Source organism: Acomys russatus, chromosome X, assembly GCF_903995435.1.
Source record: "Acomys russatus chromosome X, mAcoRus1.1, whole genome shotgun sequence".
Lineage (NCBI taxonomy): Eukaryota > Metazoa > Chordata > Mammalia > Rodentia > Muridae > Acomys > Acomys russatus.
The window spans coordinates 65,478,958-65,623,136 of NC_067169.1; the positions used below are offsets into that span (position 1 = coordinate 65,478,958).

The 144,179-nt window shown below is 35.8% G+C and overlaps 1 pseudogene; it reads right to left on the minus strand.

The window, feature by feature from the left end:
* Positions 1-41,590: 41,590 nt before the first annotated feature.
* LOC127185322 (eukaryotic translation initiation factor 4E-like) lies at positions 41,591-115,187 on the minus strand (annotated as a pseudogene).
* Positions 115,188-144,179: the final 28,992 nt, after the last annotated feature.

Consider the following 144,179-nt stretch of genomic DNA (forward strand, 5'->3'; position numbering starts at 1 on the left):
ACACCTTCAGCAAATTGCAGGATACAAAATAAACTCAAAAAAAGTCAGTAGCTTTCCTGTATACAAATGACAAACAGGCAGAGGAAGAAATTAGGAAAACTACTCCCTTCATGATAGCCACAAACAATAGAAAATATCTAGGAGTAACTCTAACGAAGCAAGTGAAGGACTTATTAAAAAAAAAAAAAAACTTCAAACCTCTGAAGAAAGAGATTGAAGATGACATCAGAAGATGGAGGGATTTACCTTGTTCGTGGATCAGGACTTCAACATAGTAAAAATGGCCATCTTACCAAAAGCAATTTACAGATTCAACGCAATCCCTATCAAAACACCTACAAATAATTTTTAAGATATTGAAAGATCAATTCTCAAATTCATATGGAGAAATAAAAAACCCAGAATAGCAAAAACAATCCTATACAATAAAGGATCCTCCAGAGGAATCTCCATACCTGATCTCAAGCTGTACTACAAAGCAACAGTAATTAAAACAGCATGGTACTGGCAAAGCAATAGGCTGGTGGATCAAAATAATCGAATTGAAGACTCAGAGATGAATCCACACATATTTGCTCACTTGATTTTTGACAAAGAAGACAAATTTATTCAATGGAAAAATGATAGCCTCGTCAACAAATGGTGCTGGTGTAGGTGGATGTCTACATTTAGAAAAATACAATTAGACCCTTATTTGTCACCATGCACAAAACTCAAGTCCAAGTGGATTAAAGACCTCAACTTAAAACTGGAGACAGCAATTCAGTTAGAGAAAAATATGGGGAAGAGCCTGGGACACATAGGCACAGGAAACAACTTCCTGAACAGTACACCAACAGCCCAGGCCTTAATGTCAACAATTAATAAATGGGACCTCATGAGGCTGAGAAGCTTCTTTAAGGCAGGAGACACTGTCAGTAGAACAAAACGACAGCCTACAGACTGGGAAAATATCTTCACCAACCCTTCATCTGATAAAGGTTTAATATCCAAAATATATAAAGAACTCAAGAAATTAAACACCACAAAACCAAACAACCCAATTGTGAATTGTGGCTTGGAACTTAACAGAAATTCTCAACAGAGGAATCTCAAATGGCCGGGAAACACTTAAAGAATTGCTCGTCCTCGTTAGCCATCAAGAAAATGCAAATCAAAAGGACACTGAGATTCCATCTTACACCCATCAGAATGGCTAAGATCAAAAACTGAAATGACACCATATGTTGGCAAGGATGTGGAGAGAGAGGAACACTCCTTCATTGCTGGTGGGAATGTAAACTAGCACAACCACTTTGGAAAGCTATCTGGCTCTTTCTCAGAAAAATGGGAATAGGGCTTCCTCAAGACCCAGCTATCCAACTCCTTGAATATACCCAGAAAATGTCCTACCACACATATGCCCAACCATGTTCATAGCTGCTTTATACATAATAGCCAGAACATGGAAACAGCCCTAAATGTCCCTCAGTAGAAGAATGGACTAAGAAACTGTGGTACATTTACACTATGGAATACTACTCAGCTATTAAAAACAAGGAATTCGCAAAATTTGTGGACAAATGGATTGATCTAGAAATTATCATAATGAGTGAGTTCACCCAGAAGCAAAAGGAGACAAATGGTATATACTCACTAATATCAAAACACTAGTCCAAGGGATACGTGCCATGAAAAACTTTACTTACCAAGAAAGTGGGTCAGAGGAGAGGACATCTTATTGAGCCTTTAGGCGAGAGTAGCGTGGTAGAATGGGGAAATAGTAGGATCCACAGGGTCCTGGAAACCTACAAGAAGAACTTTATGACAGGCAGATCTGGGTCCTGGAGTCCTCCTCAAACTAAGGCACCAGCCAAAGAGAACATAGGCAGTAAACTTTGAACCCCTACCAAGACCTAGCCAATGAACTTGATATTCTCCACCATTGAATGGAGAGTGAGATCTGACTCTCACACGAACTCTGGTGTCCCTTTTCTGACCATGTCCCCTGGATGGGGAGGCCTGGTGGCACTCAGAGGAAGGATAGTAAGTTACCAAAAAGAGACTGAATATTCTAAGAGCCATATATAGAGGGAGGAGGTCTCCCTCAATCACAGACATAGGGGAGAGGATAAGGGGGGAAGTGGGAGGGAAGGAGAAATGGGAGGAAACAGGGGAAGGGCTAACAATCGAGATGTAATATGAATAAATTAATAAAAAATGTCAAAAAAGCTGAGTGGTGTTCTGTTGTGAATATGTACCATAGCTTTTTTTTTTTTTTTTTTTTTTTTTTTTTAATCAATTCTTCAGTTGAGGGACCTCTAGATTGTTTCCAGCATCTGTCCCTCAACAGAAGAAGTGAGGGAAAAACTGTGGTGCATTTAAACAATGGAATACCACTCAGCCCTTAAAAACAAAGAGAATGTGAAAATTATAGGCACACTGATGGAACTAGAAATAATCATCCTGAGTGAGGTAATCGAGACCTATAAAGATGCCATGGTATATACTCAATTAAAAGCGCACTTTAGCCTCATGATATAGGATAACCACACTACAATATGTAGACATAAAGAAACTAAAGAACAACAAAGACCCTGGAGAAAATGCTCAATTCTTATTCAGAATGGCAAGTAGACTATACACCAGAAGGCATGGAAGAAGACAGGAGCCTACCATAGAGGTCCTTTGAAAGACTCCACCCAGCAGGACATCCAAGCTGATGTAAGACTCACAGCCAGGCTGGAGCACAGAATGTGTGTTATATGGAAGAGTAGGGACATAAAAAGACCTGGAGGGGGCAGGAGCTCCACATGGAGACTAATGGTGCCAACAAATCCAGGTGGAGGAGGTGGTGCTTCAGAGACTGAGGCACGAACCAAGGACCATGAATAGTTGAAGAGCTAGAGCCTCTACACAGTTCCCTTGTGGGTCCCATAATATGGGGAGCAGGGGCTACTTCTGACATGGACTCTGGTGCTGCCTTTTTGATCAGTTCCACCTGGTGGGGGGGTCTTGCCAGGGCACAGAGGAAGAGGATACAGGTTGTCCAGATGAGACTTGATAGGCTGAGGTCAGATGAAAGGGGAGAAGGTCTTTCTCTTTCTGAGGATATGGGAAGACTGGGAATTGACAAGGCAATACGGAGGTGAAGTTTGGACAGGGAAGTGAAAAGAGATGAGGCTACAAGTATTAAGTGAACAAAGTAAAAATAAAAATAATGATTTAAAATGTAATAATCATATAAAACAATATAGCACATACCCCCTAAACTACTATTGCATAGATAAATAACATAGAAACCTTAAAAAAAATTAAATACATCTTTTGAATATAAGTATGGATGCTCCGTGTCTGGTGCTTGGAATAGTCAGAAGACAGTCTCAGAACTTCTGAACACAAACTAATTGATAGTTTTGTGCCCCCGTACAAGTACTGTCAACTGAACTCATTTTCTCTAGAATATTAGAAAATATTCTTAATTCTCAACCCATGTCTTTTGTCCTGTCCTTTCCTGTTATTATTTTAATGATATACATCCATCCATATATATATATTATGTATGTATACATAGACACATGTATTGCTTAAATTTTCATCTGTTCAGCACAAGCTGTTTGCATATGCATTCCCTTTTGTAAGATCTTATTAGTCTCACATGTTAAACTGTGACAACTGACATTTCTGGGAGACATATGAAGAACTGGCGGAAACACATAAGTTTTTTCCTAAAGAATTGCAATGAAACCTTCAGAGTTTTTGTCTTGTCTTTTTTGTTTATTTTGTTGGTTGGTTGTTTGGGTGTTTTTAGGGGTGGGGAGTGGGGACAAGGCTTTAAGATATACCTAAAGTTGTCCTTGAATGCATTCCACAGATCTGGCTGGCCTCCAATTTAGTGGAATTCATCTGCCTCTGATTCAGAGTGCTAAGGTTAAATGCATGCACCAATATACCCTGCTGGCTTATGGTTTTTTGTTTCTTTTGTGTTGATTTTTTCAGTTAGTAAACTGTTCATCCAATTTCTCTGATGAGTACTTATTATGGTAGGCTTAGTTTTGTTTGTTTGTGTTTCTTTTTCTCTATCTATATGCTTATTTTATTTTATTTTATTTTATTAATTTATTCTTATTACATCTTAATGGTTATCCCATCCCTTGTATCCTCCCATTCCTCCCTCCCTCTCATTTTCAAAAAATATATATATTGATAAAAGTACATCTACAAACTTAATAATAAATATTTTTTATTCTGGCTTTAACGTAAAACCAAATGAAAGTAAACATTAATTAAAAGTGTTTGTATGATATGTTAATAATAATTTGAAAAGGAGATATATGTTTAACATTTTACTGTTAAGCCAACAAATTATCATGAATTTAAATATATACTGCATAGCTACTATGAATACCCTAAGGAAAGAAGATTAATGCATTTAGAAACATCTTTATTTCAACCTTCATTCCAGCATTCTTCACAATAGACAATCTATACAAGATTTAAAAATGAATAAAGAAAATGTGTTCTATGTGCACACCACAGTGTTCTACCCTTTAGGAAGAAGGAAATCCTGACATCTTAAACATGGTTGAATTTATGGACACAATGCTATGTTAAAAGGACAAGGACATAAGGATAATTACCACATGACCATATTTATATATACTTACAAGCAGAGTAGCATTTTGGTTATTAGAGGTCTTGGGATTGGGAAGGTTGTTGACAAGGCTATGAAGAGCGGTGGTCAAAGGGCACAATAGTTTATTTATGTGAAACTAGACTAAGAGCTATAATGCGCAACATAGTCACTAAGTTTAGCAACAGAAAGTAGATGTTACCTCTTCTCACCATAAATAAATGATAATTATGTGGATTAATGACTATATTAATTACCTTGATTAGACATTGCACAATATATACTCATCAAACAATGTTGTATACGTTTAAAATGTATATTTAATTTATCAATTGGAGCAATAGTAACAAAATATATTACTAAATTGAAAATTTAAAATAATTAGAAGTTCAAAAGAATTAATATCTATTGATGTTGTTCTTGTTTGGGTCTTATTTAGATAGCCATATTTTCAAGTATTATGGGAGAGTAAGGTGCATACTGGGAAGAGATTGGAATGAGGACATGGGAGGAATTGGACACAGAAAAGGCCTGTGGGAACTGGGATCCAGGTTGGGGGTGAGGGAGATGGAGTCCTTATTCAGAGAAACAAACTCCAGAGACCAGTATCAAGTACAAATCTACTTTTACTGTGAAGCAGCAAGCATTTTTGTACAGTCTTTGTAACAATAGGGAGTTGCCAATTCTGGGGTAGCCAAACTTGCCAGCACCTGAGGAAACTTCTGTGCAGACTGGGAAAGCAGCCAACACCCTGTTTACGGCCTAATCTGTGCCTCTACCAGTTTGGTGGAATCCTCTTTTATGTCACTGTGTCATACTGTATACCAGTACACATGGGTACTCATACTATTGAGTAGTATAGAAGCCTCTGACATAAATTCTGGTGCCCCTTGGTGGGGCGTCATTGCTGGCACACAGAGGAAGGGGATGCAGACTATCCTGATGAGACCAGATAGGCTATGGTCAGACAGGAAGGAGTTAACCCCTCCACCCAGTCAGAGGTCTAAGGGAGAGTGGAGGGGAATTGGGCAAAAGAGGAAGCGAGGGAAGGCTGTAAGGGGAATATGAGAGTGAGGAGATAACAATCAAGATATAATGTGAATAAATTATAATAAATAACATTTTTTAAAGATTAAAAAAAGAAGCCTCCTTCACAATCCACCAGGCCCCCAGAAAGGGGGAAAGTGACATAATTATAATTTTAATTTTAAGAAAATTAATTAAAAACACAACATCATAAAAAGAAAATTAGATATAACAAATATTCTCTTCAAATTTTAATTCCTTGAACATCGCTCAGTTTGAATCATCTACATGTGACCACTTTTGCGTAGCTAATTAATTTTCAAGAAATAAATATCACTATAGAATTGCAGTGAGAGATGCAAAACTACTTTTATTGATTCTAATCATCAGTATTATGTAAAAGAAAAGCAAATCTTTATGATGAAATGCTGGCATGTAACACAATAACAAACATAAGTTTCATTAGCTTCCATAAGTCTGTTAAATATTCTCATTACTAAGTTATTACCTCAGTCTGGAAAGAAGTAGAGTAACACTACATTACATTTGTTTTCTACATTGTCAAAATCAATCAATTTTGAGGTAGTAATTAACACATTTTGAAAGTACAATAAAGTAAATTGACTGTAGTGGTATAGTGGCCCTATTTGCAAGGCAGAACCAAAGGATCATATATTTTAAGCCATAATATTATATAGTTTATATATTTTAAGCTATATAATGTTGGGTACACTAAAGTCCTTGCAATCACAAAAGAGCCTTAGGGAAACCAGAAATGTTAAACATGTAGAATTCTCTCTTCAAGAGAGAGATGTTTAACCGGTTTTTCCACTCAGAAGGTTAGGAAATGAAGTGACTAATTGCCTGGTGATTTGTACTACGTGTAGGGTGAGGCCATACCAAGCTGTACTGAAGGTGACTAATAGTCTCAGTGACCTTTGCATTATCTGGGTGGCAAGGAACACTCCCAAGCACCCACAACCAGAATCAAAATGAATAGCCCAAATGCTATAAACTATGCTATCTGCATAATGTAGACCACACTAGATTCTCCACTAGACCCTTAAGATAATAAATGTGACCTTTCTCTATAATCCATCTTCATGGGTTTTAGTAACTAGCATGTACAATGAGAAGTGTTTAGATGTAATTATGGCCCTTTGTGCACAGGGGATTGCACTGGGAAACTTTGCTTTCAGATTGTACTTACTATATTTAAATATGTCTACAATATGTCAGAATATAGAGGTTTGAACTAACACTGGCTAAATAAGGCATATTGAACTGGATTTCTTTCTTGCCTCATTTGGATCACTACTCTTCTGACTCTGGTTTTTCCAGAGACCTCCACAGTACAGTGTGACCCTGTCTTTAAAAGTCATAAGTAAGAAAATAAACTACAGGCAGGTAAACAAAAACTGAGTGGCACTTTTCCCAAATGTGCCTTAAATCTTTTCATGTCCTTTTCAGTTAAAGAACTATCTATTATCTGCTTTTCTTTTTTTCTTTGTTTGCTGTTTCGAGACAGGGTTTCTCTGTTATCTTCGTATGTTACTCGGCCTTTTTCTCTTGCCACTTTCAATATTTTTTCCTTGTTCTTTATATTTTGTGTTGTTATTATTATGTGGCAGGAAGATTTTCTTTTCAGGTCTATTCTATTTGGTGTTCTGTAGGCCTCTTGTATGCTCGTATGCATCTCTTTCTTCAAATTGGGAAAATTTTTCTCCATTATTTGATTAAAAATGTGTTCTGGGCTGTGGATTCGGCTGTCCAGTCTCTCCTGTATCCCTATTATTCGCAAGTTTCATCTTTTCATGTGGTCTTTTAGTTCTTGAATGGTCTGTGTTAGGAACTTTTCAGATTTAGCATTTCCCTGAATGGTTGTTTCTAGTTCTGCGATTATATCTTCAAGTCCTGATATTCGTTCTTCCATTTCTTGCAATCAGTTAGATAAGGCCACCTCTGAGATGCTTGCTTTCCTCTTTGCAGACTCTCGATCATGTTTTTCTTCTGTGTGTTCCTGCATCATAGCTTCCATTTTTATCTTCATGTCTTGGACTGTTTTAATGATTTCCATCATCTGGTTATTTATATTTTTCTGGAATTCTTCAAGTGCCTCTTTATATGACTCTTTTAACTCTTCAGCCTTCTTGTTTGCCTCCTCCTGCATTTGTTTACAGATTTTATTTGTTTCTTACATTATCATCTTCTTTACAAAGGACTTGAGGTCATTTTCTTGCCTATCCATTGCTGTTAGGTTCTCTAGGTTGTTTTCATTGGGAATGTTGGAATCCGGAGATGCCAAACTGTTTTGGTTTTTGATAGGATTCTTACGCTGTCCTCTTGTCATTTTGATGGCTCTGGTGTTGGAAGGTATTTTGTAGTGACCTTCGCTGGTTGAGAGTGGTTAATTGATGACTGATTATAGGTCAGGTGCTCTTGCCTGTGGGGATCAGGGGGTATTTTTGTGGAACAGGTAGATGATCCGGTTTCACTCCTGGTGATTTTCTTCTGCCCCCTGGGCTCCATGCTGAGCCAGCAAAAGTAGATATCTGTTTGGACTTTACTGCTGTAATTCAGATCAGCAGTCTTGGGACCTAGAATAAGGTGCGCTGAGTAGGTTGATCCCAGCTGCCTGTCCTTCCTGTGGATTTGTATTCAAGACCCCAGGTAGATCAGATCTTCTGGGGGTGTAGCTGTCTTTTAGCTCTGCCTCTATACCCTTTAGCAGTGCCCAACCTCTCCCAGTACTATATGCCTGGAGGGGCCAAGGTCACTCTTGGTCAGCAATTAGGCACTGCAAGCAAGACCCTCTTTTCGTCTCCCAATAAAGTGAGAGTGCCTGCCTTGCTCGGGGGAGGATCTCCACTGGACTCTCTCATTCAGGGAGCAGGGAGCACAGTGCCAGGGCCTTGCGGCTGGGCGGTTAGTAAGACAGGCTCTGCAGAGCTCTGGCGGCCGCTCGCAGAACCAAATCTTTCTGCCGGGGTATGCTGGTCCCCTCACACTCTGGGTCAGCTATTAGATACTGCAAACACGACCCATCCACGTCTCGTCTCCCGAAAATGTGAGAGTGCCTGCCTTGCTCGGGCCAGGATCTCCAGCTGGTCTCTCTTGTTCAGGGAGCGGGGAGCGGGGAGCAGGGAGTGAGGAGCGGAGCGTAGGACCAGTGCCTTGCGGCTGGGTAGGAACAAAAGGGTTGCAGAGCTCTGGCTGAAGCCCGCGGAACCAGGTCTTCCTGGAGGGCTAATAAGTTCAGCTATAGCTCTAGGCAAGACCCAAGTCTCCCTATGGGTCTGTGGAAGCAGTTCAAGCTGATTTCTCACTGCTGCTGTTTGCACGCTCAGTCCACTGTGATTGGTGTTAAGTTTGGCCCTGGATGGCCAGCGAGCTGTAGTCCCACTATAACTGTCTCTGTTGGGTCCCACCGCCTGTGTTTTCAGTCAGCCTAGGCGGTGACCTCTGCAGTTTGGGGTGGTGTGGAAGGAGGAATCCTAGGGCAGATTCACCCTCTTCGCTGAGACTCCTCTGGCTGGGGACTGTGGAAAAACCGCTCCCCAAACAGCGAGTCTATGCTTTATATACAGGCTGCAGTTTGCATGTGGATTCCATTTCAGAGTTTGGGGAGTGCATTTAGCACCTCTGGGATGTTGCTTCACCCAGAGAGGTAGGCCCCCTGTTTGGTCTGTGGCCTTTGGGGCCCCACTCACCTACAGTTCTCAAAGTCCAGCAATCTGTTGCTCCTCTTATGTCTCTGGTCTCCACGGAGTAGATCAGATACGTGGCTTAATGGTCGGCGCCATCTTGGTAGGTCTCCCAAAGATCATTTCTCTGTTACCTTGACCCTCCTCGAGTCTCTTTGTATACCAGGATGGCCTCAAACTCACAGCAATCCTCCTGCCTCTGCCTCCCAGGTGTTGGGATTAAAGGCCTGTGCAACCACACCTGGTTCTATCTGCTGTTCTTAAAGTATTTGAAAGAACCTTGTCCACTTGCTCAAATCAAAAAAAGTATATAAAATATTATTTGAAAAAGATTGAACTTGAAAAATTATATTAATAATTCATTCTTTCAACTTCAGTGAGATAGTAAGGACAAAAGTGAAGACTGAAATTATTTTGACCACATTATTAACTAAACAAAATGCTTTCTCCCTGTATTCTATTGTTTTTTTTTCTATTGATTGTGCATTTTAATTTTTATTTTAGTACCTATTCCATACTGTTTTATTGAGTGTATCATAGTAACATTCTATGGCATGTAACTGACTGATAATATTTTGTTGTTGTTTTTCAATACAGGGTTTGTCAGTGTAGCCTTGGCAATCTCGGACTTGCTTGACAGACCAGAATGGTCTTAAACTCACAGTAATCCACATACCTCTGCCTTCCTGAATGCAGGGATTAAAGGAACATGCCACCAAACCGGCTGCTGCGTAACAATTTTGAATGAGTCATCATTGGATTTCTTCATGCATAGGCTACCTAACCTCACAAACTTGTATACATATATAAACATTGATGTAAGAGGTCAACCATTTTATAAAATGCAAGTAGACAACAATTAAGATACATAGTATAGTTTTGGAAATTATTATTGAAAAAAATAATTTTTATTTAAATATCATTGAAAGCATAAGAACAGAAAAACTAGGAAAAGTAAAATTGTTTGTTTAGTTATTAGCATATCATTTAGTAGCCCAGAAAAGCAACACATACAAAAATATGTGTAACAGTTAAATATCTTTACATTTTAAACTCTTATAGGAAGCCAATGAGAAAAAATAATTAAATTGACAGATGACAATTAAAAAAAATAGTTTCCATTCTTTGCTATTAATTTTATACATAAAAATTGGGTAATATCTAAGCTTTTCTTGACTTCAAGTTTTTCTCTAAATAGGGAATTTTGTTTCAGAAATTTCTGATTCCTTAGAGCCCTAAAATAAAAAATATTTTGTACAAAAGTTACAAAATTGTGAAAATTTATTATGATTATAAGCAGAGTTAAATAGCAATTTCAGGCCAGGGGTTGTGACACACAATTTTAATGCCAGAATTAGGGAAACAGAGGGAGGTACATCTTTGTGAATTCTAACACTTTTTGGTCTAAATAATGACTATCGCAAAAACATACAAAAACAAAAAACAAAAACAAATCTACCTCAAAAGCAGATATTCTGTGTGACATACATTACCTTACAAAAATAATAAAGTTATTCTACTATAGCTATCATAAATTAAGGGAAAACATTAGTTTTTGGAACTCAATGAATAATATGACATAATTTAATTTTTAAAATATGAAGGTCAGATTATACTAAACAATTTTTATTAAAAATATTGTATCATTAGAATCAGATATTGCAAAATTATTCAGGACTACTAACTTGTATGTAAAAAAATCATGACATACTTATAATATATTAAAATATAACAATTTGCATAACATAAATGCTTAAAGAAATGTTTCTGAAGCTTTAAATAATTACAATGTTGATAGAGTCATCTGCTATGTTTTTTAATCCATCAAAATCAATGACTATAAAATTATAAGTGTTTTTTCCATACAAACTTAAGTTCATTTTATGCAAAAGCAGTATATAAAGACTTAAAAAAATGTGCAACAACTAAAATATGGCCACCAATAACTTTAAAAATAGCTAAAGTAGATTCAATTAAAACAATTCCAACACTCAATTTATTTCAGTTTTATAATGTTGCATTATTTCACAACACATTTGTATGGTTATGGAAAGTCTGGCTACTAATAGATTTTTCTAACCTTTTCAATAAAATTGCTTTACATCACTTGTCAATTTTCATTTTGTACCATTTTTTAACCCTTTCCACATAGAGTGGAAAAATACTCTGATGTCATGAAATGACATTCTTGGCACTTACAAATTTCAGACAAAGGCACTTTGTTAGACTAATGCAAAAATATAATCCTAAGTACATTAGACCCCAAGAAAACTGTGTCTGGAGACTAAATTGTCAGCCACACTGCTACATCCAAAATAGTTCATAGTTGATTAAGAAGTGTTTATGTCCACTATCTTTGAGTATGGAAGAAGTCCAGCTGGAATTTAGAGAAAATGAGCATAGAGGGTTCAGTTTTCTCTTGGTAGGAGGAAAAATATGAGAAAGTGGAAAAAGTGTTTTAAACATCTATTGTATGATATGGAATTTTTTTTGTGTCCTGTACCTAGAGAAATAATATCATTGGTTATATGCATAAAAATGCTTAGGTAGAAAAAAATTAAAAGATCTCTAGAAGTTTTACTTGATCTCAGATAAAAAGTCACTATTTCCATGTGTTAAAATTATAGAATACACTAATGTTAAAAAAATTAGAGAATTTGCTGTAGATGGTCAGATTTACAAATACAGACTTCTTCAACATTTTCCTGTGCTCTTAGTTAGTACACTTTATCTCACAGTTGGTGAACTTTTTAATTTTATAAATGCATCCCAGAATACAAGTTCTTAAGAAAAATTGTGCACATATCTGCTTTAATATTTATTAAAATATAAAATACCAAGATCCTTTTTTCTTTAAGCAAATAAGTGTTATTTTTACATTTTATAATTTGTATTTATATTTTAATGTCTCTTATGCTCCTTCATGAGTTTCTTAAAGGAAAGTTTGAGTATTACTTACCTTGGTTGTCCTAGTGTCAGATACAATTTTAAAATAAAATATATATTTTATAAATAAAAAATGATACATTAATATATTCACATTCATAAGAAGTAAGGAGAGTTTTAAATAAGGCAGAGATATATCAATCAATACCAAGATTAGCTTCTCTTAAGGATGCTGCTTTTTCTATATTAATTTAATATTGATATATTTTAAGTGAATAATTGATGCTTCTAATTAATTAATTTTCTTTGAGGTATGGTTTGGAAATTAAAGTCTAGAAGTCATTTTTAAATTAATCTTCATGGTCAGTTCTGTTAGGCATTTTAGGGCACAAGAATGACTGAAGGTTATAGGTGTCCTAAAACTTATCTTCACAAATACATTGAGTCTATGACCAAAAAACTCTGTTTGCAGATTTCTGATCAAGACAAGTTGTAGGTTTTCATGTCAATTTTGTTTTGTTTTGTTTCTATAGGCTAATATTAGGCAACTCATAATCTGAACAGGACATTCTATCATTTTCATTATCAATACAATTCAAATTACCTCTCTTTTTCTGAGGAGAACATAAAGGTCCGTACAGAATAAGATATAAATTACTTTATCACTGAACATATCATGAATGACTCAAATGCTAATTAAGACTATTTTTTCTATTCCTAAACACAAGTTTTAAACTTTTTGTATAGAAAAGGAAGAACCCATTATTATTAAAATTGAAACCTGGAAACAACCTATATGTCCCTTAACAGAATAATGGATAAAGAAACTGTGTCAGATTTACACAGTGGGATACTATTTAGCTACTAAAAACAAGGAAATATTGAAGTTTGCAGAAAAATGGATGGAACTCCAATGGATCATCCTGAGTGTGGTAACCCAGACCTAGAAAGACATGCATAATATATACTCACTTATGAGTGGATATTAGTCACATAATACAGGATAACAAAACTATAATACACTGACCTAAAGAAGCTAAATAACAAGGAGGACCTTAAGGAGGATGCTTAATTTTCTATCAGAAGGGCAAATGTAATAAACACCAGAAGTGATAGAAGAGAAGTAACAGGAGGGAAGCCTACCATAGAGGGCCTCTGAAAGACTCCATCCAGCAAGGCATAGAAGCAGATGTTGAGACTCACAGTCAAACTTTAGGGTGAGGAGTAGAAGGTCTTATGGAAGATTTGGAACATAAATGGACCTGGAGGGGACAGGAGATCCACAAGGACATCAATGTAGCCAGCAAATCCAGGCCTGGGTGGAGTTGGAGGTTGTGGTGGTACTGTAGAGACTGATGCACCAACCAAAGATCATGTATCGCGAGGATCTAGACTCTATGCTAACATGTTGTAGACAGATCCCATAATATGAGGAGTAGGGGCTACTTCTGACATGGGCTCTGGTGTCCACTTGTTGATCACTTCCTCTTGGTGGAGTGACCTTGTCAGGCCACAGAAGTACAGGATACAGGCAATCCAAATGAGGTTTGATAGAGGAGTTCAGATGATATGGGAGCAGGGTTTCCCCTTTCTGAAGACTAAGAGGTGGGGCAGGGGGCTGAGGGATTGAGGGTGGGATCAGGAGGCAGGTAATATTGAAAGGGGCTACAATTGGGATGTAAAGTGAACAAATTAAAAAAAAAGACTCATATGCTAATTAGAACCATTTCCTTCTATTCCTAAACACAAGTTTTAAACTTTTTGTCTAGAAAAATAAGAGCCCATTATTATTATTTCAATTTAGCAATACTTGCTACATATAAATATAATATATTTATGCATGAATATAATAATTTTTAAATAAAAATACACTTTAAAATTACTAGGCAACTTTACCTTGATATTACTTTCATGAAAAACACAGATTTTTCTCAAGATAAAATGTGAGAAGTACTGAGATGCTTACCATGAAATGTTTCAACTGAGTTTTCAAGAAATTTAAATAATTTTTGTTCCCAAACAAAAGTTATCTGTATTGTCTAAGTAGGAAAAATACATAGAACAAATTTATAATAGCAAGCAGAAATTATTAATGTCAGTTCATTCCTAATTTAATGCTTCTGACTACTTCTACTTGAGTTGAATTTGAAGCACAAAATTTTAAATGTTTAAAATATTCATTACTCATTAATCTATGAATATTATTAAGACTGACCTATTTAGTTCAGTGTTTGTTCATATACAATTAGAATGAGATCTTACAGCACATTTGATAGATCAAAATTCATAAAGTTCTTACTTTCATAGAAAATTCAATATATTTCAAAATGCATTTTTACTTTTTGAAATATATTTTTAATGAATATTTGATGTATTATTTGTGATAGCAAATGCAATTCAGATGACATTTCTTTGTCAGTGACAAAAAATGTCTGTATAAGTTCCAATTTGAATTGCGCTAATTTGACTTCTATCTATACAGTTATCCAATTATCTACATGTAAATTCTGTCACTTAGTCTGTTTGTATTCTGTTTCCAGACATCTACATTGTGTTATTAGACACTGTGCTGGGCTCTAGAGTTTCAAAGGTGAAAGTTAATTATATTCTTTTACAATCTTAGTGCTTGTCCTTGTGGATAGGGGAACTAACAAAACAGAAAGTGTATGTGCCATAGAAATGAAAGAATAGAAGTGTAATCCAAGAGTCCTCTGAAAGTAGTTCTTGAGATGTCAGAAAAAATCTTGCAACTGTAGATTATAATCAAATGAATTGTGCCTAGATCATAAATATTTGGAGAAGAAATTAAAAGGACAATGAAAATTATTTTCTAGTCATACCAGAGACTAATTTTATTGGGAACTTAAATTGAAGCTTCAGCGAGAGAGAGAGAGAGAGAGAGACAGGCAGAGAATATAGAGAGATGGAGGGAGGGAGGGAGAGAGAGAGAGAGAAAGTAGAGAGGTAAGGGACAGACCATGTGGAGAGTCTGTCTGTCTATATGGCCCTGAGCAGGATCACACCCCCATGGCAGGTAAGCGAAGACATTATGAATAGGCAGACTGAAGGAGAATGCTAACATACCTACCTTTTCCTATAATTAAAAAATGAAGAATGTTGGATTGTTTTTACATAAGGCAAGTTAAAGTATATAAATGTAGGTTCATTGGAAGTAGCTTTTGGCTGCCCTGTAAAGCAAGAAAAGAGATAGAAAAAAAAGCAATAGCAACAAATGTCCAAGTTACATGAGAAAGAGGAATGAAAAGTTCTGCCATGAAAGTTTAAGGTGGAGGGCAGGCTATATCAGCCAAGTCCTGTAGCAGATAGAGACCGAGGAGTGCTGGAGGAACCTGGAGCTGTTTGTCCCAGGCCTGGAACACACCAATTCTGCTTTTTGCAAAGGATAAGGAATGAAGTAATTGTCTTAACTACTTCCTGACGACAGTAGGGAAGGGATAGGGCATTTAAAAGAGGCTGAAATGTTGGCCAGGTTCTGGAAGAACAGGCTTTTGCATTTGTTGTCTAGGGTCTGAGAACATCTGCAGCTGGGAAGGGCAAAGCAGGTACAACTAGGAGGAACAACGCAGGTCCAGCTGGCACGATATCTGAGGTTGGGGGGAATACTTGTGGGTAGCTGGTTTGACAATGTCCCAGATGTAGGTCGTCTGGCAAAATACTGGAACATATATGTGGGCAGAAGACAAAGTTAATAGGTTAAGGAGAAAATTCCCTTTAGGTATACATTTGAGGCTCTTGGGAAAGCAAAGAGAAAAGGCAAGACAAAATGATGATAATTCATTAAAATTTTTGGAGAGGAAAGAAAAAGTCTGGATATAGAAACACCCTTCCATTTTACCAAATTGCTGGCAATCATTAAAATAGTATAGTTTTTTATCTGTCCAAGTGTCGTTGCAGAAGCATGTAAGCTTAGAAGCCCTTATTGTGGATGTAGGGATTTGAGATTCTCAGAAGACATTGCAGAGCAGCCTGGAGAAATGACAAATGGACTATTTTTCATGGGCAGCAGGGGTGGCATCAGACACAGAAGCAGAAGAAGAAACAGCAATAGTGGGAGCAGTGGTTTTACCCAGTGAAAAAGTCCTATAGTTCTAGATTAGCAAGAAGAAACAGCCAGTCATGCAGACTGGAATTGTTAGCTGGTGTTGGGTGTAGAAAGGTGGCAGTTGAGTAGTTTTGAAGAGGGGAGTCCCAAAACCATTGGTGACGAATCCTACCCTCTGAGATAGGACATAGATGAGACACTTAGCTGTTGACTGACAGTACTTATCTAGATTACATTTGACCTAAGAGATGGATTTCCTGTAGCTTACAAGAATCCTTTTAAGCTCATAAAGGGAGATAAATTTAGTATCATTGTTGTTTGAAATCTGCAGTAAAATGCACATCATTAGACATGTACATATTGTATGAAAATGCAGTAGACATATAGCATAATACAGGCTTGGGAAAATAACTTTGTGTTAAGAGCACAAAAACTCTGAATTAAGTTTGGAAACAAAGAAGCCTTTTTAGTCTCCATAGTACAGTAGCACCTTCTTGGAAGCTTTAAGAAATAGGTGAAATTGCTATGAGTTGTCACTGTTCTTTAGCTAAAAGAATGGTAACAATGTAGACTGTATGTAGACCTGAGAATTAAAGTTTTGTCTCCTGCATATGAAGAGTCCTGAGAAGATACATGATGTCTCCTATGATAGAAGCTGGCCAGGTGACTATGTAACCAGAGTATGAGTTTAATACAGACCTGTACTATTGCCCTGTTTTGCAAGGCTGCTGAATTTAAGAGGCATCTTTACTCTACCAGGTCAAGGAGCTTGAAGGCTGGAAATGTCTACAGCTCTTGTGTTGGTTGAACCTCCAGTGACTAGACACAGAGAAAAAACCTGCATGTGAGCAGTGACATCCATAGGCCAAATTTGCTAACACACTAGGCTGTGGGATCAGTATCCCATTCTGGTTGCAAAAGCTGTGAGACTATGTCTCCTTTTGGCTGCATCTGAATCAGGTCCCTGACAGAGCTGACTCAGGGTGGACCCTGGCAGGAAGGAGCATGCACACCTCTATTTTTTTGTTTTTGTTTTTCCCCCTTAGGGGCAATGGCTAAGGCCTGGAGAATAGTTTGTTGTAACTGGGCCTGTCAGGAAGGCTCCTCTCATGTTTTTAAAATTTTACCAATTCATGTACAGGACCTCAGGATACATCCTCAGCTTTTTAATTAAGATGGCAGAGACCAAAGTCTTGTCTCTCTTAAAAATATTTAAATAGACAATGTTGTTCATAGTTTATCTTAATACTTAAAGGTCAAGACTTTAAGTTTTATATCTGCTAAGTTGGAATGTTAAAAACACAAATATAGTTCAAAAACACAGTCCATAAAAGAGAACAGAACAATTTTTGTATGACCAATGATATCAACTTTAGAATTTTAGGCTAGACATGGTTTAAAGTAATGATATAAAATTTAATATTATGACCACATGATTGTTAATATTGTAGAACATTATAGAATAACTTTTAAAAATATCAAACCCATTTGCCAGGAATGGTTGAATCCACGTTAGATGATGATAGGAGAAATAGCATTTATTTAATTGTCTAGGAATTAACAAAAGCATAACTTAGAGTCAAAAACATTTTAGATCAGGACAAAAACATAGCCAATAAACAATTATATACCCAATAAACAATCTTAAGACTTTTTTAGAGTAGGAAAGAAATCAAATTATATGGCCCTAGGCAGGGTCAAAACCCTATGGCAGGTAAGTGATGACATCACAAGTAGGTGGACTGAAGCTTAATACTAACACAGGCAACTTTAAATTTGATGTTCTAGTTTTTAATTTAAAAGACTAAATCTCTTTGAGATTATGATGTTTGCTTGTTTAAGACAAGGTTTCCCACTTTAGCACCCTGGCTAGCCTGATAATTTATAGCTTAGGCTGGCCTCAAACCTATGACAATCATACCACTACTTGTGGCTTATAAGTTTTTCTGGAAATAATTGAATGTTGTTTCAATCAATATGTTACTTACAAGAAACAGGACATTCTCAAAGGATTAATGAAAGGTAGTTAATTAATATTTTAGTCCAGAACAAAGAAGCCTGTTGCAAAGATCCTGCTGCAGAAGTATCGAAAGTACCGTAAACAGGGACTTACTTCATGATCTCTTTTATGTTCTCCAACCCAATACTATTTATTTTTGTATTTTTTCTAGAAAATAATTATAATGGTAAGATGCCAAGGAAAACATTGCTACACTGTACAAGATGCCAGTGAATGATTATAATAAACATTTTTTATAATGAGGTTTAAGTACCTGATACTTTGATAACAAAAACTGAAAAAGAATGAAAAAAAATGTTATTTAGTAGAATTCTCTGTTATTACTTGGCTAAAGTAGGTTTGATAGTTTATTCATCCAGAAGTGTTTATAACATTCTAAATTAAACATTTATTTTATTAGCTGGACATACTTGCTCACATTTTTTGCCTGAGCACTAAGAAGGTCAAGGCATTAGAACCACCATGAGTTAAAGATCAGCTTAGGCCTTCTAAAGTGATCTAGGCCAATTGCCATTCAACAGGAGGCCCTATCTCAATGAGAACCAGAAAAATAAAAATTCTTTTTATAGAAAAACATAAAGTCAACATGCAATCTTTTTCTTTATCCTATTTTAGGTACTAGGTCTCACTGTATAACTCAGAGTGATCTGGATCCTAAGAACCTCCTAATTCATCCTTGCCTTTGCTGTGGTCATAGGTATGGACCATTGATACCAGACTTGACATTATGTAGTTCAAAGAAATAATACACTGTTGTTTTTCTACAGTGTCAATAATTCTTGTTAATTTTTCTTTGAGACAAGGGTTCACTATGTAGACCAGGTAACACTTGAACATACAGAAATCCTTGCTTCCAGAGTGCTAATAATAAAGGTGTGTCCCAGAATACCCAGTTTAATAAATGACTTGTAGTAAACTCATTATCCCTAAAGATAAGTGACTCCAGTGTCCAGCTTGATTCCTAAAGCAGAAACCTTCCAAAGAAAAACTATCACCACATTATCAAGATACAAGTTACTTTCATTCACACAAAAATCTCTTATCGTTTATAACTATATCCAATTCTTTTTATTTCTCCCTAACTCTTACAAAATATTCATTTCTTCTCTATTTCTAAAAATTTCTCCTGTAAATAACGTAAGAATGGTACCATTCATTATTATAACATTGTTGGATACTTTTCACTGCATTTCATATTCTAGAAAACAATAGAAAGTTTTCATTGCAATAAGGGGAGCTCTGTTTTGAAAGTAGTATGCTATGAGTAGGATGTACTGGATTATTTAACTTTTTAAAACTAGTTTCTAACAAGAAATTTTAGCTTTTGTAAATAAGTTGCTATAGTCTTCATGTGCAGGGATTCCCCCCCCCCCCATTTTCATTTCTCTGGGGGGAATGCCCAGGAGTATAATTGCTATGTTGTATGGCCATTACATTTGTAGTTTTAGAATAAAGTGTCACGCTATTTTTTAAAGTGGCTGTAATTTTTACATTCCCATCAACAAATGTGTAAATGATTCTGATTCTCCACAGCCTAACTTTCTGTAGCATTGTTACAGTATTTCATTTAAACTATTTCATTGTGATCTTCATTGTCATCTCCCTGATAGATCATAAATTTAACAACTTTTCATATACATATGTGTCCTCTCTTCACACTCTTATGAAGTAAGAGTATTTCAAATCATATTGCATAGAGGATTGAATAATAAATGACCCATGTAGGTTCATGTATTTGAATACCTTCTCCTTATTTGTTGGTGCTGTTTGGGGAGGCCTTTAGTCAAATGGAGCCTTCCTGGAGAAAAAAATTTAAGGTTAGCAAACAAGCATGATGATGAAGACATAGTTGATAGCTTCATATCTTGATCTATAGGCAGGGCAGAGAGAGAGAGAAAGAGAGAGAGAGAGAGAGAGAGAGAGAGAGAGAGAGAGAGAGAGAGAGAGAGAGAGGGAGGGAGGGAAGGAGACAGAGACAGACTGAAAGTTGGAGACATAGATAGATGGAGACAGAGATAGAAAGAGACAGAAAGAGACTGTCTGACATGGACTTTTGAAACCCCAAAGCTCACTCATAGTAGCATACCTCCTCCAACAAGGCTAGACATACTGCTACAAATCCTCACCCAGTCCAGTACGACTAGATCACTTAATTCTTCATAAATAATTCCATAACCTGGATAATAAGCATTCAGATATCATTCTCATTCAAACCACTTTACATATCATTTCTCCTTATTATCTCATTGCTTGAGAAAGTGGCATGTCAAACACAATGGTGGTTGCTTTATTGGTATGAAGAGACTATGTACAGGACATCATTAAAAGGGGGGAAACATTTAATTGGAGCCTTGTTTACAATTTCAGGTTTGTCCATAAACATTACATTGGGGAGAATGGCAGAAGGCAGATAGGCATGGCCCTGAAGCAGCAGCTGAGTTTACATCTGATCTGCAGGCAGAAGGCAAAGAGAGAAAGAAAGAGATAACTGGGAATGCCTTGGGCTATTCAAAAAGCAAAGCCTACCCCCCAATGACACATTTTCTCCTACATAGTAACACTGCTTAATCCTTCCCCAATACAGTCTACCAGCTAGGACCAAACATTCAAATATTTGATCCTGTCAGTAATATTTTCATTTAAAACAACAGAATAGTGATGATGCTTTTGGTGAGACTCCTGTTTAGAATGATTTTCTCTTGTGTTGTTTGTTGTCTGGAAGTGTTGGTGTATGTGGCATTCTTTGCCAGTAGCATAGAGTAGGTGGCACGTGTTAGGTCCAAAGCAGGTCCCAGAAATAGCAATGTTAGTGCCAATGTCCTAAATGGCAGTATGAGCTCAATTTAGGCTGGACTCTGACAAGGTAAATAGAAGAATACCTAGCAGGGAAGCAAAAACCTAAGCTCAGCATTACTCAGAAACCTGGTGAAGTGGGCATCCTTTAGGAAAAGCCATTGCTTGGCTTTTGTAAACTACCTCAGGCAAGGTCCTTTAGTTCTTAATTGTCCCAAACAGCCTGGATCAGGTCAAAGACTCCTTACCCTGCTGACAATCATGTAACATCTGCTTGCTTTCCTGCCAAGCTGCTGTCCTTTATTTTCTGAGATGGACTGGCAGTCCTATAAACTTTTTTTTTCAATCCATGGTGTGGTCTAGTTCAATGGTTTCATCGCACCCTTGCTTACACATAAGAAGGCTTGTTCTGAGATCTCTTTCATGGTGTGAGTGAGTAGAAGCTACTCTTTCTACTGACACTTCTGTAAGGCTGATTAAAATGCATAGAGAGGTTAGAATGTTGCAGGACTGGAGTCTAGTCAAAATTAACCTTGAACCCTGTTTAGCCCCCTTATTATCCATTCCTTTCCCAACATAGTGTCTAGTCAAATATCCTAGTAACTATTAGATGAATGCTTTTGGAATGTATTAAAGTAGCAGAGCCTAGTGTTTACCAACAAAAGAGATAAGAATGCCATCAAACAGCATCTGACACCTAAAGATGTGTTTTCTCCTACTTTTTTTGTAACAGATCTATATAATATTTCCAAAAATATATTTGAAAAGTGCTTGACTTAAGACTTTATTTTGTTGCTATTAAAAACTTCCTCAAACTGTTATGTTCAAGCATGGCATTTTGGAAAACTTAACTTTATGTTCCTAGGCCATGGCCACTCATACTTGACTCTAGAATAAATTATCTCTTACCCCCTTTGATGAGAGATATATGTTTTCCACCAATAAGGATCTTTCTTCTTTGTGGGGCCTGAGTACTCTATACCAGTGTTCTTTATGGGACAAAGAGATTTGTGAAGATCTTTTTATGCATGTCCAGGCTTGGGAAAAATGAGTTAAAGACTACGTGGCTCACTTGGACGGTGTGTCCCATCTCAGAAATGTTTGTAAGACATGATGGGTTGAAGCATCCCCGTGTTTGAAGAAGTGTTTTGTTCTTCTGTTGAGTTCCTTGAAAAGCAGAAACTCTATCTTTCCTTTGAAGTATACCAGCTTCCATCTCAACAATGTCCAGTGTTCCTATTAATATGCATATAGGCAATGTGGGGTATCTTCCACCAGGTGAGAAGGATTATGTTGGCAAATGAATTAGGAAGATAGACAGAAAGAAGAGGGAGAAATCAGTTTGGCAGGGCTTGCTTTATTTTGCATATCAGTGCTCAGCTAAGAAATGGCTGCTGCTTCTTGATAAGCCATAGCCCCTTCTTTATAAATTTGTTCTTTAATTTTGTTCCTCTAATATCTTTTTCTATTCTGTTACAGTTCTGATATTATTTGGGACTTGCAGTAGTTTTCAGCAGTGTAAAGGATAAAAAGATGTTTATCTTGTCCTAGCTGGAAGATCTTTTAATTCACAGGATTTTGAAAAACAAAAATATTAGTTTGGTCAGCAGAAAATACATGTCAATTGATACAGTCAAATATTCTATTTGCATACTGTGTTTAAAACATATAGTTTTTCATTTTAACTAAATAGGGAGTCAGAAGAACAAACAGTATACTGGGTCTGGGAGGAATAAATACCTTTCAAAGAAACATATATGTTATTAAGTCTAAGAAACTGGAATTCCCCCCCCCCCAAGAATCTTATATTGGGAGAAAAGAAAGCCTGATCAATTTGGAGCAGGAATTTTCCTCCCAGATAGAGATTTACAACTTGCTAGAACATCTTACAGAAAAGACAAGGATGTATCAATGATGGGCATCACCACATAAATTGAAAACAACTGCTTAAATGTACATATCCTTCTACTTATCCTTAAACCACTCCTCAGAAACCTGAAGACGGACTTAAGAGTTCATTATATTTTTTTTGTTTTTTGTTTTCTTATTCTTTCCAATTTGGCCACATTTAAGAAATCTCCATTTTCTGTTTCTCTTTATTAATATTGCTCAGAGAATAGGTAGCCAGACATGGCTTGTTGGATAAGATGCTATAGCCTTAACTCCTGTTACGAAACCACATTAAAAAGTTTACTAGAATCTGAAGCCACTATTCACTGCTTCACAAAATGTCATCATTAATCACAGAATAAGCATAAGAATTGTGGGGGGAAAAGAGGAAAGAAAAATCCCCAGTTTCTCTTCTTTCTTGTAGCATTGCTGCAATTTATAAGACAGAGGAAATCAAATAAAGGAAATAAATATATATAGATTTAGGTGTGAGATAATTTGCTAGAATGTGACATTAACCTTTACCTGGGAGACAATTCTTTTGAGGCCATAGTTTTAGATGCTTCTCCCCAAATTTGGGATCTCCTGAAGAAATTTTGATTCTTTAGAGGCCCCTTGACATAAGGCAGATAGTAGGTAAGATAAATAGACATTCTAAAAATGCCTACAAGTTTTGTTTTTTGAATATAAATATGTAAATTCTATCCTCAAAAATATTGTTTCCCTTTTAATGTGCAACTTACTTGATGGAACTTTTTTTATATCATGCTAAATGTAAATTCAAATATGAAATGGAAATATCAAACTAAATTGTTTTTTAGAATAATGTTGCCATTTTGAAAGTTCAGTTAACGAGGATCCAAGATGGCGGCCTTTCTTTCTTTCTTTCTTTGTCTTTTTTTTTTTTTTTTTAAATTTAGAATTAAAGGATAAACAGGACTTTGGGCAGAAGAGCTATTCAGTAGTGTATTCCCAGTGGGGGAACATGATTAAGTTGGTTAAATCTGTAAATTTCAAAAAAACATTGCAGCCAGGACTAAAATGTATTCTAGTTTCTAATCCCTGTTGTTCAAGAGGGTGAGGCAAGAAGACTGCAATTTTAAGAACTGCTTAGCTTTAAGATTACTTCAAGGACATGCTAAGAACTTCATAGAAATCATGTCTGCAGTAAACTTCAAGGCTTTGGGGTTAACTTGACTTGAGTAATAGGGAATGAAGAAATGGCAATCAGAGAAAAGCTGGGATCTGGTGGGATGTGAGAATTATCAATAGCCTAGAAGCTATCAAATTTTTTATAAATAACTGAATGAGAAGTCAGGTTTGCTGTGTACAGATGAACTAGGAAGCAGGTTCCTCAAATTTGGTAGTGGGTCGCTGTACAGGAGAAGTCTTAGACTGCAGTCTTCTGGGAGGAGGAAGGTGTGTTTGATATTTTCTCCACATACCATCAACAGAGAAAAGCCTTGCCAATCCATTTTGTCTAAAACATTAGGGTCCTTAACAGAGCCCTGCTTACTCATACAAAATACGCTCCCTCCCCACATCTCAAGATAAAATATAAAAGCAACAACAACAACAACAAATAGGTGACTATAATATAACTCCACTCTACCAATATAGAGATATATAAAGCCTGGGGTTCTAGCTTTGGTAGTAAATAAATAAGAAAGGAAATGAGGAAAGCTCTAGCCTGTTTCTGATTATGATACCATGATTTCTTAACAACCATGATCACTGTAAATCTTACTAATGATAAGTACTCAATCTCAGTTTCTGTTGTGGAAATTTGAAAAGAATATGTTAGGTGACTTTTGGAGTGAAGGTATATGGAAACTAGTTTTCAGTATGAAAGTGTGGTCTACACAAATACAGAAGCTATCTAATTCTGCAAGTAACTACTTAAATAGACTTGAAGATCAGCTGTGAATTTGTTGGAAGAGTCCATAAATATTTCTGGGAAGGAGTCTTATTAAAAACAAACACACTGAAAAAAATAAACTCATGAACAAATAAAACCTAAAGATGGTAAAGCTTTGGCATAAAATGAAAAATTGTTCGCATAGGTATTGAGTATTTCTGTTCCGCAAGTCTAAGGAAATTCATAGAATTAATAATCAATAGCTATTAATTAATAACATGGTTGATCTTGTGACCAATTCAGATAATATATTCATATCTAAAAGAATATTGCATGTGATAAATTGCTGTATAAATGCAGGTAGTTAATTTATGTATTATAACTAAAGATTATCAGGTGCAATTGGATTGTGAGTTTTAACATGTCTCTTAGTAAGACAAGCCAAAATACCAGACAGGTAGGTGGACCAATACTTTCCTAATACAGATAGAAGAGACTAAAGCAATATGATTACTTCTTAGGATTTTTATTTTACTTAACCTTTCTTTCATATCTCTTTATATACTTTTCTGTTTATGTGATCTTAAAGATACTACTTTTCTGTAGTTACATAGATTCTTCAATGATGATAGTCTGTGAGTGATAAGGGAGCAGGGACACACACAACTCAAAGTGCCAATCTCGGTAGCCTGATGATATTCACTAGAGTCTGTCATCTATACTTTCAGAGACCTCACCTTTGGCTGCACTGCGATTCCTGGCTTCAGTGCTAAAAAGAATTTAAGGAGTATTGGAACAGAATTGAAAACTTGCTTAAAGATATTTTAATACATGCTTAAGTGCAAGGGTTAAGGGAAAGAGAAGCACTCAGTGAAAAGTAAGCCATATCCATTGAAAGTGAGATATGTGAAGGTACTGCTGAGATGCTGTGGGTTGAATTGTAATTTGATAAAGTAAAGCAAAATATCACTGGGGCTACACAAAGTGTTTAGTGTATGATCTTCTCCATCTAGGCGGTTGTCTCATGAGATACTCCCAACATTTTTAGACTTAACTGGGAATGGAGAAAAGTTTCAAGCAGTTGTTAACTGTTCTAGAATTCTTGTTCCATTCCTGGCAAAGGCTTCAATATGTGTAGTGAGCTTCTGTACCCTTTCTCAGGTTCCCACTGTTTTCCCTGACTGCTATCTTGCCTCATACCAAGTAAGCCTTATCATGTGTAGGCTTGTTCTTCCTCATATTACCCTCCAAAAACCACTGACATATATTTAGATTCATTGATTTGTATGTTGCTTGATAATTATTTTTGTACATAACACTGTAAAAGCTATTTATGATATGCAACTTAAGTATAAATATTTCTAATATACATCTATATTTAGTTCCAGGTGAAGGGGTTATTAAATGCTAAAATTTAATATTATGTACTAAGATGCAGGAGAGCTAATACGTATCAAAACATTATTTTGTATCAAATCAAGTTCTTCAAAATGGTTCATAGTTTTAGGTAACTTATAATTCATCATAAGTAAGATATTTGCATTTTCAAAGAATACTATGTCAATCTAAATGATTGGTAAACTCTGAATAGTAATTCAAACTTTTGGTTGTCACAAAACTATGGTATGAATTGGGATCATTCAGAGATTCATCAATCTGGTCCTGAATAAATTTTAACAAATAAGAGGTTTTACTAAATACTGGACAGGGCCATAGATACTGACCTGGTCCACACCTGAAGCTCATGATCACAGTACGGCACCAAATTGCATTAGTCAGGGGCTTATAAAGGAAAAATTTGCAAGGCTATGTATTTCCTGCCTTTGTACAATCAGAGGCAAGAACACATCCTGATATATCTTCCTTCTTACCTATTATCAAGCACACACCCTCTATGATAGAGGGCAACCAAACTGGTTTACAGAAGAGATAGCATGAACAATAGCCCCAGAATTCTAGGAAGTTTATGTCCTCAGACAAGTGGCGCATATAGGTTAGAGGCGTTTTTGTTTTATAGATCTCTTAAGCACAGTAATATAAAATTAAATCATAATGCTAGTCATCATAATCACATTAATATCCTCTTCAAATTATGTCACACACACACGAAGCTCAGCTCTATGTATGTCTTGGATTTTAATTCTAAAATTAATAATTGTCCATTTTTTACTTCTTTCATTTCTGTTCTTAATGTTTTGGCATGAATCTCAAACATTTATTTCAACCCCACCCTGTCATCTATCTCTATAAACTATAAATATATTCATAAAAATATATGATGAAGTGAAAGTCATTGTTTACTAGTTCTTAGAAGGATGAATTAATGGCTTATTCTTCATTTTCCCAGTATTTTTCTTGAGAAAATACAAGCTCGAGGTCACCATTTTAAATTCATGTGTTCTTCCTCTTGTCATTAAATAGGTGCTTGCATGTATTACAGAATATATACATTCCAAATCCTTTTAAACCACACTGGCTGCATAAATCCAGGCAGCCAGTTACTGCTAAAGAGATTTGCATGCAAGTATCTTGCTGAAATCAACCCATTGTAGGCTAAGCTTTTGCCCTTTCAATTTGTGAAACTTGTTTTTTTTTTTTTTCCTAAAATCTTTTTCAGCTGTCTTCCAGTCAGTATACTTTCCAACTTGTACCATTGCAAATCCTCTGAAACTGGGTGCATGCTAACTTAAGCCAAACATAGATAAATGTTTTTTTCCCACACCAGCTGAAAACCTTGTTTCAAGTCTTATGTGATAAATGAAGTTGAATTTAAAAAGGTTAAGAAACATGAGCAAGTTTATCAAAATGAGATGAACTACATTTTAATTAAGCCTTGGTTTTGAAAGTCCATTAGTTTTATTGTAAAACAATAGTTTTAAGGTTGAGCTTTTTGGAATCCCTTACAAAAGCTCCTGGGTTCATTTACAATTTTGCACATTTATATTAGGGATGAGTGAATGACATTTTCACTTCCTCAGGTAAATAAGAGTCTTACAAATCCAGGGTATGAGGCATTTTTACATGTTGTAATTTATAAAGTTTGAAAAGAAAATAGTTATTTCTTATAAAATGCTTGAGGAAATGCTGAGTCAATATTTATTTGATTAGGACTTTTGTAGAATCCAAGTTACTATATATCTTTATTATTATTATTTAATATTTTTATTAATTCATATTACATAAAGATTGTTATATCCTCACTTCTATCTCTTTTAGACCAGGAAAAACACACATAACCTGAGGTTCATGGTGGAAGAATGACATCCTTTTAGCATTCTCATTTCCATGACTGGAAAATCCACTACATTGACATAGAACAAATTAACAGGAGAAATAAAAAGTTTGTGTGTGTGTATGTATGTGTGTGTATGTGTGTATACAAATAAGTGTTGGAAAATAAAATGTATCTTGAAGAACCATAAGACAGAAATTTCAGTATTATCTTGAACCACAGGAAGGAACGTGAGTGTGAGGTATCTAGGTGTTGGTGGAAACACGCTTTCTTACATAAATTACTGGAGAATTATGGAGAGGATAGGAATACTTGGTGAATAATCATTGCCTTACTCTGTGGATGAAAGTCTCTCTTTTTTTAAATTTTTTTATTAATTTATTCTTGTTACATCTCAATGGTTATCCCATACCTTGTATCCACCCATTCTTCCCTCCCTCCCATTTTCCCCTTATTCCCCTCTCCTTTGACTGTTTCTGAGGGGGATTTCTTCCCCCTGTATATGTTCATAGGGTATCAAGTCTCTTCTTGGTAACCTGCTATCCTTCCTCTGAGTGCCACCAGGTCTCCCCCTCTAGGGGACATGGTCAAATATGAGGCAACAGAGTACATCTGAACGTCATATCCCACTCTCCACTCAACTATGGAGAATGTTCTGCCCATTGGCCATGGGACTCTAGATGAGAGAAACATGGGAGAATAGCAAAGTAGAAGGATCCAGAGGGTCCTAGAAACCTACAAGTAGAACATTATGATAGGCAGATTTGGGCCCTGGGGTCCCGCTCAAACTATGGCACCAGCCAAGGACAATACAGATGGTAAACTTTAAACCCCTACCCAGATCTAGCCAATGGGGATGAAAGTCTCTTACGTGATAATGTCTACCACCATTCTATTCCTGATAAAAACACCCTTATGAAAGAAACAGTATAAACTTCTGTGCTCGGCACAGCTTTAGGGATTCACCAGTTGGGGTGGGAAGGGACCAAAGAAAGGATAGAGAAAGGACACAGAAAAGCTTGGATTAGAAGGTCTGGGCTCTTTTATGGAAAAGCCTGGTATGCTTTATGTATAATGACTGAATATGGAAGTGAAATTGCTACATACAACTGAATAAGAAAATAGAGGTTATTAAATACAGATAAACAAGGTGGCATGGTTATAATATATAGATTAACCAGGAGTGGGTTTAGCCAATCTTAGCAAGATCTGTCTCTGTAGGGGAGCAGTCTTCAGGCCAGAAACATCCAATAGAAGAAAGTTAAGGTGGATATTTTCTGAAAATATTGTCAACATTTTCATTTGTAACAGAAGAAGTCTATAACACCACACCGAGAAGGCCTTGCTATTTCCCTGTCTTCAGCATGGGTCTTTCACATAGCAATCTCCATGTTAAAAACATACATTCCCTCTAGACTCCACATTCATTACAATGAATATTGATTTATCTTACAAAAGGATAATTTTCAAAGCTACTTCTCAGTCTACAGTTTCTGAACTTTTAAGTAAGCAATATACTAAAGAGATATACTTGGAATTGTGTAAGGTAGTTTTCTGTTGTCATATTTTGGGTAGTATATCCTGACCCCCAGTAGCCCATATGCCTTATAGGGCTTCACCCTAGATTTTATGTGGCTGTGTCACTTTGAGAGAGAGTGGGAAGATCACAAAGTGAATAGGAAATGTCCAGTGTTATCTTTTGTCTCAACCTTCTTTCTCAACTATTCTTTATCCATTGAAAGAGAATTTTAAAAATTCCAGCTTCAAATATAACACTATGGATTGCAAATTAACTCATACTGAGGACACATGAGAAACTCACTTATAGGAAAAGATTCCTTCTTAATCTCCACTACATCTAGAAAAACTATTACAAATTATAATCTATTACTGTTAGCATTCTGCTTCAAACTGCCTATCTATGATGTCATCCCTTTCCTGCCACAGGGCATAACCCTGCCCAGGGCCATATAAAAGGACAGTCCCTCCATGTGGTCTCTCTCTTTACACTCTCTACCTGTCTGTCTACTTCTCTCTGTTCTCTCTCTCTCTCTCTCTCTCTCTCTCTCTCTCTCTCTCTCTCTCTCTCTCTCTCTCTTTCTCTCCCTCCCTCCCTTTCTCCCTCCCTTCCCCCCTCTCTCTCTGCTACCCCTTCCAACCCCAGGCTCATTTAATAAACTCTGCATAGCATAATATCTCCTGTCTGATACTTTCTATCATTGCTTTAATTATTAAATATAAAAATTACTCTAAAACTCTACTCAGTCTTCCATGTAGTGGAGGTAAACATGTTTTTATTTTATTCCAAGTGTGGGATGGGGAACATACTTGTGAGAAAACAGATGATATTTATCCACTGGAAGATGAACCACCTTGTGCATGGGCATGGTTTTTGCCAGCTGAAACACATGGTAGTACAGACTCTGATATATATATATATATATATATATATATATATATACCCAAAACAGGAGGACAGGAGGCGGGGCTTTTTTGGTCTTGGTATTGTTTGTCTGTTCATTGCTCCACTTTGGGACACTCCTAGAGAGAACAGCTCCAGAGAATTCCTCCAGGCTCTGGTTTCCAGATTCTGCTCCTGGTTCCAACAACAAGTTTAGTTGCATTGCTGATCTGCTGAAATCCTGCTTAGTATGCCAGGGGAATTCTTTCCAGTAACTAAGTCCAAAAAGGTCTACTTTTCCTGTCCTCATTAATGTCTTTTCTCTCCTACCTAGGCTAGGTGGGTTGGAAGGGAGGCATAAGCATTAAATAATCTCAAATAAAGTAGGTTTGAAAAGGCTTGAAGCCTACACTTTCCAAAAGTCATTTATTCTTATATAAATTACCTACATCTCTTTTCTTCTCTTCTTTATAATCACAACTAATAAGCTTCTATAAAATGCAGATGTTTTTTATTTTCTGTGAGTCCCAATTGCTTGCAATAAATTTCTATTTTCCTTATATTAGTCTTCATGTTATCAAATTATTTTATAAACTTAATAGATGCTGCAGAACAAAATTCTTTCCTTATAAATTACATCATGTGTATTTTTTGTTGAAATGTTTTTAAAATTTTTTAATTGTAATTTATTCACAGTCCAGTTTCCACCCTTCCTCCCTCTAGATCTCAGATGGTGGGGGGACCTTTCTCCCCCACCATATGACCACAGCTTATCAGTCGCATCAGGATAGCCTGCATCCCTTTCTACTGTGTCCTTGCAAGGCTGCCTCACAAAGTGATCAATTCACAGGCACTAGAGTTCATGCTAGGTAGGGGCAGTTCCTGTTCTTACCACCCCTACCTCTACATGGAGAATGAGCTGCCCTGATAGAAATTCTTATATATAATGTTTATTATATACATAGCTAGTGCAAGGTAAAGTTATGGATAGACTTTAAACATTTAAACTAGTCTGCCCATAGACATTGTATGCAAGAATTCTTGAGATAAAGTTGGGGGAAAATTTATCGAGGTCATGTAATCATTACCTATAGGTAGAGACCACAAAGGATTCTGGAATATTGGTGCCAAAATTTTTCTTTCTATATTTTTTGTCTTCTTAGGTCTTTAGGAAAATATATTATCATGAGGAATATATTTTATTGTACAGTTAACTTGCTTTTTATATGTTTAAATATTTAGACATATGGTACATGGATCTTGACAAAATAATTGAAATCTTACACCTTAGCTTTCCATTCCAACAATATTAAAAACAGATGCATAAATGATATAAGCATGAAAAAGACAAGAGAGCTAATGTAAGAAATTATTGATACATTTTTTAGATAATTTCTGTGCAATAGAAACATTGTTTTTCAAATTAAGTTTGAAATTCATAAACTATTGGTACTGATGTTAATTCTATATTTTCCGTGTCAGAATGATATTGTGTAATGAACACAGAGTACAACCAGCACTGTACAAGCCTGAATTGAAATCTTTACTCTGTCACTAACTAGGTATCTAATTTTAATGAATTACAGAAATTCTGAGGTTCTATTTTCTCACGGTACAATGTTAAATGAATGCTCTCACTCTCCCCATAGGAGAGTAGTTGGGTATAAGAATGCTGTTTATAAGCATTAAGTTTATAAGTTTATAAGCATCAAGTTCTTAATAGGCTGTAATATGCATTCATAATTGTATTGCATGCAAAACTGTAGTATCTGTCATTATACCAATAAACAGTGTCTATATTTCAGCATTATTTGGAATCTGGCTAAATTATTGTGAAATAGCCTAACAATTTTGAGAATAGCTTGTGAATAAAATAAATTTGATTTTTTATCAAATAAAACAATTTAAAATGTAATGTAAAAATAAGTGAAATTTCACTAAATCAAATGCATATTTGAGAAAATTGTGCAAACCAGCATCTGTTCAGCCTTTGCTGTAATATAATGCTTCTTAATAGCTGACTGTTAAGTGTTTCTCTTTCCTCTGTGCAACTGAGTGTTTTCTCCTACTGAAATCAGATGTCATGATATATACTTATACTCCAAGCCATCAGGAGGATTTCCCATGTAGAACCAGGTTGGTCTATATAGTCTACACAGTGTCAGGAATACCCATGTCAGTTACAGCAGCCTTAGGAGTTACCTTAATTATTAAAGTTTATAATACATTCTCTAAAAGGAGAAAGACTGAAGCACCTGAATGCACTTGGTTACATTAAGCAGAAGTGACTAGTCAATAAAGGTTAATTTTGTGAGTTTGTTTTTGTTTTGTGGCAGTTAAATGCAGAGATTTCAAGCAAAGTGTTTAAAAAGCCAGTAGATACTGATTAAAGAAGAATCTTGCCATGAGAATGAGTTTGAAATTTAGCATATCATCATTGTGAATTTAAATACTATAATTAGTCAAATAATATGATCAGGTCTAATTTGAATGATGTTGAGAAGGACACAGTTGAAATTAAAGCGATTGCAAGCATATAAGATCTCAGGAGAGACAAAAGTCTAGACATCAAAATTATTATTTATAGAATTTGAGGATTTCTCTTTGGGGAAGGAACATTTTTGTTACTTTTTAAGGTAGAGATTATGAGAAATAGATTAGATGGTAGAGGAAGATATGATAAATTGATAGCTTTGAGAATTTTTATTTTTGTGATGAAATTATGGAGAAAATTAATTTGAAAATGTAAAATGATGCTAACACTGTAAAGGCAACAAATTAAGAAGAGTTTGAGAAATGCAGAAATAGTAGAGAGATGATTTGCTCTATTATTGTTGATATTGATTAAATTACTATTAAGAAAACATCACTAAATTTGATAGGTTTTCTTCATGAACAATTCAGAGAGCCCTCACTATGATGAGAATCAAATGTAGGTTTGCTAAAATCAGCAAGATAATTTAAAAGTTTTTACAAAACATTTCATAGTGAAAGAAAAAGAAGAGGAGACTTTGAAAATAAGGAATAATATTTTCCCCCTTAGGCAAATTAGTTCTCCTTCAGAGTAATAACATAAAAATTTCAAAACTCAAAGGTTGGTAATAATTTGGAATATATTGCTCATGTGGTCCAAACGCCAACTCCTGTTCTAATAATGCCATGACATTTTGGCACTATCAACACTCCTTTACTAATTTCCTTCTGAATTTGTCCTTTCGAAATGAGTAGCAACATGACTTTTAGACTCTTTTTTTTTCTTTTTATTCTGGTTTTTCGGGTGCCCTATACAAAGTTCATATTCACTAAAAAGTTAATTATTCTAAGACATTATTATAATGATAATGATTCTGAACTTTACTAAGAAACAGCCATGGATTCTATCATTACTATTTTCACCCCTGTCCTGCAAGTTTATCCATGATTTTTCTTTCATGTTATTATTGGCTGACTTATCTTTGAATTTTGTTCTCCTATGCAAATTCTACCTACATGTCAAGGTTTGGTTTAATGTCTACCTTCTTTGTAAAGATTGCTGTGACTATGTCAGCTTATATGTTCTCTTCTCTGATCTATAATACCTAAGTATTCTACAAAATAAAATGGCTTATAATCATGTGTTTTGTATACGCTCTTCAGTTTAATTTGTATTTAGACTCTTTTCCACTGTTTGTGTTAGTAACTCTACAGTAATAAAATGTACATTCTTGGGTTCTATGTTATAGTTCCTATTTCAAATCACATTTCTGTTGCTAAAAACAGATAGTGGAAAAGAATAAACACAAACTCAAACTGTCTTTTAGTTTTGATTATTATTCTCAATTTTGAATTAGACGAGATCTATAATTACATGGGAGATGGGTGAGTAGGGATTCCTGTGGGAGAATAACTTGAGTATGTTAATTGAAATGACAAGTGTTGACCACTGTGCATGGTGGTTTTTTTTATAATCCCCTTTCTGGGATATGTAAAAAGCAGAAAATGAACTAAGCAGAATAATTTATGTCTCTCTGTTTCTTGACAATGGAGTCAGTGTAAGTGACTGCTTTACACTCTCCCTGCTGTGACTTCTCCAAAGTGATAGACTGTATCTATGATCTGTAAGCCAAGGAACCCTTCTTGAAAAGGGTTTGTATCACTTAAGCATAAAAAGTAACTAACACAGAAATCAATGATTAGTTCTTACAACTGAAACAGAATATAAAGTATTCACATGTAATGCACAACACAGGTTATTTTGTATATTAATACCATTATATTCTTTTCAATAATAACTTTTATATGATTATATATGTATAAGTTTCAATTTTCAATAGGACATAGAGTTTTAAGAGCCATTTCAGAAATTGCACTAGGAAGAATCATATTATATTTCATCTTTGAAATTTAGAGTGTGGCATTCTTAAATTAAAAAAAATAAGATTGATATATATTTTTTCACGTAGAGAAACATGAAGCTTTACGAACCTCTTAAAAATAACAGATTAGAATGGTATACAAACTTTATTATATGATTCTAAACATCACTTAAGTGAACGACCTTCTAAATACAATCTAATCTAACGTAAAACAGTTACCTGTAGGGTTTCAAAAGTTACTTTCAATGATTTTATGTGGCCCTAAATTTAGTAGATAATTTTCGCACATTATCATACTTCTCTTTTCCAACTTTTATATTTGAAGCTGATGCTATTATATTTAAATAACAAATGCACAAAATTGTCAAAGTAGGTAGAACACTTGTCTAGATTCCAAACGAAACAAAATATAGTGGTAGTTGAAGCTAAATTGACACTTTCAGTAAATATGATTGGTTCATTAGTAATATCTAGCAAATTTTGTTAACAAATTTTAATTTATTTCCATCTCTTTTGTTGTGATTCCCACATATGTATCTTAGATATTTGGTTTCTATGATTTTAGCACATATATAATGGAAGATGGAAATTGTTATTTCTCATGATTTCTCTGTTTCTCTATGTGAATTCATTCACTCTTTAGAGTTTTATTCTTGTTTGTCTCACAAATAAATTTACATATGCCTCACACATTCAAGTCTATTTTGTATGAAGTATGAAAAATGTTAAATAAAGAAAATATTTAAGACAATATCATTCTTTAACCCTTAGCTTTTTGTACATGGGTGGGTATCTCTTTTTTTAGGTTATGGAAATTTTCTATGAACTTCCTGAAGATAGTCTTAATATCTTCATTACAATATTCTCTTTTTATGCCTATAATTTACAAATTAGGTCTTTTCATGATATCCCCAAACTTTCTCATGCTCCATGAATATTATTTTTAACCATGTTTTATTAACTTTTACTGAGGATCTGATTACTCATCTTTGTCTTGCATTTCTGACATGGCATGTTCCATTCTGTTGCTGAGGTTTTTCACTGAGGTTTTAATTGGTTTATTAAAGTTTTCATTTCCAGAATTGTTTCAGTTTTGTTGCCTTAAAATTTCAAGCTCTATTTTCATGTTTTGTCTTGACTTTTTTTACTTTATTCATGTACTTGTCTTGGTCACATATGAGTTGCCTGACAATAGTTGTAATCATTCTGGTAAATTCTTTGAGAATTATAGCTTATTTTTAGTAAGGACTATTGTTATGTGATTTGGGTTTTTGAGGGAGTTGTTGTTCATATTTGAATATCTGGATTTACTTTGTTGGTCGAGTTTCTCTTTCCTTTTAGAAGCCATCTTTCTTCTCTAAGCAGTTATGTTTACAATGTTCAGGATGTGGTAAATTCATAAAAGTATTGAGATGTCAATATATTTTGGTTTTTTTTGTATATTGAACTCCCAGGTTTTCTACTTGTTGGCTATATTCTAGTACCTTCAAAAACTTGATCAAGTGGCTTGAAACACACTTCGCCTGTCAGTGTAAGCTGGTCTTGCATTTTAAGATCATATAGTTTAATGGCAGGATCCTTATCAGATAGTTCGCAGGGCTGTGATGAGTCATGAAAGGAGAGCATAATCTGGGTTGCCTAGGTACATGTAGCAACCAGAAAGTCACTCCTGCAGTGTTTACTGACAACTTACTAGAGATGAAGAATGGCTGTGAGGATATCAAATGTCTCTTGAAAGTGTGGGGATGACCGCTATAAAAGGAAATTATGAAGGAGTGTACTAGTAACCTACAAGTGACTCCATGCCAATTTGCTGAGCTATAGTGTCTGTGGTAGGGAGATGTCTGCGATGAAACCCAAAAGGAGAAAGAAGGGCCAGGAGGTGGTTGTCACCCTTGGTAGTCAGCAGGAGGGTGTCCAGAAAAATGGGTGCTATACAAGGATGTACAGATATATTAGTATACATTTTAAACTTACCGTGTAGGAATGTTTTTAACAACACAACTTGGTTTTTAAAGTTTAACTTTATTTGTGTGTGTGTGTGTGTGTGTGTGTGTGTGTGTGTGTGTGTGTGTTTCAGTGTGTGGATCTGGACATGTGAATGGATGATACAAGGTTCCTAGAAGATAGTATGTGATACACACAAAGTGGAGTTATAGGCAGTTGTAAGAAGCCTGACATAAGAACAGGACAATAGCTAGGATCATCTATAAGACTAATACATGATCTTCACTACTGAGTCATCTTTCCAGTTCCCACAATATTTTTTGTGCTTACATATTCTGAGAGTTTGATTCATTGTTGCTTGGATATAGACAAGAGATATTTATCTATCAGTCTGTATCCAGGCTTCTTTCTCTTACTAAAATGACTAAAAGCAACTTGGATAGGAATTATGTTACATAGTCTAACCACATAGCATTCTAAAGAGAATTCATGGCAGGAACAAAATAACGAACAGGAAGAACATTGTACCCTGGCTTGTTCTCAGTGTCTTGTTCAGTTTGCTTTCTTATACAACTCAGAACCTCCTTCCCAGGGGTGGCACCACCCACAGATTTTTGGACATTCACACATCAATCACTAACCAAGGACATATCCCACAGGCCAATCTGATGGTGATGTTATCTCAATTGAGGTTTTCTCTTCCAAGTTGAGCCTATCTTGTGTCAAGATTACAAAACTGTCCACCACACTGTGTGCCATCTATCTACATATCTTTGCATCTGGGTATTCATTTCATCTCATCCTTCCTACTTATCATCTGTCTATCTATCTATCTATCTATTTATCTATCTATCTATCTATGTATCATTTATCTATCTAATTATTCATCTGTTTGCATATAATTTTGATATAGCTAGTTTGAGGAATATATTAATATAGACTACATTGAATAATAATAAATAAGTTTATGTATACATGTCATATATACTTTATTATGCCTTCTATATTTTTCAAATATAATGTTCTCAAATAATTGTATAAAATATTGATCTTGTTTAGTTTGAAGGGATGTCCTAAGTTAGATTAACCACAGATAATGAATTGGTTTTCTCATTAGATATAATAACAAAGTTGTGTCCCACCTCCTTCAGTTTGTTTTGAAAACAAAAATTGAAAATACCTATCAACAAACCATGAATAAATTTGGAATTCGCTCTCCAAATAATTTTGAACATGCACTATGAAGAATTAAACCAAATCAAATATATGCTACCTATGTATAATTTATTTTGATCCATTTCAACATTCATAGTATGTGGGACTCTGTACACTGATTTTCAAAGAACATTCTTGGGAAGCCCAATTTTCCAGATGTGTTCAGCATGCATTTAAAAGAAAGTTTTACAGTAACTTATTTAATATAATTGTGCTATTTCCAATCAGAGGATGTGGCTTCTAAATCATCATACTAGTGTTTATAAATATGTCTAAGTTGGTAATATTCTGCATATTGAATATATAGTGAATTGCTATATATTTATTTAAAGTGATTATCACTATTCTATATTGGCTTCCCATAGACACAAAGGAAAGACTAAGACTTTATGAAAATTATGGTATGATTTCCTATCTTTAGAAATGATTCCAGAGATATAATGTAAATGATAAGGAACAGTGCATTAGGGAAAGAAGGTGGTCAGAAATAGGATGTATTATCATACTAGTAATTGCTTTATGCTAACAGACCACATCAAGTTAGAACTGTCTACGAAACTGAGTAGATTGAATCTGGGAACTATCTACCTGAAAGGTAGGATAGAGTACTTATCTTTTACATCTCATCCTCTAGGAATTGCTCAATAGGCTTTTCTGGGCATCCCATGTAGTAGCTTTTTGTAAAATCCCAGAGCTGAACATAAGGAATAGACTTAGACAAAAACAGATGCTATCTGTTTATCCAGCAGCTGACACTAGCCTGAGACTTCTGCAAATTTTAAAAAGCAGTGAGGCCTCTCTGTTAGAGGATGGTCATTAGCAGTGAGGCCTGGAAATTCTAACCCGGCTTTACTATTTATTCTCTCTGCATTTCCTCATCTACTAACATTTGAGAAGATGCTGACTTATGGCCCTACTACTACAGCTAGAGAGATTTCAGTCAAAATGCTTTCTTTACCCTCCGAGACTATCAGCTAAGAGTAAGTCTTTTCTTCAATAGAATGTTTCTGTCAGATATTTTGTCACAACAATAAGAAAAGTAAAAGAGTACTCTATTTCCAGAAGCTGCTATGTTAATTGGTATGGGTAAGATCTGCTTTCTACCTATATAGAGAGTAACCATCTATTTCGATAAATGGATAATTAAAAGAATAGAGAAAAGAAATTGACATTCCTGAAAGTACAGGGAGTGCAGGTTAGTAGCTTCCCAAATGAGAAGGTGACAGACACAGTTTTCTACCTGAACAGTCACCAAAAACTATAACATTGGATCATCATCTTCAGCCTTCTGTTCCAATACATCTGGCAGACATATTTGTAAGGTAGGAACTACTGAGGACTTGTTTACCCTGTCTTGGCAGAATTTGGAAGTCGACTCTGTCTGCATCCAAGCTTGCCCTTTTGTAGGCAGAATTCTGTCTGTGGTAGAAAGGAGGATGTTTTGCCCAGTGGATTCTTTGCAACATTTGAAGCAATATCTGTAAGGAGGTTCTTTGATCCTCATCATGCTACGTGTATACTCAGGTAATCAATTGTCTTCCTTCTCAAGTCTCTGATGGGGTTTAAGTCCAAATGGTTTAGTTTTACAAATAAGCTTAGTTGTTTAGAGGTTAAGATGTTTTTTGGTCTAGATAGATGTTTTAAGTTGATAATGATGAGATATGATAGATATTGATTCACATTCAGAATTTTAGATGCACCAAGATAGGAAAGATGTTTTCTTCATGACTTCCAAATACAAAAAGCCAACACACTAAGAACGTAAAATTTATATAATTCCTGAATGTTTCATGGCTCATCTTGCTGTAGGTAGTTTATTGTATATATGTATAATAATATAAATGTCTATATAAAAATAAAAAAAAATTTAATAAAAAAGAAATTGACTTTTGCTCTATTTTTTGTAGCGTTGATAAGATTCCTCTACTACTATAAAAAAAAATTCCAGGTCAGGGACCTTTGAGCTTGGAGAGCTAAGTCAATGACCTTCTTGGGGATCTTGGTATTTAAGCCTCACATAGAGTAATACAGTTAATTTTCTTGCTTCCACTGATACAGACAAAGATAGAGTCATTTTACTAGCATTTCTGGATGTATAGCTAGCAGATATCATGCCAAGGAAAAATTCAGCCTCTTTAAGCACATAAACCCATTCTATTAATAAAGATCCTCATTTATTGTGTACTTACAAATATATCATCTATCAACCTATAAATCTCTATACAAATACATCTATCAATCATCTATCTATCTATCTATTTACCTATCTATAGATCTATCTATCATCTACCTAATTATCTATCTAGTTAACTGTCCCTATTATCCATTATTTCTGGATTGTTTTTAATAGCAGAGTTTAAATGATTCAAATAGACAAATGTTGATAATTTTATGTAATAAAGTGACAGATAAACCTAAGTGATAGAGCTGTGACTTATTTTTCTAGCAACTGTAGACTGTGTGTACTTATTAGTACCTGTACAAAAACAAATTTAGCCTGAAAACTGCCTTGATTTTCTATTACTAAGATAACAAGGTTATAAGAAAAAAATCTTTTGTCCACATCAACTTTTAATTCCACTAAACTTGTAATAAAAGGTCTTGTTATAGACAAAAAGAAAAATCTAATTTAATTTTTTGTTATTGTCTAAAAGACAATTCACTGTACACATTTTATTTACAGTTTTGTACACTGTCTTTATATGAATGGGACTTCTTTTCTACTTGAACAATTATAACCGAAGCAAAATAACCAAAATAATGCAAAGTGTTAAAGTACAGGATAATGATATGAAAGCAGAGATACTAATTCTAGTTAGGAATGTAATTATACTGTCACATTCTTATAGTCCACAATTATGTTTAGGGATCACAAAGACATAGATCACTGATTTGAATGAAATGCATAAATTTTTAGCAAAGATTTTTATTTAACTAAAAATTGCCGAAGAAAGCACAAGTATAATGTTTATTGCAACTTTCTGTCATATTCCTGGATCCTTTACCAATGTTACATGAGGAAAAAAAACAAAACAAATGGGAAAACTGAAATCAGAATTCCTAATGTTATCAAGCAGGGAAGCAAATAAATTAAAGTCTAGCAGCCATCACCAAGAGGACAGCAAGGACAATGCTGTGAAAGGAAACAGAAGGCTGCTAGAAAGCTGTACTCAGACTCTCACACCAGCAAAATTTGTTCCTTTGGGGAATGGAGCAGAAAGAGATCTTTTCCTACTAAGGTAAATAGAAATGCAAGTTCTTTTTCTGAACACGGTGGAAATAAATGTGTGTGCAATGCTACTTCTCACTGACTGTTAAAGAGTGGGCCAGGAACACAACTGCAGATTCTAGAATGATCTATACTGTAATTCTTTGATTTGGACAGTACAGACTAGCAAAAAATGGGGTGGGGTAAGAATGAACACAGAAGTACAAGACAAAGGTGAATGAGACTTCTCATATTTCTCAGCAACATTTAGATGGAATCTAATTCAATGCAGTGCACTCTGCTCTGATGAGGCTTTGGTTCAGCTCCCAATCTTGATTGTGTGACACAGTCTCCTGTGAGAATACTCAGAAGGTGTCTTCTTAAACAACAAACCTATTTTTAGTGATGGAGCCGCTCTTTGTAGCTTTGTCTGCATGGGACCGATAACCAATCACTATCTTCGGAGGAAGTCCTTACCTTTCCTTGTATACACTCCTTATGTGTGTGACTGTGACTCTTTTCACATTCAGTAGTCCCTATTACTATCTTAGCACTTTTAGCTCTAAGATTAACTCCACATATATCATCACTGTAGTCATCACAAGATTTTCCAGTAACACACAGCAGTGTCTCTAGCCAAAATCGATTGAGGTCACTTCGTCTCTGCTGTTTGTTCCATGTAATTAGCCATCATCCTCCCCCTTTGTTTTTTTCATTTTCCCAAATAGGGTCAACACCATCCTTAAAAAGTGATTAGTCACAGCCAGGCATTAAATTACTAGACAACAGAATATGGTGGTATACAGCCCAAAAGTCTTCAATAGTATCAAACTTAGACATCAATAGAAGATTTTCTTGCAAAGTTTTGCTTTTATCATTTTTTAAAAAACAGAGTGCAAACCTGTTCTGTAGAGGGTGTTTGATATAGTGCTCTTGGTTAGCAATGTCCTGATTAGATTCTGTTTTTTCCTCTTCCGCAGGTGGGAGATTAGTGGTAGGGGTGGTATTCGGTTCCACAATCACCTTCTTTGATCAATCTCGAAAAATCTAATTTTATTTTATTTATATGGAGACGTTTTATTTATGAGCATGGGGAGAAAAGGAAAGGGAGAGGATGGGTACCAGAGAGAGAGCGAGAGAGAGAGAGAGAGAGAGAGAGAGAAAGAGAGAGAGAGAGAGAGAGAGAGAGAGAGAGAGAGAGAGAGAGAGAGAGAGACAGAGAGAGAGACAGACAGACACAGAGAGAGAGACACAGAGTGATATGGATAGGAAGAAAGAGAGTAAGCCGCTGGAGCGCTGAGAAAGAGAAGTGGTAAGAGGGCAGGACAAGGTGGGTCTATTGTTTTTTATACTGGGCAAGGACACAACTCCATGGTAGGTAGGCAATGACATCTCAGGTAGGCATACTAAAGCAGAATCTTAACATTCTTCAATTTTTCTATAATAAAAAAATGAGAAATGTTTGATTGTTTTTTATGTAAGGTAATTTAAGGTATTTAAATGTAGGTAAGGGAGAAAAGAGAGAGAAAGCAATAGCAACAAAATGTACAAATGATATGGTGAAGAGGAAGGAAAAACTTTGTCCTGAAAGTTCAAAGTAGAAGGCAGGATATGTCAGCCATGTCCTGTAGCAGATAAGGATGTGGAGTGTTGGGAGAGCCTGGTGCTATTTGTCCTGGGTCTAGAGTACGTCATTTTAGCCTTTTGTAAATGGATAAGAGGTGAAGTAATCAATGTCTTTGACTGCTTCCTGCTGACAGTAGGGAGGTGACAGGGAGATAAAAGGTCTGAAATGCTGGGCAAGTCTTGGAAGAGTAGACTACTGTATTTGCTATCCAGGGTGTGAGAACGTCTGTGGCTAGGAGAAGCAATGTAGTTCCAGCTTTCATGATCTGTGAAGTTGGACTAGGGCAACTGTGGGTAGCTGCTTTGGCGATGTCCTGGATTTATGAAGCCTGGCAGGATACTCAGTGGCAGTCTTGAAAAGCTGGTCAGAAAGGTTTCTTCACAGGTGGCTAGAAGCAAACATGGCTAGATTAGTCTGAGTTCCAGCCAGTGGCAGCAGGAAGAAGTAGGAGAGCAGTTTGAATACTTAGAGACAGGAATTTGTTGTGAACGATAAAGGGAGATAGGATTTATGGCCCTTAAGGTTTCATACTGAATCACGGCACCAATTTAATAATTTAAAAAATAAGGAAATAAGATGCGAGCAACAGATATTAGATCTATAAGTTTTACAGTATGAGCATGGGGAGAGAAGGAAAGAGTGGAGGAGTGGAAACCCAGAGAGAGAGAGAGAGAGAGAGAGAGAGAGAGAGAGAGAGAGAGAGATTTTGTAAGAAGGAGAGAGGTAAGAGAAATGTGAGCAGGAGATGAGAGAGAAAAAGGATAAGAGCAAAAAAAAAAAAATGTAGTTTTAACTGAGCTCAAATTATCTTAAACCAATGTTTAGACATCTTGAATCTTTGAAATATATTTGAAAAAGTAATTTTTAAATTTAGGAACTTTGGAACAAGCATGTAAAATAATGTTTAGAGACCTCAAAAATTGGGTAGATGGTACCAAGTAAAAACTTTGTAAAGTCTTCTGTATATCATAATTGTAGACATCTAAATCTCAATCTGAAAATTTTGTTATGTGTTTCATTGTATCCATAGAGTAGTATGTAAATATGAAATTATTATTATAAATATAAAATAGAGTAGTATGTAAATATGAAATTATTTTATAAATACAAATATTCTTGATCAAGCACTTTAGTAATAGTAACTGCATTACTCTGAAGCGAAATATTGAGTATTAGAACTCAAATTGCAGTATTGAAATTTTTTTCTTCAGCCTAATTCCTTGTCTTACCAATTATCCTCCCCTTACCACAAGGCTCCCGACAGTGCTCTGAAATGGATGGTTAAATAAAAATTAAAATAGATACAGAGCTTTATTTTTAGCTGACCATGTGGCTAATATCTTCTATAATTACTGAAGGCTGAGTTTACTGGGGCATACTATTTGATATTGAGTATTGAAGGAGAAAATGATTTTCTCTTAAGCCAAATATTTTGATGCATCAACTTGTGAGGATCTGATGCATCTAAAGCCCCAGCACCATTTTAGATGTAGAAAGACAAAAATTTATATATTTACGAGAGAACAATTTGAAACAGTGTACAGAGTATAGTCAAATAGTGTGAAAAAAAGGTTTTTTTTTTCTTTAATGTATTTATGCAGGTATAATATTTAACTTTGATAGATTGACAGGTGAGGTTGGTACAGTATCTTATTTCATTTGTCCTAGCTGTTTTCATATAGTTATGATTATTTCTTATGATAGGTGGGAAAATTGAGATGGGGTAGTTTAAATGTCTTTCACTCTATTTTTATATCTCTTTGTGACTTAATAAAGATACTATGAAATGCTTTAAAATATAGAAAAAGAAAAACAAGGAAGAAGAAGAAGGCAAGAGATATTTGTTAGCAGATGAAATGTGTTAAAATCAAATATATGTGGCCACAAAATTTGATTGAACCCAGCCACAGTCATATATCTATATATTATCAATGCCTCTCCGAGTTGAGGCTAAGATGAAGCTAAATGTGTGAACTCTCTTTTGACAGGGAGGCATGAAGCATTAATTGTCTGTCTCTTACTGAATTTTTTGCTGATGCTTGTTCTTTTCTGTAAACACCTAACACCACTAATTTTATATTGTATTTAGGTTCTTTTATATTTCCTTTTAATTTCCACATTGTTATTTTTTGTAGATACAAGTAGTTCTCGTTTCTAATCACTGTTATTAATAAATGACTACTAAATATATCTGTGCTTAATATCCAAATTCCTATTTTTAAAAAAACAATTCTTTGCTGGATTGTAGTGACTTATGCCTTAGATCCTAGAACTGCTGAAGTGTAGGTAGGCCAATATCTGTGAGTTCAAAGCCAGACTGGCATACAGAGTAAGCTCTATAACAGTCAAGTCTATACAGAGAAACTCTGTCTCAAAAACCAAAACAACAACAACAACCATTTTAATTGATTATTTTCTTAAAGGAATTTGATCTAAATTATTCATTCTATTTAATGTTCTATATTTATATATTATTCAAATACATCTGTTAATTCAATGAGTACCCTTTACAGTTTACCATGTATTATTTTATTTGAAAATATTTAAGATTACTTATAATAGATTTATAACTCCCTTTTTCTTTTCTTTTTTTTTTTTTTTTGCTTCCTTCTCTGTTCACTTTTTTTTTAATAATTTTTTTATTAATTTATTCTTGTTACATCTCAGTGTTTATCCCATCCCTTGTATCCTCCCATTCCTCCCTCCCCCACCCCCGTGGCTCAGCCGTTAAAGGCTAGGCTCACAACCATAACTCCCTTTTTCAATGCCTATTTTTAGAGTGAATATATTCCTGTCATGTCTCTTCACCCTCATCAAAGAAACAAGTCTTTAAAACAGATGAAGTCTAACATAGAAAACCACAACCACTCAAAATTCAGAGCTGTGCAATTCAATCTTAATGGATACATTTATAATACATTATGGCATCCCAGATCTAGCCAATGGTCAGAATATTCTCCACAGTTGAGTGGAGAGTGTGATATGACTTTCTCACATACTCTGGTGCCTCACATTTGACCATGTCCCCTGGAGGGGGAGACCTGGTGGCACTCAGAGGAAGGACAGCAGGTAGCCAAGAAGAGACTTGATACCCTATGAGAATATATAGTGGGAGGTAATCCCCCTCAGGAACAGTCATAGGGGAGGGGAATAATGGAAAAATGGGGGGGGGGAGGAATGGTAGGATACAAGGGATGGGATAAACATTGAGATGTAACAAGAATAAATTAATAAAAAAATTAAAAAAAAATAAATAAACATAAAAGTTTTGCAATTTTTTGTTATTATGGCATGAAAATGCAAAGTAAACAAATGACAAAACTGGCAAAGGATATTTCTAGCTTAGTGTTCCACTAACTTCCAAAATTAGGCTCACTTTCCAAAGATCATCACAGATTCACTATTGTTTGCTTCATTACTTCACTGGCCCTGCCACTGATAAATGAAATATATTTCTGAATATGAATTTCAACATGCACTATATTTCAGATATTTCTTTCATAAGATATATATATATATATATATATATATATATATATATATATTATATATTATACAGAGTGCTAAACTGCCGTAGTGAGAAGGAATACTAAAACTTCAGAGATGCTTGTTTTTGTTTTCTGTGAAGGATGTTTGTGAAAAACTGAATACTTTTTTCCCTGGGGTACCTTCCTTGGGACACTTAATCTCATTTTTTTCTGTTTTCTACTTTTTCCCTTAACTGCAAAGTTTAGAGAATTAAAAAAAATTATTCTACTGACTATAGATAGATGTACTGAGAAAGTTCCACTGTCTAAATTCTCATCTTCCCCCTGTTCTTCTTCACATCAAAGGATAAAGCAAAGGGATATTTTTGCTTAAAAATCCTCTTTAGTTTATCCAACTGCTAAAGTATTTACCACTTTGGCTTCTGTATAAAATCTTTTGATAGAAATGAAAGCCTAAGCAACAACTTGTGATTACTTTCTATAGCTCAAATCATCACTGGTCAAAAATGTAGCATGAGGGTGATTTTGTGGAAATCATCTTTTTAAGACAAATGGATAGTACATTAGGAATCCTATTCAGTGTGGTTTGTTGTAGCAAAGAGACAAGCATACTACAGGTCACTTCATGACCGACAACAATTTACTAGTCACAGTCGAAATGTGATAGCATACAGCAGACTTCTTCCTTCAGGAACAATGTAAAAAAATCATACTAGATGTCACATAGAGAAATGCCAGTGAACTTAAATATACCAGTTTTTGCTCATCTATATTTAGACTCTCCTTAGAAAGGATTGGTTTATTATCTCCTAAATATGACTTATTAGCCTTTTAGAAATACTGTCAATAAAATAATGTCCATAGAGCTAAAAGCAAGGTTTTTCTGATTGAGTTTTTTATTTTGTATTTTTGTTTTTTTGATGCTAAAATATAGTTGGCCTCCATTCTTTAATTATTATTGTTACATACATAGACACAAACATTTATACATGCAACCTGCTGAGTTCACTTTGTGTTGACCATATGTATTGAAGGCTGAGATTTTGGGATTAGATAATTTATTAGGAGATCCACCTGTAGAGAAGATTGTCTCTCCTTTTTGTAACAATCATTATTTCTTGTAACTCTTCATCTACAGATTGATGTAGGCTTAGATATTTCAAAAACCTACTTTATTTAGGGTTCTTAATTGCTTCTATCTCCCTCCTGACTCACCTATCTAGTGTAGGGGAGAAGTAGGTTAGTAGGAAAGTGAGTTGTGGCCCTCTTTAGACAAGTCCAGTCTTTGTTGTCAGGATACCAGCAGACTAGAAAACAGCAACAAAAATCCAGAGAGGCACAACTTAGTAGAAACAACAAGATTCAGCCAAATTGGCATGAATCAGAGGAAGCAGCAATTCTCCACCAAAGTAGCATAAGTCAGCAGGAGAGGCAAGACTCAACCAGAATGCCATGCGAAGTTCTCTAGAGCATTTTTCTCTGTGAAGTGTAGAAAAATGAAGACCAGTGAAGCATTGTGAACCATTGCAAAGCAATGCATTCTAAATCCTGTGTGCTTCTACTTATCCCTTCACAGAGGCGACACAAGGATGTTCTCCAGCTGGAAAGAACCACACCCCTCGAACAAGGCAGCTTCCAGCAAAACATTTTACACCCTTTCATAAATCTGTTTTCAGCTAACAAAGGTACAAATCTGTTTTCAATGATGGAAAAAAATTCACATATCTGACACCCCACACATGGGCCCAAAACAAAAAACATATTCACAAGACACAAAGGAGTTTTAAGAGAAAGCTGAAACTTCCACTTTCGATAGGAACTTATGAAAGTTTCTTCATTTGTGCTAACATGGTGACTGGTGTTATCATTGTCCAGGAGTTGTTTAGCTGACAATGTTTTTCATATTTCATGGGTATAGCTTCTTGCCATGTGTAGAAAACACTATTCATTATCAGATATCCCTACCTGATCCTCTAGTTCTTACAATCATTCTGCTTTCTTTTTCTCTGATGTTTCCTAAGTCTTAAGTGAGTTCTTCCTAAGTAAGATTTTGTCTGAATATTATATTTTGTTTTATATTTTGTTTTTCTATGTCATTAAAATATGTCTATTGAACATCATTAACTTCATTTAAACATAGTAGATCCTTAATAAATCATTCTTAAAACAGTACCTAAATGTGAACAATTATGAAGTTGTCATATAAGTGCATAAATATAAAGTATCCACAGGTTACATAAAATTAATATAAAATTATATATGACTATTAGGACTCAAATATATGACAAACATAGCAAAATATGGAACATAGGACTATAGGAGTAAAGAAAACATAGCTTTGTGGTAATATGCTTTACATAAAGGTTTACGGTACAGGTTTTGGACTAAAGCATATATTAATTTATATCTAATAAATGGTAGTAATAACAAGGAAATATAAATTATGCATGATATTATATTTTATAAAAAACATACTGGTTTATGTTCTGAGTAGGATAAGAAACCATGAAAAGTTTTGGTAATGACATGACTTTAAATCTATGGATTGCTTGAGGTTAGCCCAAACTTAATTTTCCTGCTTCAGTTTTCTGTGTTTGCATTTCAAGTATAAACTGCCACATCCAGTGTAACTTATTTCTTTAAGAATATTACAGCTTCTGAAATAGGAAATTTTGATTATTTTATGGGAGTACCAAATTTCATGATGTACTAGATATGAGATATGAACAAGAAGGAATTTGTATTCATGGTACTGATTGCAATAACAAAACTACTGATATCACAAATGCAGTGATAAAAAAGAAAATATCCAAGGTCTATGTAACAAAAGACATCCAATGCCATTTGCTGCCTTCCTTGCATGTCTTTGTCATTTATCATTTTGCACATATAAGCCCAACTTCAAAAAGTCAGCAGCAATGTATCCTTATTTTATTTTTAGCATTGTCTCTGGACACTAAATTGCAATATGTTCTTACACAAAGAATACACAAAATTCTAAGAATTTAATGTCACTCTCACAAGAGCAGCTGTCAAACTGTCATGAATGTTAATAGATGAATATCTGAACTTTGCTCAACTTCTTTTGTGAAACAAAAAATAAGGTAGGTATTCTATAGTGTTCTCTTAGCATTTGATGTGGGATCAGCATCTCACAGTGTTCCAGTGTGATTAAGAATCTCAACGATTCCTAGGGATAGGAAAATTACCTTTATTACATTGATTGAAGTGGAAATCCTTGCCCACTGTGATATTGGTCTCTGATGTAAGTAAAGAAAGGGATCTAAACAACAGCATGCATGCTTCATTCTCTACTTTCTGATTATATATATGACACAACCAGTGTGTCAAGATTCTGATGTCTAGACTTTCCATTATGATGGACTGTGTCTTGAACTGTGAGGCAAAAATAAATTCTTACTTAAATTGCTGTCTTTCAGAACAATTTTAATCACAGGAACAGAAGAGTAACTAAAACAGTGATGAGCCTAAAGCACTTGGTAGCATCTGTGTAAGACATCACTGTTAAGTTAGAAAAGATGAAGAGAAAATTGGTTATTGAATTTAATATCAAAATACTGGGGGTTCTTAGAAAGTCTAGTGGAGGAAAAATGCAATTGAAGTGAGTTTAAGAAAAATAAATGAATAGGAAAACAAAAAGCAAAATTTTCCTGTTTTTCTGTAAGCAGAAGGATTAAAATGACTATTACAGCTCCAGAATCAAAAAAGGTCAATTTAATTTGGTTATTTTATTAATTTATAATGGAATCATTAGTGCTTGCCTGCTAATAGAAATGATATATTATTCCAAGTGAATATTTCTCGGCTTGGCTCCATACTTCAAGATACTTCATCTCCCATCTTACAAATGGTAGTAAAACATTTTTCTGAAACAATTTGTTTAGGCCAATTCATATTATCTCTTATTTTTGTAAGATCAGTTAATCAACAATTTAATTAGGTCTATAAATTCATTTTTCTATATAACATGAAAGCAAGACTGATATCAGGTAGCAGAGATCTTTTTTACATGATTTATTTCTGGTCTTCATTCAAAAATAAATTTACTGCCTCTTAAATTCCTTATATTTTGATCTCATCACACATCTACTTGTTAGTCTCATATCTGCGACAAAACACCTAACAAATGCAGCTTACAGAAGGACAGGTTCATTTTGGTACACAATTCAAGAGTACTGTCTATCAAGGAGAAAAATCATGGTGACAGGTACTTGAGGTCACATGGTATATACAAACAATGAGAAAAGAATGGTTGAACTTGGCTTGATTTCTTTTTTTACTCAGTCTAGGACTCCATCCTATGGAATGGTGCAACCTAAGTTAAGAGATGATTTCCCACTCCAATTAACTACATAATCTGGGTAGTTCCTTAGAGGCACAGCCTTAAGCTTGATTCCTAAGTCACCTCTTGATCCTCTCAGTTTGACAGTCAACAAAACCCAGCATTCCACTTATGTCCAAAATATCACCTTTGAAATATAAATGCTGCAATCTAAAGTAAAGTAAGCTAAAATCTCCCTTAAGTTGCCTTGTTTCAGCTTTCAAAATTTCACGACCTGTTTTGTGTGTAAAGGTAGAAACCAAGTACCTGGGACTAATGTTTCTCCAGCTAAGAACATACAAAATGAAAGAGGTACATTATTTTTTACCACTACTCTCAGCACACAATGCTAGAATAAGTATTAGCAAATAATTATAGCAGACCATAGAGTTCAAGCATGGAGAAAATAGAAAGAGAGAAATCACAGGCCCAAGCATTTCAGATACAAGAAAATGTTGGATGTGTTTCAGAGTATAATCCATGGTCTGTGCATCTTTGTCTCTTTATTTAACTCCCTGGGGCCTTGGAATCACTGGTGTATTCATTACTTTCTCTCAGCTCTTGATTTTTGTCCTCTGAGTCAGGCCTCTTTTTTGATGAAATGGAACACATTTTTATATCTGAGTGGTTTAATTACCTTCTTCCTGTAAGTAAAACATTCAGTCTCACAGCTTTTTGTTGTTGCTGCTTATATTCTTTCTTTTTTACTTGACTTTAAAACTTTTTCTGATTTTTTAACTTATAGTATTAAATATAAATGTTATAAACATACATCATTGAAGAAATTACAAGATAAATGTACATATTCCATTCTTATGTAAAATACATGTTGCATCTCCTAAATCCCTGCCTCTCTTTCTCCGGTGTGCCATTCTGATTTAGTAATTCTTCCTCAAATGTTCATATTTCCTACATCCTGTTGCCTCCAAGCCTCCCATTCTTCAATACTTATTTTTATTTTTAATGATCTCATAGATCACTTCTATATTTCTGATTATTGTGACATGTAGTGTTTATAAATTTACTGCAGAAACTTGTGGGCCCATGTTGAATAACACTGTTTTTCACTGCCACGATCTAGATTTTTCTGGTAATATCTAACTATTTTTAGCTTCTTTTCAGATGAATGTAGAATCTTTGGATTTCTAGAAATGCTTTCATTTGACTGAAAAACAATGAGTTATTTCTGAATGACTTTAAGAAGCCTTGTGTGTAACTTAAACTTTGATCTTAAAATTGTAGATGTACATACTCTACTTTCCTCTATGCATCCATTCTTTAGTAATTTTTTGCTATTTGATGCTTTCCTTGTAACTCTAGTGCAGACCCTCCAGTGAGTGGTATATGATTGCTTTATGGATGAGAAAATGGAATGATCTTTTTTTCCCATCCCCCACTTCTCAATCCAGTAAAGCTATACTTACCCATAAAAGAAGACCATCAGTGGCAATACATCCATGGGGCTGCTTCTGCTACAAGGGACCTCTGCTTGCATGTTCTTTCTCTTAATCTATCAACTATAATAAAATTAAATTCTTTTCTGAAGCTCACCTTTATTTTATAGATCCATTCTTTCAGTTCACAAAAGCTGAAATCCACTGGGCTAATGTGGCATGGTGATTGTCCCATACCCTAATTTTAAGCCCATATAAGGTGAGAAAGCCTCTTTTATACTCAATGATTCCTAACATACCCTTTATGTCTGCCATGCATTTCGTAATACTGTTCTCATTTTCATCTGAAACTTTACATAATCATAACCTTTGATGACTATACTCCATTAAAATTCCTATATTTTGAGTACTCACCTATTAAGCTCTGATTACAACATTGTTCATTGTCTCAAGCATGGTAATCTGAATTTTCACAAAATCCTGTTGTGGAATAATATCAATAACTATTCCACATCTTCACGTATACAGTAAAGGAAAATAACCAACTTTTAGATGGCAATATTCTGTATTATTTAGCTGTTACTCTAACAAGATATAATAACTTCTGAGAAGAAATTATTTATTTTTTTAATTATTTTATTAATTTATTCTTGTTACATCTCAATGCTTATCCCATCCCTTGTATCGCCCAATTCTTCCCTCCCTCCCATTTTCCCTTATTCCCCTCCCCTATGACTGTTCCTGAGGGGGATTACCTCCCCCTGTATATGCTCATAGGGTATCAAGTCTCTTCTTTGCAACCTGCTGTTCTTCCTCTGAGTGCCACCAGGTCTCCCCCTCCAGGGGACATGGTCAAAAGTGAGGCACCAGAGTACATGAGAAAGTCATATCCTACTCTCCACTCAACTGTGGAGAATGTTCTTACCATTGGCTAGATCTGGGTAGGGGTTTAAAGTTTACTGCCTGTATTGTCCTTGGCTGGTGCCTTAGTTTGAGTGGGAGCCCTGAGCCCAAATCTGCCTATCATAATGTTCTACTTGAAGGATTTCAGGACCCTCTGGATCCTTCAACTTTGCTATTCTCCCATGCTTCTCTCATTTAGAGTCCCAATAGGATGTCCTCCCCTCTGTCCCAGTTTCTTGGTAAGTGAAGGCTTTCATGGGACATGCCCCTTGGGCTAGTATGCAGATAAAAGTGAGCATATCACATTTGAATCTTTCTGCTTCTGGGTTAACTCACTCATTATGATCATTTCTAGCTCAATCCATTTATCCACAAATTTCAGGAATTCCTTGTTTTAATAGCTGAGTAGTAATCCATAGTGTACGTGTACAACAGTTTCTTTCCATTATCCTTCGTCTACTGATGGACACTAAGGCTGTTTATCCATACTGACGAGGTATTAAATTATAAGGCTGCTATGAACATGGTTGAGCAAATTTTCTTGTTGTGTGCTGGAGCATCTTCTGGGTATACTCCAAGGAGTGGAATAGCTGGGTCTTGAGGAAGCCCTATTCCCATTTTTCTGAGATAGCACCAGATAGATTTCCAAAGTGGCTGTACTAGTTTGCATTCCCACCAGCAGAGAATGAATGTTCCTCTCTCTCCACATCCTCGCCAGCATGTGGTATCGCATGAATTTTTGATCTTAGCCATTCTGATGGGTGTAAGATGGAATCTCAGAGTTGTTTTGATTTGCATTTCCCTGATGACTAAGGAGGTTGAGCATTTCTTAAGTGTTTCTCAGCTATTGGATATCCTCTGTTGGATATTCTCTGTTTAGTTCCAAGCCCCATTTCTCAATTGGGTTATTTGGTTTGGTGATGTTTAATTTCTTGAGTTCTTTATATATTTTGGATATTAGACCTTTGTCAGATGTAGGGTTGGTGAAGATCTTTTCCCAGACTGTAGGCTGTCGCTTTATTCTCTTTACATTGTCTCCTGCCTTGCAGAAGCTTCTCAACCTCATGAGGTCCCATTTATTAATGGTTGACATTAAGGCCTGGGCTGTTGGTGTTCTGTTCAGGAAGTTGTCTCCTGTGCCAATAAGTTCCAGGCTCTTCCCCACTTTTTCTTCTAAGTAACTTAGTGTCCCTGGTTTTATGTTGAGGTCTTTAATCCACATGGATTTGAGTTTTGTGCAAGGTGACAAATATGGGCCCAGTTGCATTTCTTTACACAGAGAACTCCAGTTAGAACAGCACCATTTGTTGAAGATGCTATCCTTTCTCCATTGAATGGATTGGCTTGTTTGTCAAAAATCAAGTGACCATGTGTGTGTGGATTCATATCTGGGTCTTCGATTCGATTCTACTGATCAACCAGTCTGTTGCTGTGCCAGTACCATGCTGTTTTAATTACTATTGCTTCATAGTACAGTTTGAGATCAGGTATGGAGATTCCCTCCGGAGCACCTTTTATTGTACAAGATTGTTGTAGCTACTCTGGGTTTTTTGTTTTTCCATATGAAGTTCAGAATTGAACTTTCAATGTCTTTAAAAAATTGTGTAGGTATTTTGATAGGGATTGATTGAATCTGTAGATTGCTTTAGGTAGGATGGCCATTTTTACTATGTTAATTCTCTCCATCCACGAGCAAGAAAGATCATTGCATCTTCTCAGGTCATCTTCAATCTCCTTCTTAAGAGTTTTGAAATTTTTTTCAAACAAGTCCTTAACTTGCTTAGTTAGAGTAACTCCTAGATATTTTATATTGCTTGTGGCTAATGTGAAGGGTGTGGTTTTCCAAATTTCATCCTCTGTAAGCTTGTCATTTTTATATAGGCAGGCTACAGACTTTTTTGAGTTAATTTTGTATCCAGCTAACTTGCTGAAGTTGTTTATCAGCTGTAGGAGTTCTCTGGTGGAATTTTGAGGGTCACTTATGTACACTATCATACCATCGGCAAACAGGGATAATTTTACTTCCTCCTTTCCCATTTGGATACCCTTTTTCTCCTTTTGTTGTTTTATTGCTCTGGCTAGAACTTCGAGTACTATATTGAAGAGATATTTAGAGAGTGGGTAGCCTTGCCTTTTTCCCAAATTTAGAGGAATTTCCTTGAGTATCTCACCATTTACTTTGATTTTGGCTCTTGGCTTATTCTACATAACCTTTATTATGTTGAGGAAAGTGCCTTGTATCCCCGATCTCTCTAAAACTTTAAACATGAATGGGTGTTGGATTCTATCAAATGCTTTCTCTGCATCTAAAGAGATGATCATGTGGTTTTTTATTTTCAGTTTGTTTATATGGTGGATTACATTGATGGATTTCCATATATTAAACCATCCCTGCATGCCTGGAATAAAGCCTACTTTGTCATGATTGATGATATCTTTGATGTGTTCTTGTATTCATTTTGCAAGTATTTTATTTAGTATTTTTGCATCGATGTTCATAAGAGAAATTGGTCTGAAATTCTCTTTCTTTATTTAGTCTTTGTGAGGATGAGGTATCAATGAGACTATGGCCTCATAGAATGAATTTTGTAATTTTCCATCCATTTCTATCTTTTGGAGTAGCTTGAATAGTTTCGGTATTAGCTCGCCCTTGAAGGTCTGGTAGAATTATACAGTGAAACCAGGCCCTGGGCTTTTTTTCTTTGGGAGACCATCGATGATTGCTTCTATTTCTGTAGGGGAAATGGGACTATTTAGTTTGTTTATCTGTTCTTCACTCAACTTTGGCAAGTGAAATTGATCAAGAAAATCCTCCATTTCCCTTAGATTTTTAAATTTTGTGGCGTATATGCCTTCAAAGTAGGATCTTATAATTCTTTTTATTTCTTCAGTGTCTGTTGTTATGTCTCCCTTTTCATTTCTGATTTTGTTGATTTCAATACTGTCTCTCTGCTTTTTAGTTAGTTTGGCTCACAGTCTGTCTATCTTGTTGATTTCCTTAAAGAACCAGCTCTTAGTTTTGTTGATTCTTTGGACTGTTTTCTTAGTTTCTAAATTGTTAATTTCAGCCCTGAGTTTGATTATTTCTAGACGTCTACTCCTCTTGGGTGGTTTCTGCTTCTTTTTTTTTTCTAGGGCTTCCAGTTGTGTTGTTAAGATGCTTATGTGCGATGTTTCCAATTTCTTTTTAAAGGCACTTAGTGCTATGAATTTTCCTCTTAGCAGTCCTTTCAACATATCCCACGAATTTGGGTATGTTGTTCCTTCATTTTCATTGAATTTCAGAAACTCCTTGATTTCTTTCTTTTTTTCTTCCCTGGCCCAGGTGTCATTTAGAAGAGAGTTGTTTAGTTTCCATGTATGTGTAGGCTTTTTGTTATTTCTGTTGTTTTTGAATTGCATCCTAAGAGCTTGGTAATCTGATAGGATACAAGGTATTTCAATCCTCTTGTATCTATTGAGGCTTGCTTTGTGACCTACTATGTCATCAATTTTGGAGAGGGTTCCATAGGGTGCAGAGAAGAAGGTATATTCTTTCTTGTTTTGCTGAAAGTTTCTATAGATATCGGTTAGATCCATTTGACCCATAGCATTGGTTAATGATTTTATTTCTCGGCTTAGTTTCTGTTTCAATGACTTATCCTTCAGTGAGAGTGGGGTGTTGAAGTCTCCCACTATTATTGTGTGGGGATCGATGTGTGGTTTAAGCTTTTTTAGGAGATCTTTTACAAATGTGGGTGCCCTTGTATTGGGAGCATCGATGTTCAGAATTGTGATGTCATCTTGGTTGACTTAACCTTTGATGAGTATGAAGTGTCCTTCCTCATCCCTTTTGATTAATTTTGGTTGAAAGTCTATTTTGTTCGATACTAAAATGGCTCTGCCTGCTTGCTTCTTGTGACCATTTGCTTGGAATATTTTTTCCAACTTTTTACCCTGAGGTAATGCCTATCATTATGGGTGAAATGTGTTTCTTGAATGCAGAAGAATGTTGGATCTTGTTTATGCAACCATTCAATTAGTTTGTGTCTTTTTATTGGAGAATTGAGACCATTGATGTTGAGAGATATTAATGACCAGTGACTGTTAAGAGTCTTAATTTTGATTTTGTTTCCAGTCGAGTTTTTGTGTCGTTCTGTTTTTGCCATGGTATAGTTATCTATTTCCTGAGTAGTTTTGGTTGTAGCTTGACCATTTGGGATGGAGTTTTCCTTCTAGTACCTTCAATAAAGCTGGATTTGTGTATAGGTACTCTTTGAATTGGTTTTTGTCATGGAATATTTTGTGCTCGCCATCAATGGTTATTGACAGTTTTGCTGGGTAAAGTAGCCTGGCCTGGCATCTGTGTTCTCTTAGGGTTTGCAGGATCTCTGTCCAGGCCATTCTGGCTTTTATGGTCTCTGCTGAGAAGTCTGGTGTAATTCTGATAGGTTTGCCATTAAATGTTATTTGGCCCTTTTCCCTTGTAGCTTTTAATATTTTTTCTTTGTTCTGTATGTTTTGTGTTTGGATTATTATGTGACAGGCAGTTTTTCTCTTCTGGTTAATTCTATTTGGTGTTCTGTAGGCCTCTTGTATGTTTATAGGCATCTCTATTTTAGATTGGCAAATTTTCTTCTATGATTTTGTTGAGAGTAATTTCTGGGCCTTGGAGTCTGATATCTTCTCTTTCTTCAATGCCTATTATCCTCAAATTTCTTCTTTTCATGGTGTCCTTAATTTCTTGGATGTTTTGTGTCAGGAGTTTTCCAGATTTGACATTTTCTTTAATGGTTGCTTCAAGATCTGTGATTGTATCTTCTAGACCTGAGATTCGTTCTTCCATCTCTTGGATTCTGTTAGAAAAGCTCACCTCTGTGTTGCTCGCCTTCTTCTCTGAGGTCTCACGTTCTTGTTTTTCTTCTGTCTGTGTGTTTATCATTGAATCCATTTTCATTTTCAGATCTTGAACTGATATTTTGATTTCTTTCATCTGATTGTTTGTATATTCCTGAGTTTTTCCGTTGCCTTTTTATAGGTCTTCAGAACTTGAACTGTTTTATTTATTTCTTTCATCTGGTTGGTTGCATTTTCCAGCAATTTTTCCAGGTCCACTCTATGTGCTTCTTTTATGTCTCTCACTTGTTTGCTTGTGTCTTCTTGCATTTGATTACGAATTTTATTTGTTTCCTCCATTACCAGCCTCATAACTAAGGATTTGAGGTCATTTTCTTATATTTCTGTTGTATTTGAGTTCTATGGGTTGTTTTCTTTGGAATTGCTGGAAACTGGAGATGCCATGTTGTTTTGGCGTTTTTTTTTTTTTTTTTTTTTTTTTTTGCGTATTCTTTTTCGCTGTCCTTTAGACATCTTGCCATATTTGTTTTTGTTGGGTAGCTTCCAGAGTTGGATGGAGGGAATCTGATGATAGATTCACTTGTTTTCTCATGATATCCCTAGGCTGGGAGCTCTAATGCTTCAGTGGTGTGGATGTTAGGAGGTTATCACTGTTGTTCTGGTCTCTATCAGCCAGTTATCTTCAGCTCCCTTGTGCTGTGGGTCCTGCAATTGTTCTGAGTCTCTGAATGAGCGTTGGTCCAGGCCAAGGTATTCACAGCCTTCTGTGTCCCCTGCCAAGTCAATCCAGGAACACTAGGCCCGAACCACTGGCCGAACTCAGCTACATTCTCAGGGCCTGAACTGTCTGCGGAGCTCAGCTAGGGATTCTGTATCCAAAATGCACACAGGGTCCAGCCAGAATTTTGGGGGTGGGAATATGCACCAAGCTCAACTTTTGGACCAAAGTGCATGCTGTGTTAAGTTAATGACTCAGGGCCCGATCTGTCCGCCAAGCTCAGCCAGGTATTCTGGATTCAAACTGCACACTGTGTCCAACCATAGTCTTAGAGCCGGTGGAACTGAGCGCTCCACCCAGCCTGCGGCACAGCAAGAGAACTGCGGCGGCTCCGAGTCAGAGCTTCCAGTGGAGCTGAGCGCTCCGCCCAGCCTGTCTCACAGAAGAACTGCAGCTGCTCTGAGGTAGCGTGGGTGGTGGAACTGAGCGCTCCGCCCAGCCTGAGTCACAGCAGGAGAACTGCGGATGTGCCAATGTAGCGTGGGTTGTGGAACTGAGCACTGGGCCCAGACTGAGTCACCACAGGAGAACTGTGGCTGCGCTGAGTTAGTGCTGGTGGTGGAACCAAGTGCTCTGCCCAGACTGTGTCACCACAAGGGAGCTGCCGCTGAGCTGATGTGGTGCCTAGGGTGGAACTGAGCGCTCTGCCCAGCCTGCGTCACAGCAGGGGAGCTGCCTCTGAGCTGATGTGGTGCCTAGGGTGGAATTGAGCGCTGTGCCCAGCCTGCATCACAGCAGGGGAGCTGTGGCTGCCTCAAGTTAGTGCCTCGGGCAGAATTGCTTGCTGGGCTGGGCCAAAACCTGGGACTCTGGGGCCGAATTGTCCGCCTAGTCCAGTGTAGGGCCCAAGGCACCACGAGACCCAAATCCTGCCCAGAGTCCCCTCTACTGCAACAACTCTCACCAGCCACCACACCAATCGCCTCCACCGGAAGGCTATGAGCTGCAAACCTCAGCCACTGTTGCCGCCACCGCTGGTGCTGCTGGTGCCGCTGGTGCCACTGGTGCCGCTGGTGCCACTGGAGCCGCTGCCGCTCTGATCCGAGAAAATCTGCGCTCCTCCCCTGTGCAGGGACATGCAGGTCTTCTGCACCCTGGTACCTCTGATCCGTGGAGCACTCCCGCTGCCGTGTTGTGGGGACCTCGGTGCTCCTGGCTCAGAAATTTGCGCAATTCCCTGAATTGTTCACTGGAGCCTCCACACACGGTCCACACTGCTCGCCACCATCTTGGATCCTCCAGACTGCGGAGAAATTATTTATTTTGCCTTATAATCTTATGTATTTTACAAGATGATAAATCTTACTTTTTTGGGACGAAGGTGAAACATGATAATTGAGAATGTGGGAAAACAAAACTATATATCTCAAAAATGAGAATGAATGAAAGAAATGGACTAATATATTGATATCTTTTTAAACATACAATTTTTTCAATCACCATAGATGGAAAAAACAATACTTTCCATGTTAGAACCAAGCTTAATCAGTACCTAGCCACAAATCCAGTTCTATAGAAGATACTAGAGAAAAAATTCCAACCCATGGAGGCTAACTACAAACAGAAAAATACAGAAAGTAAGCAACTCCATATCTGCAAACCAAAAGAAAGGAATCACACACAGACACACACACACATACACACACACACACACACACACACACACACACACACACTATACCAACAGAAACATTAAAAGCAAAACAAAGAAGGAACTAACAACAACTGGTCATTAATATCTCTCAACATCAATGGCCTCAACTCCCCAATAACGGTCTAACAGAATGGATGTGAAAACAGAACCTATCATTCTGTTGCATACAAGAAAAACACCTCAGCTATAAAGATTGACATTACCACAGAGTAAAGGACAAGAAATAGGTATGAAAAAGGTATACTAAGAAAATGGACCCAAGATGCAAGCTGGAGTAGCTATTCTAGTATCTAATAAAATAGACTTTCAATGAAAACTGACCAAAAGGATGGGGAGGACACTTCATACTCATCAAAGGAAAGATATACCAAGATAATTTCTCAACCCTGAACATCTATGCCCAATCTCAGGGGCACCCACATTCATCAAAAACATTACTAATGCTTAAATCACATATTTAACTTCACACATTAATAGGGGGAGAATTCAACACCCCACATTCACCAATATATAGATCATCAAGGCAGAAACTAAATGAAAAAATAATGAAACCGAAAGACGTCATGAATCAAATGGACCTAAAAGATATCTACAGAACATTTCATTCAAACACTAAAGAATATACTTTTCTCAGCACATCTCAGAACACTTTCCAAAACTGACTGTATAATTGGCCAAAAAGCAAAGCTCAGCAGATACAAGAAGATAGAAATAATCTCTTTCATCTTATCAGACCACCATGGATTAAAATTGGAACTCAAAAAATAATAATAATAAAACAGAAAAAATAGAAATCCAACAACTCATGGGAACTGATCAATTCCCTACTTAATGACATCTTGGTAAAGGACTAAATAAAAAAAGAAATTAAAGATGCCATAAAATCCAAAGAAAATGAAGGCAAAATGTACCAAAACTTATGGGACACAACGAAAGCAGTGCTAAAATGATAGTTTATAGCATTAAGTGACTTCATAAAGAAATTGAAGAGATCCCATACCAGCAATTTAACAGCATATCTGAAATCTCTAGAACAAAAAGAAGCAGAAACATCCAAGTGGGTTATAAGGCTGAATATCATCAAGCTCAGGGATAAAATCAATAAAATCAATAAATTAGAAACAAAGAAGCAAAAAAACCAATAGTTGGTTCTTTGAGAAAAATCAACAAGATAGACAAACCCTTAGCCAAACTAACTAAAAGACAGAGGGAGAATACGCTAACTAACAAAATCAGAAATAAATGGGGAGACATAGCTACCAGCATTGAGTCAAGAACAGGTAAACAAAATAAATAGTTCTATATCATCTAAGGAATTAGAAACAGTCATCAAAAGTCTCCCCCCCCCAAAAAAAAAGGCACAGAATTCTATCAGTCTTTCAAAGAAGAGGTAACACCAATTTTCCCCAAACTACTCCTTAAAATAGAATCAAAAGTACGAATATGAAATTCATTCTATGAGGCCACAGTCACCTTGACATCTAAACCTCTTAAACATGCAATAGAGAAAGAGAATTTCATACACATTTTACTTATGAACATTAATGCAAAAATACTCAATAAAATACTTGCAAACCAAATTCAAGAACACATCAAAACTATCATTCAAAAATCAAGTGACAATGGTGTGGATTCATATCTGGGTCTTCCACTGATCAACCAGCCTGTTGCTGTGCCAGTACCATGCTGTTTTAATTACTATTGCTTTATAGTACAGTTTGAGATCAGGTATGGAGATTGCTCCGGAGCACCTTTTATTGTACAAGATTGTTTTAGCTATTCTGGGTTTTTTGTTTTTCCATATAAAGTTCAGAATTGAACTTTCAAGAAGCCAAATCCATTCATGGGAAAAAGGATAGCATCTTCAACAAATGGTGCTGGTCTAACTGGATGTCTATGTGCAAAAAAATGAAACTGGACCCATATTTGTCACCTTGCACAAAACTCAAATCCAAGTGGATTAAAGACCTCAACATAAAACCAGAGACACTAAGCCACTTAGAGGAAAAAGTGGGAAAAGAGCCTGGAACATATTGGCACAGGAGACAACTTCCTGAACAGAACACCAACAGCCCAGGCCTTAATGTGAACCATTAATAAATGGGACCTAATGAGGCTGAGAAGCTTCTGTAAGGCAGGAGACACTGTCAAGAGAACAAAGCGACAGCCTACAGACTGGGAAAAAATCTTCACCAACCCTACATCTGACAAAGGTCTAATATCCAAATATATAAAGAACTCAAGAAATTAAACACCACCAAACCAAATAACCCAAATGAGAAATGGGGCTTGGAACTAAACAGAGAATTCTCAACAGAGGAGTATCAAATGGCTGAGAAACACTTAAAGAAATGCTCAACCTCCTTAGTCATCAGGGAAATGCAAATCAAAACAACTCTGAGATTCCATCTTACACCCATCAGAATGGCTAAGATCAAAAACTCAAGCGACACCACATGCTGGCGAGGATGTGGGGAGAGAGGAACACTCCTTCATTGCTGGTGGGAATGCAAACTAGTACAGCCACTTTGGAAATCTATCTGGTGCTATCTCAGAAAAATGGGAATAGGGCTTCCTCAAGACCCAGCTATTCCACTCCTTGGAATATACCCAGAAGATGCTCCAGCACACAACAAGAAAATTTGCTCAACCATGTTCATAGCAGCCTTATTCATAATTGTCAGAACATGGAAACAGCTTAATTGTCCCTCTGTAGAAGAGTGGATAAAGAAACTGTGGTACATACACACTATGGAATACCACTCAGCTATTTAAACAAGGAATTCCCGAAATTTGTGGATAAATGGATTGAGCTAGAAATGATCATAATGAGTGAGTTAACCGAGAAGCAGAAAAGACTCAAATGGTATATACTCACTTATATCTGCATACTAGCCCAAGGGGCATGTCCCACGAAAGCCTTCACTTAGCAGGAAACTGGGACAGAGGGGAAGGCATCCTATTGGGACTCTAAATTAGAGACGCATGGGAGAATAGCAAAATAAAAGGATACAGAGGGGTCCTAGAAATCTACAAGTAGAACAATATGATAAGCAGATTTGTGCCCAGGGGTCCCGCTCAAACTAAGGCACCAGCCAAGGGACAATACAGGAGGTAAACTTTAAACCCCTTCCCAGATCTAGCCATGGTCAGAATATTCTCCACAGTTTGAGTGGAGAGTGTGATATGACTTTCTCACATACTATGGTGCCTCACATTTGACCATGTCCCCTGGAGCGGGAGACCTGGTGGCACTCAGAGGAAGGACAGTAGGTAGCCAAGAAGAGACTTGATACCCTATGAGAATATATAGGGGGAGGTAATCCTCCTCAGGAACAGTCATAGGGGAGGGGAATAATGGGAAAATGGGGGGGAGGGAGGAATGGGAGGATACAAGGGGATGGGATAACATTAGATGTAACAAGAATAAATTAATAAAAAAAAAAGTATCATTCATCATGACCAAGTAGGCTTTATCCCAGGCATGGATATGTGGTTCAAAATAAGGAAATCCATCATATAAACAAACTGACAGAAAAAACAACCTCACATGATTATTTCCTTGAATGCTGAAAATATATTTGACAAAATTCAACATGTTAAATCCATTTATGTTTGAAGTCTTGGAGAGATTAACGATATAACGCATGTACCTAAGCATATTAAAGGCAATATATAGCAAGCCTATATTAAACATCAAACTAAAAATGGAAAAAATTAAATCAATTCCACTGATATCAGGGTTATGACAAGTGTATTTTCTCCCTATCTTTTCAATATAATACTTGAAGTCCTAGCTTGAGCAATAAAACAACTAAAGGATATCAAAGGGACATAACCAAGAAAGGTAGAAGTTAAATGATCACTATTCATGGTTGATATGATAGTATACAGAAGTAACCCCAAGAATCCTACCAAGGAACTCCAAGAGCTGATGAACACCTTCAGTAAAGTGGCTGGATACAAAATCGTTTTTAAAAAATTAGAAGCTCTTCTTAATACAAAAGACACACAGGTTGGAAAAAAATTTTGTGAAACTACACCTTTCATGAAAGCCACAGAAATCATAGTGTATTTTGGTGTACCTCTAACCAGCACATGAAATAAACTTCAAGTCTCTGATGAAAGAAATTGAAAAATACATCAGAAGATGGAAAGATCTCTCATGTTCATGTATTGGTAGGATTAATATAGTAAAAATGGACATCTTACCAAAAGCACTGTACAGATCCAATCCAATTCTTGTCAAAATACCAACACAATACTTTACAGGTCTTGAACATCAATTCTCAACTTAGTTTGGAAAAATGAAAAACTCTAATTAGCTAGGGCAATCTTGTACAACAAAAGATCTTCGGGATCCAAGATGGCGGCGAGCAGTGTGGACCGCGTTTGGAGGCTCCACTGAACAATTCAGGGAATTGCACAGATTTCTGAGCAAGGAACACCGAGGTCCGAACATCACGGCAGCGGGGAGTGCTCCACAGTTCGGAGGGGACCAGGGTGCGGAGGACTGCGTGCCCCTGCACACGGGAGGAGCGTGGTTTTTTCTCTTGATCGGAGGGGCAAGCGGCAGAGGCAGCAGCACCAGCGGGCACCAGCAGCGGCGGCTGAGGTTTGCAGCTCATAGCCTTCCGGTGGAGGCGATTGGTGTGGTGGCTGGTGGGAGTTGCTGCGGGAGAGGGGACTCGGGGCAGGATTTGGGTCGCATGGAGCCTTTGGACCCAGACTGGACTCGGCGGACAGTTCGGCCCCAGAGTATCGGGTACTGCCTGAGGCACTAACTCAGCTCCAGCCACAGCTCCCCTGCTGTGGCGCAGGCTTAGTTGAGCACGATGCTCCACACTAGGCAGCACCTCAGGTCGCGGCAGCTCCCCTGCGGTGACCACAGTCTGGGCAGAGCACTTGTTTCACCACAGGCGCTAACTCAGAGCAGCTGCAGTTCTTCCTTGCTGTGGCGCAGGCATGGCCGAGCACTCAGTTCCACCCTAGGCGCCACCTCAGCTCAGTGGCAGCCCTCCCCAGCAGTGACACAGTCTGGCAGAGCACTTGGCTCCACCATTGGCGCTACCTCAGAGCAGCCGCAGTTCTCTGCTGTGCGCAGGCTTGGTGACGTGCTCAGTTCCATCCTAGGCACCACCTCAGCTCAGCAGCAGCTCCCCTGTGGTGACACTGTCTGGGTGGAGCACTTGTTCCACCACTGGCGCTAACTCAAAGCAGCTGCAGTTCTCCTGCTGTGGCGCAGGCTGGACAGAGCTCTCGGTTCCACCAGCTCTAAGACTCTGGTTGGACACAGTGTGCAGTTTGAATCCAGAATTCCTGGCTGAGATTGGTGGTCAGTTCGGGCCCTGAGTCAATAACTGACCACACTACGCACTTTGGGCCAAAAGGCCCTAGCGGAGCTTGGTGCGTAGTCCCAGCCCAAAAATTCTGGCTGAACCCTGTGTGTATTTTGGGCCCAGAATCCCTAGCTGAGCTTGGCAGACGGTTCAGGCCCCGAGAATCTAGCTGAGTTCAGCCCGTGGTTCAGTCCCAGTGCTCCTGGCTGGACTTGGCAGGGAACACAGAAGGCTGTGGATACCTTGGCCTGACCCAACGCTCATTCAGAGACCCAGAACAATTGCAGGATCCACAGCAGAGGGGGGCTGATGATATGATAGTGTACATAAGTGACCCTCAAAACTCCACCAGAGAACTCCTAAAGCTGATAAACAGCTTCAGCAAATTGACTGGATACAAAATTAACTCAAAAAAGTATGTAGCCTTCCTATACACAAATGACAAGCTTGCAGAGGAAGAAATTAGGAAAACCACACCCTTCACATTAGCCACAAGCAATATAAAATATCTAGGAGTTACCCTAACTAAGCAAGTGAAGGACTTGTATGAAAAAAATTTCAAAACTCTGAAGAAAGAGATTGAAGATGACCTGAGAAGATGGCATGATCTTCCTTGCTCATGGATCGGGAGAATTAACATAGTAAAAATGGCCATCCTACTAAAAGCAATCTACAGATTCAATGCAATCCCTATCAAAATACCTACACAATTTTTTAAAGACATTGAAAGTTCAATTCTGAAGTTCATATGGAAAACAAAAAACCCAGAATAGCTAAAACAATCTTGTACAATAAAAGGTGCTCTGGAGGAATCTCCATACCTGATCTCAAAGTGTGCTATAAAGCAATAGTAATTAAAACAGCATGGTACTGGCACAGCAACAGGCTGGTTGATCGGTGGAATCGAATCAAAGACCCAGATATGAATCCACACACATATGGTCACTTGATTTTTGACAAAGAAGCCAAATCCATTCAATGGAAAAAGGATAGCATCTTAATAATAAAAATAAATTAAAAAAAAAAAAGATCTTCTGTAGATATCTCCATCCTTGATATCAAGCTGTACTATAGAGCAACAGTAATAAAAACGTCATGGTACTGGCATGGTAAAAGATAGATGGATCCATGGAATTGAATTGAAGACCCAGAAATAAACCTACAAACCAGGACACATGATTTTTCATAAAGAAGCCCAAATCATATAAGAGAAAAAAAAAGATAGAATGTTCAAAATATGGAGCCAGCCTAACTGGATGTCTAATAAAAACTGAAAATAGGCCATTATTTATCAACTTGCACAAAACTAAAGTCCAAGTAGATTAAAGATTTTAACATAAAACCAGACAGACTAAATGTGTTAGAAGAAAAAGTGGGGAGGAGCCTTGAGCTTATTGGTACATGAAACAACTTCCTGAAGAGAGCGCCATTAGCTCAGGTTCTAAGACCAACAATTAATAAATGGTACCTCATGAAACTGAAAAGCTTCTGTAAAGCAAAGCACACTGACAACAGAAGAAAGCAACAGTCTACAGACTGGGAAAAGATCTCCATCAACCTTACATTGACCAAGGGTTAATATCCAAAGTATATAAAGAACACAAGAATATAACACCACCAAACCAAAAATTTCCAATTGAAAAAGGGGGTACACTTTCATGGGACATGCCCCTTGGGCTAGTGTCTAGATATAAGTGAGTATATACCATTTGACTCCTTCTGCTTCTGGGTGAACTCACTCATTATGATAATCTCTAGTTCAATCTATTTGTCCACAAATTTTGGAAATTCCTTGTTTTTAATAGCTGAGTAGTAGTCCATACTGTAAATGTACCACAGTTTCTCCTATTGGGACTCTAAGTAAGAGAAGCATGGGAGGATGGGGAAATAGAAGGATCTAGAGGGTCATAGAAACCTACAAGAAGAACATTATGATGGGCAGATCTGGGGCCAGGGGTCCTGCTCAAACTATGACACCAGTCAAGGACAATATGAGAAGTAAACTTCGAACTCCTACCCAGATCTAGCCGATGGAAAGGACATTCTCCACCGTTGATTGGAGAGTGGGGACTGACTTTCACATGAACTCTGGTGCCCCATATTTGGCCACATCCCCTTGATGGAGAGGCCTGGCGGCACTCAGAGGAAGGATAGCAGCCTACCAAGAAGAGATTTTATACCTATGTGGATATACAGGGGATAGAGGTCTCTCTCAGTCACAGACATAGGGGGAGTAGGGGGAAAGAGGGAGGGAGGGAGAAATAGGAGGATACAAGAGATTGGCTAACAATTGAGATGTAATATAAATAAATTAATAAAATATTAAAAAAGAAAAAAATAGGTTACAGAACAGAGAATTTTCAACACAGGGATATCAAATCGCTGAGAAACCCTTAAAGAAATGCTAAATGTCCCTAGTCCTCAGGGAAATGTAAATTAAAATAACCCCATTTTACACCTATCAGATTGGCTAAGATCAAAACCTCAAATGATAGCATATAGTACAAGTATGTGGAGAACGAATAACACCCCTCAATCGCTGGTGGGAGTCAAACTTGTACAACCACTTTGTATATCAATCTTGCACTTTCTGGGAAAATTTGGAAGAATTTTACCTCAACACCCAACCATACCACTCCTGAACATATTCATGAAAGATACTCTACCATACAACAAGGACATTTGCTCAACTATGATCATAGCACCTTTATTCATAAAAGCCATAATCTGAAAACAACCTAGATGTCCCTCAACTGAATAATGTATAAAGAAACTGTAGTGCATTTACACAATGGAATACTACTCAGCTATTAGAAACAAGGAAATCTTGGTATTTTCAGGCAAATGGATGGAGCCAGAAAATATCCTGATTGAGGTAACCCAGAACCAGAAAGGCATGCATGGTATATACTCATTCACTTATAAATGGATATTAGCCATGTAATACAGGATAACCATACAGAAACAGTTGCACCAATGTAGGACCATGTGTGATGTGGGCCTAGTCCCTGTGCTCAGATATAGTAGATAGACAGCACAGTCTCTTATGAGTACCACAATATGGGTTTTATGGAATACTTTTTTTTTAATGTTAACAAATTGTGGTATTTATTTTTTTCAGTATCTTGCCTGTTTATTTTCTTTTTATTTTATTTATTTTTCTTTTTTTTAATTAATTTATTCTTGTTACAATCAATGTTTATCCCATCCCTTGTATCCTCCCATTCCTCCCACCCCCCATTTTCCCAAGAAGAGACTTGATACCCTATGAGCATATACAGGGGGAGGTAATCCCCCTCAGGAACAGTCATAGGGGAGGGGAATAATGGAATACTTCTTACATGGACTTTGCACTCCCCCAACTTAATCTCTTCTGCCTGCTGGGATGGCCTTGTCAGGCCACAGAGGAATAGGATACATGTAGTATAGATGAGACTTGATAGGCTGAAGTCTGATGTCAGAGGAGGAGTTCTCCCACTTCTGAGGAACAGAGGACAGAGGGAAAGGTCACGAGCAAGAGAAGTTGGGATTGGGAGGTGACAAAGGAGGAGGTTACAATAGGGATTTAAAGCGATCAAATTAAATAATTAAAAAATAAAAGATAAAAAAATGAATAAATCCATTGACTCAAAGATGTCTCACTAGTTTTCAAACTATCGAAGGGTTTATACATTACCCTCACAGTAGCGCTTAAGATGACAAGCTTTTAATTCATGGACTTTGAGAAATATTCCAATTCAAGCAATGAGAATTCTTTAAGTAGTTTGAAATTGTGCTTTTCATTAGATTCTTAATGATTATAGAATGAAAGATAAATCCCACAATGAGACAAACAAAAGATTTCTTGATTACTGTTGCTGTCAATCTCATTAGCTTCATATTATCACACTTATCTTTGAGTCCTCATACTAGAGTCACATGGAGATTATTTATGTTCAAGCTAACTATGCATAATTGTTCCTCAGAATGTTTACAAGTCATTTGCTTTATTCCTTTAATGCTCTTATCTGCACTATTTGTGATTATGGTCATAGTTGAGAATAGAGCTAAAACAGAACTTGCTTTTAAAGACTTTCCTGACCCTTTCCAGCCTCAAATATGCTATCATTTTAATGCAAGGAATAGAATGTAAGATTCTGCAATAGAATGTAAGATTCTGGTAGTTGTAGATTAATCTCTCTAAAATGCCTTTTCAGGGAACTATTTAAATCAGTTTTCATAAATGGCATTTTGGTTGTGAGAATTACTAAATAGCGTATGACAAATTTAAAAGTCTAACTGGTATTTTTAAAAGAAAAATAACAAGCTTTCACTTGAAGGGAAACTTACCTACCATATGGAGTAAATGCTGAAAGAAATGAAAGAATATTTATCCTGGTTATAAGTGGCTAAATATGAAATTAGCTCAAATCTCAATATGGTCTTCATGCAAATTTGTAACATGAGAAAATATTTAATGTTTTTAAATCATTATGCACTATTCAATTTCATGGGTTATATCGGAAATATCAAATTTGTTATTTTTAAAAAACAGTTCTTTTTATTTTATGTCTATAGTATCATGCTGCATGTATGTGTACCATATGTCTGCCTATTGCCTATTGAAGCTAGAAGGAGACAGCAGATCTTTTGGAACAGGATTACAAATGGCTGTGAGATGTCATGTGTATCCTGGTAACAAAACTCAGGACGTCTGCAATAACAGCAAGTATTCTTTTTTTTTTTAATTTTATTTATTTATTTATTTTTATTAATTTATTCTTGTTACATCTCAATGGTTATCCCATCCTTTGTATCCTCCCATTATTCCCTCCCTCCCATTTTCCCCTTATTCCCCTCCCCTATGACTGTTCCTGAGGGGGATTACCTCCACCCTGTATATGCTCAGAGCTCTCCAGTGTCTTATTTGTTGACTTAAGTCTATGAAAAAACACAAATATTGAAAATTGTGCATATATTTATATTTTTTCAGCTTTCAGAAACTAGAAGTTTAATTGTCTGAGAAAGTTCTTACTTTTTTGAGACTCCATGCACTTAAGTGAAACAAAGTTCAAAACAAAGTTGTTCTCTATTATTACAATAGTTTAACTAGAGTATAACTTTCTATTGTCTGGTTCTTGACACATTTATTTTGCTCTCAGCAATATCTTACAATTGCCATTCATTAAGAGGAGTCTATGTTTCCAATAAGCAATAAGTACTTCCAATCTATGTATCTAAATTTTTGAGACAATAATATGTACTTAATTTCTTTCCCTATCTTAAATATCAAAGTGAGGTAATACTGATTAGCCTTGTTGATTGTAAAGTCAGTAAAGTGGACAATGTAAAACCATATAACTTCTCATTGTCAGTTAAAATGTTGAGAGATATTCTAATGGCACTTATATTGATGGATTTTTTAAATGGAATTTTTAAGGTCTTGGATAATAGAGTTAGGAGATGATTAAGGAGATCTCATGTGTCTATTCTCTTTCTCCTGTTGATTTTGCCGTCATTTTCACTAAACTGTGCACATCTGTGAGGGCCTATGATGTATGAAACTTCTTACCATATATTGTCATTCAAATAGTTATTTATTAAACTTTTCTGAGTTTCAATAAAATGACAGACATAAATTTGGTAATTATTTCAATAGTTTTATTGTTTCTCAGTAAATATTTATTTTATTTTTTTTTTTATGTTTGACTGTTTCCAATTGGTTTTTCACACCTTAGTAGAAGAAACAAAACCAGAACTTGCACTTTGTGGCAGTATTTTCTAAAGCATAATTTTCAGACCACCACCACCACCACCACAAAAAATGTTGAGAATAGGTTATACTGCAATTTCAAAATAATAATCAATTAAAATGTTTATTTATATTTCTTTTAAGTTTATAATCATATCCAAACCCTCTAAGTTCACTTTTAATTTCTATTTTCATTTAATCTATGCCTACATGATTTTCTGTGACTATATATACTCTAGGAACCACACATTAAGGAAAAATTCAGATAATTTTGTTTTGGAGACAGACTTAATAATCTTAATATGGTTATCTCTATTTGTATGTCCAATTTATATTCACTAGTATTTATTAATAATCATCAGGGAAACTTGCATACAATGACTATGTTGAAGTAAATGAAATTATTTTGGCCTTTAACTTCGTGGACGCTACAGAGGCTCAGAGAGAAAGCATCAAAATTAGTCAAGTGCTTAAAAATGCTCTCCTACACAAAAAACTTTAACACTTTAGATAAAATTCACATAGGAGGCTAGCATTTCTGAGGACAGAAAAATCATTCCAATAGAAGCATTCACAAAGTCCCCAGATTGTATTTTAGAATGCCCTAGAGTGCTTGTCATTGTGTGCAGTGGCACCATATTGATGATGCTACTCTGAGTGTGCTGAGAAGTCTGGCAGTCAATTAATTTCTGTCAAGACCTCAATGAGCTGTTCACTAGAGTCAATTCCTTTCTTTTGTTAGCTCAATTGAAAAAGGCTTCTTTGACTTAAATTCCAAGACATATTAGCTTGAAATATATCTGCAGTTTCTAAGAGTTTCTATCTTCATTATGGACACTGCCACTTGTGTGGCTGCTACCATACTGTAATTAAAAAATACCTTGAACAACAAAGAACAGCAAACACAGAAAACAAAGAAGATTCAAATAAATAAAATTTTAATCATTCATAATCATGACTAAAATATAGGTATATCAAGAATTCACATTTTACTGTTTGTTTGATTGTTTTTAGAGAAGTTGTGGAACCCATGAAGACCTGGAACTCACTATGTATACCAGGATAGCCTCAGACTCATAAGGTACACCTGCTTAATTAGTAGTGGGATTAAAGGTCTGTCACTGTGCCTGGCAAAAACTTCTCTCTCTCTCTCTCTCTCTCTCTCTCTCTCTCTCTCTCTCTCTCTCTCTCTCTCTCTCTCTCTCTCTGTTTCTTGTTCTCTTTTTGTTTCTTCTTGTTTTTGTTTTCTTTTGTATCTGATACAGACAAACTGAGAATATTGAGTAACTAATAAATCAAGAACTATATTTTCCTTGATTGGAAACTGAGATATAAATTAAGCAATTTTTCGAAAGGAATAAGTTATAGGTTACAAAAAATAAAAAAAGAAAAAAGAAAAGAAAGAAAGAACAGGGATCTGTTGGCTTCATATTTTGGTTGTTTCCATGAAAACTCATTAATTTTCAGTATGGATCACAGTTAAGACTGGAAATAAAATTAAGAAAAAAGCAATCTTATCATAAGTCTATGAACACATGTATCACAAGCTCATAATATTCTTGTATTAACTACTTATTTTTCTTATTCCTGTGAAATATATAGCACATAGGATGCACTCACCAGTACAATTGAGAATAGGTATATTGGATTTTTATTTCATTCTGTGATTTGTAGAATGAGAAAAAGATACTTACCACCTTGACATCCATAAGATAGGTTCCATTTTCTGTTCTGGTGAGGTGAAGAATTCAATCATCTAAATACAAGCAGTTATTAACCTAGAGCATATGTCAGAGAACTTCAAGACTGTAACAGTGGATGACCTAAACAAAAGATGATAGTTTCACAATAATGCTGTTTTTTAAAAATGACAATTCAGTAAACATCTCCTTTCTTCTCAGATGATTTGTTGGTAAAGCTATGCAGATAGGAGAGGGCTTAACAAGGAAAAGATCTTTTCCACAAAGTATTCAGGTTCAGCTTTTTAAAATGCCATCTTTTACAAATTATTTTGCTATTATTTGTAATTTTTTGCTTAATTTTTTGTAATCCAGTGAGTCTGCCCATATGCTTATATGCTGGTGAGTTTTACAATTTGGACACAAACTAGAGTCATTTAGTGTGGTTGTTTGAATAATAATGGTCCCATTTGTTCATATATTTGATTTTTTAGTGACTATGTAGTGTCTTTAAAATGATTAGAAGGTTCCAGAGATATGGCTTGTTGAAGTAGTCGTGGCTTTGTTAGAGGACGTGAGTCACTTGGGGTTGGAATTGAGGTTTCAAAAGTCCATGCCATGCCATCTCTCTCTCTCTCTCTCTCTCTCTCTCTCTCTCTCTCTCTCTCTCTCTCTCTCTGCTCACAGATCAGAAACTGTAAGAAAAACACCAAATAAATGTTTTTTTCATAAGAATTGCCTTGATCATGGTGTCTCTTTATAGCAATAAAACAGGCAGTAAGACAGAATTTAGTACCAGATTTGTGGTATTGATGAAACTGATCTGACTTTGTTGTTTCCTGGAGAAATGTAGAAGATTTAGTGAGTTGGAATTAGAAAAGCAGTTAGATGCTTTAATTGAGATTAATGAAATATCCTAGTAGTAACAGGGAAGACAGTGTTATGAGCAATTTGAACTAGGGGGCCAAGCTCAAGATGTTACAGAGGGGAAAAACTTTAGTAAGTAGCCTAGAAACTATTAGTGTGGTATTTTGGCAAAGAATGTGGCTGGTTTTTGTCTTTGTTTTAAATATCTTTCCAAGTCTAAATTGAAGCTTTTGGCAGGGTAGATAGCAAGATAACATAATATTTACTTTGTGATGTGGTTACTAGTGGTAGCATATCCATAGTGCAAGAAGCAAATGGAACAAGGAAAAATGCAAAATATAGTTTGGGTAGAAAAGGAGCACAAGAATGTATAAGAGGAGATCCAAGATGGCGGCGAGCAGTGTGGACCGCGTTTGGAGGCTCCAGTGAACAATTCAGGGAATTGCACAGATTTCTGAGCCAGGAACACCGAGGTCTGAACATCACGGCAGGGGGAGTGCTCCACGGTTCGGAGGGACCAGGGTGCGGAGGACCTGCATGCCCCTGCACACGGGAGGAGCATGGTTTTTCTCTGATCGGAGCGGCAGCGGCAGAGGCAGCAGCACCAGCGGCACCAGCAGCGGCAGCTGAGGTTTGCAGCTCATATCCTTCCGGTGGAGGCGATTGGTGTGGTGGCTGGTGGGAATTGCTGCGGGAGAGGGGGCTCGGGGCAGGATTTGGGTCACGTGGAGCCTTTCGACCCAGACTGGACTCAGCGGACAGTTCGGCCCCAGAGTCCCGGGTACTGGCCCGGCCCAGCAAGCAATTCTGCCTGAGGCGCTAACTCAGCGTGGCCACAGCTCCCCTGCTGTGGCGCAGGCTTAGTTGAGCTCGCAGCTCCACACTAGGCACCACCTCAGCTCAGCGGCAGCTCCCCTGAGGTGACACAGTCTGGGCGGAGCACTTGTTCCACCACTGGCACTAACTCAGAATCAACTCCTTTGGTCATAGTATCTTTTCTTTTAGGATGATGGAACCTCTATCAAAGACTTTGATCCATTAGAATGGCCCATGAGTTTTTGATTTTAGCTATTCTGATGGGTGTAAAATGGAATCTCAGAGTCATTTTGATTTGTATTTCTCCAATGACTAAAGACATTGAGCATTTCTTTAAGTGTTTCTCAGCCATTCAGTATTCCTCAGTTGAAAATTCTGTTTAGTTATGAGCCCTATTTCTCAATTAGGTTATTTGGTTTGGTGGTGTTTAATTTCTTGAGTTCTTTATATATTTTGGATATGCTGTCGAGGATATGGAGAAAGAGGAACACTCCTTCATTGCTGATGGGAATGCAAACTAGTACAACCACTTTGGAAATGTATCTGGCACTATCTCAGAAAACTAGGAATAGGGCTTCCTCAAGACCCAGCTATTCCACTCCATGGAATATACCCAGAAGATGCTCCAGCACACAACAAGGACATATACATGTTCAACCATGTTCATAGCAGCCTTATTCTTAATAGCCAGAACCTGGAAACAGCCTAAGTGTCCCTCAGTAGAAGAATGGATAAAGAAACTGTGGTACATTTACACTATGGAATACTACTCAGCTATTAAAAACAAGGAATTCACCAAATTTGTGGACAAATGGATTGAACTAGAAATGATCATAATGAGTAAGTTAACCCAGAAGCAGAAAGAGTCAAATGGTGCATACTCACTTATAATTGGACACTAGCCCAAGGGGCATGTCCCAAGAAAGTCTTCACCAACCAGGAAATTGGGATAGATGTTAGGACATCATATGTGGACTCTAGGTGACAGAAATGTGGAAATAGGTGGGAGAATGTGGAAATAGAAGGATCCAGAGGGTCCTAGAAACCTACAAGAATAACATTATGATGGGCAGATCTGGACCCAGGGTTCCGCTCAAACTATGGCACTAACCAAAGACAATACATGCAGTAAACATCGAACCCATACCCAGATCTAGCCAGTAGAAAGGACAATCTCCAGAGACGAGTGAAGAGTGGGGACTGACTTTCATGTAAACTCTAGTGCCCCATATTTGACCATGTCCCCTTGACGGGGAGGCAAAGTGGCACTCAGAGGAAGGATAGCAGGCTACCAAAAAGAGACTTTATACTGTATGATCATATACGGGGGGAGGAGGTCTCCCTCATTCACAGTCAGAGGAGAGAGGAATAGGGTGAAAGTGGGAGGGAGGGAGGAATGGGAGGATAGAAGGGATGGGATAACAATTGAGATGTATTATAAAAGAATTAATAAAAATAAAATAAAATAAAAAGAATAAGACAATGAAAGAAAAAAAAAAAAAAAGAATGCCCCATGAGTAAGACATTACCCACATGGAATATTTTATTGATTAATGATTAAGGGAGAAGTGTCAAGCCTAGTATAACTGGTGCCATAACTGGACAAATGATACCATACTGTATAAAAAATAAGCTGAGTAAGTCATGTACGGACAGGTGATCCTAAGTTCTATGAGAAAGCAGGCTGAGCAAGCCATGAGGAACAGGTCAATAAGCAATACACGAAAATGGTTTCTGCTGTTAAATTACTTACCAATCCTTCTGAGCACTAGAATATGATATAACAAATTATGGCAGACAGTAATCTCGCCTTTTCTTCATTCCTGTTCTTCATAAGCTTACCTAATAATTACCATTTGCCCTCAAGCCTTAACATCAATTTGATAATCGCTAACTCTTACATCTTATGTCATTTAAAAGCAAGGGATGGAAATATATCAATAGCTCTACTGCAGTCTCTATGTTCTTCTTTGACTCCCAGTTCATTTTTCTTTTGTGTTTTTGTCTTACCTTGAATGACTAGGACTTTATTCTGTTTAAAGAAAATAATTAGGTTTGATACCTTGATACCATTTACACAGTTTGTTTGAATTTTAAGTAACTTTTTTAAATGTTAAAACACAGTGCATGGGGCTGGAGAGATGACTCAGCCATTAAAGGCTAGGCTCACAAACATAAATATAAAACACAGTACATCTTCGATATAAAAATGAGTCTATAGACTATGGTTACATAAGAGGACAATGGGAAACTCCTTAGAACATAATCAAAATGCAGTCAATTGCTTTTGTTAGTAATGTGGTATAAATTTCTCCATAAACATTTCATGCTCATAGAAAAAACAATGTAAAAGACAAAAAATGTAGCATGCATCAACATACTCATATTTTCATATACATTCTGGAGTTTGAACTCAGGGCCTTATGCTTACATAGCAAGTACTATACCAACTAAGCTATCTTACCAGCCCCCTGTCTTTTCATATGTTTTATTCTTTTTGTTTTAATCTCTTCATTCTTCTTTCTTTTTCTTCTCTCCTTTCTTTTCTTATTTCTTTTTTACCTTTCGGTCTTAATCAAATATCTCAAAGAACTATCCTTAATGCTAAGACTATTTTCTCTTCTTCATTAATTAATTTATCTAATCTTTTTACAGCCTGATCAAAGATCCATCCTTTCTTTTCTCTCAGTCCCACTCTCTTTTTTTTGTTGTTGTTGTTGTTGTTTCTTTGTTTTTCAAGACAGTGTTTCTCTGTATAGCCTTGGCTGTCCTAAACTCACTTTGCATACCAGGCTGCAAACTCACAGCAATCTGTCTGCCTCTGCCTCCCAAATGCTGGGATTAAAGGCATGAGCCACCATACCTGGCTTCCTCAGTCCCACACTTTCAATCCCCTACCCCCACTATCTCTCCTTTCTCCTTCTCCACAGAGAAGAATAGCAACCCACTTAGGCTCATCAATTTCCAGCAGGACTAAATACATCCTTTCCCACTAATGCCAATAAGGCAGCCCAGCTGGGGAAAGGTATCCAAAAACAGGCAACAGAGTCAGAGATGACCCCTGATAAAAAGTTTTAGGGGACTCACATGAAGACTAAGCTGCACACCTGGTACACAAGTGTAAGGCACTTATGTCTAGCTCATGCATACTCTATGGTTAGTGGTCCAGTCTCTGTGAGCTGCCATGGGCTTAGATTAGTTTCCACTGTAGGTCTTTTCATGGCTCCTTCAATCCTTTATCCCACTCTTCCACACAACTCCCAGAGCCCATTGTTTGGCTGTGGGTCTCCAAATCTGTTTCAATCAGGTGCTGGGTAAATCCTCTCAGAGGATAGTTATGCTAGGCTTCTGTCTGCAAGCATAGCAGAATATTGTTAGTAGTGTCAGGGGTTGGCTTTATTTCGTGGGGTGGTATAGGTCTCAAATTGAGACAGTTGTTAGTTTGCCATTCCTTCAATATCTGGTCCATTTTTATTCCTGTACATTTTGTAGTTAAGACAAATTTTGTGTTGAAGGCTTTGTGGGTGGGTTGGTGGCTAAGACTCTTTCTATGAACAAAACTGTGGAGAAAAACGCTAATCCTTTAAAGAGACTTTGGAAAGAGCATTCATATTATCACACTTAAGCATTAACAATCATATTTTAATCTAAGAAATTAGTTTTAGGAAGTACAATTAAATGCAAACAGAAGAAAGAACCTCATCATTTATAGTACATGAATGTGAACAGTTAAAGGGAGAAATAGTTATAATTTAAAGGATTCTTTCAAACAAAACAAAAAAATACATTTTAAAATGACAAAAACATAGTCAAAGCATATTTTATGGAGGTATAGGGTAATCAACTGAACCAAGAAAACAGCATATCCTAACTATATCCAAATTTAGGTAAGTAAATTTTGTTAATATAATATTGCTAATATTATATAAATGTCAAAATATGTTTGTTCAGCTGCTAACTTCAGATAAGCTATAATATTTCATCTTTGTCCAAAGTCATTGTTTCATATTGTAGAAGGACTTTCTCTTAAATGCATATATATTTGACCTTTCAAGAGCAATGATACCGAGAGAATAGTACTAAAGTGATTCAATAAATTGGATTACATTGTATTGGGGAGGCTTTCCAACAATGGCTATCTGCATGCAAAAGAGGCTAAGGAGTCAGTAGCCTTTTGAGTTGGAGGACCCAGCAGTTCCAAGTTACAGCCTCTAAAGCACAGATGCACTCACAGGCAAGGAGCAAGGAGGCATCTGAAAAGCAGCTTGTTTTCTCCTAACTCACGTTAATATTTGATTTGGTGTTGGTAGATTCTGCTCACTTTGTGGAAGGATCCTTCTCCACTCAGTTAATCTATGTGGTAAATGCCTGCACATAAAACTACCCAGAAGACCAGCACTCAAGAAGTGGAGGCAGAAGCAGGTGGATCACTGTGAGTTTGAGGCCAGCCTGGTCTCTAGAAGGACAGCCAAGGCTAACACAGAGAAACCCCTTCTCAAAAAAAAAAAAAAAAAAAAAAGAACAAAAAAACAAACAAACAAAAAACTACCCAGAGGAATGTCTCTTACTTGATCTCAAATGCAATAAAATTTACTACCCAAAGTAAATCTCACACCATATTATATTGGAAAAGTTAAAAATTTAGAAAAACTAATGTAGTTTTGAAGTGATAGAAAGAAGTAAATTATCAACTTCAATGGTTTATTATGAGGTTGAATACCATAACCCTACTTTATTATGCATAAATGAGAGGAGTGGAGGAAAAACCAAATGAAAAAGAAACCTCCTCATATCACTTCCCCTTGGTGGGGAGGCCTGGTGGCACTCAGTGAAAGGATAAACAGTCTACCAAGATAAGAACTGATAGGCTGAGACCATATGGTAGGGGAGGAAGTCCCCTTCTGTCACAGACCTAGGGGGGGGTTATAGGGTGAAAGAGGGAGGGAGGGAGGAATGGGAGGATACAAGTGAAGGGATAACAATTGAGATGTTATCTGAATAAATTAATAAAAAATGTAAAAAAGAGAAAGAAAATATCTTTTCAACTGGAGAGGTTTTTGAAGGTTCTATACTCAGTAATTAACCTGATAAATAGGTCTCATTTTCTGTCACTGTTACTACTTAAAAATGGTTATATATTTATTGAAATGAAAGTCAGGGGGATCCAAGATGGCGGAGAGCAGTGTGGACCGCTTTTGGAGGCTCCAGTGAACAATTCAGGGAATTGCACAGATTTCTGAGCCAGGGAACACCGAGGTCCGAAACATCACGGCAGCGGGAGTGCTCCACGGTTCGGAGGGACCAGGGTGCAGAGGACCTGCGTGCCCCTGCACATGGGAGGAGCGTGGTTTTTCTCTAATCGGAGCGGCAGCGGCAGAGGCAGCAGCACCAGCAGCGCCAGCAGCGGCGGCTGAGGTTTGCAGCTCATAGCCTTCCGGTGGAGGTGATTGGTGTGGTGGCTGGTGGGAGTTGCTGCGGGAGAGGGGACTCGGGGCAGGATTTGGGTCACGTGGAGCCTTTGGACCCAGACTGGACTGGGCGGACAGTTCGGCCCCAGAGTCCCGGGTACTGGCCCAGTGCAGCAAGCAATTCTGCCCAAGGCGCTAATTCAGAGCAGCTGCAGTTCTCCTGCTGTGGCGCAAGCTTCGAGGAGTGCTCAGTTCCATCCTAGGCACCACCTCAGCTCAGCGGCACCTCCCCTGCCATGACAAAGTCTGGGCGGAGCACTTGGTTCCACCACGGGTGCTAACTCAGAGCAGATGCAGTTCTCCTGCTGTGGCGCAGGCTTCACAGAGCACTCGGTTCCACCAGGTCTAAGACTCTGGTTGGACACAGTGTGCAGTTTGAATCCAGAATTCCTGGTTGAGATTGGTGGACAGTTCGGGCCCTGAGTCAATAACTGACCACAGCACGCACTTTGGGCCAAAAGGCCCTAGCGGAGCTTGGTGCGTAGTCCCAGCCCAAAAATCCTGGCTGGACCCTGTGTGCATTTTGGGCTCAGAATCCCTAGCAGAGCTCGGCAGATGGTTCAGGTCCTGAGAATCTAGCTGAGTTCAGGCCGTGGTTCGGGCCCAGTGTTCCTGGCTAGACTTGGCAGGGGGCACAGAAGGCTGTGGATACCTTGGCCTGACCCAACGCTCATCCAGAGACCCAGAACAATTGCAGGATCCACAGCACAGGGGGCTGAAGATCACTGGCTGTGAGAGACCAGAGCAACAGGGCTAACCTCCTAACATCCACACCAGTGAAGCTTTGAGCTCCCAGCCTAGGGAAATCTTGAGAAAACAAGTGAATCTATCATCAGACTCCCTCCATCCAATTCTGGAAGCTACCCAACAAAAACAAAGATGGCAAGATGTCTAAAGGACAACGAAAAAGCATATGCAAAAAAACCCAAAACAACAAGGCATCTCCAGTTTCCAGCTATCCCAAAGAAAACAACCCAGAGAACTCAAATACAATGGAAATACAAGAAAATGACCTCAAACCCTTAGTAATGAGGATGATAATGGAGGAAACAAATAAAATTCGTAATCAAATGCAGGAAGACATAGACAAAGAGGTGAGAGACATAAAAGAAGCACATAGAGTGGAACTGGAAAAATTGCAGGATAATGCAAACAACCAGATGAAAGAAATAAATAAAACGGTTCAAGCTCTGAAGACCTATAAAGAGGCAATGGAAGAAATTCAGGAAAATACAAAAAAATCAGATGAAAGAAATAAAAAAATCAGTTCAAGATCTGAAAATGAAAATGGATTAAATGATACACACACAGACAGAAGAAAAACGACCTCAGAGAAGAAGGCAAGCAACACAGAGGTGAGCTTTTCTAACAGAATTCAAGAGATGGAAGAACGAATCTCAGGTCTAGAAGATACAATCACAGATCTTGAAGCAACCATTAAAGAAAATGTCAAATCTGGAAAACTCCTGACACAAAACATCCAGAAATTAAGGACACCATGAAAGAAGAAATTGAGGAAATAGGCATTGAAGAAAGAGAAGATTCAGGACTCCAGGGCCCAAAACTATTCTAAACAAAATCATAGAAGAAAATTTCCCCAATCTAAAGAAAGAAATGCCTATTAACATACAAGAGGTCTACCAGAACACACAAATAGAATTGACCAGAAAAGAAAACTGCCCGCCACATAATAATCAAAAACACAAAACATACAGAACAAAGAAAAATATTAAAAGCTGCAAGGAAAAAGGGGCCAAAAAACATTTAATGGTAAACCTATCAGAATTACACCCAACTTCTCAGCAGAGCCCATGAAAGCCAGAAGGGCCTGGACAGAGATCCTGCAAACCCTAAGAGACCAAAGATGCCAAGCCAGACTACTTTACCCAGCAAAATTATCAATAACCATTGATGGAGAAAACAAAATATTCCAGGACAAAAACAAATTCAAACAGTACCTATCCACAAACCCAGCTTTACAGAAGGTACTAGAAGGAAATATCCATCCCAAAGGGTCAAGCTACAACCAAAACTACCGAGGAAATAGATAACTAACCCATGGCAAAAACACAATTACACAAACGCTCGAATGGAGACAACATCAAAATTAAGACTCTTAACAATCACTGGTCATTAATATCTCTCAACATCAATGGCCTCAATTCTCCAATAAAAAGAAACAGACTAACTGAATGGGTACATAAAGAAGATCCAACATTCTTCTGCATTCAAGAAACACATCTCACCCTAATGAAAGGCATTACCTCAGGTGGTAATGGTTGGAAAAAAATATCCAAGGCAACTGGTCACAAGAAGCAAGCAGACGTAGACATTTTAGTATCGAACAAAATAGACTTTCAACCAAAATTAATCAAAAGGGATGAGGAAGGACACTTCATACTCATCAAAGGTAAAGTCAACCAAGATGACATCACAATTCTGAAAATCTATGCTCCCAATACAAGGGCACCCACATTTGTAAAAGATCTCCTAAAAAAGCTTTAAACCACACATCGATCTCCACACAATAATAGTGGGGGACTTCAACACCGCACTCTCACTGAAGGATAAAGTCATTGAAACAGAAAACTAATCCGAAAAATAACATCATTAACCAATGCCATGGGTCAAATGGATCTAACAGATATCTATAGAACCCTTTCACCCAAACAAGAAAGAATACAGCTTCTTCTGTGCACTCCATGGAACCTTCTCCAAAATTGATCACATTGTAGGTAACAAAGCAAGCCTCAATAGATGCAAGAGGATTGAAATATACCTTGTATCCTATCAGATCACCATACTCTTAGGCTGCAATTCAACAACAACAGAAATAACAAAAAGCCTACACGTACGTGGAAACTAAACAATTCTCTGCTAAATGACACCTGGATCAGGGAAGAAATAATGGAGTTTCTGAAATTCAATGAAAATGAAGAAAAAACATACCCAAATTCGTGGGATACATTGAAAGCAGTGCTAAGAGGAAAATTCATAGCACTAAGTGCCTTTAAAAAGAAATTGGAAACATCGCACATAAATCCTCTAAACAACACAACTGGAAAGCCCTAGAAAAAAAAAGAAGTAGAAACACCAAGAGGAGTAGACGCCTGGAAATAATCAAACTCAGGGCTGAAATTAACAAATTAGAAACTAAGAAAACAGTCCAAAGAATCAACAAAACCAAATCTGATTCTTTGAGAAAATCAACAAGATAGACAAACTGTTAGCCAAACTAACTAAAAGGCAGAGAGACAGTATTGAAATCAACAAAATCAGAAATGAAAAGGGAGACATAACAACAGACACTGTAGAAATTCAAAGAATTATACGATCCGATTTGAAGGCATATATGCCACAAAATTTGAAAATCTAAGGAAAATAGAGGATTTTCTTGATCAATTTCACTTGCCAAAGTTGAATGAAGAAAAGATAAACAAGCTAAATAGTCCCATTTCCACTACAGAAATAGAAGCAATCATCGATGGTCTCCCAACCAAAAAAAGCCCAGGGCTAGATGGTTTCAGTGCAGAATTCTACCAGACCTTCAAGGGCGAGCTAATACTCTTCAAGCTACTCCAAAAGATAGAAATGGATGGAAAATTACCAAATTCATTCTATGAGGCCATAGTCTCATTGATACCTAAAGCTCACAAAGACTCAACAAAGAAAGAGAATTTTCAGACCAATTTCTCTTATGAACATAGATGCAAAAATATTAAATGAAATACTTACAAAACGAATACAGGAACACATCAAAGATATCATTCATCATGACCAAGGAGGCTTCATTCCAGGCATGCAGGGATGGTTTAATATATGGAAATCCATCAACGTAATCCACCATATAAACAAACTGAAAATAAAAAACCACAAGATCATCTCCTTGGATGTAGAGAAAGCATTTGATAAAATTCAACACCCATTCATGTTTAAAGTTTTAGAGATCGGGGATACAAGGCACGTTCCTCAACATAATAAAGGCTATATACAGCAAGCCAATAGCCAAAATCAAAGTAAATGCTGAGATACTCAAGGAAATTCCTCTAAAATCGGGAACAAGGCAAGGCTGCCCACTCTCTCCATATCTCTTCAATATAGTACTCGAAGTTCTAGCCAGAGCAATAAGACAACACAAGGAGATCAAGGGTATCCAAATGGGAAAGGTGGAAGTCAAATTATCCCTATTTGCAGATGATATGATAGCGTACATAAGTGATCTTCAAAATTCCACCAGAGAACTCCTAAAGCTGATAAACACCTTCAGCAAATTGGCTGGATACAAAATTAACTCAAAAAAGTCTGTAGCTTTCCTATACACCAATAACAAGCTTGCAGAGGAAGAAATTAGGAAAACCACACCCTTCACATTAGCCACAAGCAATATAAAATATCTAGGAGTTACCCTAACTAAGCAAGTGAAGGACTTGTATGAAAAAAATTTCAAAACTCTGAAGAAAGAGATTGAAGATGACCTGACAAGATGGCATGATCTTCCTTGCTCATGGACTGGGAGAATTAACATAATAAAAATGGTCATCCTACCAAAAGCAATCTACAGATTCAATGCAATCCCTATCAAAATAACTACACAATTTTTTAAAGACATTGAAAGTTCAATTCTGAACTTCATATGGAAAAACAAAAAACCCAGAATAGCTAAAACAATCTTGTACAATAAAAGGTGCTCCAGAGGATTCACCATACCTGATCTCAAACTGTACTATAAAGCAATAGTAATTAAAACAGCATGGTACTGGCACAGCAACAGGCTGGTTGATCAGTGGAATCGAATTGAAGACCCAGATATGAATCCACACACATATGGTCACTTGATTTTTGACAAAGAAGCCAAATTTATTCAATGGAAAAAGGATAGCATCTTCAACAAATGGTGCTGGTCTAACTGGAGGTCTATGTGTAAAAAAATGAAACTGGACCCATATTTGTCACCTTGCACAAAACTCAAATCCAAGTGGATTAAAGACTTCAACATAAAACCAGAGACACTAAGCCACTTAGAGGAAAAAGTGGGAAAGAGCCTGAAACATATTGGCACAGGAGACAACTTCCTGAACAGAACACCAACAGCCCAGGCCTTAATGTGAACCATTAATAAATGGGACCTAATGAGGCTGAGAAGCTTCTGTAAGGCAGGAGACACTGTCAAGAGAACCGAGCAACAGCCTACAGACTGGGAAAAAATCTTCACCAACCCTACATCTGACAAAGTTCTAATATTCAAAATATATAAAGAACTCAAGAAATTAAACACCACCAAACCGAATAACCCAATTGAGAAATGGGGCTTGGAACTAAACAGAATTCTCAACAGAGGAGTATCAAATGGCTGAGAAACACTTAAAGAAATGCTCAACCTCCTTAGTCACCAGGGAAATGCAAATCAAAACAACTTTGAGATTCCATCTTACACCCATCAGAATGGCTAAGATCTAAAACTCAAGCAACACCACATGCTGGCGAGGATGTGGGGAGAGAGGAACACTCCTTCATTGCTGGTGGGAATGCAAACTAGTACAGCCACTTTGGAAATCTATCTGGTGCTATCTCAGAAAAATGGGAATAGGGCTTCCTCAAGACCCAGCTATTCCACTCCTTGGAATATACCCAGAAGATGCTCCAGCACACAACAAGAAAATTTGCTCAACCATGTTCATAGCAGCCTTATTCATAATAGCCAGAACATGGAAACAGCCCAAGTGTCCCTCAGTAGAAGAGTGGATAAAGAAACTGTGGTACATATACACTATGGAATACTACTCAGCTATTAAAAACAAGGAATTCCCGAAATTTGTGGATAAATGGATTGAGCTAGAAATGATCATAATGAGTGTGTTAACCGAGAAGCAGAAAGAATCAAATGGTATATACTCACTTATATCTGCATACTAGCCCAGGGGCATGTCCCACGAAAGCCTTCACTTACCAGGAAACTGGGACAGAGGGGAGAGCATCCTATTGGGACTCTAAAGAGAGATGCATGAGAGAATAGCAAAAGAAAAGTATCCAGAGGGTCCTAGAAATCTACATGTAGAACAATATGATAGGCAGATTTGGGCTCAGGGGTCCCGCTCAAACTAAGGCACCAGCCAAGGACAATACAGGAGGTAAACTTTAAACCCCTTCCCAGATCTAGCCAATGGTCAGAATATTCTCCACAGTTGAGTGGAGAGTGTGATACGACTTTCTCACGTACTCTGGTGCCTCACATTTGACCATGTCCCCTGGAGGGGGAGACCTGGTGGCACTCAGTGGAAGGATAGCAGGTAGCCAAGGAGAGACTTGATACTCTATGAGATTATACAGGGGGAAGTAATCCCCCTCAGGAACAGTCATAGGGGAGGGGAATAATGAGAAAATGGGCGGAGGGGAATGGGAGGATACAAGGGATGGGATAAACATTGAGATGTAACAAGAATAAATTAATTAAAAAATTATTAATATAAAAAAAAGAAAGTCAGTGAGCACTTATTTCCTTCTCCATCCTCATGTTTTCATTATAGTTAGAAGTCATTGATATTCTATTTTTTTTCATGTTGCATCATCTTATAAGGAATAGAATTTGTACATATATATATGTATAATGTATTTCTAATAAGATTGATTTTTAAAAAGATTATTTTTCTACTCTCCATAGGTGAAAAATACCCCCTATGATGAAGAGAATAAGTTAATTAAAAATTGAATGAAAAAGTTGCAATTTTCAATCTTAGTACACAACTACATCAAAGGAAGGGTGCATACAAAATATAGTTATGTATTTCTCCACTTTCAAATAAGTAATTTGTATCGATGATACATGTGAATTTTCACAGCATAGTGTATTTTCTTACAGAGCTAATGAGGCTATCAGGATATTAATAACTTTATAGGATTTTGTTTTAATGAAAGATGTAAAACATGAGATAATGAAGAATATCAGTTGATCTCCTAGTAGTTAGATGGAACTGATTTCATGTATTTGATAAGTGGGATTTCAAGATACAGTGAAGCAGTTATTAGATAAAAGGTGTTTTTCATTGAACTCTCAGAGTCAGCGTTTCTCCTTCAATTATAGACATCGCACCAGCACATATTACAGAGAAAGATAACCAAGTAAAACTTCTCTTATTACAGAAAAATTTTAATACCACTACTCATTTTAGCATATGAAGAAAGAAGTAATTATTTGTTTCACACATTGTTACATTCTGGTCACACAGAGAATTTTTTAGATAGCTCTCTTATTGCAGCTCTTGGAAAACAGAGGCGAGACAAACAAGCTGTCAACATTACAAACTAATCTGAATAAATCAGATACTTTCTATTAGGAAATAGAACAAAGAATCTAAGAAATGTTTCCACCAGTCTTTAGTAGATGCTCAGTTGTGGTTGTGTTTCACTAGTCTAGAAAAAGAAAGAGAGGAGAAACTGACAAAAATATATCCCTCCCACCCCCGAAAATCCAAACCAAACCAAACAAAATTGAGTCATCCAAGGTCTTCAACAACAGAGTTAGGACATCATCATTTCTTGACTTTCCAATTTCTATTTCTGGATTAAGACATCTATAAGGCTTAGCTACACTCATCATTACTGGTCCTTTTCACTATCTGTATACTTAAATATACAAGCATCTATTTGTGTGGGTTTCACGTAATCTTAGTTTCTTTATTGTATGCATTTGCAGTCATGATCATCAAATATACCTGCTGGAAGAGTAAGGTTGGCCAGAATAAATAGGACATTAAATATATTTTAGAAATCTACTTGACTAGCCCTAGACAATTTTGCCACCAGTTCTTCATGAATACAATTTGAAAAAAAAAAAAAAAACCCAACCAATAGATGATCATCAAATAGAACTGACAATCTGTGGCTATTTATAAAGGGTTATTTTTGTCAGTGAATACCTATAACTCATTAAGCACTTTAAAGAAAGTTTAGGTAGAGAAAGATAGGTAATGAACCCAGATTCAATGACAATTGAAGAATAACCAGAATAAATCATAAAGTAATTCATTGGAAACCTAGTGTTACTGAAATGACACTAGCATTTGTACATGCCCTAGTAAGATTTCATTCTATGCACATGACAGAAGGCATAAGAACTGTATGACTAATACTCCTGGAAACTTTTTACCTCCAAAAACTAACTGTTAAGATCAGTGAAGAATGCATAACTCAAGGCTGAATAACACACCAGTACCAAGTAGATTATATTCTAAGAGCTTAAACAGAAAAACTAATTGATTTAGAGTAGATGTTTTATTAAAAATACATAAAGAGAAAAACCCAATAGAAGACAGTTAAGCAGGTAGATATATATGTATTTATTTGGTGAATTCTTTCTGATCCTTATTTAGATAAGAAGGCCCATAATGGGAGAAAGAACAGATGAAAATGATAGCATGGCTCCATCCAAATCTTCTAAAGGTTTTAGAATCGACATAGTTTATGACCACAGTTGAAAAACTAATGATATGCTGGTATAATTCCTTTTTGTTTGTTTTTAATCATCTTTTTCATTTTATTTTTATTTTATTTTTAAAAAATTATATATTATTTTGTACACAATGCTCTGTCTGTATATACATTTGCACACCAGAAGAGGGCATCAGATCACAGTATAGAGGGTTGTAAGCCACCATGTGGTTGCTGGGAATTTAACTCAGGACCTCTGGGAGAGCACTCAGTGCTGTTAACCTCTGAGCCATTTCCCAGCACCCACTGGTATAATTTTTGAAGTTTGGACTTCAAAGGCCAGAGAAACAGGAATTCTGGTGTTGAAGCTTAGGATATAATTATATACCAGTTGTTATAACTGTCAGAAAGGGAAATGGAAGTGACAGAGAAAAAGGAAGAGGACAGCTGAGGAAGGGAGAGGCAAAAAGAAAGGTTATCAATATGATTTTGATTTTCTCTGCCTTTTTCCTCTTTTAAGGCTTGTTCCCCCCACTGAATGTAGAATGTTCACTCTCAGTGCAAATCACAGACCAGTCTGCTATGGAAACACCATCAGAAATATACACACAAATGATGGTTACATAAATTTCTGGATATCTTTTAATCCACTCAAACAATTTGTAACATTAACTATTATATAATTTGAATGGACAACATATACATAATAAGAATAATGGGTGATTTCCTAGCATGACAAATGTATATTCAAACAGTGATAATTAAAAGCACAGGTGCCAAGACAAACTTAATTGTCAAAAGAATACTGGACCATCAGATATGCAAGAATAAACACAGCCAATGAGGAACCAATAACAGATGTCGTATTTTCCATTTATTTTCTCCTGAATTTAAATAACTAAATTGTAATTTCTGGTCTTGGTTACTATGAGATTATACTATAGTAATATATGTACTATGAAATAAATGGAAAACTAATTGAAACCATAGCATAACTCTGAATAAGAAAAAGTTTTCATTTGCAAAACATAATTTTGAAATGTTATACTATCATATTTAGCTCTTAAAAATAGTTTTGATTCCTTGATTTCTCAAGTCACATAATAAATATGTGTTTCTTGATCATTCTCAATTGAATCTTTGTTCTGTTGCTGTGAAGAAACACAATGACCAAGGAAATATATAAAGAAAGGCATTTAAATAGGGTCTTGCTTACAGTTTTAGAGGATGAGTCCATGAGGATCATAGCAGGGAGAATGGTGATAGGCAGGCATGGAGCTAGAGAAGTAGCTAATAGCTTATATCTTGATCAGCAGGTAGAAGACAGACTGCCTGGTGTGGGTTTTTGAAACATCAAAATCCACAGTTACATATGTCCTCTAAAAGGACACACCTCTTAATCATTTCTAAATTGTCCACCAACTGGGACTAAGTACTCAAACATAATGGATCTATGGGAGCCATTATCATTCAAATCACCACAATCATATGCAAATGGAGTCTGGCAATCTTCTCTTTTTACATTGATAAAAGTGGTATTAGTATTATGTAACTTGAATTCATTACCGTTTAAATTCTTAACTAGTATAGTATTTCCTTTCTCAAATTTATTCATATTTCATAAGGAAATCTAATCATATCATAAGATCAAATTAGGCCAGTTAGTTTTAACTCTCTCTCTCTCTCTCTCTCTCTCTCTTTCTCTCTCTCTCTCTGTTGAGGATGACCTTGAGTTTATGATCTTCTTATTATAGTTTAAGTATATATATTTGTACCATAAGAAAAATGTTTTATTTTTTCACTATTTTATAAAATGTGTTTAATAAAAATTATCTGTTAGCTGTCTCAAAGTGAAACAAAAAGCTAAATTTCAAAGTTTTAGTTAAAATGTAGTTAAAATGACTTCATAGGTCTGGTAGTGTAATTTTAATTCAGTCTAATTTGTGAACTAGGTCTACCTCTGAATTCAAGATTTTCTCTATTATGAAAGAAAAAATGAACTTATCTTTGAAGCCATATTTGGAATTTCTTGAAGCTAATAAATACAGAAGAAGAAGAAAAGGGTAAAATAATAGTATGAATGTCTGGAAAAGGTATAAGGAATCATAGTATATGCCTAAAATAAAAATATTATACACGTCAATTTGTGTATACATATACTGTACATTTATAGATAAAAATCTAACAAACAAACAAACAAACGAACAGACAAGCAAAAATTACTTTTGAGAGCCAAAGACCATCTACCAAGAAACCCATGACCAGGCATGAAAAGCCCTCTTTTGAATGGATGGTCAAGGTTGTATGAGAGACATCTAAAACATTACAGTTCATTGCTATTGCCTTTGGCAGCTTCCTGTAGGTAAAATAAAAGTCCCTTTTACTGAAGTCACCACATGCATTAGATATATGGTACAGAAGGTCCCCTATAAACGTCCAAAGCAGTAAAACAATCAACAGCCCTACACAGCTATGACACCTATGAATCACAATTATAAGTACCATGGCAAAATAATACAAAGGGCATAATAGTGACATGTGTATCTTGACAGTAACTAGTAGGTCTAATTGGATTTACGATTTTCTCTAAAAGAGGGGAATCATGCCTGGGACTGGAAAGCTAGCCAACTACCCAGAACTAGTAAAGTCATATATTTTAGAGAATATACAAATAACACTGTACTCAGCCAGCACAATCTCTAATTCCATTATAAATATTCATCTTTATACCAAAAGATATGTGTGGTCCTTATTCCTCATCAAGGAAACTTTTCTTTGCAATAAATTGTGTCTATTATAGATAGCTACAACCAAACAAAATGCAGATTTGTAGAACTCAGTCTCAATAGCTGTATCTATAAAACAACTTCAGTACCAAAGACTCAGGGATCATGGCAGAGGATAGGATGGGATGGTTAAAAAGGATAAGGGAATTTTCTATGAGATTGTCTCTCCAAGTAGTACCATAGGCTATATTCATAAACTCTACCACTATGACTGTCCATAACTGAGCAGAACAAGAACAACAACAATGAATATGCTAAAGTGACAGGAAAAAGATCATGATGCTTCAATCCAGTCATATATATTGGGCTAGTAGTCTGAAGATGATGCTCCAACATTACAGAGAGTTTTGAGTGACTGCTAAGACAGCAAATTGTGTCTGATTTTTTTCCTTTCTTTTTATTTTGGAAGCTGCTAACCTGTACTTCCGGTTCACTCAGGTATCTAGGTTTTATTCTTTCTCAAGCCTCTGATGGGTTTGAAGACCAGATAGTTTAGTCTTACAATTTAGCTTAGTTGGTTAGGAGTTAAGATGTTTTTAGATCTAGGTATATATTTTAAGCTAATATATATAAGATATGATAGATACTGATTTTCATTTAGAATTTTAGACTCAACAAGATAGGAAAGATGTTTACTTCAGACTTGTCAAATACTAATAGCCAAATCACTACCAATGTAGCATTTATATAATTCCTGACTGTTTCATGGTTCTTACTGCTGTATGTAGTTTATTTTATCTATGTGTAATAATATAAATGTACATATTAAGAAAGAATCATAGTAAAACAAACAAACAAATAAACAAACAAAAAGAACAACAAGTGATTAAGGAACTCTGAGAGGAAGAGTGTGGGAGATGAGCACAGGAATTGTTTAGCCAATGCCCAATGGTCAGCCCAGAAAACATACACATACAAGTAACATTATACACACAGATCAGAATACACACATACACACACACACACACACACACACAGACAAACAGACACATGCAGAAACACACACACACACACACATACACCAAGAATAAATGAAAAAGTAGTACACAAATTTTAAAGAGAGAAATGAGGGCTGTATTACAGCATTTGGAGGGAAGAATGGCAAGGGTGTACTTTTCATATTATAGTATAAGATGAAAAAATAATGAAATAATTAAAATACCCTAGTAATTTAATAACAATAGTATTCTAATTGCTTGGCCATATTCATAGGATCAATGAACAAAAGAAAGGAATACATGATCTTAAACAAACCATGAACCATAAAGGCTATCTTCACATCTTAGTGGAAAATAGTAAGAAACAAACACTGTGATGGACCTTTAATAAATAGGAGACAAATAAGCAGGAATGGAAACAGAAAACATTTGCCAATTTGTATCAGTATGTTCTAAGTTGTGATTACTAGTTGTTTAGTCATACAATATAAAGCTTCCTTTGAAAGTATTTGTTAGAGATTAGCATTTAAATTAGTGGACTTTGAATAAATGAGTGTGCCTTACCCAAAGACTTGAAGGCTTTATGGCATTAATTAAGATTTTTCATGCAAGAAGAAATTCTCTCCATGAATGGCAACACATAGACCCTGCAGTATTTGCATTTGCTGCTCTGTTAAATTTAGAGTCACTCTGTAATGTCAATTGTTACAGGCAGTAGATTTTCTGCTGCTGCAACAAATAGCTGAGAGAAATAAACTTACGCAGCAGATATCTTGTTTGGATTATGATTTCAGTCTGTGGCCACTGGGACTTCTGGGGGAGAGGGAAGCTGTATATAATTATGAGGATCATGTGGTAAAGCATAGGATCTCCCCTTTTCGAGGCTAGAAGGCAGAAAGCATGTCAAATACACACTCCCACTGACTTATTTCCTTCAGCTAGGTCATGCTAAATCATACCAATGGTTTTATGAATCCTTCAGTGGCTTAACTCATCTATTATGTCCCAGCTCAATTGATCCAATCACCTCGAATTCTATCCACCAGCTGAGAAACAAGCCTTCAACACAGAAGCCTTTTGTGAGAACACTTCAGATTCAAGCCAAAGGCCAACTGTTATCCGAATTTTGGAATTTCTACTCTACCCTTACAATTTCAGACTAGTCAGTCCCCCACAATCATGTGAACCTTTGCCAAAAAATAAATGACCTTCATTGTGTCTCTGTTTTTTTGTATTTGTCTTCCTCATATCTCTCCCTTCAGTTTTCTTTATCTGAGTAATACAGACTAAAACACACACACACACACACACACACACACACACACACACACACATGTACACACACATCAAAATTAACCTTGTTCAAATTCAGCTATAGCTTTGTTTTGATCCTTGTTTTATAAAGTTTATAATTCTCACACACTTTGCAGGTTCAGATATCTGTCAATATTTCAACTGTTTTTGAGTTTTTCCCTTTTGTCCTTCCATCCTCATTCCATTTTCCCTTTTCTCTTGCTTTATTTTCTTCTTTATGGTGAACCAATTTGTATATTAGGTTTATGTAGATGGCATCACAGGAGATTAATTATAAGAGTATGTGAGTGACTTCAAAACAGAGGATTTTTTCCCTAAATCTTACCCCATCTTGGATGATGCCTTATGGAAACTGAGTTATGGAGTTCTCCTTTAGGTTAAACATTCACTTCTTGGATGTACTAACATTTTCCACAATCTTTTTTCTTTCTTTTCTTCTTTCTTTCCTTCCTTTTTGGCTCTCCATATGTAGCTCATGTTAGGCTCAAATTCACTGTATAGCACAGATGGGATAGAAACTCACTGATAATCCTGCATCCACTTCCGGGTATTGGGATCAGTGGGCTATGTCACCATGTTCTGTAAATTCTAATGCCTTTTCCTAGCATATAAAATTCCTTATTCTTTACCTGGCCTCATAAGATACATATCTTTAAAGTGACTCCCCTGTCTTTGTTTTGTAAAGATAAAATATTTTATGAAGTTTGGAGAGAGCTGTGAAAGGGAGTTCTGGACAGAATTGGAGAGACGGAATGGTGGGTGGATATGGGCATGATTGTATACACATATGAAATTTTAAAAAGGAAAGAAGACTCAATAAATTATTATAGAATACTTGTTCCATGTCAGTTACTGGTGATAAATGAAAGATTAATCATCCATTGTCCCTGTCCTCATAAAATTTCCACACAAATACTGTTACACTTTATTTTTTGTAAAAGACAAAATGTTTTCAATGAAAGTATAATTCCTATTAGTCTATCCTCCTCCCCCCATACCACCGGGCATCAGAATTGATTTAACCAAATGAAGTGAGTTAGACTTAACATGTTCTGCCTTCTATTTTGAATGGTAAATAGCTGGAAACTCATATTATCTCCACAATTTGATGTTCTTTATACACATGAGCTCCATTTTGGCTACTAATAATTATATAGGCTTTTTAAAAGCTTTATATTAAAAAGGAAACAATTTTGTTTACTTCACATGATTGGAAGCACATGTTCTATATAGCATACTGGAGGATCTGGCAAGAGTCCCATGTAGATGGTTCCTATAGAAGAAATGCTGTCTATCTCTACAGAGAAATGTCCTTTGTAATGTCTCCAATTTTGAATATCAAAATATTTGGAATAAAATATCCTCAGAATTCCTTATGTTAAAGTTTATCACCATTCTTTCTGTTTCTTTTTATCTATTGAAGCCTTTCTATTTATTTATTTTTCTTTGTTCTGTTTCCTTTATATAGAACATTTAAACAATTTTTTGTTTTACCTCCATTTTTTAAACCTTTCAATCCTTTATGTATGTATGTATGTATGTATGTATGTATTTATTTTATCAATATTATAACTCAATTGTTATCCCATCACTTGTATCCTCCCACTTCTCCCTCCCTCCCGCTTTCACCCTATTCCCCTCCCCTAGGTCTATGACTGAGGGGGACCTCCTCCCTCACTACATGGTCATAGGCTATCAAGTCTTATCTTGGTGTCCTGCTTATTCTTTTTTTGAGTGTCATCAGGACCCCCCACCAAGAGGAAGTGGTCATATATGGGGTACCAGAGTTCATGTCAGAGTCAGTATGTGCTCTCCAGACAACTGTGGAGAATGTCCTGTCCATTGAGTAGATCCAAGTAGGTGATCAATGTTTACTACTTGTATTGTCCTTGGATAGCGCAATAGCTTGAGGAGATGCCCCCTGGGCCCTGATCCACCCATCATGATGTTCTTGTTTTACCTCCATTTTTTTAATTAAGTATAACCCTGATTATTTTCATAGTTGCTTTAGGGTTAATATTTTATTATATATTTTATTTACCACAGTTTATCTTCATATATGTCAAATTCCATGTAATATAGGAAACCAGAAATATAAATATACCCATTTATGTCCCTATACTAATGTGCCATACAGTTTCATATGGGTAATATGTACTTCATTGTGCAGTCATTTTTATTTAAGCAGTACATGTTCTATTAAAAATTTAAGTGACACAGAAACATATTATTCTTATCCATATTATTGGTATTTCTAGTGGTCTTCACTATTTTGTATAATTCTGTGTTTCAATCTGATGTCATTTTGTTTCTACTGAAAAAAATCCTATAGCATCTTTGCCTCTCAGTATAGATCTGCTTAGACAAATTATTTCAATGCCTATACATATGATAATTCCTTAGTCCATTTTGTTTTTGAATATCGTCACTAATATAGGCGTGTAGAATTTTTATGTCTTTGAAGATATTACTGTACTCACTTCTTATCTGTTTAGTTTTGTTAAATTTATCACTAATATTATCCTTTTATACATAATGAGACTTATTATGGTTACCTTTAGGATTTTCTTCTTTGTAGGGCCAGAGAGTTGCTCAGTGTATTAAGAGCACTTATTCTTGCAGAGGACTGGCTTTGATTTCTAGCGTCTTCATGTTAATATTTTCTTGTAGGATGCAGGGAAAATAATAGCTGAGATGAAATACCATAGAACAAGATTCTAGAAAAGGTAGAAAGAGATTGGTCAAGACCCTAAAACCAGCCACTATTCTTTCAATGGGTTACTTATTTGTGAGTCTCAGTTATTTGGCAGTTGTTAGAGGAAGGAAACTAATGGAAATTTTTTCTAAGTATATACACAATTATATACCTATTTCTGCTTCTCTATAACTAACTTCCATGAAGTTTATCATGGTAAGGACTATATCAATCCCTATGTGTTACAAAGGGAACCAACACAGTTTCCAATTTTTTTTTAAACAATTCCTTCTTCTCAATATGCCTAAAAGTTTCCTCAACACACATGTCTGACATCCTGCTCCTTAATCCATGTAAAGTCTCCTTCCTACCACTCCAGAATGGGTAGATCAAATTGGATCTCTTTATGTCATTTTTTTCCACTCAAAAATAGCATTTTCCTATTTTCAATTTTGGGTATCCACACAGTATAAGAAAATTCCCACAAGTTATACTTAGACTTCCACATTTACGCTATGGAAAGAATCCCCTTTCTTCTGTATTTTTTTTTTTTTTTAATGTCGACTTCTTCTAGTTTGTTCTGAAGTGGAGACAGGTGACATTCTATATATTTTCTGACATACTAGTAAGAAAGCATTTAGTCTTTCACCATCAATTCTGATAACAGCTATGAATTTTTCATAAGCATTCTTCTTCAAGTCTCCTTTTAGTGAAATATTTAAAACATAAAAGGTGTTAGATTACCATGGTATGTATTTCACAACTAATTAGTGAAGGTTTTCTCTTCCTGTATTTTCTTGGGTTGGTACTTTATACTTACTATTTACATAAAGAAAATTCATTTTGCATTCGGGGTAACTTTCACTTGATTCCAGACTATAATCTTTTCTTACCTTTCCAAGTCTGGGTTGCTATTATATTTGTATGTTTTTATATTACAAAATGTATACATCAAGAAATTTGGTGTTTAATTTTAATATGTTTGTTTTTCTTTTGATGTGGTAAATTGCTTCATTTAGGATTTATTTGCTTTCTGATTTTCAAAAACTATTATAAGAGATTTTTCTTGATTTAGAAGGAATATAAAAATATGTGCTTGGTAGTACTAGCCAAGGAAGTTCTCTTGGCCTTTCAAGTTATTTTGTGGGAGGTTCTGAAATTTTCTCTCTAGTTCATTTTATTTACTATCAGTTCTTCCCACACTTTCCAGCTCATAATATGTCATTTTCAGACTTCAGCACTTTTTCATAGAAGTAAGTGATAGGATCAAGTTATTAAATTTGTTGTAATATGATTCTCAAACTAATTCGTTGAAATAACATTCTATGTTTCATTTCTTGCTTTGGTAAATTAAGTGTTCTTTATTTAATTTTGAGTAAGTTAGCTAAACTTTGATACTTTCTGTTTTTCATTGTTTAGTTTATTCAATTGTTTTCTTATTTTCTGAGGTGTTTTTGAACCAACTTTTTGTTTTCTTGATTGTTTTCCTTTTTCTTCTATTCACAGTTTTGCCATCTTCTGTCCGGGTTTTACTCATCAATTTATTTTTACGTACATAGGTTTTATTTTGTCCTCATTTTTTCTAATATTATACGAGAACTTAGATTATTTCAAAAACAATTTTTAAAACCCAGCTATTTTATACAGACAAATATCCCTTGAAACTTTATTATAACTGTACTCATTGTGATTGGATATATGGTGTTTTCAACTTTGCTAACATAAAAAATTTTCCCCTAAATAGCAGTGCTATAATACGTCCAGTTTTTTATGAATTTTTATTTTTCTTATAGTATATTTTATTTTTTAACACATTTTTACTAAAAAATATAATGATTCATCTTACATCTCATTTGCTATCCCATCCCATGCATCCTCCCATTCCTCCCTCCCTCCCTCCCACCTTCCCGTTTTCATCCCATTCCCTTCCCTATGACTGTGAATGAGGGGCACCTCCTTCCCTTGAATATGATGCTAGGGCATCAAGTGTCTTCTTGGTAGTCTGCTATCCTTCCTCCAAGTGCCAATTGGCCTCCCCAACTAGGGAACATGGCAAAATATGGGGCACCAGAGATCATGTGAAAGTCAGTCCCCAGTCTCCATTTAATTGTGGAGAATGTTGTGTCCTTTGGCTAGATCTGGGTAGTGGTTTCATGATGACTGCATGTATTGTCCTTGGTTGGTGCCTTAAATTTTATCCCATTGGTATGAAATAACGTACTTATTTTATGGTCAGCATAAAGTCTAACCTGGAGAATTCTTCCTAGCAACTTGGGGGTAATGTGTATTTTTGTTAGATGGAATGTTGTATTTGGCCCACTAGTATTTCTTTTCTTACTGAACTTTGTCTAATTTCCTACTTATAAAATATAGAACACTGAAGCTTGAAACTCTTTTTGTCAAACTCTATACTATTTAAACTCCTTCAGGTTGGGCTATATTTTGTCACTGATTATTACGAATATACATGTTTAAAACATTATATATTATACATATGCACAACATTACTATTGTTAATTTTACCATTATAGTCTCCTGTCATACTTATAGACATTTTGTGTAATGTTCAGGTCTAATGTTATCTTATGTATATATGTTATTATAGACACTCTAGCTTGATTTTTATAAGATTTTTTATTCTTTTATTTTTAAATTATTAATAACCTTGTATCTTCAGCATATAATCATAATGGTCATTACTTTAATGTTATTATATATAACTGTACTTATCTCTGGCATTTTGCAATTTGTTTGATATGTGTGAGTTGTTTATTCACTGAAAAATTGCTATGTATCTTTATACCTTAAGTAATCATTTTTCTATCATTGTAATTAATTTTAACAGTGTGTTATTCTTTTTCATGACTTTCTTTTCCTTTTTTTTTTTTTTTTTTTTTTTTTTTTTTTTACATTGGTTGTTACTCAGACTTACATATAAGTACTAATTTACAGTCTATTTCCAAGCTTTCTGAATTTTGGTTTGGAGAACATCTCAAATATTAACATTCTCTCTCTCTTTCCCTCCCACCCTCCCTCCTTCCTCCTCCTTCTTTTTCTTCTTCTCTGTCTCTCTCTCTCTCTCTCTCTCTCTCTCTCTCTCTCTCTCTCTCTCTCTCTCTCTCTCTCAAACACAAACATGCATGCAAACACCTGAGTGCTAGAGAATCTATTTCTAAACACTTGATTTAGCAGCACTTTCTGTATTTTTAAGCATGTACAGCAAAAATTCATCACTCTTTTTGTGCCAACAACCTTGCTTATATCCAGCCCCATTGTTTGACCTGGGCACATCCCACCATTATGCCACTGAATGGGATGCATGAAATGATACCTTTTAGATATTTGGTAGATTTTGGAATATACTTACACTTTCTGTCTTAGGTAATTTGATGAGGGTACTCAATGTAAATACAAATTTTTAAATCTCTGGATTGCACAATTTTATAGTCATTTTGGGACAAAAGCATAGTGAACCATTTTCGCAGGTCACCTCAGTCCACATAAAGAAAGCATTGATATGATTTTTATACATGTCATATCAGATCTACATGTTATGTAGACTTGATACAATATTGCTATAATTAGTAACTTTTGTAAGTTTCTATATTAAGAAATCCAGAAGAAGAAAATATAGAATGTACATACATTAATTGATAAAATTGATCAGAATTTTGCCCTTTATTTTTTTAACACATATGAGTTACCATCTAGAGTTATTCTCTTACTCTACTATAGCTTTCTTTCTGTTCTCCTCCTCTGAATGTTATTATTAAATGTATTTCTACATACTGTAGGTTATAACACACACACACACACACACACACACACACATACAAAAATAAGATGTAAGTATATAGAAAACTATGTCCTTGCATAAAAGATTTGTTCATCAGCAATAACCTTTATAATCTTGTATTTATCTGCTAAAATAGACATCTTAATGTAATTTGCAAAAATTACATAACTTTAGGTAGATATATGTTTGTGTGTTTGTTTTGTTTGATATGGTCTTGGGATATTTGTCTACAGGATGGAAATCTAGATATGCTTATATCTGAGCATCTAGTCCCCTTTCCTCTGCTACAATACTCATGAAAGCAGGAGAACCTTTTTGCTTCTACTACTTTCCCTTCAATTATGCTCTTCTTCAAATAGAAGAGGAAATCAAGTAGTTTTTTCTTTACTATGTATCCAGAAAGACAATATTAGATCAGTCAATGAACTTTATTGCACAGTTTCAAAATATAAGAGGTTTCACAGCTAAAATGTTAAATGGCAGTGACGATTGAAGTTTTCTTACATAAATTTACCACAAACATACATTTATTTCCTGTCTTTTTGTTTAAACTATATGGTATGGAGGAATATTTAAAATAACTGATGTGTTATAATCATATAGTATGAGTTTAAGGTGTCATTTAAAAGATATTTTGCTATAAGTACAAAAAAATGTCCCTTAGTGCCATATTTTCCTAACTGTATGCTTCTAGATGGAGGCAATACTTAATCAAAAACATTTGCCCACATTTTGAGTTCATAATAATTTGAACACTTATCTTGGAGAGGTAATTTGCTTTGTATAGCTCCAAAATTTGCCAAATCCTCAAGGTACTTCACCCTGAAAAGCAGATAATGAATATGTCTGGTTGCTGAATCCACTGTCCATCTTCCTTAGCATAAGAAACCACAGACTCTGCAAAAGGGTTTCACAAAACCCTCAGGTGAGGAAAGTCTGATTCAAGATCCTATAGTTAATTAGGGACAAGACTGACAGTTTTCTAGCCAAATCCTACCCATTCTACCTCAGCTTTAAGGTAACACTACAAATAGCTGTTTCAATATAAGGGAAATCTAAGATGGCTAGAACTGGAAGAAAAAAATATACAGAAGTATTTAACTTCAACAAACATAATTTCTAATGTGTAATAGTACATCTCCTAAGATATTGATTTGATTTATAAGATATTCTTGAATATTTAAAATGTATTTCCTTCATAGAATTACAAACAATTTGTATGTAGATTTTCTATTTATGAGTGCTACTGTAATTTCTCAATATAACCTAATTTGATGTATAGTATATTCATACACATACACAAAGTAGTTTTAAGTAAGTTTTATTTGTCATTTTATCAAAATTGAGTATTAAAATTGGTTTGATATAAATATCTTTCAACAGCCAACGGTATAAAAGACATCTTTTATGTTTTTCTCTTAACATTTACTATTCCTAGTCTAAAACTCAGCATAATTTACATTAATATTCAGGTAAACACTTTACCCATAGGTCTCCATTCATGAATGAATTAAATGTTTTTAAGACAAAGTATTCTATAAAGTTAAATAATACCATCACATTTATACATAATAATCTAAAGTGTAATGAGTTTCTCTGAAAGAAAATGTGGGACTGTTAGTTTTTAATTTTGCGTCAAAAGATAACTAAGATACAAGAATAAACTTGAGTACATAGTAATGTACTACATAACGTAGAATTACTAGGACTTTTTAGATATGTATTCCTATGGATAAATTATGCTAAATTATCACAAAATTTTAAAATAAATTTTTAACATGATAATTTTATTTTAGTATGTTTCATTTGAAATAAACTTACATCACATGTCTTTTTCCCCTTTCCTTGCTTCTAGGCCCTCCCTACTACCCTCGCTCAAATCTCTCCCATGCTTTTCCAATTCTCAAGTTGATAACTTTTTTTTCTGCTTATTATTCCAATCAAACCTATGCTTATATGTGTGATTATGTGTTTTCATTATTATACACATACGTATGTATATATTTATGTAAAATAATATGTACATGTTTGTTTCTTTTATTTCTGTGTGCATGGATTCAAGCTTGACCACTGTGAGTTGGACTACACAGACCAAATATTAAAGATGAATTTTCTAATACCTTGGTACTGGAGGTTTTATTAGTTTATGGTTCTTATGGGGAGCATTTTAAGATCAAGTGGCTTACCGTCCTTTAACACACACACACACACACACACACACACACACACTTATTTGTATTGTGTAAATTTTAGGTAAATATAAACCAATATGATTCTTTGAGGCTTTGTTGAATCACTTTTCTGTTATTTGTCCTTAATCCCTCCTCTTTTACATTGACCTCCTCTCCTCTTCATTAATTTGAGTCCTCTCCCCTTTATTTTGTTTCATTTGTCATATCTTCTGTATCTTTCTATTCTTCTACTCAAACTGACCTCAACAGCTATGATCTCTTTATATTTTCCTAGTCTCTGTGGTTCTTCATGTTGTATAGTCACATCTGAGGTTTTGGAACTATGAACAATACATAAGAGAGAATATGCGATGTTTGTATTACTGGGTCTGGGTTACCAATAATATGGTTTTTCTAGTTCCAACTATTTACCTGGCTTGCTCAAAATTTCATTTTTTTTTCTTTAGTGCTGCAAGTGTTCCATATCCATTCATCATTTGTAGTCTATTTAGGTTGTTTACATTTCTTTGCTATTGTGAATGTGTTGTTTATGAATATTGCTGAGAAAGTATCTGCAAAGTAAGATATTTGATCCTTTGGGCATTTGCCAAAATACTAGATCATAGGGTACATTTGTTTTAAATTTTTCAAGATTCTTCATGCAGATTTCCTGACTGTTTTTAACAATTTGCATTCCCACCAACAGCAAATGAGGATTTCTTTTTCTGCAGAACCTTGTCAGCATTGCTTGTCAGTTGTTTTGTTAAACTTAGCCTTTCTGACTGGAGTGAGATGGAATCTTAAAGTTGTTTTAATTTGGATTTCTCTAAATGCTAAGTGTGATAAACACTTTTAGATAATTTTCTTAGCCAGCTTAAGTTCTTCTATTGAGAACTCTTGTGTTTAAATCTCTAGACCATATTGTAATTGGGGCCTTTGTTTCCTTGGCTCTGTTTTGTTTGTTTGTTTTGGTGGGGTTTTGTTGTTGTTGTTGTTGTTGTTTCTTTTTTGGTTCTTTGTGTGTTCTGGACATTAATACCTCTACCAGATGCATATCCATAAAAGATTTTTTTCTCATTCTATGGGTTTTTTCATCACTTCATTCTTTGTTTCCTTAGATGTCTGAATTAGTCTTTTTATATTCTGGCATTCATTTCTAATTTTGAATTTTTGCAAAGAAATTTCTTTCAATTTCATCACAATTAATAGAAGTAAAAAATTGTAGTATAAAAAAGCAGTGAGAAAAAACCACTTTGGAAATAAATAAAGACAAGAAATTTGTAATTTATAAATACTATAAATGCATGGAATTAAAATTATTTTGGTGACAAGTCATATATCTTAGAAATAAAATATTGTTTATAACTATGTAGAACAGTTAAAATTTAAATCTACAAAAATCTAATATAGAAGTGAATGTACAAACAGTGTAGGTAGACAATTATGTTCATTTAAATATTCTCTAAATCCCTATACTTTATACCATACAACTATAAATTCTGAAACATAAGCAGATTGATAGTGTTACTTCAAATTTTTCAATAATTTGTCAGGGAGAATCCTGGTCTTATATTTACCACTTTTCCAATAAAATACTATATGTCACTAACAATACATACTGAGCTAGTCTGACTAATACAAAATACAAAAATCAGTATTTAAAGAATGAATTTCTAAGATTTTCATTAGCATTAATACACTTTTTAACACTGTGACAAAAAGTTCTTTCATAATGAAATGTTCTGAGGTAGTTTTATTTCTTTCCTTTGAATTATGAGAATTATTTATATATTCAATCCTAATATTATAGCCTTATTGAGTAATAAAAAAATACACATAAGATATAAGTTGTTCTGAGGAACAACTAAAATCTTTTCTTCTCTTTTAAATTAAAAAGAGATAAAAACATTTCTAATGACATAAAATACACATTGCTCTTGGCTCAGCTTGAAACATATAGCTATTGTTGAGTAACGCATTACTATTTGTTAATATTTCTATTTTGCTTTACAGTAAAGGTCTAAACGCCAATGGTATGATTATTCCTTAATGGAGTGGGTAAGTGACAATGACATAATAAAAAAATGTAACTTAAATTATTAATTTAAAAAGGTAGAGAAAAGCTAATGAATGTTGCAAGGGCTCTATCCCATATTTTAAATCAATCAGAGGGCCATAAACCAAGAAGCAGTTTAGCACTTAAACTTTACCCTGCAGACATTTGGTAATGAAACTCCTGACATTACAAATATATTTATTTGACAGTTGTTCTCACTCATAAAATAATGGTTTTTTCAAAAAACTCATTACAAATTGCAAATAAGTTTTAAAACCCATAAAAAATCATCTGACATTTATAGCCAAAACATAGCTTGAGGATGTTGATACATAATGATAATCTTCTTGGTGACATTTGGAAATTTTTTTCATAATTCATTCATAGAATATAAAAATTCATAGAGAATGGCTTGGTTGGAATATGCTTGCAGGCAGGCAGACAAGGTTCTTATTGTTTGTAATCAGATTAGACAACTCTGAGATTAGTTTTGAATGTACATAGAAGACACAAGTAGTATTGTATTACTAGACATTTTGTATTAACTGTCATTTCTGTACTAGGTGTGACCAGGCGAATTGATGTGTTTTTTTTTTTTTTTTTTTTTTTTTTTTTTTTTTTGCTATATCTCTACTCTTTATAAAGGTGATTTTATTGCCTGTTAAAAGTGTAATTCAGTCAATACTATTACTTTACATTTTCACTATTTTCAAAGTGTTTTTCATGCTACTTGATATTCCTAACGTTTCAAAATCGATGTTTCTTATAGCAGTTTAAGTTTTTACTTTTTTTTCAAAATTATTGCTCAAGTTAGATGATACTAGTTCAGATAGCAGAATGCTTTCTTTTTTATCCAATCATATTTACAATTCCTGTATAAGAAAGCATCCTTGACCAATAGGGTCTTGACAAACTATTTGTAGATATATTAATTGAAAAAAATTACAAGTAGAATATTCGGATGCCTTTGGAGAACTTCAGAGAAAAAATCAGAGTCATAATCAAGAAACACTATGGATAATAAAACATCTCACCAATGTCTAGAACCTTAAAAACAACATTGTATTGAGTTCCAAATAGGATCTAGAAGCAATGTTGTGTTTTGTGAGAAGAAGCTATTATTCTTAGGCGATTCATAGATAGGTAGGCTTTTAAATTCTCTCCTCTATAAACAAAACCAATATACTTTTGCCTTTGTCATTTTATGGTATTTCTCAACAATGTGATCTTTGAATTCATTTAAACTTAATTTTTTTAGGTGTTTGAAGCAAATAAACAAAATATGTGAAAATGAGCTCTTACCTATCTGTATAGATTTTATTTCTGGTCCACTTGAGAATCTGTCTTTCTATTTTGTAGTAGATGATACCCAGTCAATGGTTCTTAGTGAAATGCTACTCCAAGTCAATTGTCAATCTTAATAATAGGTCTACAGAAGTAGGGGACAGAGGTTATAAGATTTATACACTAAAGAGTTTACTTCACAATGATATATGATTGTTTCAAATCTGCATCACTGTTTCATGGTACCAACAAACTGTCATATAATATTATCATATATTACTGTTAGTTAAAATAAAAGTTCTGATATAATTCCTTCATCAAATTAGGTTCAGTGTATAGACTATAATTTTATGATTTTCATATCAAATTATTTTGGTTTCACATAATATAAAATAAAGCAGGGTTTGGAATTACAATGGGAAATTCCTTGTCAGTAATTCAATATCAGAATAACATCCTGAAAATTTCAGTTAACCTAATTGAGTCTCTGAGTATACATAAAAGGATAATTGGAAAGTAATGAAGTTAAACACAAACTCACAGGGTTGATCACCTCACTGCAGCTGCCTATTAGCTTAGTGTGACACTTGTGTCATTTGTACTAAAACTGTGCCTATTTTATTTCTGAACACTGATGAATGTTGGAACCACCATAAGAATGTTTTATCATGTGCATAAAACCATATCAAAGTACTGTATATCTTTATTTCATTACAAGTAGTTATAGGCCTCTGTTATAGTTGCAAAGCAGCTTGGGAAATCAATTGAATAAACCAATCCCATCTCAATCCCAACCCTCTCTCATCATTTTCTCTGAAAACACTGACTGTCCTAACAGGTAGGGAATGAGAGAACAGGCTGGCAACTGAAACAATTCTAGAGTTTGAGGTAAATAAATGCAAGAATTAAGAGAAAGAAAAAAGCATGAAAATTATTTTCCATTCTTCTCTCTACCAGCATAGTACAATATCATCAATAGTGTCAAGGCTTGTTTCTGTTCCATGGAGTGGGTCTCACCTAAGGTTGGGCCAGGCATTGAATGGCCATTCCCTAAATCTCTCCTCCATCTTTATTTCTCCACATCTTGTAGCCAGGGTAAGTTTTGGTTCGAAGTTTTTGTGGGTGGATTGGTGTTCCCCTCCCTCCACTGGAGGGAGTTAAAGCGTGGCAACTTCAATCTCCATAGACTCTGTTAATAGGAATCTCAGCTAGAATCACCCCCATATTCTCCCAGAAGCCGATACTGTCTTAGATCTCCAGCTTGTCACAGACATGCCCCACCCATGGTTTCTCTTCCCTCTGTAAGCTCTTTGTCCTTCCACTCCTACTTTCCCTAGGTCTGATCTCCACACTTGGTTCTCTATGCATTCCCTCTCCTACCTTGTACCTTCTTTTCAATCACCACCACTGTCTATTCTATTTCTTCTGAGTGAGGTTTAAGTATCCTCCCTTGGGTTCTCCTTTTTACTTATTTTCTTTGAGTTTGTCCATTGAAGTATGTTTATCCTGTACTATATGGCTAAAATCTGCTTATAAGTGAGTATAGACCATATGTGTCTTTCTTGGTCTGGGTTACCTCACTCAGGATGATATTTTTAGTTCCATCCATTTGCCTTCAAAGTTAATGATTTCCTTGTTTTCAATAGCTGAGTAGGATTATAGGAGTCTAGCATAGCTGTCCTCTGAGATTCTACCCAGCAGTAATTGAAACAGATTCTGAGACTCTCAGCCAAATGTTGGGTAAATCATAGGGAATCTTGTGGAAAAGTGAGAGGAAGTATAGATGAGCATGGAGGTGACAGGAGTTCCTGAACACCAACATATTCAACTAAATAGCCTCTGGAGGGGCTTGAGTAGATTGAAGAATCAAAGACTATGCATAGTCTGGACTTAGGCCACTTACATAGATATAGCTGATGGATAGCTCAGGCACTGTGTTGTCCCCCTCATAAGGAGAATGGAGGCTGTCTCTGACATGGATTCTGTTAGTTGTTTTTTAGTCACTTTCTCTTGGCAGTGTTGCCTCCCCAGGATGGAGCGGGAGGGGACATACTCAGTCCTGACAGGACTTGATAAATTGGGGTAGGTTGGTGGTGAAGGGGGTTCCCTTTCTCTGAGAAAAGGGGAGGGGAAGGGGAAAAGTGTGGAAGGGTGAGACTGGGAGGATAGGAGGAATGATGTTATGATTCCCACCCATGTAAAGTAACAAATATATTATTTTTAAAAGAGAATTATTTGCCTATTTCTTTTTTATAAATCTTGCTTTTTGATATTTCTTTTGGTAACATAGTTTCCCAAATGACCTCCTTCATATAACTGCACCTTTGAATATAAGAATACTTTGCCTAAGAAGGTAGTCATAGATACAATGATACTTGCACATCATATCAACATAACTGGGCAAGGACATGGGTAGAAGAAGAAAACATAAATGAGGATGTCCAGGAGATGGCCTGTGTTTATAAAAATTTTAATTTTCTTAAAACAACAAAAATAATCAGAGCAATGACACACATTGAATATTGTCCCTTAAACACACATGTTTGTAATAACCTTCTGCAATTATTTCATAATGGACAAGACTAGGTAAAATTCCTCTGCAGGCTTTTACTATTCGTTTAATAATATTCCTTCTAAACACAAGGGTTAGAGAGGACGCATATAAATTTTAGGTAGACATGCAGTAAAGCTGAGTGGTAGAGCGGCTGCCTAGCATCTGCACGGCACTGACTTCAAACCCCAGGCCAGAAAAAAATAGATAATAACCCAAATCTTTCCCACAATCTCATATTCTGAGAATAGCCAGTAGTAAATTATGATTTATAGCTTTCCTTTATTTTTAGTTTAGAAAAACAAGCAGAAAAGCAATCACATAGAACATATGTGTATATTTTAATATGACTATGTATATTTACACAAAGGTAAATAAAATTGGTATCATAGTATTATTTTTTCCAATATTCTTTTTCAAGAATATACCTTTATTGATTTTTTTTGACAATTTCATAATGGATATAACACATTCTTTGTGCTCATATATGCTATTATCTTTGACTCAGCACTCTTAGTGTGATTTCCATCTCCTCAACAAGTTACTTTCTCACATATCTTTTGATTTGGTTTTGTGACCCACTGAATTTAACCAGGGTCACTTGTTTGATTATGGTTTTGGAGCAACCTGTTGTCACCTGGTGGGCTTACCTAAAAGTATTCAACTGAAGACATATCAGTCAGTTGAACACAATAGCTGTTCTTTTTTCAATAGCCATCAGTAGTCAATAGTTTAGCAGGGAAGGATAGAACTTCGTTAGCCCTTCACAATCCTGAATAGATTGACAGCTTCAGCCCTGTGCAGACCAATTTTAGTTTCTTTAAGATCATTTTCCACTGGGTATTTATGCCTATAAACCAATATTTCATAACTTATTTCTTCCCTATATTCTAGCTTTTACATTCTCCCCCCTCCCTTCAACAATGCACCTTGTGCTATAGATGGAAAGCTATAAATGTGCTGTTTAAGGTTGAACATTCAGTCGTCAATTTTTCTAAGCTCCCTGAGCAGCCCCGAATCTCTACATTACTGTCATTCATTGGAAAGAAAAACTTCTCTGATTAAGGCTGAGAGTAGCAATTGACCACAGCTATAAACATGAGCATTTAGAGAGCAGCTTAATCTTTCTCAATCTTTGCTTACTAAATCATTTCACCAGCTCAAAGATCCCCTCTTTGTGGGATATCTTTCCCATTCATTGTAAGATTGATAGATTATTCCACTTATATATGCGTAATAATATGATACATTTAATAAACTAAGGCTTACTGAATTTTATAAGACATGATACAAATAGTAAAATCAATAGCAATATAGTAAACATATGAGAAATAAAAAACATTTCAGCATTACCCCACCTAAAATTATTCTCTGTAGAGACAACTCACTGTCAGTAATTTTTCAAGTTTCAGATGTTATGATGTGCTTAGTTATCATGTTATTTTATTTTATTTAGTTATTTAATTAATTTATTTTTATTTTTACTTATTTGTTTATGTTTATTAATTTTTTTCTTTGACAATTTCATATGAGTATACGATATATTCTGGATATACTCATGCCTAACCTCATCCTCCAACCTTTCTTTCTCATCAAGTTCCCATCCCACTTTCATATCTTTTGTTTCATTTTTGTTTTTGCTTTGTAACCCACAGGGTTGAACCATGACCACCATGTAGGGTTGGGTATGAAGGTATCTACTGACCCCTGAAAATTCAGCAATGGATACCTCACTGAAGACAGGGGCTTTTCCTCTCTACAAGCAGTCCTTGACTGATGCCTTAGTCAGTGTCTCTATTGCTGTAACAAAACATTTTATCAAAAAGCAGCTTAGAGAGGAAAGAGTTTGTTTCTTCTTACAAATCTCAGGTCATACTCCATAATTTAGGAAGGGCAGGGCAGGATCTTAAGGTAGGAACCTGGAGACAGGAACTGAAGCAAGGGCACAGACAAATGATTCTCATGGGCCTCCTCTTTATAACATTCTCTACCTGCATATTTATACATTCTAGGATTACCTACCCAAAAATTGTACCAGGACAACAGGGTGGACACTCTGACATCAATTATTGGCTAATAAAATGTACCACAATTTGGCTGCAGTCTAATAATATGGAACAATTTCTCAATTGTCATTACCTCTTCTCATATAACTCAATCAAGGGCTGCTTGTTTTTGGCACCTTGACCAGGCATGAATCTCTAATATTAACCCCCATTTACTACAAAGAAAAACTTCTTTCATTAAGACTGGAAGAAGAGCTTATCTACAGGTTAAACAAAAACATTTAAGAGATGGTTTGACAACATGCCCATTTATCAAAACAAAGTAATTGATTCATGCATAGCGTCTATGACCTCACCAGTTCCACAGTACTGATCATGAACCTCATCTTACAGAGTGGACCTCAGACCTCACTGGAAATCAGTTAACTCCACAACACTTATGCCAATATTTCATGAGTTGTTACCTCTTCCCTGGCAAGTTATTATTTGTAATTACCAGTGCGTACTTATAAAATAAGGGTCACCTGATACTATCTGTGGGAATTAAAACAAGGCTCATTCACAGGATTTTCAGCAAATTAAGCTGAGACGAATTTATTCCAATTATTTTATACACTTACCAAAAGAGAATACAGTGGCACTTGCTATGATATAATGGCAGTTTCAAGCTAGACAAGGTAGGCAAGATTCATGTCTAAGACTAATCTTCCTGCCAAACTTCTATATACTTTTCTCACTTCTGAGGAGTACAAATAATCAGAAGTGCCCTGAATGTCTCAATGACTGATGTAGTACCTCAGCTTCTAAGAAACTGGAAGGCACCCATTGCTCCAGTAGATGTGGAATCAAACCTCACAAACCCATGCAGCTATACCAGGCCAACCACATGATTCCCTGCAGGTACTGTAATATGCAAGGTCCAAATCTGGGAAAGACCACTACTACTCTTCTTTCTAAGCTGCCACATACCATACTCTGAAATGTTAATTAATAGGGAAGAAGCCCAGTTCAATTTCAACATTATTCCTCTATATTCTGAAACATTACTTTTATACAAATTCCTTACTTTACATTTAGTCATTACATAGGACTAAATAATAGTTGATTAGGACACATTAAGATGTTCTCATGTTTACTTATCCATCTATAAAAGCATTGTAACTATAAAACTCAATTATTATTTTTTACAATTTTTAATAAATATTTTACATATACATTTATATTATTATACATATATACAACAAACTACCTGCTGCAAGAAGAACCACAAAACAATCAGGAAATATATATATATAACTCATTTATAATATAAGGTTTACTTCTAGTACTTTGAAAGTACTATTGCAGGCTGTTTAGAATAAATATGTTATACAAGTTAATTGTTAGTTGATCAAATAATGATCATGTTAATTAATAGTCTGCTTTTATAACAAGAATATACAGTTTGGTTACAGCAGATAGAATTGACTCTATATAAAGAAAAGTTAGGATAGTTAGACAAGGTCTTCAAAAACCTGAGAGATGCACAAAATATGGCATTTAAAATGTTTTTATTATTTGAAAGATTCACTGCAAATGAGACAGGTTAATTCATGGCAACATTCAGCATATCTCTAAGAAGATGATGAGCACCAATGAACCTCCTTATGGAGATAGCTTCAAATATGGCTAACTAGACACTGGGCAAAAGGTCCTTTTTTTTTTTTTTTTTTTTTTTTTTTTAACCACAGACTGAATTCTGCGTAAAAAAAGGGCAAGCTTGGATGCAGGCAGAGTCTATGTCCAAACTCTGCCAAGACAGGGTAAGTAAGTCCTCAATAGTTCCTGCCTCTGGTCTAACTGGATGTCTACATGTAGAAAATGCAATTAGACCCTTATTTGTCACCATGCACAAAACTCAAGTCCAAGTGGATTAAAGACCTCAACTTAAAACCAGAGACATTAATTCAGTTAGAGGAAAAAGTGGGGAAGAGCCTGGGACACATAGGCACAGGAAACAACTTCCTGAACAGTACACCAACAGCCCAGGCCTTAATGTCAACAATTAATAAATGGGACCTCATGAGGCTGAGAAGCTTCTGTAAGGCAGGAGACATTGTCAAGAGAACAAAGCGACAGCCTACAGAATGAGAAAAGATCTTCACCAACCTTACATCTGACAAAGGTCTAATATCCAAAATATATGAAGAACTCAAGAAATTAAACACCACAAAACCAAACAACCCAATTGCGAAATGGGGCTTGGAAGTTAACAGAGAATTCTCAACAGAGGAATATCAAATGGCTGAGAAACACTTAAAGAAATGTTCAACCTCCTTAGTCATCAGGGAAATGCAAATCAAAACAACTCTGAGATTCCATCTTACACCCATCAGAATGGCTAAGATCAAAAATTCAAGCGACACCACATGCTGGCGAAGATGTGGGGAGAGAGGAACACTCCTTCATTGCTGGTGGGAATGCAAACTAGTACAGCCACTTTGGAAATCTATCTGGTGCTATCTCAGAAAAATGGGAATAGGGCTTCCTCAAGACCCAGCTATTCCACTCCTTGGAATATACCCAGAAGATGCTCCAGCACACAACAAGAAAATTTGCTCAACCATGTTCATAGCAGCCTTATTCATAATAGCCAGAACATGGAAACAGCCTAAGTGTCCCTCAGTAGAAGAGTGGATAAAGAAACTGTGGTACATATACACTATGGAATACTACTCAGCTATTAAAAACAAGGAATTCCCGAAATTTGTGGATAAATGGATTGAGATAGAAATGATCATAATGAGTGAGTTAACCCAGAAGCAGAAAGAATCAAATGGTATATACTCACTTATATCTGCATACTAGCCCAAGGGGCATGTCCCACGAAAGCCTTCACTTACCAGGAAACTGGGACAGAGGGGAAGGCATCTTATTGGGACTCTAAATGAGAGACGCATGGGAGAACAGCAAAATAAAAGGATCCAGAGGGTCCTAGAAATCTACAAGTAGAACAATATGATAGGCAGATTTGGGCCCAGGGGTCCCGCTCAAACTAAGACACCAGCCAAGGACAATACAGGAGGTAAACTTTAAACCCCTTCCCAGATCTAGCCAATGGTCAGAATATCTCCACAGTTGAGTGGAGAGTGTGATACGACTTTCTCACGTACTCTGGTGCCTCACATTTGACCATGTCCCCTGGAGGGGGAGACCTGGTGGCACTCAGAGGAAGGACAGCAAGTAGCCAAGAAGAGACTTGATACCCTATGAGAATATATAGGGGGACGTAATCCCCCTCAGGAACAGTCATAGGGGAGGGGAATAATGGGAAAATGGGGGGGGAGGAATGGGAGGATACAAGGGATGGGATAAACATTGAGATGTAACAAGAATAAATTAATAAAAAAAAATATTAGTATTAGTACAAAATAAAATAAATAAATAAATAAATAAATAAATAAATAAATAAATAAATAAATATTAGTTCTGACCAGGGAAGACCTCTTACTATCTGAAGCATGAACGTCTTCATATAGAAAGGGAATCTTATGGGTTATCTGGACTTCATGGCATGCCATTTTTTCATAGGGCATCTCTAACAGACTTATACAGTGGGTGCCTTACACCTGCTCAAAAATAGGGCAGAACTTTATCTTTAGATGATTTGTGTACCTTGCACATTCCATATATATATATAAAATCTAATACTTTTTAAAGTTTATTTTCAGAAGAAATCACCAGATAATGAAAAAGACAAAGCAAGTAGCCCAGCCCAGGTGATTCAGGCTCACAGACTACCTCAGCTACTGTTTCCTCAAGAATTTACATCCAGATCAACTTCAAAAGCGTGAGCCCAAAGGATCATTCCCAAACAGACTAGACAGAAAAAACACAGCTTTGCCTTTTTTCCAGCACTTGACATATTACGCAATTTTAAGAACATTACACCTCCATTCCCAGTATGTGGGATGGGTGTTTTCGGTGGATTACCAATGTTTGTTATTGTATAGGGGGTTTGGTTATAAGTTAGGAAAGGTTACATTTAGGGAGTTCTTTCTCTCTCCCCTCTATACTACTTTCTCTTTTATCTTTTTATCCACCTATTGTTAGGGGAAAGGAGGGAAAAAGAATGACAATAGGGGGAGGAGGGAGCCTATAGATTTATAGGATAAAAGATATATTATTTAATCTTCTAGCTCAAATATTTTACATTGTAACTGTATATTGATAAAAATTTGAGATTATTTTTATGAACTTTTGCTTAATGTATTTTGCATCTGCAACTCATTTAAAATGAGATGTAACATTCTAGTCTTATGAAAACTAATCATTGCAAACTATTCTGGATGTTTAGAGATGCAAGTTAGTAGTTTGTCATCTATAAATCTTATTTGTAGTCTTGTTAGATACTAATTTAGTTAATAACAGAAATAAGATTTGTTTAGTCTCTCACATATGTTTTCAAGGTTAATCAGAAAGCACATAGCTAGAAACAAACAGTGTTTGTCTATTTAGATATACTGAGATAGATAGATGATAGATAGATAGATAGATAGATAGATAGATAGATAGATAGATGATAAGTTGATTGGTCCATAAAAAGATAAATACATAGACAGGTAAATAGATATGATTATGGAATATAGTAAATATATAGATGGTCCTCAAATAGTTCAGTGATCTAAAGAATATGGCATTTAATAGTAAAGGGCTTTTCTCACAGAGAGCCATATCCGATCCTGGCAGCGCCTCCAATCTACTTCAATGAAGATGATGGCCATCAAAGAAACAAATGTGGCAAAATAGTCACTGAACAAAAAAACTTTTTTATCTCTGCTGTTGATAGCAGACTGACTGTCCAAATTGTCAACAAGCATGATACTGTGAAATTGATTGTCTAACTTTACAGAGAGTAGGTGGGCAAGTCCTTCAAAATTCCTGCTTTACAGAAATGTCATTCAGATATTCTGAGCCAATAGGCTGAAGACTGGATGACCCAAGGATATAGGAAAACCTTTGGTGACTGTCCAGGCGGTCAACTATCTCTGTCATGTCTGTACTTTTGGAAGCTGTTTGCCTCCCCTTACTACACGTTAAAGAATATTTCTTTCATAAGTCTCTGATGATGTTGAAGAATAGATACACTAAGATGACATTCTAATCCTGAACATTGGTACCTCAAACTCAAGGACAGCCACACTCATAAAATAAGCATTACTAAGGCTTAAATCACACATTGAATCTCATGCATTAAACCCACTCTCACCAATAGACAGATCATTGACACAGGAACAAAATGGAGAAATAATGAAACTCATAGATATCATGAATCAAATGGACCTAACGTATATCTACATAATAATTCCCATAAATACAAAAAAATATACCTTCATCTAGGCACCTTCTAAAACTTTCTCCAAAATTGATCATATACTCGGCCACAACACAAACCTCAGCAGATACAAGAAGATTGAAATAAGCCCTTGCATCTTATCAGACCACCATGGATTATAGCTAGAAATCAACAACAAGAGAAACAACAGAAACCCTAAAAAATCATGGAAATCGAACAACTAAATGACTTCTAGGTAAGGGACAAAATAAAAAGAGAAAGTAAAGACTTTATATAATTCAATGAAAATGAAGGTGCAACATACCCAAACTTATGAGACACAATGAAAGGAGTGCTAAGAAGAAATTTCATAGCACTAAGTGCCTTCATAAAGAAATTGGAGAGATTCTACACTAGCAACTTAACAGCACACTTGAAATATGTCGAATAAAAAGAAGCAAACACAACCAAATATGGGGCACCAGAGATCCTGTGAAAAATCAGTCTCCAGTCTCCACTTAACTGTGGAGAATGTTCTGTCCTTGGTTAGATCTGGATAGGGGTTTGATGATGACTGCACATTTTGTCCTTGGTTGGTGCCTTTGATCAAACAGAGCCCCTGGGCTCATATCCACCCATCATAATGTTCCTCTTGTAGGTTTCTAGGACCCTCTGGATCCACCTACTTCCCTACCCCCTATATTTTTCTCACCTACAGTCTCAATAGGATGTTCTCACCTCTATCCCACTTTCCTGGTAGGTGCAGACTTTCATGGGACCTGCCCCTTGGGCTAGTGTCCAGTTATAAGTGAGTATATACCATTTGAGTCTCTCTGCTTCTGGGTTAACTCACTCATTATGATCATTTCTAGTTCAATCCATTTATCCACAAATTTTGGGAATTCCTTGTTTTTAATAGCTGAGTAGTGTGGGGGAGGCCCAATGGCACTCAGAGGAAGGATAGCGGACTACTAAGAAGAGACTTGATACCCTAGCACCATATTCAGGGGGAGGAGGTCCCCCTTGGTCACAGTCATAGGGAAGGGGGATTGGGGTGAAAGTGGGAGGAAGGGAGGAATGGGAGGATGTAGGGGATGGGATAGAAAATGAGATGTAATATGAATTATTTTATTTTTCAATAAAAATGTGTTAAAAAAAAAAAAGGGAGTAAACACACCAAAGAGGAGTAGATGACAGGAAATCATCAAACTCAGGGCTAAAATAAATGCAGGTTGAGAAATTAATTAAGGAAATGTCCTTCACAATAGCTACCAAAAAAAAAAAAAACCATTAACAACAACAAATAATGAAACCCCATTAAGTGTCTTGGTATTACTCTAACCAAACAAATGAAAGATTTGTATGGAAAAAAGTCAATTCTGTAAAAAAGTAATGGAAGATATCATAAGATGGAAAGATCTCCCATGTTCATGGGTAGGTAAGATTAACAGTAAAAATGGCCATCTTACCAAAAGCAGTGTACAGATTAAATGCAATTCACATCAAAATTCCAACACATGTCTTTACAGACATTGAAAGAATAATTCTCAACTTCTTATGGAAAAACAAAAAAGAAAAACCAAAATCCTGAAAAGCTAAGAAAATTCTGTATAATAAAAGGTCTTCTGGAGGAATCTCCATCCCTTATCTCATGTTGTACTATAGAGCAACAGTAATAAAAACTGCAAGGTATTGGCATTGGTATACACAGGCAGATCAATGGAATCAAATTGAAGACCCAGAAATAAACTCACACAAATATGAGCTTCTCATTTTTTGACAAGGAAGCCAAAGTCATACAATGAAAAAATGATAGCATTTTCAATAAATTGTATAGGTCTAACTGGATGTCTATGTGTAGAAAAATGAAAACAGACCACTATTAATCACCATGTATAAAACTAAATTTCAAGTGTCTTAAAGACATCAAAGTAAAACCAGACACACTAAATCTATTGGAAGAAAAAGTGGGGGAAGGGCCTTGAACTCATTGGCCTAGGAAACATTTTCATAAGATCGACCATTAATAAATGGGACTTCATGAAATTGAAAAGCTTCTGTAAGGCAAAGGACACTGTCAATAAAATAAATTGACAACCTGTAGACTGGGAAAAGTTCCTCATTAACCCTACATCTGAAAGAGGGCTAATATCCAAATTAAATAAAAAACTCAAAAAAAAAAAAAAAAAAAAAAAAAAAAAAAAAAAAAAAAAAAAAAAACCAAACCAACAAACCAAATACTCCAGTTAAAAAATGGGGTACAGAAGTAAACAGAGAATTCGAATGGCTGAGGAATGCTTAAAGAGATGTTCAAGGTCCTTAGTCATTAAGGAAATACAAGTAAAAACAAATCATATATTTCATCTTATACTTGTCAGAATGGTTAAGATCAAAACTCAAGTGACAGCACATGCTGGTGAAGATGTGGAGAAAGGGGAACACTCCTCCATTGTTGTTCAGAGTGTAAACTTGTACAACCACTTTGGAAATTAATCTTGGCTTTCTCAGAAAATTGGGAATAGTGTTACTTCATGCCCTAGCAATATCATTCTTGGGCATATATCTGATCGATGTTCCACCATAAAACAAGAACATTTGCTCAACTGCTCTCATATGAGCCTTAGTTGTACTAGCAAGAATCTGGAAACAACATATGTAGCCCTCAACCAAATAATGAATAAAGAAACTGTGGTACATTTACACAATGGAATATTACACAGCTATAAAAAACAAAGAACTCATTAAATTTACAGGCAAATGGGTGGAACTAGAAATGATCATCTCATATGAGGTAACCAAGATCCAGTATGACCGACATGGTATATACTCACATATAAGCAGATATTAGCCACATAATACAGGACAATCATGTTACAATACACAGACATATTTGATGCAGATGCAAAATGACAAGGAGTATGCTTAATCTCATTCAGAAGAGTAAAGAGAATAGGCACCACACACTGTTGAAGAAAACTAACAGGATGATATCCTGCCATAGAGGTCTTGTGAATGACTCCACTCAACACCGGGATCAAAGCAGATGCTGAGACTCACAGCCAAATTTTGAGATGGAGTGCAGGGTGTTTTATGGAGGACTTGGGGGATAGAAAGACCTGAAGGTGGAAGGAGCTCCACAAGGAGATCAATAGAGCCAACAAATCTGGGCCAGGTGTGGGGGCCTGCAGAGACCATGCATGATGAAGATAAGCAGCAGTCTTCTTGTAAGTCCAATAATATCGGGAGTAGGGTTGACCTCTGATATGGATTTCAGTGGCCACTAATTGATCACTTCTTCATGACAGGGCAGCCATGTCAGGTCATAGAGGAAGAGGATTCAGGCAAGTCAGATGAGACTTGAAATGCTGGGGTCAAATGATAGAGAAGCAGGTCTCCCCATTTCTGAAGACAAAGGCAAGGTAGGAGTAGGTATGAGGGAGGGTGTCACTCAGGGGATATTAGTGAAGGAGCTACAATCAGGATGTAAAGTGAATAAATTAAAAATACAAAAAATAGGAAAAAATAAAAAGAAACCTGAGCCCTTCTCCACATGCTGCTATAAGCAATCAATTGTGGATAGCTACAAATCAGCATCTTCATCACAATGTTTAAGAGTTCTTTTTGGTTACTTTCTATATATACTGTTTTTTTTTTTGTTGTTGTTGTTGTTGTTGTTTTAGTTTGGTTTTATTTTGTATTGTTTTGTTGGTGGGGGAGAGAAGAAGAGGAAGAAATTGTCACAGAAGCCTTCCTTAACTGTGAAAGTACAGTCTTGGACACTACTGCAAAAGTAATGTCCTTGCCTTTTCCAGTCAGTGGGAACATGGATCATGGACTTCCACATGGTTTCTGGTGACAGTACATATCATGGACCTCAGCATCAGCTTTGGTGGGAGTAGTGACCACAGACATCAACCTGACTGCAGCTTCAAAAGGGCCACAGATCCTGAACATGGCCCCCTATGGCAGCATGTACCATGGACTTCAACATAGATGAAGGTTGGCAGTGAAGGCCACTCACATCAACATAGCTTCAAGCTTCAGTAGGACCATAGACACACACTTGGCCTCAGATGACAATACATGCTACTCATATCACCTAGGATCCCAGCGACAGCATCTCCCATGAACATCAACATGGCTTCAGGCTGCAGCACATATTATAGACATTAGTATGGCCTTTGGTTTTAACATGGGCCAAAAACACCAACATGTACATTCCTTGTACTGCAGGAGGACCATGGACCCCAACATGGTCCCCAACCTTTTAAGAGAGTGAAGAGATCTCCTATAATCCTTTGTCAGTTGCTATGTTCCAATTTTCAAGTTGAAAAACTGTAAGACAATATTGTAATCACAATATTAACATTGATGAAGTCATGAAACAGAACACTTTCAAGAAAACCAGAATTTAAGGATTACTTCTTTTGCCATATTCTATCTACAACCATCTCCTTTTTCTAACAACTCCTAGGAAACACTAACTGACTAATTTCTATGTTTTCTTTTCCCAATAAGATGATAATAGCTAGGTGGAACCAGGTAGTATTGGCCCTTTTTTGCCTGGCTGTTTGCAAGCATATACTTCTTCCAAGACTGACCCATGATGTTCTTTAATTAATTAATAATTTATTGATTTTAATTGTTGAATAGTGTTCCATAAAACAAATGCACAACAGGTTGCTAAGCCGTTTAATCATTGAAAGTAAACAGGCTGTTCCCTAGAAATAGACTGTATTGGATCTTCCATAAGTACTCTGCATGGTATATATTAATTTATTGTGGTAAACGTCATAACTTATATGAGAAAATTGTCAAAAATTGAAATATTCTCTCACATGGTAGTTGAATGCACAAAATTAGCTGCTATTATAACTATTATTTAAAATTTTTTAAATAAATTTTTTATTGTACGTTTTAAGGTATACATGATGCTTTTGAAGTACTTTAGACTTGGTTGTATGATATGAAGTAGAAATGAGATATAGTATTTTTAATTTTCTGAGGAGCTGTCATCTTTTCTATAGTAGCTGTAGCAGTTTTTATTACCATTAAGAGTAAGTATGTGTGTGTTCAAATTGTTTGCCTTTTCAGCAACTAGTCTCCTATTTTCTTCTGTACTTTTTATTTTAAAATTATTTTTCATTAAAAGAATTTAATGAAATAGAAGAATCATGTGGGGGTGGAAGGGTAAGCTCCTGCACACAGAGATGCGTATGGGACAGGATGTGATATGCAAGCCACAGTATGCATGTGGAAGGAGGCCAAAAAACAATTTCTGGAGTCAGTTCTCTCCATCTATCTTTGTGTGAGTTTCAGTGATGAAACTCACTCTTCATTTTCGGAGACAAGCATCTTTACCTGATGAGCTATCTTACAAGTTATCTTTTAATATCTGACAATAGGCACACTTATGAGCATATGGTGGTTTACAATTCTGATTTTCATTTACATTTCCATAATTAATGATTTTGAGCACAATCATATGTTTGTTCATTCTTTATATATTTTCCTTGCTCATTTTTTGTAGTTTGTGTTTTCTTTCTGTTCTTAAGTTGTTGAATGTAACTTCCTAACATTCTATATATTTACGTTTCATAGTATTGATGTATACTTTGACACAGAATTTTCATTTTAACATAGTCAAATTTATTCATTTTATTTCTGTTTTAGTTTTTTCTTGATATAAACTTAGATTCCATTTTCCTAAATATAAATTTAGGTTTTTTTTTTTTTATGTCCCTGTGGTAAGTTGATCATGTAATTATTTTTACTTTGTAGGAAATTTTTTTGCTATGATATATAATTTTTTACATTAATACTCCTTGCTTCAACTCTCAACAATCTTGACTGTTGGCAGTACCAGATTATTTGGTGATTTTATGGAATAGTGTATATTTTGCTTAAAATAAAAATAAAAGGGAGAGGATTTTATGTTGTTAGACTATTTGTTCCATGCTGTATAGCAAGGAACACATTTTTATTAAAATGTTCCTTATTTGATCTGAAGACTGTACTAACTTGGAAGGCGCTGCCATAATCTGTTTTCATACATTGCTAGCTATAAATAAGTTCTAGAATTCATAACTGAGAATTCATTCCTCAAGTCATGAATTCCTTAATAGGTACATGAGTTTTGTCCATCTTTCAAAGCAGCCACATGCTATTTCTCTATGTTGTTCTTAGTTTTTTGTTTTATTTTTCATTTGTTTGTTTGTTTTAATTGAAGAGCCAATAATCAAGAGAGAATTGGATCACTTGATCTTGACATAATATGAAATAGTTCCACTTACATTTAAAAATTAGAAATCCAAGAAATTCTCAGTTTAAGGCTCAGGGTTATAACAAACTCCTAAGTCCTAAAAAAAATATATTGGTCATAAATGAATAAACTTTTGCTGTTTTCCTTTACAAGCCTATTCATTCCTTGTCATTATATAATATGCATTTTAAGTTTTTCTTTACTAGAAATGACTTCCATGCGGACAAAGACTGTTAAATATGTAACTATACAAACACAATTGGAAAAGTATAATCAATAACAAAGACATTTTTAAAAATTAAGGTAATTTTCTTTTTGAAAATCTGCCAGATCAAGGAAAGTTTAGTTAATATTAGTTCAAGACCTTTAGCTTAACTTTAGATATTGTTTTTAGTAATATGGATGTTCTTCTATTCAGACTAACTGGTAAAGGTTGCTTTTATTCTTCAGAGATTCTGGAACCAAAAGTGCTTACAGAACAAATCTTACAAATGTTCAGTAAAGTCTTTCTTTATATGTCATCTTTCTTATGAATAAAGGAGATCACATTTTTTTAAAATAAAAATTCTAGACAGAGAATTAGAGTCGATTATTTCCCCATTTCTCTTTTGAAATATATTTTATTAATTTATTCATATTACATCTCAATTGTTATCCCATCCCTTGTATCTTCCCATTACTCCCTCCCGCCCTCCCATTTTCCTCTCCTCCCTTCCCCTATGACTGACTGAGTGGGACCTCTTCTCCCTGTATATGCTCATAGGATATCAAGTCTCTCCTTGGTAGCCTGCTATCCTTCCTCTTAGTGCCACCAGGCCTCCCCATCCAGGGGACGTGGTCGAATATGGGGCACCAGAGTTCATGTGAAAGTCAGACCCCATTCTCCATTATGAAGACTGTCTTGTCCATTGGGTAGATCTGGGTAGAGTTTCAAAGTCTTCCCATTTCTTATATTCCAAAGTTGTACAAAGTAAATATGAAATTTATTCATAAATTCTTATGTTTATATATATGTTATATATATACATATATATATATATATATATATATATATATATATATATAATGTTTCAATCCCAGCTATTTTCTATATCAGTGAACATTTACCCCTTCTTTGACTCTATTTTTATCTAATCTAGTCTGATATTTGTTAAAACTTCTATATACTCAAATAAACAGTAGTTACATAGCTTAACCCAGTTTCAACAAACATAGGCTGGTTATATAACTCAGTGGGAGAGTATTTGATTAGAATGCCTGAGAATCATGAGTACTAGAGAGAGCAGGGACAATGAGTGCAACATTTTGGGAAAGAATGACAAGAGGAACTCCCATGGGCAAATTGCAATTCTGTGTTGATAACAATTCAATAGCAGTTATTGAGAAAAGACTGCAAATAAATAGTAAGCAGTCACGATGGAAATAAACTTTACAGTTACTTGCATGTATATCACCATTCTTTTATAATTACTGCATTCTTAAAGTTGCTTATAAAAGATCTTGAAGCAAGCACTTTCTGTTGTGGTTCCTTTTAGAATGTAGTATAATAAGGTCATAATAGAAAGAATTAGTAGTATAGAATAAAAGTAAGAAGATCCTGTCAAACTAACTAGGTTTTCACAGCAGTAATATTTTCTAACATATGTTAATAAAGTTTTATAACAATAATATAGCCTATATAAAGTTAGGTGATTGATTTTATAAAATTGATTTTCATAAACACCATAAGTGTCTACAAAACTGTATGCAAATTTTGGTATTTTGTGAAACAAAGAAAGAAAAAAAAAAAAGGAAAAAAAAGAAAGCCTGAACTTCAAATCACATACTTTTATCCAGTTGAAGAAAATAGAATTTATGGAGTTATAACAGGTTTTTGATAAACATGCCTTGTTTTCTTGCATCTGTTACCTCAATGAATAACTATCTGCCTATGTGTTTTAATGTAGTAACAAATTCTCTACTTTTTCTCTTTCTTCCTAATTGCTCAGCAGGAAAATGTTTCTCCTATGATGACTGCAAACTGCCTGCAAAAATATCTGGTATCGAAGATTAGAGCAGATAATATTGTCTGTATTAGTTTAAGTGCTTGAGGTATCATAATGAGCTGAAAGGAAACAATTTAGTCCCAGATGTTTTGAAGTAAACATGTAGGGAGAACAACTGGAGAACTTGATAGAGTATCTTTAAATCTGTCAAGCTGCTGAAGGCATTCATGAGGTGCAGATAAAACATACATCTGAGTGCTGTCTAATCCCACTTTGTAAAATCAGCTAGCACAGAAGAAAGACAAATTTGACACAAACACAGTAATAACAAAAATACCAGTATTTAGGGATTTTTCTAAGGACACTCCTATATGTTTACCGTATGAGAAAATGCATTAATTAGAAAATGTTAAAGAAAATATTCAATCTTCCTTCAAACACAACCCATGTCCAATCAGTATTTGGAAACCAATAATGCCAGATGCTCAATAAAATAACAATAAAAGTTAGATTTTGATTCTAGTTAGATATCCCATTTGTCCAGAAATATAATCTGAATTACCTACTCCCAAGAGACTATTAAGGTGATACATTTATTCCGTGTAATACAAGAAGATATTAGAAATTTTTTGTACAGTTCTCAATCGTTGATATACATTTTAAACTGATATACATAAATATTGAAATTGATTATATGAAGCAGGAAGAATGTATAATAATATTTGTCATTTATTATCCCATGTATGTGTATAGCAATCCTACATTTTAAAAATATTTTTTATTGGAAATAGATTGTTGCAGTTATTTTACCAATATAGCCTAATAATATTTATTATTAGGCCTATAATTATTATTATGGCAGTATTTTCTAACCCACTAGCAATCAATCAAGAAACAGACACCTGTTATATTTGAAAATAGCCTCAGTTAACCTGGGGCAGGGCAGATATTAATCCTCTAAACTACTTTCCATGGTGAGATACCTGTCCCAGTCCTATACCATCTGCTTTTAATCATTTAAATCAAGCTATCTCCCATCCATAATCTCAAATACTTGCTTATTATCATCATCTGGGCCCAGTCTCCATCCATGCTGGCCATGTGCTTCTCCTCTACCTAACCCATAGTGTAACCTTCTTCTTCCTCTCCTCTCCTCTTGTCTCTCCTCCTCCCAAGATTCTTTCTGTCTCCCCAAGCCCATGAACCTTAGCAATGCCTATTCTATTTTCCCTGCCCAAGTGTGATGGTCTTTTATTGGTGAAATAGGTTAGGCACTTCGGCAAGGTACAAGTGGGCACAGAGACTGTGAGCAGTAATTAGCAAAAAATACATTAGATGATCATCCAACAATAGATGTTTTATGTAATATATTCTGATAGTATTTCATTCTTTTTCAATGTCTTCCAGATCTTCCTCACTTCTTCTCCCATCTAAATCTCCACTCTTTTCTTTACTAACAATGTTCAATAATGATATATTATAGTTTCATGGTGAACATAATTGGATCATTATGAAAAGTCTGCTAATATTTTTGAGAGAAAAAATACAATTACCAATAAAGAGAACCTTTTATTTAAATTTCTTAACAGTTTATATGAATAACAAAGCACTAAAAACAATACAACAAAATATTATGGATTTCGTTGTCCATCCACAGATACTGTTTTGTCAGGGGCTATCAGTGATCCTAATTACCAATCTCTATGTTTAGAGAACATTCTACTCTAAGAGCTCAATGCTTCCCAGAAAAGTCTGTAGTAAGTAATTACTGCAAAATTATAAAACACCAATTCTCTCATGCCTAACTTGGAACACCACCCATGGGCCATCCTAACTTCATAGATGCCTACAACACCTGGTTTTGATTCTATCAGATCCCCAGATTCCTCTTATTTATTGATTATGTTTTTCTTTTTCTATTGCGTGTCAAACTGAGAAATATTTCCACATCGATTTCAATTAACCATCTCAGTCAATGACTCTATGAAACCTGACCGGTTGCATATGCTATCACAGTTTGATTAAGAAAGAAGACATAAAGTATTGTCCCTGTGATAGATAATCTACCAAAATGATTAGGAATGGATAGCCTTTATGGTAAAGGCACAGATGGTGTGATATGTTTCTTCAAACCATATAGTCACTGGAGTCAGCACTAAAATCTGCTAGTGTAGCAAGAAGGCAGACACAGATGATATATGAATAACTGTCAGTGTCTTTTGTAATTGAAATTTCTTATCTAAAAACAATACAATTCCATAGATCATATTTTACTAGTATCTGAAATAGAAGTAACAGTAAAATGAATCATTAGCTGTAAGTAGACAAAAGTCACTGAATATAGTAGCCCAAAACTTGCTATGCCTTTCACCATTTGAAAAGGGAAATATACTGATATAAGGAAAGACAACAGAAACTCACATTAGTTATTTAAAAAGTATATTTTATTAATATTTACATAGATAATGCAAATATTTTCTGGGAAGGACTACCACTGCAGCAGGTTCAGGTTGCACTACAAGTTGTCCAGTTTTTTGAAATATGCTTTCTGGAATACCTAGGTATGTCATGGTGGATGAAGATAATTTTTAAAATTTATATAGTTTCTTTTTAAATTTAATCAATTAATTAACTCAGTTTACATTCTGGTCATAAGCCCGTCCTCATCTTCTCCTGATCCCATTCTCTCTCCCTTTCTCTTCCCTCTTCCCTACTATTCATATAATGGGAGCTTCCCACTTCACCAACTCACCCTCAAACATCAAGTTGCATCAGGACTTAGTGCGTCTTCTTCCCCTGTTGCCTGGCAAGAATGTACTTTCAGAAGCAAATGATCAAAAAGCAAGCAAGAGAGCCCATGTCAGAGAAAGTATCTTCTCCCCTTTCTAGGGGAGCAGCCTGAGCTGCTAATTGACTAAAATTACAACCTATAACTCTTGGCTTTAAAGGAGGATCAAACTATCTGAAGTTTATAAATGTTTACTGATAAGTATCATTCTGAAGATGACTATTCTCTAATAGAAGTAGAGTGCTTAACCATGATAAACCAAATAAATAAAGGTCTAGAAATGACCATCATAGACTTGATTCTTTGGTACCTATTATTTCATGAGTAAAAGGAGCACAACTGCAACTTACAATAATATGGAAACGAAACAAGGACTATGCACAACCAGGGTCCAAAAGCATAAGTAAATTTGTCCTGATTCCAATGTCATCTATCAATCTTTTATCTATATATTTTAGTCTATATATTTAGTCTATATATTTTATCTCCAAATGGTTGCTACATAACTGTTTCTGATAAATTGCTGATAGAAGGAGAAGGGGGAGGAAGAGAGGGAGAGAGAGAGAGAGAGAGAGAGAGAGAGAGAGAGAGAGAGAGAGAGAGAGAGAGCAATGCTTATAGATGGGTCAAATTTATAATGAATAAGCCAAAATGTACTTTACTTGTATTATAGTCCCATCTATAATTCCAATTCTAGTGCATCCAACAACCTCTTCTGTCCTCCCTTGGAAACCAGATATGCACATGATGCACAAACCCAACAAACACAAAATGCCCATAACACATAAGTTAATATAAATACATCGCAAAGAAAATAAAAAGGAGAAATATGAATAGTTTCTTTTGTTTTATGGTTGAGGAGAGAAAAGTGACTCTTCATGTCATCCTTAGTGGCCTAAGAGTGTGTGTGTGTGTGTGTGTGTGTGAGAGAGAGAGAGAGAGAGAGACAGAGACAGAGAGAGAGAGACAGACAGACAGACAGAGAGAGAGACAGAGAGACAGACAGACAGACAGAGACTGAGACAGAAAAACAGAGAGATACATACAGAGAGATATATCACAGAATACAGTCAATGCTTACTGTGATCATGGAGCTAACAGTGATTGAAAATTCTAGATGATAAATTAGAATTAAATATTCATTTATACTATTACTGAGTGCTTCAGCACATAGTAACTTTTCATTCAATAATTTTTCTCAAATAACCTGGTTTTGAAAATATCATAAATACATTTTAAGGTTTTTAAAAAATGTTTACATGTACAACAATTTATTGGTTGATTTATTGAATATCTTGACTTATACACCATACTTTCGCTAATTTGGTTAGACTAATCCAACTGTTTCTTTGAAAGATCTTTTAGATGAGATTTGAATTTACATTTGTAGGTTCTGAGTAAATAATATCAATTTCTATAACATGAGTAAACTGTATAGCGTAAATTGAATCCTTAAATGAATAGGGACTATAGTTAGCTTTCAAACTAGAGCTACAACAAACCTATCCCTGATTTGCCTCTATTATGCTTCATGACAAACCTTTTACTATCTCTGTTGCTGTCACTCTGTCTCTCATTCTCCCTCCCTCCCTCTCTTTCTCTCTCTCTCTCTCTCTCTCTCTCTCTCTCTCTCTCTCTCTCTCTCTCTCTCTCTCTCTCTCTCTCTCTCTCTCTCTCTCTCTATCTCTGCCAGTCTGTCTGTCTCTGTCTCTCTCTGTATCTCTCTCTCTCTCTCTCTCTCTCTCTCTCTCTCTCTCCTTCTCTCATTATTTCTGCATTTCTACATATACACATTCGCAATTATCCATGAGAATCTTGATGACTATTATACTTTAATAACAAAGACATTAATTAATTCCTGTGTATACAATATATTTATTGATTTTATACAGTCTTTTTTTTTGTAATCTCCTTAACTTTCTAAAAGTTGCCTTGGAAACTATTCAAAAGAAATTAGTAAATTAATTTGAAAATAGACTATTTGCATTAAGATCACCTACTCTAAGGATAATTGAATAAGATTTTTATAATATACCAAGAATAATGTTTCCAGTTATTTTGCATGTACATATGCCTGCACGTGTGTATACATAACTATGTTCACGTGTGTGTGTGTATGTGTGTGTGTGTGTGTGTGTGTGTGTAATTTAATCTCTTTACTTTCTTACCAAGGGCAAGTTCTTTTCTCTTCCCCTTGAAATTAGAATGACCTTTTAGTATATTTTAAGTGATAGAAATGCTGGTCTATTGACTTTATCTAACCATAAGTTGAACTTTCAAATTTTCTTAAGCTTCCACCATTGTCTCTAAGAAAAATCTTGAAAAAAATTACATACAATGTTGTGAGAAGGCCTTAGTAAGTATTTAGAAAGTCCACATGGAGAAGAACTAAAGCCATCAGCTTATAGAGCTAACTTATGGGTGCCAAAATGGTTTCAATTTCAATATCAAACCTCAACACTGTCCCACATGGAGCCACAGGGAGCAGAAATGATTTTTCCACCCATAGTACCGTGTGAAATAATACTGTTTAATCAGTTTAACTTTTTAATTTTTCTAGTTTCATTCTGTACTTTCTTTTTTATTAATTAAACATTTTTACATATATATTTATTTTATTAAACATATATACAATAAACTACCTATGTCAGAAAGAACCACGACACAATCAGGAATTATATAAATGTTATATTCTTAGTGTTTTGGCTATTTGCATTTGACAGCCTTGAAGAAAACATTTTTCCTATCTTGATGTGTCTAAAATTTTGAACATAATTCAATCTCCATAACATTTTGTCATTATCAACTTAAAACATCTATCTAGACCTAAAAACATCTTAAACCCCAAAATACTTCATGGTAAAACTAAGCTATCTGGTCTTCAGCACGATCAGAGAATTGAGAAGGAATAAACTTGATTATCTGAGTATGCCAGGAGTGCAGGTTAGTTGCTTTCCAAAGGAGAAGATGACAGACACAGTAGCTACTGGAATAGTCACCCAAAATATAGTGGTATAGAATGCACATGTAAGATTATTCTTCACACATATTACACACACAAACACACACACACACACACACACACACACACACACACTTTAATATGGGGTATTGTACCCATATAACTCAATTATAATACAAGATTTACTTTCAGTACTTAGAAAGTGCTATTGCAGGCTGTTTAGAATAAATAAATTATACAACTTAATTGTTAGTTGATCAAATGATGGTCATGTCAATTACTAGTCTATTTTTTTAACAAGAATACGCATCTTAGGTGCGACAGATTATATAGAAAGGTAAGGTATGATATGATAAGATAGATAAGGTCTCCACAAACTTCAGAGACATGTTGAGTATGCCATTTAAAAATATTTTTGTTACTTTAAAGATTAACTGACAATGAGACAGATTAACTCCTGGCAACACCCAACCTACCTCAAAGAGAATGATGAGCTTTAAAGAACCTCCTTATGGAGAAAGCTTCAAATGTGGCAAACAACCCACTGGACAAGATGTCTTCATTTCTACTACAGACAGAATTTTGCCTAACAATGAGCAAGCTTGAATGCTTGGATGTAGGCAGAGCGAATGGCCAAACTCTGCTAAGACAGGTAAGCAAGTCCTCAGTAGTTCTCGCCTCACAAATATGTCTGTCAGGTATATTGGGCCAGAAGGTTGAAGAAGATGCAGTTTTATTTTTAAAAGTGGCTTTTGAATACTTGTAAACAGTGAGGGTTGTAGCTCCAAAGTTTTGAATATTTTGCTACACAGCTAAATAAATGATAAATTATAATACAACAGCATTTTTTTTAAATTGTAGGGTAGGCTGAAACATTAAGGGTTCTCAAAAACTGTAAAAATGGTCTACATTTACACAGCATTCTCAGAGTTTATGTGTGATGGAAAATTTTCACATTAACTGCAAAAAAACCTAGTACTTTTCAATGCACTGTCAAAAAAATAATTTTAAAATGTTTAAGTTGTTGGAAAATTAAAAAAAAAAAAAGAAATCAAGTATTCAAAAACCAAGGAAATACTCTGAAAAAATACTTTTAAATTTTTTCCCTATAATTTAGATTAGAATTTTGGAAGGATTATATGTAGGTCATTCTCTAGTCTATCACATATAGAAGACTTCTTGGTATAACAAATGAAAGGCAAGAAATGCTGTTTGAAGTAGTTTTTAAAAAGTTACAGACTCTAAAGTGCCGTGTTATACAGTCCAAACAGATGATAAACAACTATCGCATTCTTCTAAGAATGAAATAGAAAAACAAGAAACGTGACATATCCCAATAAAGATAAAATCAGATTTCAGCACCTAGAATTCTAATCATCCTAAGCCCAGATGTCTAGATGCATAATTTTCTTACTTCCTTCATTGAGTTATTTATGAATATTATAGCAAGACTTCTTTTCTTAACACAATTTTCACCATTTAATTTCTTGATGCACAGACTCAGTCTTCATTCTTGAATATAATGTATAACTAAAACACCATGATTGAATATTCTTTGTTTTCTTAGTAGTTGTGAAAGTAGCTCTGTCATGTAAAGCTTATTTAACATTATTTTCTACAATTATGACTAGAATAAAAGTAACTTTTAACTGGAGTTAATCAGTATTGGTGTTTTACATACATTGACTCCATTTGGTAATTTAACTTCTATTAGATGAGATAGTATGTTTAAATCCTAGGCTGAAATTTCTAATGTTTATAGCCAAATCACAATTAAATTTTCTTATACAAAATATTTCATCTCATTTTCTAAAAGAACAAGAAGCATATTTAAAGATAAATGCAACAGTATTATAACAATATTTCCATTAATACATGTGTATAATGTTTATGCATGTTACACATGTACAGCATAACTCCATACTAGGTAGTCAAGGTATCATCTTAGACACCACCTGTTCTACAAACTGAAAATAGTTAGAATGTAATTTTTCAATGTGTTTCACTTTGCACAATTTGTGATTTTGTAATTTTTTAAAAGTAGTATCTGTATATGTAAGAATGCTATTATTAAAATGGTAGACCAATGAAATTCAATTCCAGAATTGGCATTTGGGTTCCAAGATGGCTGCGTTGAACACCCACCTTGTTTGAACAGCAGGTTAGCAGTGAACGTTCAGCAACTCAAGGACTAACCTGAGACCCATACAAGTAATCTGACACCCATACAACAACAGCACCAGCAACCCACAGGTGTGAGGGCTCCAAATAGTATGGAAAGTGGCAAAGACCCGGGTCCCCACAGTCCTCATATCTGGCAGGCAACCTGGCACCAAGTTCCTGGGCCGAGGTGCATCATTTCCCAGGGTGCAGAAACAGCCTATGCTTCCAAATTCTAGGGCCAGTGGTCCCTGCACTGAGAAGATACTACAGACTAAGACACTACTGGATCTAACCACAGACCACTTAGAAAAGCCATCCATAATTCCAGCGGACCAAACAAATACTGGAATTCCTGGCGCGCGCACACTCCCAGGCAGCTAGCAGGCTCTGATTTCCAAGGGCACAGAAACAACCTCTTCTCCCAAAAACTCTAAGGTCTGTGGGTCCTGGCACCGAGGAGATACCATAGTTATAATACAGGTGGATCTGACCAGAGAAAACCCATTAATAACTCTGGTGGGCTAAACAACCACTGAAGTTCCCGATTGCATGTAACTCCCCAGGGTGGCAGACAGCTTATGATTTCCAAGAGCACAGAAAAACCCTTGCTCCAAAAAACACCAGTGTCCGTGAGTCCTAGCTCCGAAAAGACATCATAGACTAGAACACAAGTGAGTCTGTCTACAGACCACCCAGAAAACTCCGGGTAACCAAGTATCCAACAACCACAGACCTCACACAGAGACATTACAATGGGAAGAGGTCAGCATAAGAACACAAGTAACAACTCTCAGGTTCATTGGATACTGCCAAAAATCAGCAGTCCCACCACCACAACAAGCCCTGAGAAACTATCACAGCTGAGGCACAAGAGAAGGATTTCAAATCTGAGGTTATGCAAATGATAGAGGCCTTAAAGGCAGAAAATAAAACTTTCAAACTAGAACTGTAAAACACAAAGAAAGAAATACACAAATCAGTTGAAGAAACTACTATCAAACAGGAGAAAGAAATGAGTAAAATGATTCATGGCCTAAAATAGGATATCCAAGCTATGAAGAAAATACAATCTGAGATAATACAGGAAATGGAAATCAGAGGGGAGGACAGAGTCTACAGACACTAGTATGACCAACAGAACTCAAGAGATGGAACAAAAAATATCAGCAATAGAAAATATGACTGAAGAAATGGGCACAGCAGTTAAAGAAAATGCTAAATATGAAGAGCTTCTGATGCAGAATATGCAAGAAAATTAGGGCACTATGAAAAGACAAAACGTAAGAAACATAGGGATAGAAGAAAAAGAAGATTCCCAGAGAAAATTAAGACGGTTTTAGTGTCAACAAAAGTGTACAATTTTGCTTGTGAGCTTTCCAGAGAATCTCTGGGAAATGAGCAAGGCTATCCCCATGCCATTCTTTTTTTTTTTAAATTAATATATTCATGTTACATCTCAATGTTTATCCCATCCCTTGTATCCTCCTATTCTTCCCTCCCCCCCCCCATTTTCCCATTATTACCTTCCCCTATGATTGTTCCTGAGGGGGATTACCTCTCCCTGTACATGCTCATAGGGTATCAAGTCTCTTCTTGGCAACCTGCTGTTCTTCCTCTGAGTGCCACCAGGTCTCCCCCTCCAGGGGATATGGTCAAATGTGAGGCACCAGAGTACGTGAGAAAGTCATATCCCACTCTCCACTCAACTGTGGAGAATGTTCTGACCATTAGCTAGATCTGGGAAGGGGTTTAAAGTTTACCACCTGTATTGTCCTTTGCTGGTGCCTTAGTTTGAGCGGGACCCCTGGGCCCAAATCTGCCTATCATAATGTTCTACTTGTAGGTTTCTAGGACCCTCTGGATCCTTTTATTTTGCTATTCTTCCATGCGTCAGCTCTGCTTCACATTGACACTTGTTGAAAATCAAGACTCTTGTCTTCACCTGAGTAGTGATCTCAGAAAAGAAGTCCCGAAGTTTCTGTCCACAGCACGGAGCTGATAAGCCTTGGCAATCCATCATACCCTATTCAGAGAACCAAGTTTGTTTCCCTCCTTTTTTTTTTTTTTTTTTTTTTTTTTTTGGTAAGATGACCCTTCATAACATGTTTCTTTGTTTGGTAGATATAAACATGTACCCTCATTAGCCATGAGGATATCTTTTGAGAAATGGATTGAAAAGCAATTTCACCATTGGACAAACATGGAATATGAAAACCTACACAGAATACAAAAAAAAAAAAAAAAAAAAAAAAAAAAGAAGATTCCCAACTACAAGGCCCAGAAAATATTTTCAACAAAATCATGGAAGAAAATTTCCCTAACCTAAAGAAAGAAGTGTCCATATATACACAAGAAGCCTACAGAACTCAAAATTAATTTGACCAGAAAAGAAAATCCTCCTGTCATATAATAGTCAGAACATTAAACATACAGAAGAAAGACAGAATATTAAAAGCTGGAAGAGAAAAAGGCCAAGTCACATATAAAGGCAAACCTGTCAGAATTATACCTTACTTCTCAACAGAGACTATGAAAGCCAGAGGGCTGGATGGAAGTCATGCAGACATTAATAAACCACAGATGCCAACCCAGACTACTATATCCAGCAAAGCTCTCAGTCACCATAGATGGAGAAAACAAGATATTCTATGAAAATATCAAGTTCTAACAGTACATAACCACAAACCCAGCTCTACAGAAGGTACTAGAAGGAAAACTTCAAGCCAAGGAGGGTAATTTCACTCAAGGAAACAGAGGAAATGAATAACCCCACACCCACCAAAACAAAAGAAAGGAACTTCACACATACACCACTACCATCCTCAAAATAATAGAAACCATTAACCACTGGTCATTAATATGACTCAACATCAATGGCCTCAACTCCACAATGAAAAGACACAGGCTAACAGAATTGATACAAAAACAGGACTCATTAATCTGCTGCATACAAGAAACATATCTCAGCAATAAAGATAAACATTACCTTAGAATAAAGAGCTGGAAAAGGTTTATCCAAGCAAACAAACCAAAGAAACAAAGTGGAATAGCCATTCTAGTATCTAATAAAATAGACTTTCAACCAAAACAAATCAAAAGAGACGCAGAAGGACACTTTATACTCATCAAAGGAAAAACACACCAAGATGATGTCTCAATTCCGAACATTTATGCCCCTAATACAGGAGCACCCACATTCATAAAAGAAACAATACTAAAGCTTAAATTGCACATTGAACAAGACACTTTAATAATGGGAGACTTCAACACCCCACTCTCACCAAAAATAGATCATCATAGGGGAAACTAAATGGAGAAACAATGAAACTAATAGACATCATGAACCAAGTGGACCTAACTGATATATACAGAACTTTTCACCCAAATGTGAAATAGTTCACCTTTTTTTACACACCTCATGGAACCTTCTCCAAAATCGACCACATAATTGACCACAAAACAAACCTCAAAAGATAATAAAAGATAGAAATAATTCCTTACATCCTATCAGACCCCCATGTGTTAAATCTGGATCTCATCAAGAATAAAAACAACAGAACACTTAAAAAGTCATGGAAATTGAACAACTCTCTACTCAATGATATCTGGGAAAGGAATGAAATAAAAAAAGTGTCCTGTCCAGCAGGACCAGTAATTACGGGGTTGTGAGCGGAGCCATACCTGAGAAAGAAAGAGGAGAAACCAAGTAGCGTTCCTATCAAGGTCCGTTTTTTGAATCAAAAGCAAAAGCTTATATGGGGTGGAGGCAGGAACTAAGCAGTAGGAGGGGCCCAAGAATGTGTTCAGATAATACCATCAGGTCAGGGGAACAGTTTCTATCTTATCTTAGCCAACAATCTCTCAGGAAGTCCCGAGCTAACCTGCTAAACAACATCTGCAGAAGCTGAAAGGAGGAAGTTATGCAGAGGCTGAAAGAAGAAAGTTATGCAGCGGCTGAAAGGAAGAAGTTAGCTTTGGAACGGGGCATCAGTATTTTTCCATACCCAGTACACTCTTTTAGCCTTGAATGACTCCGGGCTGGCTCCAAACAAAAAAGAAAGAAAAAACTTTCTAGAATTCAATAAATACATAGGCAAAACATACCCAAACTTATGGGACACAAGGAAAGCAGTGCTAATAGAAAAATTCAAAGCACTAAGTGCCTTTATTTTTTTTTATTAATTTATTCTTGTTACATCTCAATGGTTATCCCATCCCTTGTATCCTCCCATTCTTCCCTCCCTCCCATTTTCCCATCATTCCCCTCCCCTAAGACTGTTCCTGAGGGGGATTACCTTCCCCTGTATATGCTCATATGGCACCAAGTCTCCTCCTGGTAACCTGCTGTGCTTCCTCTGAGTGCCACCAGGTCTCCTACTCACGTATATCTGCATACTAGCCCAAGGGGCATGTCCCACAAAAGCTTTCACTTACCAGGAAACTGGAACAGAGGGGAGGACATCCTATTGGGACTCTAAATAAGAGAAGCATGGGAGAATATCAAAGTAGAAGGATCCAGAGGGTCCTAGAAACCTACAACTAAGTGCCTTTATTAAGAAATTGGAGAGATCCCATATTACCTACTTAACATCCCACCTGAAAACTCTAGAACAAAAAGAAGCAGACTCACCTAAGAGGAGTAGACAGCTGAAAATCATCAAACACAGGGATAGAATCAATAAAACAGAAACAAAGAAAATGATTCAAGGAATCAATAAAACCAGAAGCTCTTTTTTTTGTTTTGTTTTGCTTTGTTTTTTAGAAAGTCAACAAGATAGATAAACCCTTAGTCAATCTAACTAAAACACAAAGGGAAAGTAATCAAATCAACAAAGTCAGAAATGAAAAGTGAGAAATAACAATAGACAGTGAGGAAATCCTAGAAATCATTAAGTCATACATAAAAAGCTTATATGCCACAAAATTTGAAAACCTAAATAAAATGTACAATTTCCTTGATAGATACCAACTATCAAAATTGAACCAAGATCAAGTAAACAAATTAAATAGTCCTATATCTCCTAAGGAAATTGAGGAAGTAATCAAAAGTCTCCCAACCATAAAGAGCCCAGGGCCTGATGGATTCAGTGCAGAATGCTACAAGACCTTAAAAGGTGAGCTAGTATCAATTCTCTGTAAACTCATCCACAAAATAGAAACAGAAGGAGGATTACAAAACTAATTCTATGAGGCCACTGTCCCCTTGATACCTAAACCAAAGAAAGATTCTACAAAAAAAAGAGAGAATTTCAGACCAAAATACTCAATAAAATACTCGCAAACTGAATCCAAAAACACATCAAAAATATTACTCAACATTACAAAGTAGGCTTCAATCTACAGAAATCTATCAACATAATCCATCATATAATTAAACTGAAGGAAAAAATCCACATGATCATCTCCTTACATGCTGAAAAGCATTCAACAAAATCCAACATCCGCTCATGTTTAAAGTCTTGGAGAGAGAAGAAATTAAAGGCACACACCTCAGCATAATAAAGACAATATACACCAAGCCTATAACAACATAAAACTAAATGGAAAAAACTTAAATCTATTCCACTGAAATCAGAGACAAGGCAAGGCTGTCCACTCTCTCCATATGTCTTCAACACAGTACTTGAAGTTCTAGCTAGAGCAATAAGACAACTAAAGGAGATAAAGGGGATAAAAATAGGAAAGGAAGAAGCCAAACTATCACTATTTGTGGATGACATGATAGTATACAAAATTGACCCTAAAAATTCCACCAAGGAACTTTTGCAGCTGATAAACACCTTCAGTAAAGTGGCTGGATACAAAGTCAAATAAAAAAAAAAAAAAGAAAATCAGTAGCCCTGCCCTGCTCTATATAAATGACAAATATACTGAGAAAGAAATTAAAGAAATTATACCCTTCACAATAGCCAAAAAGGGTATAAAGTATCTTGGTGTAACTCTATCCAAGTAAGTGAAAAACTTATATGAAAAACTTCAAGTCTCTAAAGAAAGAAATAGAAGAAAATATAAGAAGATATAAAGACCTTCCATGTTCTTGGATGCAGAGAAGCAATGTAGTAAAAATGTGCATCTTACCAATGGCAATATATGGAATCAATGCGATTCCCATCAGAATTCCAAGAAACTGAACGAACCATTGTCAATTTCAAATGGGAAAAGAGCAAAAACAACAACAACAATAAAAACCATAATAGTTAAAACAATCCTGTGCAGTGAAAGATTTTCTGGAGGAATCTCCATCCCGTATCTCAAGCTGTACTATAGACTAATAGTAATTTTTTAAAAAAGCATGATGCTGGCATGATAATAGGCTGATTGACCAGTGGAATACAATAGAGTACCCAGAAATAAAACCACACATCTATGTGCATTTGATTTTTGACAAAGAAGCCAAATTCATACAATGAAAAAAAGATACCATCTTCAACAAATGATGCTGCTGGGCTAACTGGATGGCTACATGTAGAAAAAATGTAAATAGACCCATATTTATTATGGTGAAGAAAACTAAATTCCAAATGTATTAAAGACCTCAACTTAAAACCGGACACCCAAAATATGTTAGTAGAAATGATGGGGGAGACCCTTGAACTCATTGTCATAGGAGACAACTTCCTGAACAGAACACTAAGAGCCCTGGCTCTAAGGTAAACTATTAATAAGTGGGACCTCATGAAACTGAAAAACTTCTGTAAGGCAAAGGAAACAGTCAACAGAACAAATCGACATCCTACAGATTAGGAAAAGGTATTCACCAACCATAATGTGACAAAAGGCTAGTATCCAAAATATGTAAAGAACACAAGAAATTAAACACTCTGAAACCAAATAACCCAATTAAGAAATGGAGCTCAGAATTAAACAGAGAATTCTCAACAGAGGAATATCAAATGACTGAGAAACACTTAAAGAAATGCTCAATGTCCTTAGTCATCAGAGAAATGCAAATCAAAACAACTCTGAGATTCCATTTTACACCCTCCAGAATGGCTAAGATCAAAAACTCTAATGAAGGCACATGCTGGCGAGGATTTAGAGAAAGGAAAACACTCCTTCATTGCTGGTAGTAGTGCAAACTTGTTCGACCACTTTGGAAATCAATCTGGCACTTTCTCAGAAAACTGGGAATAGGGCTACCTGAAGACCCAAATATACCACTCCTTGGAATATAACCAAAAGATGCTCCACCACACAACAAGTGCAAATCTTCAACTATGTTCATAATAGCCTTATTTGTAATAGACAGAATCTGGAAACAACCTAGATGTCCTTCAATCGAAGAATGGATGAGAAACTATGGTACATTTACACTATGGAATACTATACTTAGCTATCAAAAACAAGAAAATCTTAAAAATTGTAGGCAAATAGAGGGGACTAGAGACAATCATCCTGAGTAAGGTAACTCAGACCCAGACAGACACACATGGCATATTCTGACTAATAAGTGGATGTTAACCACTTAATTCAGGTTAACCACATTACAATACTGAGACTGATGAGCCAACCAAGGTCAATGTGGGACATCGACCTAGACTTCCTGCTCAGATCTCCTGATCATATGTAGTAGATAGGCACCACAACCTTCATGTGGGTCCCAAAACATGTGGAGTAGGGAATAATTCTGAAATGCATTCAGTCCTCCTAATGTTGTTCACTTCTACCCTGGTGGGGTGGCCTTACCATGCCACAGAGGAAGAGGTTACAGGTAGTACAGAGGACTCTGGATAAGCAGAGGTTAAACTTTAGGGGAGGAAGTTTCCCATTGCTAAGGACAAGGGGAAGGATGGAATGGGGATGAGGGAGAGGATGTGATAGGGAGGGGATGAGGAAGGATGGGATAGAGAGGGGCCGAGGGAGGGGGCTTCAATCAGGATGTAAAGAAGTCAAAGTACAGAACAAGAAGCTAACATATTACTAATCTCACTAAATGTGAATAGCTCTGAGATTGGCTGAGATATGAAGGTTTATGCATAGACAAGGCTTCATGTTGCTCAAAGATTCTCTGTGACTTATAATAAGAGGCCATTTTTAGTATGGAATGAAGGAAGATTTGCAGATGTCCTACTTCTGCTCATACAATGAGCAGAGAACCAGCCTTAACTGCTCTGTATATTCTGCGTACCTCATACAATCATAATGTTAGAACTGTATAATGCTTTTGAGAAATTATGTTTTTAGAACAAAATAACGGGACACTAACCCTGCATCAGGCCTGACAGGATTCATTCTTCTAAGCAAGCTGGATGCTGTTATCCTGCACCCTCCATGATCCAGCCCCGGCACCTCAGTTGGGAGTACCCATCAGAACAGGACAGCTTCCAAGACAGCATTGTAGAAATCTACTGATCTCAATTGGCTCAGCAGTTCAGGCTGTTCCACTCAGGGCTCCTATTAAGCCTGGAATTTCACAAGTTTTGAAAAATGCTATCCCTGGCTAACTTAACCTTTTCATCAATTTTTTTTTTTTTTTTTGTGGAGGACTTCAAAGGAATTATTCACCCTAAATCGACCTGAAGAAACCTCATGAGAACAATGTCCCAATTCCTCTAAGAAAGGTTGGATAGGATTCTGTTTACACTCTTGGTCTACAGATCCTTATTTTCATTGGGAGTTGGTTATAAGTATTATTGATCATTTACAGAGAGAAGAGTAGGTTTGACTCAGGGATACATATCTTTTCCTTTATCTTTTTTTTTGTATGTAAGGAGATAGGAGCTGAAAATAAAGAGATGGGGATACAGAAATATAGAGAAAGGCTAGAACAAAAGGCAGATTATTGAATCTACTCATCACAAGGCCCTAATGGTTACTCACAAATAAGGTTATTTTATAATTCAATGGTATTGAATTTTGTATATTGATGCAAATCATGCTAATGTCAAAAGCTAGTCTAATTTTATCACAAGAATATATATTCTAGGTCTAATAGATAGATATGATTCTATAGATATATGAGGTAAAACAATTAAATAGGGTCTTCAGAAACTTCAGGGATCTGCAGAATATGGCATTTAAAGATGATTTTATTATTCTAAAGATTCTTTGACAACAAGACAAATTAACTCCTGGCAACACCAAGCCTGCCTTAAAGAAGAAGATGAGCAACAAAAAACCTCCTTATGGAGTTGGCTTCAAATATGGCAAACCAGCCACTGGGCAAAGTATCCTCGTTTCTGCCATAGACAGAATTCTTGTTAAAATTGGGCAATTTTAAATGCAGGCAGAGTTGATAGTCAAACTCTGCCAAGACAGGGTAAGCAAGTCTTTAATAATTTCTGTCTCACAAATATGTCTGTCAGTTATATAGTGACAATAGGCTGAAGAAGATGCTACAACTTTACTGAGAGTGTTGGGTTACTGTTCAGGCAGTAAACTGAACTCCAGGTTCACTCAGGTATTTAAGTTTTATCCCATCTCAAATCTCTGATGGTTTTGAAGACCAGGTAGTTTAGTCTGTCAATTAAGTATAGTAGGTTAGGCATTAAGATGTTTTTATATCAAGATAAATGTTTTAAGTGAATAGAGATGAGATTTGATAGATATTGATTTTCATTCAGAAATTCAGACTCAACAAGATAGAAAAGGTGTTTACTTCAAGTTTGCCAAATACAAATAGCCAAATCACTATGAGTGAAATATTTATATAATTCCTGATTGTCTCATGGTTCCTCCTGCTGTATGAAGTTTATTTTACCCATGTGTAATAACATAAATGCATATGTTAAAAAGAAACAGTAAAAATTAAAATAAAATCCAAGTGCTGCCTGAAATAAAACAAACCTAACAACAACAACAAAACAAAAAACACAAAAAAACAAAAAACAAAAAATTACAAGTCATTGAGTACCTTACTCAAATTTTTAAGAGTTCTGAAGAATAATATAACATTTATAGTACCTAGAAAAATGTTAAAACATGAGAGTTATTTTCAAAAATAGTAGTAAATTATTATGACCTTTTAAATTATCCCTTCAGTTCCGTGTGTGTCAAGAGTTTTGGTCTTAGATATTGGTTCCCACATCCTTATGCCAAGATGCAACATATATATTGCTTGACTATTATTTTGTGAATCTGTATTTTTCTATCTATTGGACTCCTGAAGGAGTTATTGGTACATCTCTATCTGGCATAACTTGTTAGGCATTTGAAATAAGTGTGGTAATTTTTTATAAAAGATGTAAAAAAGACTTGGGTTGACAGCTTAATCACTAAAGTGCCTGTTATGAAAGCACCCATATAAAATCTGCGTGAGTCATCACACACACACACACACACACACACACACACACACTGTCAGAAGGAAACCAATGGCCTGCTAGTTTTGCCAATTAGAAAGTGTCAGGTTCAATGAGTGATATAATCTAAGAAATAAAGGAGGAATTTGTAGTGGAGAAATATCTGACATTAGACTCTTTGTACACAAACATGCAAACACAAGAACATGTATATACTCATACACAATAGATCTAGAGAGAAAGGGGTGTGCCAAAACCAAAGAAATTTAGAATAATAAAATATGTGGGAAGAATTCAATAGATTGAGGAAGGCCTGAATAAAGGAGTTTTTGAAAGTTAGGAGATTAAAAATATCTGTGTGTAAAGGGAAATTTTGAATGCCACCTTCATTACCAGACACGGTATAATTCAGAAAAGACGCAAGAACATACCCATCTTTCATTCTGATATAGCCAGTAGGCTCAGACAAACCTGATCATAAATGTAATTTCTTAAGATAGGTTTAGAGTTTAAAGGGTTGGAGAAGTGGCTGCTCTCATTTTTATGTTCTTAGTAATTTTATTATAAGCACTAGCTTCTCCCTTCCAAAGAATCAAAACGTTAGTAAGAATACTTTAAAAAAGAGTTCTGATGAACACACAGAAAAAACATAGAATTTTTTACTTTGTAAAAAAATAAGTTTGTGTGGCAGCCCTCACACAATACACTACTCTAATCATTTAGTGTTAACAAGAGAAAGATTTTCAAATGAATTCTCATTAACGTTCAAAACTACAAGTTCAATGAAAGGACATATTTAGTACTGAAAGAAACTATGAGCTAATATGTCAGTACTTTTAAAAAGTATTCTTAAAATCTGAGAGTAGATTGTTTTTTGAATAAAGCTGTTCAGAAGAGAGCAGGAAAAACTTCAAGTTAAGTGCTACACCTCACATATACCAGACTAAAGGACCATAAGAAATTTCAGAGAAGTGCAGGTCTACTAGAGAACTATCAGTAAAGTTGTATTGCTGCCTTTATCCCATAATCCAAATCCCTGGTAACAGGCAGCAGAGACCAATGGCTCATACTCATAAATTCTGCACACAGCACTTGTTTACCATCTATAATTTGATGATAAGATCCTACTGCTGAAGACAGCACATACTTGAGTTATGAAATATGAAGATATCAATCTGAAGCCAACATGGAAGTTTCATTTATATTGGCTGGATAACACAGTGCTGTAAGGTGCTATGCATTCTACTAGAAGAAAAAAATCATCAATATTGCTTAATTTTGAACTCTATGAGGTACAGCAATGACCAACAGGGCAAGATTTGCTCATTGGTGCAATAGGGGCATGTCTTTGGAGTAGCAAACGAGTTGATTTGTGGCCCCTCACTTGTTTAAACCCATAATTTACACAATTAGAATGGCCAAGAATCCATAGTTACTAAGGTTATAAATCTTAAGAAATATATATATGGATAGAGCATTAACTGTTTCTTAAATTACTTATATTATATTCAAATACTAGTCAACCTCTCAACCCTCATCAGAGAAGCTTTAATTTGCTGAGCTTGTTATTGAAACACAGGTCTACAACTGGCCAAGGTGCACAGACTAGGAGACTTTAGAATACACAGACCTAAATGTACCATATATATTACATCCTCATCTCCAATAGAAATTGATAGATGCAGAAGTAGGGAAGGTCAGTTTTCTTTGAGAGTGTGGCTTCTGATAAGTCGATCAAGCTCTAGTGGAAGGTACATATCCAAGAATATATAGTCAGCAAAAACATGTTTGGTGGGGTTTTGAAAAAGAGAGCGGAAAGATGGCTGTGTAAGGAAGAATTCATGGAATGGAGAAGTTGAAGAAACATGTAAATATCACCAAAATTCCTTGTATAAAAATTTCAGAGAAGTATTAAAAAGGTAATAATATAAAATGAACTGTTAAACACTAATGATTGTAAGCATGAGCAAGGTCAGAAACAGATGAATGACATAGTGAAGGCAATATATAAAAAGAAAGCAAATTTTAAAAAAAAGATAAAATACTGGAAAAAATTCTGGAAATAAATCATGTTAAATCAAATAAAAATGTAGAATGTCTCAGCAATATGATGAATCTTGAATATGATATTGTATGATATTGAAGACAAGGTGAAGGAACTAAAATAATCCAATAAAGACAAAGATAAATTAATAAGGAAGTTACCAGTGAGACTACAAAAACTATCCAGCATTCTCCAAAAAGATGAATCCCATTTTATAGACACAGAAACTGAAGAATATTCTAAGGACATAAGACATTTTCAAATAAT